Raw genomic sequence first — 138,074 nt, forward strand, 5'->3', positions numbered from 1 at the left:
ATTTCCATACAAACACTGTTATTTCAAGCCTGTTTGCCTACCCGTCAAAATGGCGTCGAAAACCGTGATAAGGCCTATTTATACTGTCTACTGTACCTCATCTTTTAACATCGTGAGGAACAAGGGAAGAAGGTGTTCAATAGTGCTGGGAATGAAAACACAACAACAAGAGAAAATAATATAGTGATTTGTTTTACTTAGAGCACAAGTGGAAGGAATTATGTAAATCATGCAATCTGATTGGTTTGCACACAGCAGGCAGAATTTTTCAATCTTGCCTGTGAACCCAGATGGATTTGTTGCATAATTGATTTTAACACCTCCGGCCTAATTTTCTTGCAGGAAAAAATTGTTATTCACCAGCCCAGGTTGGTTGATATTGGGAAAAAACTTTGCCCAGCTGCCTCTTGAGTACATCCCTTAGCCTGTGGCCTGGGCCATACTTAAGACCTCAGTCACAGCTTTTCCCAATACAGACATCCATACCAGTGAATAACACATATGTATTGGATAATCATGTATAGTTATCACTTTCTTTAGATAATGAAGGAAAAAACATAGTGAGAACTACCAAGACAAAGTGTTATTTATGGTGAACTGGTACTACAGAGGGCAGATCTGCCTGGAGAATCACTTGTCACAAGGCTGTCCACACATTTGAGGGAATCAGAGTTGTGGAACTACAGGAAAGATGTGCTCCACAAAAGGGTAACACCTCTCTGCCACCATCTACAGTACCGCTCGAAACTATGGGACCATTTGCCGCGAATTTGCCTCAGTCGATTCGCAGTTTTGATCTGCGGTTTCACCTAGGCAAAACCTCGTCTAACCGCAATCAAAACCTCGTCTAACCGCAATAAAAACCTCGGTTTCACCTAGGTTTTTTTCGGCTGACTTAAGCCGCGGTGAAAGGCAGGATACGGTTGGGTTTGAATAGGCTATTGTTCGCTTTGTTTTCATGTTCTTCAAGGACAATAAGCAAACTGTCGGGTTTTAGGTGTGATAAATTTCACGGAAGCGCACTCGTTCTCAAGGGAAATAATCAAAGCGCTCTGTGAGCGAACTCGTGAATTAGACTGGTAAATGTAATAATATTTCGGATTACATGTATGCCAAAAATTATTTGCTTAACGTGTAAAACAATTCATTAAACTTCACTCCCACAATTCCTTTCGATACGCGAAGCAACGCAAAGGTCAGTGAAAGCTTGAATGCTAGTCGACGAAAGAAGAGAGTGCTTCCAGGTCTTTTCGAAGGAATTAAAATGGAACTAGTTGGGCATAAGTGAAAAGGCACTACTACTCCCATTGTGGCTGAATAACAAACTGCAAGCGTCCAGGTTTCCTACCAAGAATCGCCGTAAATTAACTTACTATAATATTTTTTCCGCGTTGTGTTGTTGCGGAATGAAACTTGATACACGTGAAGGAATTTGGTTGCCTGGCACGTGACTGAAATCTTTCCGGTGTTTTCATCATGGCACGGTCCTTTCTACGTCCAAACGACGGCTTCTCTCAACGTTTTAAAACATCGGAAGGAGCTTTTCACTTTTGCTAAAGTTGCTGTTTTCGTTTTATCCAAAGTAAATATTAATAGAAATACGTTAAGCGTTGCCGTAATTCTCCGCGTTTGTGTTTGCTCCAAGTGAATTGATCTTATTGCTCACACTCGATACCGAATCAAATCTATTACAAAGTTTTAGTTTTTCAAATCCGGATTACATTGGCAATACATTTCGAGGGATTTTCACTTTGTTTTTCTCCGCGTCCGTACTGAAATCCGATTGCATATTTTGAATTCAGCGTCGCTATTTCGATTGAACTTTGTTGTGCACTTTACATCAGTAGGAAGGGTTATCAGGAGGTTTATCAAACGAATAGAATATCTTTCTTGACTGTGTGGCGTAAACAGCAAGAATTAAACTGAAACTATGTCTTTTGCTCTGTGATTATTGCCTGTAGTGTGACAAAAACTGAACGTGTCCCAAATGCAGAAAAAGAAACTTTCGTCAATGACTGCCAAACGAATTGTTATCGGTTGTTTGGTTTCCGATTTGGTGAGTCTTTACAAATTCTTTTGTTTGAGGGCTTCTTTAGGATGAAAGGTGAGATAATGTTTGACAATACCCTGACAATAGTAATTAGTCATTATTGTATTTTTACCGAGGCATTGCCGCGTCTAATTCCCTGCGGCTTTCGGTTGCTTTTGTCTTTGCCGCGGTTGCGGTTTTCGTCCCACCGCGGTGAATTCGTGGCAATCACGTTCAGCAAAGACGAGGTTTTACCGCGTGCAAATGGTCCCTTAGTTTCAAGCGGTACTGTACTCTTGAACACCATGTGCACCGTACGCGGCAGCATGCAAAATCCAAGATTGCTTTAGCCTCACACAAGAGATGCCACCGACCCAGTAACACAACCACAGACTGACTGCTGAACAATCATCTTCCAAAGCGAAAGCAGAGACCACTGGAACTACTAACAGTGGAACCCTGGTTTAAGGACACCCGCTTAATACTGCCACTTGTTATTATGCACAGTTTTTTGGTCCCACTCCATACATTTTTCTTAAAAACAATCTGCTTAATTAGGACACCTGTACATTAGCCTGCAGAGCAGGCGTTTTTGGGTGTATTCAAACGCGCGTTAGAAGGCCGCCATTTGGATGCGTAGAGAATTGGGACTAGTGGAAGAGGGGTGGGTGAGGGGTGTCGTCCTCTCTCTCAGAATCCTTTTTGGCCTCGCCCCAACCCTCTGTCAGCTTTATCATCCAAGATGGCGGCACAGAGTATTCGTATCCTTTATCGTATCCCCTAAAAATACGCCTGCTCTGCAGGCTACCTGTATATACTTACTTATCTTTTCCTAACATTGGTGAAAGCCCCATTATAACTGAAGCTAAAGCAGATTTTACATGTTGGTTAGGATCCATTACCAAGTCCTACAACAACAAAAGCGAAAAACATTATCAGGCAGCAATTTCATGCATTAAAAGATACACAAATCATTATCATCACACAATCTGTTTTAATTTGTAGTTCTGTTGCCATACTGCAATGTCCCCTACGTTCAGGCACCTTAAAAACAGGAAATTCTGGTATAAAAGGGGCCTGCACAGATTGGCCTGGCCTTTCTCACCTTCAGTTGTCAATCAAGTGAACCATCAGAGCGTAAACAACTGACAAATAACATGCGTCTTTTTCTACGACTGATAAAATTGGTTTAGATTTGGAATAAACCCAGTTAACTGAATTACAGTAGATGATGGCACAGCGGCATAATTTTTCAGTGGACCCTTGAGTCAACAACTTCTGCCATCACTGAACATCATCTAAATTTGCATCCCACACTCACAAAGATGTGAAAGGAAGGAGGAGCTTGCCCTTTTGTAGCGGAACTTCTTGTTTAAGTGGGTGTCGTCACACTAGAATTCAACCCTGCTTGTTGTGCTTACGCATTGTTGTAGAAATCTTGCACTGTAGTGTCAATGTTGCGTTTGCATGCATACCACTCACAAAGGTGTGAAAGGAAGGAGGAGCTTGCCCTTTTATAGCAGAATGCCTTGTTTAAATTAAATTAACACTCTTAAAAAGCAGAAAAAATATAATAGAAAGTACAATACCTTAACACATGGAAGTAAATTAGTCATTAACACCTGTTCACGGACATCCTCGGGAACTTTTTCAGCAAAATCTGAAAAACAGGAGCTCTTTAGACACAGTAATAATTTACTATTTTTTATTATTTATTTTGAGGTCAATGACATTATCAGTTTACAGTTTTAATCACTGTCAAATGTTACCCTCAACAAATAAAATCTTGTACCTGCCTACCAATATCACAATACATTGTCAAATTGTCATCTACACAATGTATCTACTGTGCACTTGACTAATACTATTAATATTTTTTACAGCAGTCTAAACCATAGATTGCACGAAACCACAGCCATTTGTGTCACAGTAAGCGAACAGTTGCCTTTTAAAATTTGCCATTTTCACAGAACTACATGTACATTTTCCTATTTTAACAAGTGTGACCTTTAAACTTTGCCATTTTAATAATTTTAGGTTCTTTCCAGCAGTGCTGATGGTTTTTGCTACCCAGGCTACAAACAAATAAATAATAATAAAAAAAAAACTGTGACCAGGTCTACTGCTATTTATAACACAATGCAACAGACAAATTTGCTGAACAAAAATGGCCATTATGAATGGGGGAAAAATGTGTGAATAACCTACAAAAGAATAAAAGATAATCTAACAATCATTACCTTTGACTTTTCCTGCCGCAGCAGCTCTAACCTCTGCCTCACAGTCTTTAAGTAATCCTTGAAATGCTGGCACCAAGTCATTTTTGGTGATCTCTGATCCTACAGCATTTTGCAACTAAACAGAACAGAGAGATAAACTTAAGCCTTACTCCACTTAGCTCAATGAATTCACAGCACTTGTGGTAGAAGTTTCATTCCCTTAATGAGGCATTAGAAGTCCAACAAATCTCAGCCTCATTTTGTAGAAGGCAAGAGATCAGTAACTTGCTGTTTAGAGAAATTGTGCAAGATGAAGATCACAAACTTCATAGCCTTCTGCTAGTACAAAACACCAGTACAGGGTGAATTTGCAGTAAGAGATACTTTAGGGTTCCCCCTATCAAGACAAACAGACACAAGAATACCTTCATAATAAATGAGAGCATTAATTATTCTTAGTTAATTTTTTTTACATAATTTTTAGGGCTTTTAAATGTATATTTTTACATTTTCCATTAGTTCTAAATTTGAGTATTTTGTAGTATCCTATTTTATGATGTAAAGTACATGTAATCGTAATTCAGCTGGCCCAGGGACTGCAATGATCTGTCTGTCTGTCTGTCTGTCTGTCTAACTAATCAGCCTGAGAAGAAGAGAATTAATCACAGACTAAGAGAGAAAACTATATTTTACATACTAACAAATGCATATACAGTACATGTACATTGAAGTTGTTATAACCAAAAAATTGTTTTTACATATATGTCAGTTACAGGCCTTGCTACAAACAAAAGGATCCAGAAAAGAGTCCAAAAGAACATAGCTAAACATTTTCAAGTTCTTTCATTTGCAAGTCAACTTAGTTACCTCTGTAAATTTGTCAGCTACCATGTATCGCACTCTCCAGGATTTGTCCTAAGAGACATACAAATTAAAGTTATTACAAAGGCCAAACGTTAGTAAGTGTTGCCTGTTTTGTGTCAATCCAGCCCTGTTTTCCTGCTCTCTACTAACAGTTCACTAGTCTAATGCGCAGTTCCAGAAAATATCCATACCCCCTATCCCCCCCCCCCCCCCCATGGAAGTTTTTTTTTTATTTTAATCCTCCACCCCCTCGGAACACTTCTACCAAAATGACTTTTTCCAGAATGATTCATCGTTTGCGCTGTTTTGTTCTGGGTCATAACTATTTTCCCGCAGCGGCAACTGAAAATTCGTGTCAGACAACTTTGTGCCTCACTTATGATTTTTTCGTGAATTTCCTAACCCTCTGGAGAAATTCTTCATAGGAACACCCCCCAAACCCTCAGAAATCAGGGGGAGGGGGGTATGGATATTTTCTGTAACCACACAATGACACCACCATAGAATATAACAAAAATAATGTAAAGTAGCATATACAGTAAAGAGTGACATCCACTCATTAAAAAAAAGATAATTTATTTTGTGTGACAACTTGGCGGTGAATTCATCAATGCTGCAGTTGTTTTCCAACACGCCTTAGCTCCTTTTTACCTGTGCTGCAGACCTAACTGTGGGCATAAGGAGAGTTAATTTGTCCTCATCTGGCAGGATAGATGCAATATCTGAACAGCCCTCAACAGCAAGTAGCCGCACCGAATCCTGTTCATCCGTAGCTAGGTTATTGAACAACTGAACAAGGTCTGACTTGACAAACTCCAGCTCCACACATTTTGCAAATTCCTAAAATCAGCAAACAAAATGGGAAAGAAAACTGTCAACAATTTGATCTGTAGATTCTGTGAAAGTAAAGCTCTGTCCAAATCCTAGCGATCATTCAGGCACGATCAATACTTGTTGTCCCAGCAATCACCTTCAGTTTGTGCCCAGATGGGGTGACAGTTGGGCCAATATATGCCCTATTTCGTAAACAATTCACGTAAGGACGGTACCTATTTTTGTTACTGTGCATACGTTTTGCACATCTTGAGATACCTGTGTTTCCTATGGGTGGTGCCTACTAATACAGGGATATTTTTGCGCGGTTTAAAACTACGAGGACAGAGCAGAAATTAGAAAGTGCTCTTGGTATGCAGAAAGAAAATTGGGGGTAACCATGCATTTATCAGAGATAATAACACTTCAATACCGGAAAAAAAATGCCATACATTGCTTTGTATTTTGCTGCTTTTTAGAATAATATTGTTGCTTATTGATCTCTAAAAAATGCGTGGTAACCCTCAATTTTGTTGTTGGATTTCAAAAGCCCTTGCTAAGATCTGCTAATCCCGCATAGTCATAAACTACAGAAAAAATACTTTGGTATTAGTAGGCAATGTCCTTAACTGTAAAACACTGGTGAGAGAGAGAGAGAGAGAGAGCAGCACCACACTCTTTTCCTATTGCGTTCAAAGGCAACATATTGCACAGAATTTATACTGTTCAAGGTACATTGTCATTTAATCCCCATGTATGTTCAGCTTAAAAAAAGGTTTCCAAAGATTCATTGTCGGTAGTCAGAAGAAAAACCTGCAACTTTGTTCTGTAGCATGATAAAGTACAAACAGAACAAGGGATTGAGCGGACATGACCTTGAAATTTCTGGCAATTGATAACAGGAACATCAACCCATCATTTAAACACAAATGAACATCTTCAAGCTAAGCAAATTGCAAACATTTTTTCCCTGCTGAGGTATACAAAACCTATGTGTACGACCTTCTGCACACTGGTTACAACTGGAGATTTTCTAACCGCTGACTGTCCTTTTGCTCAAGTCATTATACAGCACCCACCACAATTTTTTAATTTTTTTTTCAGTGCACAGAAATTCCCCAGCTGGACTGTTGTAGGGGAATTACAATCTTCCCTTCCTTGCCTCAGGCAAAGCTTAAGGACACCCTTATTTTGTACACAAGAGCAAAGAAAGACAACTTTATATAAGAATCATTTACAACTAAATACAATATGAAGAAACTCACTCCAAGTTTTCCAGACGCTGCTCTCCTAACCATGGGAGTGTCATCTTCACACAATTTTCGAAAATTGCTGCAACCAAACAAAGCAATAAGCCTCATAAAAACCAAATTTTTTGTCAATCAATTTCCAGTGGAAATCGCTCACATCCCAATTTCTTGGCAAATACTCACTCTTTTTCTAAAATTATTTTTTTTGTTTGTAAGAACTTAGTGAGAAGTTTATTTTTATCTAAAAAAATGAAAATCCAAAAATTTTCTCTCTGAACGTACACGGTAACTTTAAGTGTGCGGTCAAGTTTTCGTGAGAATTTCACCCCGAAATCTCAAATCTCAAACCAGACAGATATTTTCCTCACAGCCTCACAAGGTGAAAAACTCATGAAAAATTAACTGCACATGTGATGAAAAAAACAGCCTCAGGTCAAAGAACATTTTATTACAGAACTGTTGGACTTTGGAACAATTTAGACCCCCTTTTAAAATCAAGCCGTTCGGTTCAAGTTTTTAAATGTACCTTAAAGAATAAGCTTTTAGACAATTTTGTAAATACTTCCTGAACTTAATTTATTTTTAGTATTTTTCTTGATTATAAAGTTTAGATAATGCTGTAATTATTTTCTTAAATTTGATTAATTTTAATTGTGTAGTTATTAGTACCTTAAGTATTTAAATAATTGTTCCTGAAAAGCCCCATTGGGGAGGTAACAATAAAGTATGTATGTATGTATGAAACAGCTGAGCTAATTACCTCGTGAGGCAGTTTACTCAGCTCTTTTCTCAAGTGTATGGCAGGCTTTAGAAGGTGTACTTACAGCCTTAGTTCTGCCTTGAGGTTTGCATTGACTCGAGCATATGCAACAGCAAAAAGCCCACAAGCTGACGTTCTTGATGTGAACCAGTCTCCTGCAAACATTTAAAACAGCTAAATAAGCCTTCAAACAAGTCTAGCTTGATCCTAGATGTAAGCACAATAAATGAATGTGACTCAGCTTACACAAGTCTTCTTATTCTGGACCAATCAATTCCATACAAACCTTGAGACAGCCTCTTCACAAGAGGAACAAAGTGATTTTCCAAATCTTGAGTTGAATGTTCTGCAGCGATTGTTCTCAAGGAATCAACTGCCTGCAGGATAAAAGAAATCATTTGAATTTGTTTTATTTTATACTGTAAGTTTACCTTTATACATGAATTTAGAAAACTAAACAATACCACTCACTTTGTACTCACATTACAAAAAGGTTAAGGATACATGTAACTGATAAATAAAACTGTTTACACTTGCATTATCCAGAAATAATTATACACTGTGTACCTTATCCCTTACTACAGTTTCTTCAACTGTTGCTAAACTTTCCAGTGGAGGCTGAAATCAAGAAAACATGAGAGAATTCAAACATTGGAAAAGAACTAATTTATTAGCCCATAAAAGTGTACATAACGCTACAAAGTACTGAATATTGGGGTCTTTCTGTGAGTATTGGAGTCTATTTGATAACTTTTCAGCATAAAATTTCCTGGCATGCCATTCCATTTTGAAAAGATGTTAGGATGACCTGATGAACACATTTCTTTGTGCATGTCCTCTGTGTTTAGTATAAATACGTAGGCATCTGCCAGTCTAAGAAGACAATGGAGTCATGCTCTGGATGTTCAATCCGATACAACGTCAGGTGTGCCTGGACAAGCTAAATGGGAGTGGCATTCCTTACGGCACTGAGCGCAGGTGAAATCTGATGCTGGTCTGCCTGGGAAAGAATATACTACAGTGTATACAGATATGGACAACAGCTACAAGCTGGAAGCTGGAAAACAATGATCTGTAGACTTGGATTTTGCACAAGAAAAACAAGTTTAACTTTTTCTTGTGATTTAGTCAGCACTTGATATCTTAGTTGCACACCTGAGTGAATGTGTAGCTAAGTTCAGCACCTAAGTTTATTGCTGTGTAATGTAAAACATTCACGATGATGATGACTAATTGTCGTTACTTACCAACAAGCAATGCACAAACTCTGGTCCTCCCACCAATGGAGTGAATGTACCAAGCTGCAAAGTAAACGCAAAGCGATTTCAAACCCTGACCAGGACCAAGCTAAGGGGTCACGTGTCTAACATGATCCTGGCAAATGTATGACTTTAACCCATTGACTCCTACACCGGCCAAAACTGGCCGTACCTCGCGCATGCTCCGCGCGTGAAACTCGATATGTTCTCCCTCCCCTCCTGGAGTTTTTTTCGTCCTGAAAAGGTCACAATAGCTAGTAGAATGATAAACCAATCAGAATCTGTCTTTTGCGCATATTTTAAGGCATTTTAGGGGGTAGGGGAAAGGATCCTTCTGAACCTACCGCATGGAGCTGAGCAAAAATTACAAAATGGTGCCGCGCGTGAATCGGTCCTGAAGTTTCAAGACATGTTTTTTTCATCTTTTAAAGCAAGTACATCTTTTTTAAGCTGACAATGGAAAGGAATAATCGTGAACAATAATCTACCGTCAAAAAAGAGAACTTGGAGGCGTTAAAAAACAGCGAAAAGCCGTTTCGCGTTGTGATCTCTTATATTTCCACGCCGCTACCGAAATATGCCTCAAAAGTTAAAACCGAACCGCGGGCTTCAAACGGAGTTTATAAGACCAGGACAATGGTGACAACACGGTAAATGATGTTTTCCGATGTGGATTTGCTTTTTACAAATAGTTTAAGTGATGATTTGAACCAGAATTCTGTAACTTCTGTAATTTTCATCGCAAACGTGCCCGAATTTACTGCGAGTAATCGCTTTGTACAAACACGGAGCGTCTTCAAATTTTACATGCGTGTTTGCACGCACGCAAAAAAACTGAAAGTTTTTTGCCTCTAATAGCAAATATATTGTTTATTTCAATAAAACGTTTTGTTGGAAAAGCTTTTTGTTGATTTTTGAGTCTTTGTCAATTCATATATTCGTTTGAGAAGAAACAGATGCGTAATCAAGGGCAATTTGCATAAGCGGGTTGAAATTTGATATGCCAAAGGTTTTCATCAACATGCCGTGAATTTTAGCAATTTTTGCGTTCAAGTGTGTTTTTCGGCAAATGATTAATCGGTAACCATATTATTTTACGTTGGAAAACATTTGTTTAATCATTCCAGTTTAATATGCAGTTAATTTTGGAAGCCAAGAATATTTATTTATCTAGTGCGCAGTTTATCGCGTTAAACCGCTCTAGAAAAAGGTAATGTATGCGAAAACCATGGCAACTCGACAGGAGTCAAAGGGTTAATAAAAGTCAGCACCCCTTCTTCCTCCTATAGCTCTGTATTTATTTATGTTACACAAAAGATACACTGTTAGTAGTGCTTAAGTTACTCCAGGTTTTGTTTCTGATCCTTAGTACTGTACAAATCTAACATTTGTTAAATAAATGTATCTTGAAAGTGAATATAAGAAAATTCATGCATTTGAACTGCCGAAGAAAGAATAAATAAGTCAGTGAATGACCTCGCTGTTATATTGTTTTTATGCAACTTAAGCAGTTAAGAAAAGAAAGCTGGAAAAAAATGCAAGCTTGAACGAAATTCGAACCCATGACCTCTGTGATACCGGTGTAGTGCTCTACTGATCGAGCTATCAAGCCAACTAGGAGCTGAGATGCGTCCCCCAAATCCATACAAAGTCTGTAATTTTTCCAATTTTTGAAAGCCTTCTACATGGTTGCAATCTAACAACAGGATGTCAAGCATGGTAAAATGACTCATTTAAATGTGATCTTGCTTGTGATGGACACCAATTTATGATTAAATAAAACTTTAAAGACTCGTCCCCAGTCTGCATTTGAACTCCAGAATGGGAAATGACAGAAACAATGCAACAGGTAAGGAATGGTCGAATGCACTCCATGTTTAGCAAAACAGAACAAAAAAAAAATTAAAATTCACGCCCATTTATTGATGTTGAAAGGCAAAAATATCATTATTTGAAAGAAGTGTCCAGGGACTTTGTTTGGACAAAGAAATACACTTTTCCCTATAACAGGGTCCTAAATTAACTTTTTTAGGCAGGCGCCAAGCGGCGACTGAAAATTTTTTTTCAGTCGCCATATGGAAAAATGTGGTCGCCAAAAAGCAGAAAAAAAAAGTGTCAATAAAATTCTTCCTTCGCAGCGAAACGCAAACCAAAATTTTTGGTTGCCAGATGGAAAATTCTAGTCGCCAATTTTTCTTTTAAGAATCAGAACGAAGAGAACGCGTTTGGGGCCGCAATGGCGATTTACACACCTACCACTGAAAAACGACGACAAACGAATCGAATGCCGGCTATATACGTAGTTTCATAAGACTGCTAAATGTTTTAAGTCAACTTAATACCTTCTCTTGTCTCTACCTTTTGGAGAAGAAATATACCCGATTTAAAAAAAACTGCCGGTTGGTTCTTTGCTCTATGTTCAAAACCGTAAACGATCTTTCCTTTCGCGTTCTGTCAAGACGATCGACGGATCGCCATGTTGTTCGCACCAGGCCACAACTGTGCAGCATTTCTCGTTTAAAAAACATGGCGGCGAAGCTCCCCTGCTCGAGCTGTGAAGCGTTGTGATAGATTTATAATAACAGGAAAATCGGTTTTATACTTCAAAAGCAGTGGAAAGGTAAAAAGTAAGTGACCAATTGGCGGGCGGCTTTGAATTTTATTTTTATCGATTTGGCTGAAAATCAAAGTCATTGTTTGTACAATGATTGTGGCATGCGCATGAAATAGTTAATCGCCCGCTGGCGACTAGTTGCGAAATTCTGGTCGCCAGTGCAAAATTTTTAGTCGCATTGGCGACCAGGAAGGCGCAATTTCGGACCCTGTATAAGACAGTTTTGCTGCTACAGAGGAATGTGCAAGATGCATGCATATTAAAAAAATTGTTTCAGAAGGCTACAGTATTCCTTTTTACAACTCTTCAGTGTGTGGAATTCCTGCAATTATTATTACGTCTCACTACAGATGAGGAGGATGAGCAAGTGTTTTAAAACACCGCTTGTCCAAAACATTCCCTGCAAAAATAAGTTTTCTTCACATACATAATATCAAGAATGTCAACTCATTTTAAATGACAGGTTAGCTACTACAATGTGTAGGTTATGCTGAACATTACACAGAAAAAAAATTGTACGTAATACCTGCTCTGCAAGTGCTAACAAAACTTCATCTTCATCGTAAATGGTATCTATGAAAAAAAGGAGGAACCATTAATGAGGAATCTGTACAACCTTGGCTTGATGATATTTGTGACAAATCCAACATGGCGTCATGGTCACATTGGATAAATGTTGATCAGGGTCGCTCTGGTAGATGTTTTTGCAGTTTGAGACTCAATATTAGGAGAAAGCCTGTTAAACAGTGAAAAAGATGTCTTGGAATACAGTGGTAATAATTTGGAGTCAGAAGATGAAGTTGAAAGTGTTGAAGAAAGCCAAGGTTCAGATGAAAGTGACAGTGATGTGAGTGAAGATGCGGCAGCTAATACAGAGGACAGGAATAGAAGAGGTTGTGTTTTGTACTTTCATAGATCATGAATATGCAACTAACAGAAATTACAAAGTTTTTAAGTGTTGAATAATGAGAAACAAATTTTCACAAAAATCCAAGATAGCCGCGAATCAGTGGGGTTGTAACTGGATTACTTCAACCGAAAACTCATTTATAAGAAGTTTTTAACTCAATTTAAGTGTTGTCCACATTGCACCCAACAAGGAGATATTCCATGATAATGAGCAGGATAATTGTTTTATCATTCAACCCATTGATATCAAAGAAAAGCTGGAGCTTTATTTTGCCATTTTTCTCCCGACACACAAAATTGCGAATATCGCAGGACACCTGTGGAGTCGACTACAGATGAATATTCGGTGCACCATGACCATACTTTGGCAGTGTTATAATGCTTCAACCTTACTAAAACACATACTAATCTGGTGGGTTTCCTGGTTTGTGGGGGTCATGTGTAACTATGAAGAATGTTGTGTATTATTTTGGTGCCCAAGTATAGTGCAGGACGGAATTGGCCAAATGCGATGACATGGAATGTAAGTATACCAAAAAGAAGTGATGCAGTAAAGGACATGATGTACACACTGCATCCTATCAGATGTTCATAAGGACGGTGCCTACTTTTGTTACTGCGCATACATTCTGCGCATCTCGAGATACTCGGGTTTCCTATGGGTGGTGCCTACTAATACAGGGATATTTTTGCATGGTTCAAAACTATGCAGAGAAAGCAGAACTTAGCAAGCGCTTTTGGTATCCAAAAAGAAAACTTATAGTAACCATGCATTTTTCAGAGATACGAAAACTTCAATTTGGAGAAAAACATCATACATTGCTTTGTATTTTACTGCTTTTTAGAATAATTGTTGCTTAATTATCTCTGAAAAATGCATGGTTACCCTCAATTTTCTTTATGGATTTCAATAGCCCTCGCTGAGACCTGCTTTTCCCGCATAGTCATAAACTGCGCAAAAATACCTCTGTATTAGAAGGTACTGACCTTAATAACCCCTTGACTCAAAGATGCAAATGATTCTGTTTTCTTTGTACAAGGTTGAATAGTTTTTTTAACACACATCAGTAAATTATTGCAGTATCTTGAAGTGTTTCCTAGAAACACAGATTTTCCAGCCAGTAAGAAGTGGACCAAATTACAGTAAAAATTTTCTGTCAAATAACGTAACCATAAATTTATATCAACACCAAAACAAAATAAATGAACTGCCAAATTTTATTTGACAAGTAACATCAATATAATTGTGCGTAGATCCAGTAAAAAAATTAAAATTTGTAACAAAAAAGCATGTTTTAGTATTGCTTAGGCTAACAAACATCGCTCTTATGGCAAGGCTTTCGTGATTCGAATTTTTCGATTTGTTCAAAAATCTAAAAGCTTGCAAGTTTCAATTTTTCTACATGTGCCAACAGTTTACAAATTTCTATGGAAAGAAACGAGTTTATAGTAACTTGTACGTGTACAAATGCGATAACTTTACAAATATAATAAGTGTACATTTTTACCAACAAAGGATGATGAAAAATATGTCAAAAGCATTTATGTAAGACTATAAAAATGCCGAAACACTTTAGCTCATGGATGTCGACAAATTGCAGCTATATACCGGCCAAGAATTCATGCACATAACATCATTAAAGGCAAAGCAACGCGGTTATTACCTGTTAAAAAAGGTATCAATTCACTCCTTGTCCTTTCCACCCCCAACGCCAAGGCAATGGTCGAAAGCTTCTTGATGGAATTTAGCCGCAGCTACAAGATGTACACGGAAAGTCAGGTAAGCACTAAGTTGGATCGTCGAAGGCTCGAAACTCGTGCTTAGCAGAAGACCCAAACGTCGACAAATACTTCACGATAAGCGAAAAACCATCTAGAAAAGTATAATATTGTTTATCTACCTGAACATCTTCGTTTCTAAGCTCATCTATCAGTACAGCAATCGGGTAAAGCGAGTCATCTCCATCGCCCGCCGCCATGTTTGTCAATCGGTAAAACCCTAGCTGTTGCCGCTCGATCGCCTCTTGCAAAATACCCACTAACACTTTCGGTGCGAATTGAAAACTCACCCCAGTACTTTGCGGAAATCAGCGTGGAGTGAATTGAGGTCGATACCAAATACTCGATGTAGTTCCCTTGAAAAAACATCGATACTTGCCAAGAAATATCGGTCGTTTCGAGTCTGTCGTTACTCTAGGTGGGCCAGAGGTGACCAATCATGTATTGTCACGGCAGCCAACAATTATGGAACAGTCTGCCTGCACTTATTCGAAACGCCACAAATATAGACGCATTTCAGTTAAGCTTATAGCGTGTTTTCAGTTCTGGGAAGTGTTTTTATATTCGGGGAGGAGTTTTTATATTCTATGAAGCCGTGTTTTTCAAACGGGGAAGTCTTTTTTAGTTTTAGGAAGTCTTTTTCAATTCATGATCAATTCTAGCAAATTTTTGTCCTTTATGCCGGAGCCACCACAGATTTATACAACACTCTACAACAGTCTCTTAGCAGACTAAGTTTTAAAATATATCGTTAGTTCAGAGCTGAGTGTTCACTTGTTTCTTTCGGCTTTTACTGACAACTATGAAATTTTCCCGTGCTTTGGGAACATGTTTTGGTGATTAGTATTTGATTGTATGCCGGCTGTTTCCTAACGAGCTCGGACCCCAGCATTCACTGACCATTTTGGTAGGTTTGGTGACAACAATACAATACAGTACTTTATTTCACATTTCCTTTAAACATGATATTAATATTATATTTGTATATTTAGTTAATTCCAAGTTTTATAGGTATCAATAACACTAACTAAATTAAATCTAAATACCTAAGGTGGAAATGCCTGGTGCCTAAGTAAACCACATAAGTTCTAGTTAGACACTTAATTGTCTTGTTTAGTTACTTTTTAAATGGAGAGATCTACATACGTACTCAGCACACACACTCACATACGGCACACAAACTGCACATACACTTATTGTTGAAATGAAAAAAAAAAAAAATAGAAGAATTCGGCTGCATTAGACGTTAAATTTGCTCTGTTTCTTTTCTTGGAAAAGTAGAAAGACTGAGATCGTTGAAATCTACGCTTCCTGGTGATGTTTGGTAGTCCGAGCTTTTTTTGTCAGTTTTCTCCGAGTGGCTTCAAAGATTACCCAAAACGCTGAAATAACCCCTAAACGCATACGAATGCACCAGGGGTGCGTCTGTGTTATTCATTTTATTGAAGGAAAAATTTAAAGCTAAAACTTAGCAAATAGACAATATTTTATTCCCCATACAAAGGCTCATAACGTATTCAAATTCTTCACCACCACCTGTAACCCAAGGCCGCGTGCATTAAAAGGTCAAGAGGCCAAGGTAGCTAAGAGGATTATTACGCAGGATGTCCTGGGAAAGACCTCGTCAAGGTTTCGGTTGAGCGTCTCCTTTTTCTTCATCGTACTAGTCATAAATTGTAATTTCTTTTTATTAATTTCTTTATTAAACCTGGATTAAACTCTCTTCTCCTCTAGAAGGGATATTTTTGTCCCTATTGTTCCAATTGTCTGCCGAAAACACGGCCCATGCACTCAGAATCTATTTTCTGCGCGTATATTTATAGGACTACTGGGGCCTACAAAGGAAGGCTTTTGTCCTAGAACGAGAGCGAAAAACGGGACATGTGGTACATGTTGTTTTTGATCACGCTTTAAGAATTGAAGTGGTAAATCGAAAGAATCCGAGAACTTCTAAGAAGTACTCGACAGTTTAAACGGTGGAAATTGGAGAGTTCATGGCCGGAACAAAGTACGCTTGTGGCAAAATCATCACTGGCGCTACAGTCAAACAGTGCAGGAATTCGAGCCCTGGCCACGATGGAGATAGTTTTTTTCTACCGATTACTATAGGTTGTTCACTGGCAGCCCAAGCTCACTATCCCGGGGGGGACTCTCATATGAAAGGGGTGGGGATGTTGGACTTCTCGCTTAGCGCTGTAAATTTTGGATTTTGGTCTCACTTAGGGTGTTCTGAGCAAAACGCCACTGTTTTTAGCCGTGAAGGTCTCGTTTAGGGTTGGCGCGAAAAGTCACTGTATTTCAGTTTATTTTCTGTGTTTTAGAATGGTCTCTTTTAGGAGTTAAGAAAAGCTTGAGCCACGCCCAGATTGGTCATGTTTAGTAATTCAAAATTTCCGACGAGCATTCCCACCCCCTTCATATGAGAGTGCCCCCCCCCCCCCTTGGGGGGCTCACTACCCGATAACAAGCAAAGAACTTGAAATCGATGTATATACCTCGTACGTTTTTATTTTGGTAAGAAAACGGACGTATTGAAAGACTCTAATAGATTGAGATTGTTGTTCGAGTAAGCAGGGATTTCTGGCGAAATGGAAGGAGAGGATAAGCTAGAGAAATGTGTGAGGGTGTTTCGAGCTCGTTTGGGTATGTTGATTTTAACCGTGCGAAGTCGTTTCGCTGTAAATATCATTGCACCATGGACTGTTTTGACGTTAAAAAGCAATTATCATGCAAAAGTAAATTAAACGTGAGTCACGTGTGACTCGGTCATTACATTATCATGAATCAATATTAAAGTGCTACTATGACGAAATTCGCGTCTTTCTAATCTGAGCCATTTTAAAACATAAACAAGTAGTCTGTAGGTGAAGAAGAATGCTGTTTACTATTTTCAAATATCTCTTTTTGTTCCGGAGATATTCAAGATTTTAAAATATGCAAATTAGCCAAGTGATGGCGTCATAAACTCAACCGAATTTTGATCAAATATTATGAAAAAAGATATCTCTCAGCCAATTTGTATCAGAAATGCTTGATTCTTTGCAGTTACATTGTTCCAGGTGCGCTTCATAATATGAGCTTGTCAGTTTTGTTACCATGGCAACATATTGGGTTCCAGTCCTCCCGGATACTTAAGGCTTTGCTGGCCACCTTTGGCGTTCTATTTTGATATTTGCCAATGGTGCATCATCTGCATGATCCAGCAAGCGTATGAATATGTTAGGTCGAGTTCGTGGCCTTGTTAAATGTTTTTCAAGCTGAAAATCACTAAAATATTGAAATCAGGTTGGAGGGGACTGGAAAAGAGTGAGTTGCCATGGGAACCGAATTTTTTATAGCCATAGGTGTATTGCCTTTAGAACTATTAGCCTGCCAGGTTTCAATGGTTTCTGCTGTAAATTGACCGAGATAGCTCTATTTATATGCTTGATGTTATATTGAGTTGAGAATATGACGTCATCAGTCATCTCATTTACATATTTTACACATTTTTCAAACTTTAATATCTTCGGAACCAATGCAGATATTTAGAAACGGTAACCGGCTTTTTTTAATCTTTCCTAGAATTCTATGTGATAAACCTTAAAATTCAAGGGGTAAAAATTTGATCATAGTAGCACTTTAAAAAGCTCGGTATGACGTCATGCAGGGTAACGGCCGGGTTAGCGAAACAACATCACGCTGTCTTTCTGACTAAAACTATTTCATTAAATTAGCTCAATCGCGCCGGGAACTGGAGAGGTTTAAAAATCTGCGAGGCTTACTATGGAGCAAAAATTCTTGTTTGTACCTATGACTGTAGGTAGCCATTCAAGATTATAAATGCTTGCATCGACCGAAACATCTCGCGTCTCCCCAGACGTCTCGCTTCAGTGCTTTCTTGTGGCGTGAGCTTTGGTGACCTGCTGGGTGTCAGCAGGGGTTTTTTTTTTTCAATTTTTTTTTGTCACTGAGACATTTACACATTATTTTAGTTAACTGACGTTATTTTGCTTTAACTTACTTGCTGTCATCCTCCCCTTCTCCCAAGAACAAAAAGGAACAGAAAGACAGGTCCAAAGCAAAGAAAGTATAAGGGAGGGCACAGGCGGCCCAAGCTCATGTTACGAAAGAAACGTGACTGGTAGCGATCAGTACTGGGCGTATTGTGTTACATTTGAATTTAAATAGGTTTATATGGGAAACCAACGGCTTTGTTTAAAACCGTAGAAATTTGAACGATTTCTCAATAAAATTGACTTACCTTGACTCGTTGTTGTATTTTTTGTTGCTTGTTTGTTTTTCAAGTCGATTGGAAGCAATTTCGGGGAGTTAATATCGTTTCTCCAATCGACTTGAAAAACAGACAAGCAACAAAGAATACAACAACGAGGCAAGGTAAGTCAATTTTATTGAGAAATCGTTCAAATTTCTACGATTTTAACCGTTGGTTTCCCATATAAACCTATAGTTTATACCTGCCAACTTTTTCTGAGTCCAATGCGTAAGATTTTTGTCTCGTCAAGACCGGGATTTCCGAAAACGTCCGAGCCACTTCCGAAGATTTCCGACGATTTTCCGAAGACTTTCGAACGTTGCCGGAAATCTCCGATGATATTCCGACAACCTTTGAACACCGTACGATTCAAGCGGATTGTAGACATTTGAAAGCTTTTGCGATTGTTATAAGGAGCAAAGAAACAAATAACAAATGTGAAATGAAATGAAGATTTTTTAGAACAACTCGTCCGGATTTGTGCGTCAGGCGTGAGATATTGTCCTTGATGCGTGAGATCGATGTCTCTAGTCCCCAGGCATGAGACTCACGCATAATGCGTGAGAGTTGGCAGGTATAATAGTATATAAATTCAAATGTAACACAATACGCCCGGTACTTATCGCTACCAGTCACGTTTATTTCGTAACATGAGCTTGGGCCGCCTCTGGGGAGGGGTGATTGGTGTTACTCGCTCCAAGCAATATCACGGTGACCGAGAAAGACTCGGTACTACAGTGGCCATTTTGGGGGTAAATACAAGGAAAGTCCTTGAGATAAAGTGAAAAAATAAGGATTAAACAAAGCTGGAATGGATGACAGGTTATCTTCCAATGTTCCGGATTCAGTTAATAATAAAGAACACGATTCAAATAAAGAAAGGCCGAAGAACTTAGACTTGGAAAGCTGCAATGTCGGAAATGACGAGGAACAAGGTCCTGACGATACACGGCCGGCTAAAAGGTGATTTGAGATTGATCAATTTTTTGGCGCTTGTGGGTTGGAAAGAGATTAGTCCAGTAGCAGTTGTTCTTAATTCGATTTGCGTACCAGGAATATTGTGTAACTTGTGTGGTGTCTGTTTTATCGGCTACAGAAAATCCAAGGAGTTTTCTTCCTCTCAAGAAGATTTGCTTTCATCACGCAACGGTGACCTGGAAAGGTGAGATTCAGAGGTTTTGATCCTTATAAACATTAGACGCATTTTATTTTCAGTTTACCCTTGTCATTCTTTGCGATGATTCAAATATCTTAAAAACATATCTTAACGAAGAATACTCCTTTCGGTCTAAATTGGTGTTAATTTATTAAGCTTACTTATACGCGGAACAACATAAGCTTACATCTACAGGTCAAAGTTTAAGCTTAAGATCTCTAACGTATACAGTTATATTGTATCTATGCACGGAGTTTAAGAAATGACATAAGAAATCTCACAATCTCGATATTTGATCACCTTTCCTACTTTCAAATGTTATTTGCGTCAAGCCTAATCAATTCACTCTTTGGCTCGACCGCAATGTGGTCGACATTAAAATACATGAAGCCTAAATGTACTTACATATTAATTATCTTTTTTTTATTATGTTTTGTACTTTCTTTCGTTAAGGTTTGAAAACGTACCTATCCCGTGTTTACTTTGTGAGGAAAACAAGTTTATTTTGTATTGAAAGTGAAAAGAAATTTTGGCCTGAGTATTTCAGGAGTAATGTCCATTTTTTACATACATCAACAGATGTTTGATCTTATCCTCTGCCACTGCTGAAGAAAATGGCCTTGATTTTGCATCTTCATTTAAATTCATCTTTAATTTATTTCAATGTTTGTTTTATGTAGCTGTATCAACATGCTTTGGAATCGTACGGACATTTGTAAATGTTTGTGGGTTCTGAACACAGACCTGCCAAAACGTTTATAATGAGACATTTCAAATTGATCCTGCTGTCTGTGAAATTGTGTCTTGATGTGCCTAATGCAGAGGGGTGGGAATGGGAGGGGGGGGGGGGTGGGGAAAGGCAGGGCACTTGAACCCTGATAAGAATTTTTTTGTGCAACTAACTGCAGGACATTTGGTAATGGTCCAACAAGTCACTAAATGTCTTTGAAAATTTGTTCTAAAGAATTGAAAGTCTAAAATGATCAAATGTCCCCATAACAGGTAGCTTAAATTGCTGTCAATTTGCCTGCTTTTGGACAGCCTCCCTGTCCCCCCCCCCCCTCCCCTCCCCCACCACTTGGCAGCTTATCGTTGATACAGACACTGGTCACTGGTGCATAGCATTTTATCACAGCCAGATATTGTGGCCACAAACATACAAAGCATAGTTGATGGAGCCTATAACTGTCTTAGTCTTAAGGTTAAATATAGCTGTGTGTTTCATACAATACTGATGAGTCTGTATCTTAGCCAAGTTCCTATTGGTAAAAAAAGCCCAAGAATGGCTAACATTTTACAGTGTATCAATCTTGTCATGTGTCCCATAGTTTCTCAAGTTATGTGATCATACACAAGATGTAATACTTTTAAGGTGGCCAAACACGAGAGGACATGTTGCAGTGCCTTGTAGCAGCGACTAAATCCCATGATGTACACATTGAGGGGATATCGAGCAGGGACGCGTAACAGGGACATGTACATGTAGCTGAGGCAAAATAATTACAAGCTCACACATAAGAAAATGTTGCTGTAGCTTGTCCCAGGGACATGTTACAGCAACAGGTCCTCTTGTCTGAGTTGATACTTTTAAATTATTCTTGTGCAACACGAATCTTGTAAAATTAATAATAATAATAATAATAATAATAATAATAATAATAATAATAATAATAATAATAATAGTAATAGTAATAATAATAATAAAAAATTTAAATTTATACCTCGCAGTTTCTATAAAAATATTCAACTGTGCCTTACAATAAATATTAAATTAAAAATAAAATAGAAGTTCAAAATTACAATTCTAAAAATCCATAAAATTGTGTCCCTGCAACATGTTGCAGGGACAAAACTTTGCAGGGATGCAATGTCCCTTCGTGTACACGGTTGTGCAACATTTTCATGCAACAGAATCATTACCTTTCAGCCAATCACAGACAATGACCAGAATTCTTTACACTCTTACATATGGGGAAATTACAACATGGCGGCCATCATAGCTGAGCTCACTTTGAATGGGATCAAAATCGAAAGCTTATTGTTGTAATAATTAACAATGTTGATGGATGAAAACGAACCTGTTATGTAATGACACATCAGTAAACGTGTTTGGCTCGAGTTCCATGCAATCTGAGCAATAACTTCAGAATCATCAGTTAATGGCTGTCTTGGTGTTCTTTGATGGCCACCATTTCACTTAGATTATGCACTGCCTGTAAGCATGCAGGTCATTAATTTTTAAAACTACTGCTGCTGTATGTCTTTCCATCAGTGTGCAAAGCACGGAATTTTGTCGTTGCTAGTCACATCGCAGTGACATGTCCCTGCATATAACATGTCCCCCCATGTTCAGGCGCCTTTGATAATTTATACACATGCTACCGTGTATAGCTTAATGCCACCTATTTTTAGCACGACTTTGAAAAGTGAAAAAAACATATTTGTATCCATGTATTGAAATGTTAAAATAATGGTTCAGATTTATTAACTGTAGCCCTACAGTACTACACAGAAACTAGCATTAAATATTATTTATATGTGGCTAAATAGGCAAGGTTAAAATCAAGGCACTGCCTGTAAGCAGTTGCCTCTCTACACGGCTCAGGGGCGATCTTTGAGCTCTCTGCTGGGGGGTGCCTCATGGTTTGCTTGCATTCCCTTGCTTTATGGCCTGTGAGTATTAGGTCATTTACCCTGCTTTTTTTCAATCCTTTTTCTTTCCTCCCTCCCTTGGTAAGTATTGCCTGCTTTGGTAAGTAAATCCACTGACTGGGTTCAGTGTGAGGGTGCCTCTGGTGGTGGCCACTTGCAGGGTTGCCATGGATACCTCCTTTCCCGTGCCTGATTGCTGCCTGGCTCCACCAACGTTTTATCATATTTTTCTCCCAAGTTCATCTATTGATGATGAGTTTAACTTTGGCTACAGATGGCCAGGATTGAAATGGATTTCATCCAATCTTTTCAAGTTGTTTCTGTGTATTTTGAAGAAATCACGAATAAAATAGATTATAGTTTCTTCTTCCCAGGAGAAATCATTATTATTGCATTAGGCTGACAAAATTGTAGATGGTTCAACAAAGTGTGGTTTCACCATTCTACACGTAAATAGTTTAGAGAGTGGAGGGGTTATGATTGCAACTCTCCCAGGGATGTTGACATATTACTGCAACATATCAATAATTCAAATAATTATATGCAGTCCCCCTCAAATACCAAAAAATGTTTGTTCCCCACCCCCTTCCCCCATACATGGTAATATATACATGAACATGTATGCTCCCATCCCGTCCTCCCTTCCATCCCACCCCTACCATTTCTTGGTAGTTCCCCTCCTTTGTTAATGATGAGTAGTTGTAGTTGTAGGTTAAAATGAATCCAGGTTAAAATGATTTCAACCTAGGTTGATTTGTATTTTCCTTTGTTTAAGGTTGGGTAATTTACATCTGAAACAAAGGAAAATACAAATCAACCTAGGTTGAAATCATTTTAACCTGGGATTCATTTTAACCTACAACATTAAGTCACTACAAAACTGAACATTATGAAATTTTGCAGTTTCCTATGTGTAACTTTAATAATATACTCGTCTGATAATTTTATCTTATAGCCCTGATGATGGTGAAGAAAGTGGCCAAAGAACTTCACGTAAAGGGTAAAGAATGATCATATTGTAAAACAAATTGACTTAAAACTTGCTGATTGATTTAAAAGCGAAAGGTTCCTCAAGGACGGTGCCTACTAATTAAGAAGTCTTTTTGTGTGGTTTCTGACCTTGAAGGGAAAGCAGATCTTAGCAAGGGCTATTGAAATCCAAAAAGAAAATTGGCGTAACCACATATTACATTTTTTAGAGATATTAAGGAACAATTATTCTTAAAAAAACAGTAAAATATAAAGTAATGTATGGAATTTTTTTTTTCCAAACTAAAGCATTAATATTATCTCTGAAAAATCCATGGTTACCCCCAGTTTTCTTTTTGGATACCAAGAGCACTTACTAAGTTCTGCTTTCCACGCATAAATATCCCTGTTTTAGTAGGCACCACCCATAGGAAACCCAAGTATGTACGTGTATGTACAGTAACAAAAATAGGCACCATCCTTAAGTACTAATAAAATTAATTATTGACAGGAAAGGTTTCTTAAGTAATAATTACATGTACCTTAATTTACAGTGACGGGTGCAAGTTAAGAGTCAGAATTTAGAAATGCAATTTTTGAATCTGGACTTGATTTATGGCATGAATTTACATTTTTGAATTTTTTTTTTTAATCACAAACAAGAAATACACATTCTAAAAGATGAAACTGATACAAATAAACTTGTGTGGCAAAAATCAATACTGGAAATTATGTGAAAACAAAAGAGCAAAAGTATACATGTCACACCAGGTTATGCAAGCTAACAATCTTTAGTTATAAAATCCAGTTTTGGGAAAAAAGATATAAAGAAGGCAATTTTTTGTTACTTGATTGCAGGAAAATCCCAGAATAATTAAAAAGCAATGATTGCTTTTTAATTACTTTAAAATTAAAAGCTCATTCTAGGTTTTTTGTTCACAAATTGACAGTCACAGCAGGTGAAGTTAGGACAAAATGTTTAGAGATACAGTAATAGGACGTTGGTGCTGGTACCTGCTTAATTATAATGTTAAATCGCAGCGATTGTTGGTGTCATCTATGTTTGCTTGAATCTCTTTCAGTCAAAGCATAGCAGACAGTTTAAAATCGAAAATAAGAGACCTGAGTCCTTCTAGAAAATCTCCAACCAGTAGTCCAGTTTCTAAAGGAGAGAGGAAATCAAGCAAGGGAAAGACACCTTCAAGAAGTCCTGTAAGTTTAAATTCACAATCATGTTATCAATCTAACACATCACATTATCAGTTACTCTCACTGGTGTATTATTTCAGAACATCGTCTTCTAGAAAAAATGTTACAGCTGTATATCCAAATACATGGTGGGCTCAATTCTGTTTGGTAGAGATAAAGCTAAACACTTAACATCTTTAACATGACACTTAAGGAAAAAATCAAAAATTTTTTCACATATAAAGGGCACTTACAAGTAGCCATTTTTGAGACAGTCTTAGAAGAAATTTTTTGCAGTTGATTTTAAGTTCATTTCTTCAAAGCTGGATTTGCATGGAGTACAGACCTGTAGTGTGGTGGGCTGGCATGGCCATAATCTTGTAAAACTGCCAAATAATCTTGAAAATGCCTGCAACTGAGTTATTTTAGTTCATTTTGTATTTGCAAATTAAGCCACATGGCGGTTTTTTTGTTGTGTGTATTTTGTTTTGTTTTTATTTGTACGCGTCGTGATGCCGGGTGTTTGAGGCTGGATTGGAGTCAGTGCCAGCTTTCAATTTATTGCAACTTCTTACTCTAATCACTTGCAATTTAACAGAGAAATCTGTGGGGGCATTTTTAAGATATCTCAATTGATGCAACATAAGAACTTTTGAACTGATCTGCACTTTATTTTAACTGTTTTCAAACATAACTATCTTAAAATCGGAGAGATACCCATGAAGCTCAATATACATTCAGAATGTTTTGCCATGAGGGAAGACTTTTCAACAGAAAAGAGAAAGTGTCAAGTTTTATTTTGCCAGAGATATTGGTGAAAATGTGGGAAAGACAAAATCACCCCGAAAAAATTGATTCATTATTCACTTGAAAACGCTCTTACAGATTTTTTTTAATTTCACCTGCAAGTTGTCTAGATTAATGTAGTTGTTAAAATCCTTAAAGTTTCGTCATTAAGTGTCTGACTAGATTTTGAGATAATTGACAATGTTTAAAATGAGAGGTTATGTGCTACCATTGCTATGGTAGCAGTTGTTGCTTGGAAACTGATGAAACGATGATGTAATATGAAGGAGATTGAAGTTTTTCTTCTATGCAAAATTGTAATTTCAAAACTTCCATCCTAAGCACATAAAAACTGGTGCGAGCCTCCTTAAGAGTGTGCGACTGATACTGTGGGACACGATGTGTGTACCTTGTCGTCATAATATTTGATTTTAGTTAACACATTGTTATTTTTCTTACAATTTTAAGAAATCACCTGCTACTTGGCTTCCTGCTTCATTCAATCAGGTAGAAGACCTTAATATGTGCAAATGTATTTTAATTTTCTTTTTTGTTTTTTGTGTTCTTAACAGGAACTTAAAAAAAAATTCTTGTCATACAAATTAGCATTGTCATAATGATTTTAATTTTAATTTGCATTGACAAGATCAAGGCAGACAAACTTTGTATACTTTTACAATTCATGACAACAAAATATTAAATCGTAAAAAGTGTGAATTCCTGTATTAAGTATAACTTGATTTAAACTAAACTAATTAATTTACTTCACTATGTCTGATAGCATGTGCACTAAATAGCTTATCTCAACTCACAGTAACTTGAACTGTAGAATATACTTTGATACTGTACTGCAAAAGTCAATTTAATCATCCTGAGCTCAGCTAAATGGTGTTGGTTCTCTTTGTCTCTGTGTATAGATTATTTACAATGGATACAGTCTCCAAATGTCTGTAAGCTAACCTAGCTATTAAGTCTAGCATGAGTATTTGTGTTTGCAAGTTTTGCCGGCCTAGTAGTGTAATCCAGTTAAATAAACATTAAATAAATATAATTAAATCATTGTGACATATTAATTAGTAGCAGAAGTGTACATGATTATGTCATGTTTATTTTTACAGATCTTTTCAAGTTACAAAACAAAATGTGGAGATTTCAGAAGATTATTTAAAGACATTCCTGACAGTGAACAGCTTATAGTAGGTGAGGGCTCGTCAGATGCTGAGTATTTGTTAATTTTCTCCTTTTTTAGTTCGTTCAGAGAGGAATTTGAAATTCATGAGAAACTGTTAATAACTGTATCCATTAGACAAGCGTTGAATTACAAGGAAGTTAGGGGATATACGATGCAAACCCCAGGCATTGTTATACAGTCATAATAACATTTTTGGTTCTAGTTATTGTCTGTACAGTCAATCTCTATGTAATCAGAACTCGAGATCATCATGAAATTATATAGTCACTGTCTTTACAATAGACCAATAATATATATTTATTTAATAATAATCGATATTAATATTAAAAATTCTATCTTCAGTTGGCTACAAGGCTTTAGGAAAATTAAAACAAAAGAAAAATTAATTATTCATCTCTGATCCTCACTGTAATTTAGACTGTTGTACTTTTATTCCCCTAAGCCTCTAAGCCAAGGTAGAGTTTTACTGTAATTATATCGAAATATAATATTATTGATCTATTGACTGACTTAATTGTTGGACTTGAGTCCATTCACCTGTATGCAAAGAATGTCAGCTGGATCTCTCTGCTCTGTTGTGAACAGCAAACTTTAAGCAGTAACTCCTGTGCACACAATATTTTTCATTACATGACAGTTAACAAATCAAATGCAGCTGTAAATGTTAACAATGTGGACCAAAGATTTCTCAGTGGTTGCCATGCTGCAGTCCTCCTGTCAACTTATAACCATGGTGTTAAAAATAAGGTTTTACTTTGAGAGCTCAAAGCTGATACAGTCAACTCTCTCATAGCGACCACTTCTTGTAAGTGACCAGTCCTCCTGTAAGCGACCACTTCATAAACAACTGTATTGTTTCTCAGTTAATTAAATACTGTTTCATTAGAGCTCTCTTGTAAGCGACCACCATTCAAATTTCTTAAGGGACCATGACCACTTTGTCATACCCCAAATTGGGTGGTCGCTTACAAGAGAGTTGACTGTATTAGTCTTTGGTATACATGTCTGTGAGTTTACTTAATCAATTTTATGATTGAAGTGAAGTGACTGTGTGGAGTCTGCATGGTTAACTAGCACTCTGTGTCTATTTCCTGATTGAATACGTGACATCCCCAAAACCAATTCATCTAATATTTCCTGCTGGGACATTTTTACTATTTATTTAAATTAATGCTAGTAATAGTAATCACAGATTAAAAAGTGGAGTCGGCATGCCAATTTCATATACCGCGTGCCTTCACGTGATAATGATGCCAGATTCTTGCATCAAAACAAGGTAAATTATTTTGCACGACAGAGAAACAAAATGACATTACTGTTCAGTCAGTGGGGAAATATTGTTCAGTTAATAAGCCCCCTGCCCCCACCTTTCCTAAGGCCAGAAAATCCCAGGGGACGTCTTATAGAGCATTTATGGTAACTGTTAATTATTGTAAAGTTGCAGATGTTTATTGTTAATCATTACATGTTTTAAATGAATATTGGCAAACTTTTAATTCAATCGTTTGTTTCACACAGTGTATTACTACATAATTATTAATATTAGTTAACTTTTAATACATGCATCCTTTCATGTTTACTTTATATTTAGTACTGTATGTTTACATTTGCAGATTACTCATGTGCTTTACAAAGAGACATTTTAGTTCATGGACGACTGTATATATCACAAAACTGGCTATGCTTCTATGCTAACATATTTGGCTGGGAAACATTTGTGAGTATGCAATTACCATCACTCATAATTATAGTAAAATTAGTAAATGTGCTCAATTTGAAAATATTTTTAAAAGCTAATTTTAAGCTAATGGTAAAGAGAAGTCTTTAAGTCAAAACTAAGGGACAAAAATCTTTTGGGAGAGTCTTTATTGATTAGTAATTAAACTTGAATAAAAGTTCACGTTAATCCAGGATTAGCTTAATGGGATAATTGAAAAACTGGGCCCTGAGTAGAACTTCTTCTAATCACCTTCCTTCTGTTGTACATGTAGTCACATTCATTTGGTGTTCTCACCTCCAGCCATACAGTCTGCAGAGAATTCATGACAAGTACGGACATGAGTTTTCACAAAATGACTCAATCTGCATGTGCGCATGTGAGATCACGTCAATTTTTCCCGTACTCTGCAGACTGGACTTCCAGTTACTATTTCTCAAGGAAAGTCACAATTTCTAACTTGTGGACGTATGTTTGAACAATAATTCAATTTGACCCTCATCTTCTGCAAGTTGGCAGGCTGGCCTTACATATAATTCTATCACACATGATTTGTATATTGAACCTCTCTAGGTAACAATACGTTGTACTGAGATAAACAGTATAAGAAAAGAAAAGACTGCTTTGGTTATACCCAATGCTATTCAAGTCTGTACAGATACTGAAAAGGTAGGCTAAAAGATGTCATGCTATCTACATGTACTTAAACAATGATAAAATTGTTGACAGAAATGTGAGGTTTAGTGTTAAGTCTGGTGAACAAATGATAGCAAAAGGTATGAAATTTTTCAGTCAGTGAAATTTGAGGCATACTGTACGAGTTCGATCAAGGAAATTCAGGGGTTTTCTAATATTTAGGAGTCAAATCTATGACCTTCCGATTAGTTTTTCGGATGCTTTACTTTGGTAGCTCCTATGCAGCCATTCTTAGTGCCATAATGCAAAGATGACACTGAGAACGGCTGCATATAAGGAAACTAGCTTTACTACTGAGCTACAGGAGACTCATGGGAGCTAGGCCATTAAACTGCTGGTTAAGCACGTGTAAACATCAGGCCCCAGTTGTTCAAAGGCCGGATAACTTTATTCGCTGGATAAGGCACTCTTCAGCGTCTAAAATATACTTCACGTTAAATATTGTCCAAGGTTTTCGTACACTCCCCAATTAAGCTGTGGTTAGAGTGTGCATATTCGCTTCTGCACGAGGAAATACTGAAATCTTTGTACAGATTGAAACTTTCGAATTGTGACTTATCCGCTGGACAAACTTATCTGGCCTTTGAACAACTGGGGCCAGGACTGCATACTACAAGGATTTCAATGTCATGGATTGGCTTATATGTGAAAGAAATGTGCATGGTACATGGTACATTTACATTTCAAGTTAATGCCACACGAAATGCATTCTTGGGTGATGGGGTCAAGATTTGGAATGGGATACCTGCAACTCTAAGAAAAAGTACAAAAAAATCTTTTAAAGAATCCCTAAAAGGAAAGTTATTTGAAACACTTGAACTGTAGACTCCTATATTGAAGTAGAAACGATAATTGACCAAATGAAAAACTGATCACCCTTGTCCTTCTCTTTGCCAGTATAATCTGATTCTCCTTTTTCCCTTTTCATCTCTTTTCTATTGTAATATTAATGATAATAAAAAATTACATATAATTTACTTTAATTTTGAGGTATATCCTTATCTAAATCTGCGTTATTATGTAAAGTTAAGTTTTCTGTTTTTCCAGAATGTTTGGAATTTGCTGTAATTTTTTTTTGTCTTGTCCCGCCTCGACTAGCTTTGTGGCTATTTGCGGGACAATATATAATCTAAATCTGTAGATAAATTGTTGTTGTTGCTGTTGTGATTTTATGGTCTGGTGGCAGGTGTAATAGGTAATCACTGAGTGTAGCAACATACTTGGCAATAAGAACTTAGCAGTCTACATGATGTGAACTGATCATCTCATTTGAACAACTGAGAGGTTTCGAAAAATTATACTAAAGATTTGAAAAATGTCACCTTTCACATTCAATGGCTGTGCAACTGAAATTCCCTGAGGAAATGCCTCTTTGAAGAGACAAGCTTACCAGCTTAACACATTTAATTATAGTCTTTAATATTTAAAAGTGCTATAATATATGATTGACTTTTAAAAATGATACATTCAAGTTATATTGTGCAGTACATAACTCTACAACACAATGTGCAGTTTCAGAAAATATCCATACTCCTCCAACAGAAGGTTTTTTTGTTTAATTTGTACCCCACTCCCCCCAGGAAATTCCAGTTTAGCTTCATACTTTGCTTCTAAAATTTTGGCTTCTAAGACCGCCCTCCCCCTAGGAATTTCCAATGACCTTCCATGCATGGGGTGGGTATGGATTTTTTCTTGAATTGCACAATGCATACAGTTTCACTGTTCTCATCTAGAACACTTTGTTCATACTAACTTCAGAAAACACTGAAATACCTTTTTTTCTATATCATGTTTCCTGAAAACTGTGTTCCTCTTAGCCATTGATCAGAATCAAGACTTTTTTCACATATATTATCAAGATTTCTAATAAACTTGTTTGTGTACTGACTAACCAAAATTGACCAGAAATAAAGGAACTAATTCAATCTATAGATCATAATTCTTTTTTGTTCCATCCTAGTACTTTTTTGCTTCATTCATATCAAGAGACCAAGCTTACACAGTTCTTTTTAGAATTTGGCAAAATGCCCTTCTTGACCAGGTATGTTTAAGTTTAGAAATGTAATATATTATTCATTAATTTGTAACTTGCTTCAATAATTATTGATATTTTTGTCAGTCAGTGGCAAAGGCATACTAGGAGAAATAATCTGGGTTCTGCCAACATGTGATATCTGCTACTTGAACCGATTCTCTATCAGTTGACCCTCAATACTCGATTATTGAAGATCGAGACTCAACAGAGAGCGACTGTCAACTTACTTTTACTGGTACTGTAGTGCAGTTAATGCAGACTTAAAAAGGAAAAAATAACATTTACTTTTTAGTAGTATTATTACTTTAATTAATCAACTCCAAACTGAAACAAATTTTTATTGTCTTCACCATGCACTCAGTGCCTTGTTTGTGAAATAGTGTCTGCATGTCGACCGTTAGGATTCATCTTAACTTAATTAGGAGGACTTCTTAATTCAAGTCCCAGGCATCTTACGGGACAACCACTTTGCAAACATTTTTGATTAAGTGAGTTCTAATTAATTTACCTTTAGTTAATGTAATAAAATATTCAATATTTCTACTGCACACATAAACATGTTAATATGATGTAATCTAAAACGTGTATGACTCTGACTCATAAAAAACATTAAAAACAAAATGTTTATCAATGTAAATATGATCAACTGTGCATATGACGTAGAAAAAAATATCAAATAGAAGAAAGATCGACCCTCGCAATTACTATGCAACTTAAGCAGTTGCGAAACGAAAGCCTGAAAAAAATTCAGGCTTGAATGGGACTCGAGTTCCCATGGCCAACTGGGAACTGGTCATATTGTGAGTACGTAATATGCCTGTGAAGGATGAATAAATAAAATTAATGTAAATTAATATATGAAAACATATTTTGAAGTGCTGATGAAAGATCAAATAGAAGAAAGATCCTCGCAGTTACAATGCAACTTAAGCAGTTGCCTAAAGAAAGCCTGAAAAAAATTCAGGCTTGAACGGGATTCAAACCCATGACCTCTGCGATGCTGGTGCAGTGCTCTACCAACCGAGCTACATGCAATTAGTTTGATTAGCCGGTTTTCAGACAATAAACACAGAGTAGAGTGAAGTAGAATTTAGTGAAAATTTATCTTGTATATAACATATAAAATATAAGTTTGATTGGCCGGTTTTCAGATTAAACACAGAATAGAGTGCGTAAACTGATCAATCGATTCTGTTACCTTATAAACCTTTTAAAATGGAGAGATGGCACTCTTATAGCTTTCTGCTTGGATACATATTTAATGTTCAATTTCTTTTTAAACTGAGCCTGTTGAGGAACTATTAATTAAAAGGATTTCTCCATGTACCAACTTTTTAAGCATGTTAATATACTGAACATGAGTTCATGTTAAACAATTATTTGTTTTGCTTTATTTTAGCCACAGAGCCCATCTGAACTGATTCAGCTGGTTGGTAAATATTCAGAGTCATGTGACGGCAGTTCTGACAATGATGATTCTGATGATGATAATGACGATAAAGAAGAGTTGTCTGACGACTTGGGAAGTGAAGGTGACATTGAAGGAGAAATGCCATCAGATAGTCTGTCATCACTAAGCCATAGTCAGAGCTCTCTTCCAACTGACTTTGTGGTGCCAGAAAACCAGGTATAAAGTGATTTGGAAAATATGCTTTTCTGTGTTGTATTTCCTTAGGTAAACACCCAGGGTAATCATTTCCAATTTAACAAATCTACGACAGTTTTCTATGGTCTATACTCTTATAGACCATAAAATGACGTCATAAAATGTTCAAAACTCAAGTGGAACCACGAGCCGCAGGCGAGTGGTTTCACTGCCAAGTTTTGGACATTTTATGGCGTCAGTTTATGGTCTATAAGAGTATAGACCATAGAAAACTGCCATCGATTTGTTTTTTACAATAACATGGAAAAAGTACGAGCGGAATTGACTATTTTTTCGTTGAGAAAGCACGCGCGTTACATCTGACATCATTTTTATTGTCTGTACTCTTATAGACAATAGCTACGAGTCAATCAGCGCGCTGGAATTTGGACAGTTATTGTAAAATTGTTGTTTGTTTGTTTGTTTTCCTTTCAGTGTTTTGTTTTTTGCCCTTCTGAAATCAAACAAACTTCAGAATCAATAGCTATTGTAGACAAGTCACTGCAGAGTCGTGTACTTTCACAGTTTGCCTGCTAGCACCGTCTCTATATACAAACCAGGACTGTCACTAGTAGCTGGGGCATATAATTCATGGTAGTAAGGGTGACTATATGGATGGTTGGGTGACTATATGGGGGGTTAGGGTTAGGGTTATGTGGGTGACTATATGGTACCTTACCAAACATTACTCAGTAACTGGTAGCTGATTGCTATGCCTAAATACTACTTAAAGGGCTCTAGTCAGCCGCACCTTTGTTTTTGTTTATATGCGAGAGTTTGGCTATAATATTTAATTCGGAACATGTCAAAATGAACGAAATCACTGTGAAACTACTAAAGATAACGAAACATACTTTCAGGAACACAACTTACAGTAAAGCAATAAGATTTCACTCCACCATGCAATGTCAATAATTTCGATGGCATCGAAAATGGCAGAGGCTGACTAGGGTCCTTTAATGGTGAACATGCAAACAGCAGCTGTAGCTCACTATATTTAGAGTTTTAAAATTAGCAATTTAAGTACAACACTAAGGATGGAAGACTTTTCAGTTGTAACCAACTACTTTCTTTCTCGACCAAACTTCTTCAAGCCTTAATGGCAACCCTGCATGCATGTACATGCTTTAATGGACTACATTCAACAGTGCTTGGTTCTTGTTAAAGTTACTGCATGCATTCATTGTTTAAAACCCTATCTCTGTCTGTGTTTTTCTCATTCAAACGTTATCTCACAAAATTGCTTTGTGTACATGTATCTCACAGACAAAATGTCAAAATGATTGCATATACTTTGAAAGAAATTGAATCTTATTTTACAAGTCAAACCCTGAGATTTGATGATGTGGCTGCAATTTGCTGAAAGATATTGGCCAAAAGGAAGCAGTTTTTGTTTGCAAGTAACGCAAGCTCATGAATCCAAATAAGAGCAACCTTTCATTGGCATCATTGTATCTTAAGATTATTCATCTCCACATAATACATATAAGAACAGCAATAATTATTGACAAAAAAATGTGTTACTTTCACTCGCAGCAAAAGAAATCCTTAAACCTCTCACATAATTTATTATATCCATAACTCAAGGGGTTTGTCCTGACAGTCTTAAAATAAATTATTGCAACCCTGATGAGGTCCATTCCAATTATAAACAAGGTTCTCAGTTGCTTTCCAATAATTATTGACCAATTTCTGTGCTTCCTGCCCAAGTAAAATTGTTTGAAAATGTGTCTTTAATTAATCAATTGATGTTCCACTTTTCCTTTCATAATCTTATTATCCCCAGTCAGTATGGCTTTAGGCCAGGAAGCAATACCACTGACTGTGTAGCAGTTAGCATCATGGAACATACACATACAAACTTGTAGAATGGCTTACATTAAAGTTTAATACTAATACTAATACTACTACTAATACTAATACTAAATAAACTACTACTACTACTACCACCACCACCACCACCACCACCACCACTACTACTACCACCACCACCACCACTACTACTACTACTACTACTACTACTACTACTACTACTACTACTACTACTACTACTACTACTTATTTAGGAACTCGTTTAACCCCAACAGGAAATTTCACTCTTGCGTTAGATCGCTTAAAAGAAAAGGCCATGCACGCCTTCTCTAACATCCATAAACACACACTCCTGAGTAAACTAAATCCCAACACAGCATCTCAGATCTTCGACACGATGATATTCTCGATCCTAAGCTATAACAGTGAGGTTTGGGGTATGTACACGAAGCAGGAGTTCAAAACATGGGATAATTCCCCATTAGAAAAAGTACATTTAAAGTTTTGCAAACGCTATTTGGAGGTAAACAACAAAGCCTCTAACCTAGCATGTAGGGCTGAGTTAGGGCGATATCCATTACTTATTGCAATAAACCAAAAAATTATGAATACTTTGTTTACCTAAACAATAAGGAGAATGACTCTATCGTTAAGCAATCTTTTCTGATGTCAAAACATTTACACTCCATTAATAATTCCGGTTTTTACTCCAATTTTATGGGCATGTTAGAAAAATACTATTCATCTGATCTAAATCCTGAAAATTTTAGCAATGAGACAATAAGGCAAATTGAAACTAATATGAAAAACAAGTATCTACGTTTCTGGCAACACAACCTTGAACACTCAAAAAAGTTAGAGTTCTATAAGGTTTTCAAGAATGAATACTCTTCGTCTAATTATTTAACTCATTTAAGAAATTTTCCTGATAGACGAAACCTAGTTAAGTTTAAATTAAGTAACCACAAACTCAGAATTGAAGCTGGTAGATATCAGAAAGATCATCTTCCTAGAGAGTTAAGATTATGTCAGTTGTGTCAATCAAATCAAGTGGAAAATGAAACTCATTTCTTGTTTCAATGTAGTTGCTACTCTTTACAGAGGCAGACATTCTATGAAGACATAAGTAAAATGATACCTGATATTCAAACGAAATCGACATCAGACATTGTGAAACTACTGATGAACTCTAAAGACTATAATGTTAACAAACTGGTTATGAAGTTTATTTCTTCATGTATGATTATACGTGACAGGCTATTATTGGATATTGATGATGTAACTTAGAATTAATTATATATTGTTATGATACTCTACACTGTTTTGTTAGTAATTAGATTATATAAGCTTTTGCAATACTGTAAATCTTGTGGTCATGCAAATAAAGCAATTACTACTACTACTACTACATATACATGTAATAGTAATAATAATAATAATAATAATAATAATAATAATAATAATAATAGTAATAGTAATAGTAATGGTAATTTTTTTAAAACTCTTTATTAACATATTTCAAGCAAATTGCTATTCACAAGTTAAAAGTAGAAAAAAGAACTATTAAAAAACTATTTACAATTCATTTCAATGAAAAAAGAGACAACTTTCAAGTAATAGTAATAATAATAATAATAATAATAATAATAATAATAATAATAATAATAATAATAATATTGATTTGTATTGCGCAAATATCAATCCAAGAAATGTTCATCTGCACATTACATTGACTCAACAAATCCTAAAAAAAAAGCCTGGTACATATTCCAATATACAAATCGTTCCTGATAATAAGTCTTTGCTTTGTTAGTGTCCAATCAGCAAAGATGGTGATAGTGCGCCAACAGTGTCTGTCACTCCGCCATCACCACGTGTGGCACCTGGGGCAGATCATGAAAATGACCCATCATCACTGCGTGGAGATCAGAATAGTGTGGATGGTGTGACCAAGAAAGAGAAACGACCCAGCAGTCGACCATCATCACCTCACTTACAACTCAAAAGTTTGTTGCAGTCACCTGGGGCCAAGAAGAAGAAGTTAGCATTGTTAGAGGCAACAGCAGCAAAGGAGAAGAAGGAGAGCAGTGAGCTGGAGGAAGAAGGCACAGTATCGGAATACCATGATGATGATGAGATTACAGAGGGTACATGTTACTGGTTTGCTAATTATTATGATTATAGAACTCTGGTACATAAGTTTCAAATGAAACGGTTGCCAATTGTGCAGTTCCAGAAAAAATCCATGCCCACCCCAAGGAAGGTCATCGGAAATTCCTTGGGGAGGGGGGGAGGGGGTCTTAAAAGTCAAAATTTTAGAAGCAAAGTATCAAGCTAAACTGGAATTTCCTGATGATTCGGGATCGCTGACTATCAGTGACAGCATTCTAGTATTCAATTGCCATGACTATAGTAGATTGTGTGTACCTATTTGGTAATTTTGTCATTGCTGTCCTGTGTTTTTGAATCCTTACTTCTCAATTATTTTAGTCCCGTTAAAACACTTTAATGTAGCTACAAAAATGGCTATTAGAATTCAACTACCAAGCTAGCAAGTTTAAAATGAAAAAACAAAGGAACAACAGCTGCAATGTGTTCAGTCACTTAAGAAATTATTCACTCCATGCAAACTTCTGTTTTGTGTTCACTTTTCCTCTTTCTTTCTCCCTTTCAGCTCCTGTTAATTGTGTTTGTGACGGTCATCTTAGTAGGGAATATGTCAACCAGGTATGTGACATAAATTTTCAGCAAGTTTTTTTTTTTTCATTTTGCCATCACTGCATTTGACTACTTGTAGCATGGGCCTTTGTCACCCTATAATGATGTCCTGTGCGCAAAGAAAGGGCAACCTTGGTCAGCGTTGGAGTTCAGCCCAAGTTCTGTAGTTTTTCTATCCTGATCCCAGAGGTTTACTTTCTTGTTTCTCGCCAAACAAAACTGCCTGAGCTGCAAAGCGGCAGTTCGGAGTAACAATGGCAGCAACAGTTCTAAGTAAAACGCGTTTTGTTCTTTCACTTCTGTTTCGGCTCATGGTCGCCTCTTCTGTGGCTCAATTTGTTTGAGGAGAAAGTAGAAAGAAAAGCTCCGCGTTTACACCGACACCTGAAAGTCTCCTGGAAGACTGAAATTAGGTCTGAGCGATGTGTACATTTAACCGTTTTGTGTTTTGAAAATTTACTGACAATATTCGTTTGTTTGATAAGAATTTACGCATAGGTTTTGCTCAAGGCGATCCTTAGTTTTTGGTGTAGCTAGAGGATGTCTTTCATGGCAAAATACTATAGGTTTCTGTAGGGCAGTGCATGAATGCCCTTGTTGTTGATCTCTAACAACCTATCATGATCTAGTGTGCAGACATTTACAAGCAGTTTAGATGGCCCATTAGTTCCGTGGCAGTATAATATTTCCTTCACACCTCAGACTCTTTCATCTCCTATTTTCTGTAGTGAGTGATGGATCTAGTAAGCGGCGAATCCGTGAGAAACGCGGACGCTCCTTCTCCCAAATCCCTCCTCGTTCACTTTTCTGCGGAAAAAAGTTTTGTTGGAACGGGGGCAGACTCGTACCCAGTCGCTATCTACGTGTTTTGTGGGTCGAGACCGCGCGCCTCAATCCATCCTCGTATCCAATCTTCTCACACCACAAAACATGTAAATAACGACTGGGTACGAGTCTGGGGTGGGGGCGTGCGTGAGACGGTGGGGGGTGGGGGTGCGTGGAAGGAGTGTTTGGGGGGGGGGGGCTTCTTTTCTTTGACACATCTTAACATTACCCTGTATGTGTACTATTGTATGTGCACTACTTATTCATCAAATTACAAGGTAGACAAACGTAATCAGTTTACTAATATGATTTTGTTGCCGTTTTAGGAGTTTCCTGTTGGTGTAGACACTCTTTATGAGTATCTATTTACAGAGTCCGATTTCTACAAACGAGTACAGGAGGCAAGAAGGACAAAAGGTGGGTAATTCATGTTGTACAAGGAAACAGCAATTTTAACAATGCCAACCCAATGAATATTTGTTTTAATTCTTTCCCTTTCTGGATCACTAGCCAAAGCCAACAGCCACCACCTCCCACCACCTCCCCCTCCCCTCCAAAAAAAAAAAAAAAAAATAATGATAATTTCCTGCTTCTTTACCCTGGGTGTTTCCAAGTTTTAATGAATATGTTTTTTTTTAATATCTTAATAAGATAACTCTGACATCTAAAACCTTGTTACGAACACCATATAATGTGATAGTAGCTTTTTGCAACATTTTAGCCAGGAATGCAGAAAGTAATACATGTATACTGCTGCTAAGGGTAGCACACTTGGAATGATTTTTATTTGTTACTTTTTCAATGGTATTTTTGTTTTCTCCCAACCGACCAACTCTATTTGGCAAGGAAGAGGGCTGCTGAAAACAGAGTATTTTATAGGCTAAGGGTGACCTGTTTATAATCATCATCACCAACTGATGTAGTGACTCAGAAACACAGGGTAGTGGAATGAAGCAACTTGAGCTGGTCAAAAAATCTGTCATAATTGTGAGCCAATGGAAAGTCGTCATTACATACATTCATTGTATCATTTCCGGATCAGGGATGGCGCATTGGTGAGAGCACTCGCCTCCCACCAGTGAAGCTCGGGTTCGATTTCCGGACTCGGCGTCATATGTGGGTTGAGTTTGTTGCTGGTTCTCGTCTTTGCTCCGAGAGGTTTTTCTCCAGGTACTCTGGTTTTCCCCTCTCCTCAAAAACTAACGTTTCTAAATCCAATTCGATTTGGAAAGTGTCCCCAATTAGCGCTTTGCGCTAAATACGTTGACACTTAAATTAAGTGATTTATTTATTTATTTATTTATTTATTTATTTATTTATTTATTTATTGCATCAAGTTTAGGAGATGAAGTAATAGTTGCGTACTAACTGCGAGGATCTTTCTTCTATTTGATCTTTCATCCGCAGTTCAATATATGATGCTTCATATGTTCATATTCATTTAATCATCCTTCGCGGGTATATTACGAACTCACAATATGACCAGCTCCCAGTTGGCTTGATAGCTCAGTTGGTAGAGCACTGCACCAGCATCGCAGAGGTCATGTGTTCGAATCCCGTTCAATCCTGAATTTTTTTCAGGCTTTCGTTTCGCAACTGCTTAAGTTGCGTATTAACTGCGAGGATCTTTCTTCTATTTGAAGTAATAGTGTGTTTGCTAGGGCAATACTTTATTCATACCAGGTTTGAGTGACTACATTCAAGTGAGCTTTGTCATTAATATTTGTTTACCTCTATCTGTAGATTTGATGTTTAACCCTTGGGAGGATACTGAAGATGGTCAAAGAAGAACAATCACTTATACAATCTCTCTAAATCACCCTATTGGACCCAAACACTCGCCCACAACAGAAAAACAGGTGAGATTGTTTACAGAAACATCTGACCAGCTGTATTCTTCTGCATGCTGGTCAGTTGTTCAGAAGGTTGACGTTTTCATTTAAAAAAATCGAGGACCTTCAGATCAAAGTACGAGCAAGAGATTGAGTACGCCGGAGTAAGACTTTCCAATTTCAAATCAATGGCATCCCCAGTACTCTCACTCCTTCGCGTTGTTTACCAGCAGATAAGAAGACACTAGAAACAAGATTGGTGTGAGAAGCGGTTATATAAGCCACGCAAACTAGATTTGAAAAGTTATTTTACTTTATTTTTATCTTTTTTAGCTTCGCCAACAGATAATACGTTACAATAATCATCAACAACTAACAATACAATAAAAACACAATATGGCAGGGAACCCGCAACAGCACAAGCCAATTTACTTCTGAACCAGTAATTCTAATCGTAGTCAAATCTGTGGGTCCCTAACAATCACGAACGTAGCGGGCACTACATGCTAACTTGCTACCAGCACTCAGGGCCCAGTTGTTCAAACCCCGATTAAGCTAATCCTGGATTAACGTGAGCTTTGATTTGAGTATATTTACTAATCCGTGAAGATTTGTCCAAAAGATTTTTGTCCCTTAGTTTTGCCTTAGAAATTTATTTACCATTAGCTTAAAAATGAGCCTTTGAAATCATCTTTAATGAACGAGATGAAAACCTCGGTTAACTTTTAATCGTGGATTAGCGTTAATCGGCTTTCGAACAACCGGGCCCTGGTTGCTAATGACCCCCTTGTCCCCATCGCCGCATTTATCTATTTATTAAGGACGTGCCTACTATTGTTACTGCGCATACGTTCTGCGCATCGCGAGATACTCGGGTTTCCTATGGGTGGTGCCTACTGATACAGGAATATTTTTGCGCAGTTTAAAACTATACGGAGAAAGCAGAACTTACCAAATGTCGTTGGTATCTCAAAAGAAAATTGGGGGTAACCAAGCATTTCTCAGAGAAAATTAAGCTTCAATTTAGGAAAAAATCCCATACATTGCTTTATATTTTGGCACTTTTTAGAGATATTGTTGCTTAATTATCTCTGAAAAATGCATGGTTACCCCCAATTTTCTTTTTGGATTCCGATAGGCCTTGCTAAGATCTGCTTTCCCGGCACAAAAATACTGCGGTATTAGTAGGCACCGTCCTTAATGAGTCTCATTGTAACTCAATACCATGTAGTTATTACCAACCAAGAGTGATACATGTAATGTAATCTAAAATGTGTATGACTCTGACTCTCAAAAAACGTTAAACACAAAACGTTTATCAAAAAACTTAGCAAGACGTTTCGGCCGAAAATCTTCGGCCTTCGTCGGTTTAAAAAGTGACAAATAAACAAACGCGTTCTCTCGCGCGGTGATTGTTCGTTACGCGTCGCGATTGTAGCACGCGCAAGCTGTGAACCGTTAGATAAGATTGCCTTAATTAAGGCAGTTAAACCAAGAAGTATGCCGACCAAAACAACGACTATTTGCCTCCTCGTTCTTCTAGACCGAAGTACGATAAATTCAACTAGCACCCAAGCTTAACTGCGCTGCTAGTACCAAAAGGAACCGGTCCAGGTGTTTACATGGTGACAGATCCATTTGGGACCGAAACGGTTCCAAAACTGGACCTGCTTTTTTGGAGATCCAGTTATCGGACCTGATAGGGAACGGTTAGACGGTGCGGTTAGCAGGTCCCGTGTGAACAAAAGGCCTATCCGTCACAATTTTTAAACCGGAACCATTTGGAACCGGTCCTGTGTGAACATAGCCTCAGAATAATTGCTGACGTTATTTATTTATTTATTTATTTATTTATTTATTTATTTATTTATTTATTTATTTATTTATTGAAACATAAGCAAGCGAAAATTAAAGTTAATAGCCGACGTTTCGGCGTCATCGTGACACCATTCTCATCCTTATTTCCTTTTTTTTTTTTTTTGACCTTCAATTTTTAGCACTGCGTGCAAGGAAGTATTCCTGGCAAGATGTACGTGGTGCAGGCTGAGGTGTGTAAGTTAATATAGAAACACTTAGGCATTTGCGGCAACAAAGTTGAAACACCCCACTACCGTTAGGAAGGCACTATAGCACACTAAGGCACCAAAAAAAGATATACGGTCAACTCCCTTTATTGCGGACACCCTCGGGACCGCGAGATAGTGTCCTTAATAGCGAGAGTCCGTAATAGCGGGAATTTATTTCGGTCAAACGTCTGTAATTTATTTTTCTCGGGAATTTAGCTGCTGTCCGTATTATCGGGGTCTCCGTTATAGCGAGGTGTCCACAAGGCGAGAGTTGACTGTATATATATATATTCCATCAGATTTATTCCATTACGCTTCTTTTATTTTCTACCAAGAAGAATGCTGGCAAATATGCTCGTAGGTCAAACGCTTTCCAGAAATCTTGTGGGTCTTATCGTTCATCGTTTACTGATTCCTTAGCTTGGTTCCCACTTGTGAGATAAGAAAAATCGTGTTGGAACGGCATGAAATAAGCGTGAGTTAAGCATACGCATAAGCGCAAGAAAAAGAAACTTTTTCCATTCCTTGTGCTTGTGCTTATCTCACGCTTGTGCTTATTTCACAAGTGGGAACTGGCGTGAGGTAAGCACAAGCACAAGCAAGATGATTCCGCCATCTTGAATCAGTTTACAGATCTCCTTCAACGTTACTGCGCTTGCGTATCCCTTATTTTCTTGTGCTTGTTTTGTGCTTATCGCACAGGTGGGAACCAGGCTTTTTACCTGACAACTTTTCAATCGAGTGTATAGTTAGCAACTAAGACATTCCTGAAGTTAGGTCTTCACTGCGACGCGCATAACTAGAATCTGAAGAAATACAGTTCCAGGTACTATACTGTGACATTCAATTAGCTCTTGAAGTTTGCCCGTTCAGTGGAAAATCGGCCGCAACCTCAGTGATCATCGCTTGCCCTCTTTTATAATTCCTCGTGAATTCTTTGCTATTTTGAACGCAATGATCGTGCCGGAGAGTTTAATGTGGTTTTGACTTGTCTTGATTGTACACAGGTGAACAACGAAGGAATTCCATATGGAGACAGCTTTTTTATCACTAACAGATACTGTATTACGAGGACTTCAAATCTGACCAGCAGATTAAGGTATTCTTCACATTTGTATCTTCTAAACGCGCCAAGAAAACCTGCTGAATTACTAGGTATAAAACTGTGGAAATAACTAGGATATTGCGCGACATCTGATTGGCCAGTAAGATGCTCTGACGGATTTTGCCTTACTTTAAAGGGGAAGTCATGGGGTTTTTTGGCCTCTTTTGTTAGAAATGGCGCAGTTAGACCTTCATTTAGACACAAAATAATTCTAGAACAACGAGAAAAAATAAATCAACCCAATTATTGAAAGGAACAACCCGTGATCTGTTCTAGCGCATTTTGGAAACAAAAATGCGAGAACTTGAAAAACGTTAGCCTAACAGTTTTCAAGTTTCAATCCATTCCGACCTAGTTTGCCTCAGGCCAGAGGCACTAATCGACAGTTTATTGAACTAGGGTGATAATTCATAACAAAACTAGACAATTGTTATTATTCTCTTTTGTTTTTGTTGATAGACAAACATTTTATCTAAATTCATTATGGCGAATCTGTTCAATGAGCTCAGTTTCTTTTTTTTATAAATGCCGTGTTTAAAAGTGTCACGCTTAACCACGAATTGTGCTGTTAACATTTTCTGTTTGAACTCTTGCCGCATTCCATGCGTGACTCAAGTGGCGTGATCCTAAGATATTGTGTGTTTGCGTGACTTAAGTGATGGGCTGATCTGTGGCGTGATTATCTCCTTCTCGTCACCACAACAACCTCGAATATTGACAAACTAAAGCACATAAATTGAAATCGAGTTTTTATTATTATTTATCGTTTTCTAGCAAATGTGACGATTGAAAACTCTTGATAAAGAACGCAAAATGTTAGAAACAGAGTTATCAAAAGGAACTAATTGCACCGAATGGTATCAAATGTCGTGTGAAGCGATTAATTTTTCGCTTCAATTACATGTCGGAATGCTTAATGATGTATTATTTTATTTTTTCCTCCTTGTTGCAGAGTAACAGCTGAAGTCACGTATCAGAAGTCAGTATGGGGATTTGTAAAAAGTATGTATGCTTTTTTTTTGTTTTAAAACGATTTTAAATCAACTTTGTTTGAGCTGTCTTAACCTGACATTGACTGTTTTCTAAATGATTAAAATCCGCTTGGTAAATTAACTGAAATGCATTCCCGGCCCAAAAGAAAAATGCGGAAAAAATTTAGTTGCTGCGTACAACTAAAGAATTAGCTGAAAAACCTCCGAAATATTGGTGTAGTAATGCCTTTCAAAGACATTTTTGGGGGTACAGCGATGCAAATCGCATAATTACTGGAAAATTCCCTCAAAGTTCAGTTTACTACAAGGAGGCTTGTTAAGCGGCTGTTTTGGTCCGGTGTTGCATGATGTGTGAAAAATAGTAATGGAGATTAAACGTTGTTGCTGCGAGGATTTAGCGCACACAATACCAGTGAATATGAAAAACATGTTTTAAAAAAATGAGCGATACCGTTGTGGATTTATTTGCGAAGTGAACGATTTTTGCGCGTCACACACGATCTAAAACTTTGGCAAACAAGCCAACGCTGGACTTCAACACTGATGTGCTTGACGAACAATATCTAATCGTTTCGCCGAAAAATCTATAAACACGAGATTAAGCAGATTTAAATGTTTGACCATCACAATGTTGCTTTTGGTAATCTCGAACATAGTACCAATCTAAATTCTTCATCAGTTTGTGCGCGGTCCATTGTCGCTTTGTTGTCGGCTGTTTCGTACAAGTAAACTTCGTTGGTCAAAGGGTTTTAGACGTAACTAATTTTATACCCAGCTTTTTGCGTCCAATGCCGCACTACAAAGCCAGTTATATAAACAGCGTTATAGTGCTTTCTCATACCATGAAAACGAAACGAACTGGCTGAAAGCAGACTCAGCGCCGGACAATGCCAATGGGCTTTCATATCAGTGGAACAAAGTTCAACTCGATCGGATACTGAAAAGCGGCTGTCAGTTTGCGGTCAAACTCAAGCTTCTACTCTATATTCTACACACCGCCTCGCCGATATAACAGCGACTGAATATTTTAATCGTTTCAGGAATAGACGTAAGCGTGATGCAATTCATAATTAATAACAGAACGACAACAAGACTGCAAAGCAAAAACCCTTATAATATTGAGGTCATTGTCAGTGATCTGTGCGATGAAATATTAGTCTTAGTGTGAGTGGTAGCGATCATTGGTGGCTGCCAGGACTGTTTTTCTGTGAATATACAAGTCTTTCTTCATAGTCCTGTATTTTTGTTGTGAATTATCGTGTACTTGTATTTGAACAGACACTATGAAGAAAGTCTACCATGATTTTGAACAGCAGAACTTATTTTGCTGAGGCAAAGGTTTGCAAACTTTGTCTGCTTGTACTGACAATTTAAAGATACGTTTTTTCCTTTTGTTTATAATCGGGAACTGGTTGACAATACATGAATATTACGTGATGCACCTTCTAAAGGGGAAATCTCGTGGGGGGTTTTGACCTGTTTGCTTAAAAAATGGTGAAATAAGACCTTCACATAGCTACAAAACAATTTTAGAACAACGAGAGGAAAGAGATCAACTCAATTCTTGAAAAGAACAACGCGTGATCTGATCTAGCGCATTTTGAAAACAAAAATGCGAGAACTTTGAAAACATTAGCTTAACATTTTTCAAGCTTCAATCCATACCGACCTACTCTGTCTCTAGCCAGAGGCACTAATCGACAGTTTTATTGCACTAGGGTGATAATTTATAACAAAACTAGACAATCATTTTATTTACCAACTAAGTGCAACTTTCTACGAGCTCTAAAGGGGATTATAACTGGGTGACTTTGTAAGAGGATTTCGAAAAGTGTTGTGAAACGCGTCAACAGATCAACCACTCTGCACATTGACCGCATCAGTGGACTATGAGGTATAGGAAAGTTTATAGGAGGGACGGGGAGGGGATATGTAACAGTTATCTTGCGGTATAGGCGCTATCATGTCGTTTTTGGGAAAGTATCCAGGCTACCAGACGTCTTATGGCCCATTCGTTTTCATGGTAAGGTATGGGTGACTATATGGGGGGTTATGGTTAGGGTTAGGGTTATGTAGGTGACTATGTGGTACCTTACCATGCATTACTATTTCTTGGAGCGGTTAAGCTTCGTATCCTGCCGCGTCAATACAGTATGAGATAAGAGCTCACAAGAAATACCTCTGACACTCAGGTTATTGCCGTAGTTGACCTGTTAGTACTGGCACTATAGGTGTTAATGCCGGTGATGGTATTTGTGGTGTATTTAAAGGAGAAGTATCCTGGGGTTTTTGATATCTTTTCTTAAAAATGATGAAATGACCTTCAATCAGCTGCCAAATAATTCTAGAATGACGAGAGGAAAGAAATCAATTCAATTCTTGAAAGGAACTACTCGTGATCTGATCTAGCGCATTTTGGAAACAAAAAATGCGAGAACTTGAAAAACGTTAGCCTAACATTTTTCAAGTTTCAATCCATACCGGCCCACTCTGTCTTTTGCCAGAGGCACTAATCAACAGTTTTGTTACACTGGGGTGATAATTTATAACAAACTTGACAATTGTTTCGTTGTTTCTGCTGACAGACAAACATTTTTGGTTTTGAATGACAGCAAATTTTGGGTGATGCTTCCACTTTAACCGTGGTCAAACGAAAAAAAATGGCAAAAGTCCGTTAAAGTAAGGTTTTTACTTTGAGAGCACAAAGCTGATATTTTTTTGTGAGTTTGTGAGTTTGTTAAACCATTTTACCAAACCAAGTTTCATACAGTCTTTTCAATGTTAGTTTGGACGATTTGGCGTCATTCAATTTAAGGCCGTTGACAGTTTTCGTCGTCCTCGCTACCTACCTCTTTAGAAGAGCATTAGCATTGCATTTTCGTACGTTAGGTTTAAAGCTAGCAGAAGCGTTACGGGCTTATCGTTTCGGACTCACAATATGACCAGCTTTCAGTTGACTTGATATCTCAATTGTTAGAGCACTGCACCAGTATCGCAGAAGTCAAGGGTTTGAATTCCGTTCATTTTTTCAAGCCCTCTTTTCGCAACTGCTTAAGTTGCGTACTAACTTCGAGGATCTTTCTTCTATTTAATCTTTCATCCGCCGTTCAAATATATATGTTTCATATATTCATATTCATTTAATCATCCTTCACGGGTATATTACGAACTCACAATATGACCAGTTCCCAGTTGGCTTGATAGCTCTGTTGGTAGAGCACTGCATTGGTATCGCAGAAGTCAAAGGTTTGAATCCCGTTCATTTTTTCAAGCTCTCTTTCAGCGAGTGCTCAACTCGTCGATCTTTTCGTTTCTCTTGTAGATATGATAGAGAAGAATGCCTTAGAAGGCCTTGATGATTATTTCCGCTTTCTAGGTAAGTTCAAGAATCCCCACCCCCCGCTTTAATATTGGATGTTCCACAGATAAATCTCCGTTATAAAAAAGTTTTGTGTATTTTAGGTGGTGTAATGCCACGCGATACGCCTTACATCAGTTTAGCAATTTTTTCAAAGTAGAACATATTTATAGGAAGTAAAAAAGAATCTATAGAGACTACCATCTATTTTGTGGTTTGGTGGGTCCTGCTTGCGTATAGCTGTAGGTTAGATACATTTTTGTTGTTTGATTGGTAGTGGAGAGTCTGAGAAGAGAAACGACAGAAGGACAGTGGCCAAAGAAAAGAAAAGCCTCACCAACGAGAAGGCACAAGAGGAACCGCAGTCTAAAGAACAAAGAAGTTATGGAGCCAACGCCAGAAGTATCCGTGGGTGAGTGCGGGTGGAACGTTTGATCTGCTAATTTACTGCGGCTAGGCTGCTGAAAAAACAGCTTGTTTTTGGAAACATTGTGATGGAATATGTTAAGCCTGGCGAATTAATGAGAATGATGTATTAATAAGTAAATGACACAGGCAAACTTGGAAAAATCCATTGCGCATATGCCACACATTGACATTCCAATCCTAGCAGTATGCATGATGTTTGTCCCATGAACCTAGTTTAATGACCTTAGCTCCCACGAGTCTCCTGTACCTCAGTGGTAGAGCATCCGAACTAGTAACCGGAAGGCCTTAGGTTCGACTCCTGATAGGAGCACTCAGATTTTTTTTTCCGAGTTTGCCTGTGTCATTTACTGATTAATACATCATTGTCAGATTTTTTTTCTTTTGGTTCGTCACAAACGAGTGCTTACTGCGAACGAAAAATCGGGAACGAGCGAAAAAAGATGCTTTTGGTGGTGTGTGTGGCTTGCGCGGGGGCGGAGAAAAAACACTGTTTTGCAGATCTGTTTACGGGTGACTGGAGAAGAAATCTCTCACTTTATCCTCCGATTACACACCTTTTCTTTATAAGATTATATTTTGTAAGAATATCGAGGCTGAAATTTGCGAAATTTTAAGAATATTTTAAGAAAAAACCCGAGACTGAGATTTTGAATAGGATTTATTTGTGTGTTGACGATCTGTAAATACAATACAATTATATCTTTTTAACTTAACCGTATAAAATTATTCCTTTCTCTAAACGGCAAACTAGCCAACAAAGCGAAAAAACCTGCACTAGCTGTAGCCAAATGTTCAATGCTAATGACAGTTCGATGAACGGTACTTGTAATACATACAGCTGTTTCGACAAAGGTTGTCCAAAAAAGCGTAAAAGCGTACGCGACAATGCCGAAAGTTAGTCTGGGAAATATCCAATAAATTTCAATAAACGCTCAGAATGCATATTGCCCGCCATCTCAAGTATGTGCTGTACGGTCTAGGCATTATGGATTCTGAGCTTTTATTGAAATTCATTAGGTATTTCCCAGACTTACTTTCGGCATTGTCGCGTACGCCTTTACGCTTTTTTTGGACAACCTTTGTCGAAACAGCTGTATGTACAGTACACAGCACAAAAGAAATGAACTGAACTGCAAAAAGTATCATGATTAATTCTTTCTTTGATATTGATACCCCAAAACATTCTAAAACGGAAATGTCGTAAGCTATAATTTTAGAACAATACAAGAATATTTTCAGCCTAACATCGGTAGAAAGATAAGAATGTTCAGCCTGGGCCGGAAAAACAACATTTTTATATAAAAAAAAGTGTGTTTAGAATGTACCCCCATTAGTGAAAAATCTTAGGCTTCTCTCACACTTGCGTTATCATGTGTCTGTTTTGGCCAGCATACAGCAAAATCTCCGTTACAAGCTTGAGAAATTTTATTCCTGTCGTTTAAATGTCATGTAACCTATTGTCTCAATAAAAGTCATCTTTTAGAATATACAGTCGACTCCTGATAACTCGAACCTTCAAGGGAAATTGAAAAAGGTTCGAGTTATCGGGAGTTCGAGTTATCGAGGGTAAAATTATACACTGAGAAAATGACCTGAAAGGAAAGGAAAATTTGTTCGAGTTAGCGACGGTTCGAGTTATCGGGAGTTGACTTTATGATTGTTTTCACTTGTTTCATGAAAATGTGATGTGATATCTTAAAGATACAGTACTTTGCTAATTGCGTTCACTTTGTTGTGTTTAGAGGTGAAAACAAGCATACTGCAGAGATTGTCACCAAGAGCAGCGTTATCTAGGATCGTAGGAATACGGTGGGTGATACGGAAAAATATACTTGTGGGTTTTTAAAATCAATATCTTTACTGGGAGAGTACAATTTATTATATTAACGCGAGTGTTTTACTGGAAAATACACCACTCGTAAAATTCATACGAAACTACATCCGGGACTGAGTGGGGTATTTTTTCCATATCCTCACTACTGAGAATATTGATAACGTCATTTCTCGCTTTTTCACGGTTGTTTGTGCAACAGTTAGTAAAACAATGGCGAACGATAGATTTGTCTATATAATAAAAAGAAAATTACACAGTGGCTTCAGTAAATATGAATTTTATTTCTCCTGTTAACAACAATAATTTACCACTCGAAAATAAAATTCATATCTTCGCACCGCCGTGTAATATTCTCTATATATTTACCGTTTGATGCAGTCTTGTTAGTGCAGACATGTAATTGTTTCACTAGAACATTTTCAGAACATCGTCGATTCTTGGTTTGACAATTCCGAAAACCATCAAGGGGAACAACAATAAATGTGTAAGAAAACAGCAAGGAAAAAAAGAGAGCAGTCATTTTTTTGCTGACTAAACTTTCAATTTGACAAAGTGTTTTCCCTGTGCTGCAGTCCTATCTTTATTTGTAAACTTTAAAGTTTTAAACCGCCGTTACACGTTGAAACTTGTGCGCAACTGCGAACGAGACAAGTTTCACGAAGTGGTGTTACACGGTGAAACTCTTGTTTTTTCACCACTGCGACTGATGCGAGCCGCTGCAGAAGAAGAAAGCAATTCTACTTTTCATGAAATTTGTCTCGCAACGGAAGTTCAAAAAAAATTCACGAAACCGACCATGTTACACGGTGCAACGCCTGCTGAAAGTTGTTTCGCAGCGGCGCTGCGCACAACTTTCATGCAGCTAAAAGTTTCAACGTGTAACGGTGGCTTTACGCTATCGAGGATTCTTTTTATCTTCAAGTCAGTCTGTCTTTTACAGTAGAAACCTTCCTTATGACCAACCCTAAGACCATTTTGTTCTAATAGCCGTGGCAAAAGCTTATCTATAGATAGTTTAAATTTATCTAAAACAAATTCGGTAACATGACCAACTTTGTGTGGCACGTTCGTAGGTCGTCCTAAATCTGATAAAGAACGTCATCACCGTTAAGCCCTAACAGTGATAGGCATCAAATTTCTCCTCATAATATCAATGCTTATTCAACCCCTGAGGTCATGAGAATTAAGGATATGATCATCCAAGGTTAATGTTCTTGGTATTTTAATAACTTCTCCAAAGTACTTTTACTAAAAACGTATGAGGACAAGATAAAGGAGAATTTGTTCTTTGATATTAGAGGTTAAAAGGGTTAAAGGTTAGCTTTTTTCTCCAGGTCCTATTTACCACAAGTTTCAGTGGAAAACCCGCTTGCAGTGCTTGTAACAATTCTGTAAGTATTTTTAATAATAATAATAATAATAATAATAATAATAATAATAATAATAATAATAATAATAATAATAATAATAATAATAAATTAATTAAAAGGGATTTGCTGAAGCAAAGACATGCAAAAATTACAGAAGATTTAATGCTCGACGTTTCGGAGTCATCTTGACTCCATTATCAAGAGAAAGAAATCAGTTTGTGAACGCGGATATTTAAATAGGCTAGAGCTGAAAATTAACATATTAATAGATGGTTAAACAAATACTTTAGCGCGAATTGAATCAGTTTGTACCTTCAGTTCTGGCCTCAGTTTGCGTATGAATAGCATCTCATGAATGAGGCAATCAAATTTGCTGGTGCCTTTCGCAAGAACGTGAAACCGTTCTAAAAAACGCTGTGGTATCTGGTCATTATGTTGAAGATGGTAGTGTTTGTAAATGGAAGACGACTTTCTTTGTGTCCGTCTACGCGCTCATGCAGGTGCCCACGCGTATACCCCACATATCCTGCATCGCACAGGTTACATTTAAATTTGTATACTACACACTGTTGGTTGACAATGGAGGGCTTGGCTTCTTGCACCTTAAGATCTTCATTGAGTTTTCGACTCACAAACACAGGTTGGATGGCAGTTCCTACTTTTAAACTCAGTTTACTTAGTTGCTGTTTCACAATGTTCGCTGAACTCTGATCTTTAAATGGTAGGATGACTCTAACGGTGTTCGCTTTCTCTTGTGACGATGGATAGGGCTGTGGATCAGATACCTTAGTGTCGATAACCTTTTTGATGGCCGTGTCAATTAAGTGTTGTGGGTATTTAAGCTTACTGAAAACTTCTCTCAGCCGGTCGCATTCTTCGTGGAAATGTGACCAATCAGAAGATAATCGGTAGGCCCGGTCTAGCATGGTGTTAATTAGGCTCCGTTTATAACGATCATCTACGTGGCTCTGGTAATGAAGTAGGAGGCCTGTATTGGTGGGCTTGATGTAAACCTTGGTTTCGATCTTGGGAGCTCGATTAAGTAATTCCACGCCAAGAAAGGGAAGCGACCCGTCATGTTCGGTCTCCATAGTGAATTTCACGGAAGAATGGCAATGGTTGAGCGTGCGTAAGAAGTGGTCAGCGGTTACTCTATCGGGCATTATAGTGAGAGTGTCATCCACATACCTCCGGTAGAACGGGGGAGCAAGCCATCCTGTTGCAGAGTTTCCTCGATGGAGCACATGAAAACATTTGCAAGCAATGGGCCAAGAGGCGAACCCATCGCTACTCCGTCAGTCTGCTCATACAACGACCCGTCAAACTGAAAGAGCTGGTTCTTAGTAGCTGCTTTAAGGAGGTCGACCAAATCTGCTTTAGTGAGGTTTAGTTTGGTGGTTTTATTAAACCAGTCATCGGCAAAGGCTTTGTAAGCCAGTATCTGAATCGTCTCGTCAAGAGGCACATTTGCAAACAGCGAGGTTACGTCATAAGACACCAAAAGCTCACCATTGTTGATCTTCAAGCCTTGTATTTCGTCAACAAACTGAAAGGTATCAGATACCGTATATTGATTATACGATAAGGGCTTCAGTTTATCCTCAAGCCACTTGGCCAGTGCATAATTATATGTCTGTGTAGCCGATAGTATTGGGCGCATGGCTAGACGTTCTTTGTGAGTCTTTGGCAGTCCGTATAGGTTGGCTAGTCTAGAACCTTTAGGACGAAGAGAGTCGGCGATCGGCTTAGGTAGTATCCTACGTAAGAGGCTGTCAGTCTCTTTTTCCTGTTCTAAGAGGGGGTGGTAGTAGGTTGGCGGTCTACCCTTAGTTTTGGGCCTCTCTAGACTAACGGGTCTGAACTTGCTGGTATCGTTTATGGAGGCTTCAGATAGCAAGCGAAGGTATTGAGATTTGTCCATAACAACGACTCCAGATCCTTTGTCGGGTTTTGTAATTACGATGTCGTCGCGCCTCTTTAGCTCTTCGATGGCCTTAACGAGTGCTTCAGGAGGTTTTGGACCGCGTCTGCTGGTGTACTCTAGAGCGACAGATCGTAAAGTCGCAGCGGCCAGTTCTTTCAAATCGTCATTCGGTAGATAAGGTTCAAGATTCCAGTAAGCCTTTTCAAAACCCGCCTTAACCTCAACGGGAGAAATCCGCTGAGGGATCGCAAACTTCAAACCACGACAGAGAATCAACTTCTGAAAGAATTGATAATGGAGTCAAGATGACTCCGAAACGTCGAGCATTAAATCTCTCTGTAATTTTTGCAATAATAAATTAATCCATTTATATAGCGCCTTTTCTATAAGATTCAAAGGCGCTGTTTACAAAAAATTAGACAGAACTAAAAAGGTAGAAATGATCACAAGAAATTCGCCTTAAACTAGACGCTAACTACAAGATAAATAAATGTACACAATTACAAAAATCAGATAACAAATAAAAAAAACATCACGATTCATAAGCTCGCATAAAAAGAATTGTTTTAAGTTTGCGTTTAAAATCATCAATCGAGTTTGCAGCTATTGTAAGCTATTCCAAAGTTCCGGGGCAGCAACAGAAAAAGCTCGTCTACCATATGAATTGAGATTAAAAGAGGGTTTAACTAATAAACTTCTATTAGAGGATCTGAGATTGCGGCTGGGTGTATACAATTGAAGGAGTTCCTGTATAAGTATTTCTATCGTAATGTTCGCATTATCTAGGTAAAGGTGTACATAAACCATACATACTTCTAAGCAAGCAATTCGCTCCTGTAAGTTAAATTTACCGCAGATGTTTTGTTCTGTGAAGCACATAGTATTCAGCTGTCCAAAAACACCGCTAATAGACCCTTCTCTAAAATGGCGGCCGAAAATTCAAATAAGTTAAAATTAAAAACGTATACCAGCACTAGAAAGAGCACTTTTACTTTAAAAACCCTGCAAAGTTTCAGCTTATCAGGTGTAATATCAGCTGAGAAAATGTAAGTTGAAAAATGAAAAATTTACAGACGTTTGTATGACTGGGGGTATGACGTATACCCCCAGTCATACAAACATCTGTAAATTTGTCAATTTTCATCTTACATTTCCTAAGCTGATATAACACCTAATATGCTGACACTTTGCAAGGTTAGTAAAGTAAAGGTGCTCTTTCCAGTGCTGGTATCAGGTTTTCATTCAGTTCAATTTTAACTCATTCAAATCTGTTGCCGCCATTTTGGAGAAGGGTCCATTAGTCTCAAGATTTCTGTTTCCAGTATCAGCAGCCAACCAGCGTCATTTGTAACGGCTGGCAGATTAATCTGTCGCTTGATGGCCTCGTATGCAAATTCGTGCCGAGTTGAACCTCCGGAATGTAAATAAAGTAGAGTTGCAGGGTGGAGCGCTGTGCTGAAACAATGAAGATTGTATAATGTATCGATTACTCCGTCATGCAAGCATAACTGTATAATGATCCAAGCAAAGCGTCCTTCCGTGTTCGTCATGCGTTTGGGTGGTGTTTCTTGCGATTTGTTCAAATGTTGCTCTGGAATCGAGCGTTCGAGCGGCGGAGTGTGGTGCCTTCGTAACAATTTGTTGTGAGTATTTTAGTCTTTTTCCCCTGGTTCCTTCTCGATTAATACTGTGTTACGCTATGTTTGTCTTGACTCATGCAATTTTATGCTTAAATGATTATTTTAAAATGGCGTTTCGTGAAAAAGAAAACTAAATTTCTTCTGTTTTTTTTTTTTTTATCCACTGATGGGCAGTACATCGGCTGTATGTGATGATTAATATCAGCTGGCTGTGTTGATTTCATTCAATTTCGGAAATTTCCCTTTATACTCTATAATATAGTATTTGAGCCCTGGAGTAACTCGCGTTAAGATAATGTGTTCCTTGTCAATCTCGGCTCCATAGTTTTCAAGTGATATTGACAATTTGAACTATTTCATTCAAATATGTTTGATCTCCTCGATCTTCGACACTTTCGCACCTCGCTGTCTTCCGCTTCTGAAGCGCTGAGTGTTCGAGCGCCTTAGAAGCCAGCGAGAAACTCAGTGTTCTTAATTAAAACTACGTGTTCGAATGTAGAGAGTAATACATGTTTCGTTGACACATAAGCAGAAAAATATTCCAGACTTTAGATAAAGTTTATTCATCAACAGTGGACCAAGATCATTTTAGTATTTTATTCATGGAGTATTGTGGCCGTTTCAGTTTTGTTGACTAATTTGCATTGTTTCCCTCAAGGCAATCTCGATCCTACGGTTTCGAATAATCGGCGAATTTTGCTTAGCTATTGCTAATTCTACCGAGTGCATCAAAAGCTTATATTAGAATTCCATATTTCTACAAAACCGTCTAGCTGAAAACAAAACCGAATGTGCAGGTGTATTTTGCTATCGAACACTCCAGGTACATTATCATCAAAATATCAATGCCAATTAGGCAAATTAACCACTATGTCAATTGTCAGTACCTCGTCAGAAACTTTTGTCTGTTTTTGCATGTTTTGAAGGCTGACGTACATTTTAAACAGACACACTAGGGGCTAATCCTGTTTCCGAGAGCTGTGTTTTCATAATGCAAACATACGATAAATTCAAACGAACGAATCGATAAAAAGAATTAGACGTCCCTAAAGACACATTTCTTATTGTGTCACCGAGCAAGCAAGAAAACCTACGTACATAATTTTAGTTAAAATATTGTTACTTACATTCCCACGTCAATTTTAAAAAGCAAATTTGTGTAAATTAACACAGTTTAGTCTCTTCGGGTTCTTTATAGCTGAAACTTTAAATTGCCGAAAATTTTTGGGAATATAATTTTATTCCCCGAATCTACGAGCTGTCTTTGGCTTTCCGAAAATGCTAGCCGGGCTATTTTTCGCACTTTTAAACTAGCATTTGCCCCTGCGAACTCAAAAGGGATTTGTCTAATTTTCAGCGTTGCGAAAGTTTAAGGTGACCTTTCCCTTAACAAAATCAACTAGTTTTTTCTTCACAATTTAGTCCGAATTTCGGAGTCGATTGAGGTCTTTCGAACAGATACTCCCCCAAAACGAATTCTTCGGAGTCCTTGATTATTTCAACTCTGTAAAAACTCGGCACCTAAAGAATTGTCCGTCATTGTTGTCTTGTTTCTACTTGTTTGGATCCGGTTAGACTTTCTCAAAGTTTTCTGGGGAATCCATTAAGGCGGAAAACGGTCGTCTCTTCGCGCTGCTAGCGACGAAGTCGGACTTCGTCGCTCTCTTCGCGACTTCGTCACTCGTCGGCCAATCTTTCGGCGCATAAGAAGGCGACTTGAGACAAGTCTAGAGTCCGGCCTCTGCCTGTTGATGAGTGGTTTTGTTAGGGTGCTACAAGTAAGTGTTTTAAATGCCTCGGAATGGCTAAAATTTAACCCTCATGTTCGATTGAGCACCCTGTTTCATATAAAGAAAACCTAGGTAATAAGCATCCTTCTGTGAAGGAACCTTCAGATTTGACTTCGAGTACGAGATTGAGTACGAGTACAACTTTTCAAGTCTAGTTTGCGTGGTTTAGATAACCGCTTGTCACACCGGGGTGCTTACCATTTGTGCAAACCACCCGCATGAAAATTTTCGGCACAAATAAAAACGAAATGATTTAGCTTGTCTTAAGAGAAGATGGATAACATCCAAAATGTATGGACATCAGTTGGAAATCCCAAAAGGAGTAATAGAAATGCATCACTTTGACCAGAAGCCCATAATTTCAGAAGTACTCCAAATGGAATGATGCGTACCATTTGATTTTCCAGCTGGAATTTCCGGGTTTTCCATGTAAATGGTAAGCACCCCTGGTAAACAACGGGAAGGTAGCGAGAGTTGTGGGGATGTGACTGATTTGAAATTTAAATGTCGTACTCGTCCTCAGTTTCGTACTCCATCGTACTCTGATCTGAAGGTCCCTATTTTGGATAAGCGCTGTTGGGCGTTAGTGCTTCTGTACCTGTAGGTGTCATTTGCCCTAAACGATTGGTGGCTTAAGAGTGACTATGAAGCTATTGATATAAAATAGGCGCCTATTTTGAGATTCTGCTCTCGTGTGTTGCTGAATCCTCACCATACAATCTTCTTGTTAACATGTTTTAAACCCTCGGCATACAAATGCATAGCATTCTTCAACAGTGTCACAAGAACCGTAATTTTTTTCATCTTTCATTGGTAGTAGCCCTCAGATTCCAGGTCTTTGTGCTTTTTTGTTGTATTTTACAGCTTTTTTGAATTATTGTTGCTTAATTATCTCTAAAACATGCGTGGTTACCCCCAATTTTCTTTTTGGATTTCAATTTCCCTTGCTAAGATCTGCTTTCACCACATAGTCAAAAACCACACAAAAATACTTCTTTATTAGTAGGCACCGTCCTTAATGTTTAAAGATTTTTTTTGACCCATTCTTTGATTCTCTCTCCTTCTCTTCGACATAACCTTGCCGGCTTGAGGAAGTTTCCAACAGTTTTATTGACTTCGGAGTGGATCTCTTCAAATTAAAATTTCGCATAAAAGGCGTGCTTCGATTTGCCTCATCGTACCCCGCCTTTTAAACTGTGATCAAATTTTATTTTCTCTTGGTTTCCAAGCAACAGCTGTTGCCATAGTAATAACGTTAATCCCCTAATTTTAACGTTGTAACCTTGACGACATGCTTGGATTGCTTTGTGTCCTTAGGCTCGGAGCATTGCTGCTGCTGAACATGATTCTTGTGTACAGACTGCTGTTACTTGAGAGAGCAACTCACACCGGGATACACTGGGACGGAACTATCAAGTAAGCGGCAGAAGGAAAAGCTTTCTTTAATAGACCCTTCTCCATAATGGCGGCAACAGATTTGAACGAGTTAAAATTGAACTGAATGAAAAACTGATACCAGCACTGGAAAGAGCACCTTTACGTTAGTGACCTTGTAAAGTTTCAGCATATTAGGTGTTATATCAGCTTGGGAAATGTAAGACGAAATTTGACAAATTTTACAGACGTTTGTATGACTGGGGGTATACGTCATACCCCCAGTCATACAAACGTCTGTAAATTTTTCATTTTTCAACTTACATTTTCTCAGCTGATATAACACCTGATATGCTGAAAGTTTGCAGGGTTACTAAAGTAAAAGTGCTCTTTCTAGTGCTGGTTTAATTTTAATTTATTTGAATTTTCGGCCGCCATTTTGGAGAAGGGTCTATTTAGTGAATGCTGGAGTTCATTACTCGCAGTGTTCAACTCCATACTAAGCCTTTGCTACGGCGTTTTCACAGATCGGTCTATTTTTAGAGACCCAATGGAATACTATTTCCAGCGAAATTTAAATTCCGGTTCACATGAAAATTATACAGAAATTGAGAATGGTAACTAAAGCCGCCGTTACACGTTGAAACTTTTAGCTCAAACTTGTGTGCAACGGCGAACGAGACCAGTTTCACGAAGTGGTGTTACACGGTGAAACTCTTGTTTTTTCACCACTGCGACCGTTGCGAGCTGTTGCAGAAGTAGAAAGCAGTTCTACTTTTCATGAAATTTGTCTCGCAACGGAAGTTCGAAAAAGTTTCACGAAACCGACCATGTTACACGGTGCAACGCCTGCTGAAACTTGTTTCGTAGCGCCGTTGCACACAATTTTCAGCTAAAAGTTTCAACGTGTAACGGCGGCTTTAAGGCTCCCGTGGGAGACTGGATTTGTGGAAACTTCAATCTAAAAATAAAGAAATGTATAAAAACGCCGTTACGCCAGTCTATGGGAGTTGTGCGCTCCAAATGTTTGGGTTCCTGGTGAATGACAACTTATCAATTCAGGATATTTTGATTGTTCATTTGTTCGTGTGTTTGTTTGTCTTAACCATTTTGGATTTGTAGTGTGGAAAGTTGTGTTGATTTTATCGACCAAGTCTTAACAATGGTTTGGATTTTAGAGGCCACGAGTCCGTTTTTCAAATCTCCCGAAAAGTTTTCGGACCCTAGAGGTATTTTTTTAAATCCGCTTTCTAGCGAGTGGTGACAGCTCTTAGGGCAAACTAGTCCAATGTGTTTCTTAACATTGTAAAGTTCTCAACGATTTACCTTTCAAACTTATCAAATATAATCAAATATAATAATGAACATTGTGCCCGTAAAATAGCTTTTTGGGAGTTTTGAGAAATGCACACCAGGTCTGAAAACAGGTATTGGAAAATAACTGTTTTGGTCTGAACAGGCCTATTTTTGTTGTTGTTGTTGTTGTTGTTGTTACTTTGCGTTTTTCAAGCGAGCGTAGGCAAGCACGAATCACGGGCGACGGTGAAGCGCAAAAAATAACGCCTGTCCGTGCACCATTGATATTGACGGTGAATGCTACTCTTTTGTTTTGCCCCTCCTGTCGCGCGTGACTTGCACTTTCCTCCGCTCATTTGCAAGACGCAAAAAATAAATAAATAGGGAGCTTAAGCAACGACGACGGCAACGGCAACGAAAACGTCACCTGAAAATATAATAGTAGTTATTTCAACTCGCTCAACTTTTACAAAAATGGCGAACTATCCAGGAACCAAATTGGTACGGAGTGGCGTACAAGTTAAGAAAGAAAATGAAAAATTTACCGTCGTGCGTTCACGTTCTCCACAAAACCTAAAATGGGGTCATTTCACGTCGTTGTTTTGCAGAGGACGGCAAAGAAATGTACCAAGTTGTACAGCGCACGTGCAGAGCGATTGTTTTTGCTCATTCAACCTATCGTTTTGCGGCGTTGTCGTTGCCGTCGCCATCGTCGTTGCTTAAGCTCCCTAATAGAGTGTGTGCACGGCGGCCATGTTGGAGGACTAAAACAATAGAAGATATTTGCATAAAAATACAATATATTTCCATAGTTAATGGAAAATCATTGGATTGTTTCGGTCCTCCAACATGGCCGTCGGGCAAACACTCTATAACGCCTTTTCTGCAGGCTAGCACACTCCCACCAAAAAATCTTAAGGAGTACCCCGAGGGGTTTTTGTTTGGATAAATTACTTTATCACTATTATTTAACATTACTCCAGGGATCTCCCAGCGGATGCTGCTCAGTGGTCCAAATTACTCCAACAGCAGAAGCGAATTCAGGAGATGGAAATGAGAAGGTAAAATAATGACAGAAACATGTCACCAGTGGATGATTCACTGCATGATATTTGATGCTATTTATATTTTTTGACGTTTTAGTTCACCAAACAGCCGAAGTTCAAAAGTTAGAAGCTCAAGTTGTGAAATATCAGACACCTCAGACAAAAGTCGGTTTCTTGGGTGCCCTGGGCTACAGGCATCTAGCCCGTGCACAGGCTCTCAAGTTGTGTATAGGGTGAAGACAAAAAATCGCCCGGCTCGTCGATTTTTCTTTTCGCCCTATACCACAATTGGAGCCCGTGCACAGGCTACAGGCACCCCACTTAGGAACAGTTTTTGTGATCAAATTCCTTATTTAATCACTGGAGGCTTTATCTATTTTCCTTCTTTTTTGTGTTCAACCTGATATGAGTATATTTTTTTGTTACTTTAGGTGGCGAGATGTTCTAACATCATCAATTCAACTTATGAATCAGGTATTTTCTATATTTAGAATTTCTCTTAATTAATAAAGTGCCTATCGCTTGAATTTGGTGTTATATAAAAAACTCCAAAACTTTTTTTTATCAACAGAAACCTAAAAGTATTGCTCAAATTTGTTGTAAATTATCACCCCAGTGTACTAATACTATTGACGAGTGTCTCTCGCCACAGATGGACAGGGTTAGAATGGACTACAATTTGAAAAATGTTAGGCTAACTGTCTTCAAGTTCTCCCGTTTTCGTTTCCAAAATGCACCAGAGCAGGTCATGAGTTGTTTCTTGCAAGAATTCAATTGATTTCTTTTTCTTGATGTTCTAGAATTGTTTTGCAACTAAGTGAAGGTGTTGTCGCACCATTTTGACCACAAAAGGTCAAAATCCCCGTGATACTTCCCCTAAAAGTTGTTTGTAGATCACTCACATTCGCTCGGAGCGTTCACGATCTCCTGTTGGCATTGTTTCCATATGATCGTTTGAACTGATCACTTGAACACTGCTTGGAGCGCTCGTGCCAGACGCTGATGAAGGATTGTTGTTATTCTTGTAGGTTCAACATTCCTTGGACCTGTTGCAAGTAGAGCTGAGTAAAGAGACGCCTGGGGCGGTGGAGACCACGTGAACACCACGAGAACAGCAAGTGATTACCTGATAAAAAGACTTCATTGATGGTATGGAGAGGAGCGTTTGGATGGAAAGATGAACAGGAAGAGCTGAACCAAAGCGTCATTTGGAATATCCGAATCATCCAAGAAGTTGTTAGACGGCATACATGGCAAAGAAAGTCCTCTATGCTCCTGTTTTCCCTTCATTGGGCTGCGTTAGAGGCAATACTACCTTTTACGACTCGTTCTTGTCCGACGGTGAGCTCACTTATTTCTCTGGTCTGGTCCTTCCTTTTTTTCTATTCTCTTGTCTTCTACCTTGTTTACTTGCACTTCAAAAACTCGTTAATAATCCATAAGCACATTGACCTATCAAATGGTCGATAATACATCACGTGCAGTGACTTTATATCCATAAACCTTCTCCTTATTAGTATGCAGTGTCTTATCAACTGATAAAACACTCATTAGTATGCGATGTTTTTCTTGTATGCTCACAAAAGCATAATTGTTATGAACTCTATGGACACACGCTTTTTCAGGAAGGTTTTTGAAGCTGTTCAAAAAAACTCGCAGCGCTTGTTTTATCGGGTCTAAAACCACTTGGCTGCGCCTCGTGGTTTTAATTAAACCCGACAAAACGCTCCTGGTAGTTTTTTAAACGTTACTTAATCAGTTTCTCTTTCCTCTATCTTTTTACACGGATCGCATCACGTCGTACTCGTTAACAGAACGGCTGAAGTAGGAAGACGGCAAACTGTCCTTGCGTGACCAGCGTGACAGCTTGGTCTACCCAATTGCCGATTGTAAGTTGCATATTTCGTCATTGTCACGTCGTCAACGATCAGAGAAAGATACTTTAAGTTCAAAATCGTTTCGAAATACATTCATAAACAACCTTGACGTTGGTCACACAACGGTGTTTTGCTATGTGTGACGAGAGTGACAGCTAAATATGCACTTTTCCTGATAGTAACTTCCCCACCTCGCGTTATTTTGTCTGTGTGTATGTTTATGTCTAAAAATGCATTAGTAATCAATCACAGAACGACATCATGCCGTCCGCCTGCTCCAGCCCTCCTGTTCTGTAACTAATGTAACTAATGTCGTTGTCTGGATCGTTTAGGTTTCTCTGTTGATCAGAGAACAGAAAATCTTGTCTTTGTGAGTCAAGAATAGGACAATTGAAACAACACTTTCAAATGATGCGCCGCACACCTCGAAAAAACACTACCCTGCTTTAAAAAAGAAAGTTAAAGTTGTCCGTGGAAAAATTGGGTTCGGATTCGGGTGGGGAGCGGGGGGGGGGGGGGGGAGGTACAAAACTGTAGTTCCTTTCTTTTCAATCGCGTTTATATTACTTTATCATATGGTGGACACAACCGTACACAGTGCACTAGTATGTTCAGTTTTCTTCACCTTTTATTGGTTGTATAAAAACCGCCATGCCATTGTCTTTTTGCATTCTCAGGGATTGGTTGCAAACCACCTATTGTCGACTCCTATATGGTTTTTATACATAAACAATAACCTTTATTTGGCAAGAAAACCGTGAGCTTCAAGGAACAGTTAATGTATATTTTAGATACACGTGCATATTTTTAAGCCAGATAAAGGTTATTGTGTTTATTGTAACATGCAATCCGCGCGCATAGGATGTTTGCTTTCTTAGTGTTTTCTGGGCCGGCTTTGTCGACAAGGTGGTGTCCTTTTCTGTTACACGCACAGGGCGATGTTGCATGTGGGAGTTTTCAAATGTCCATTCGCATTACAGCGATAAATTTTTCAAACCTGGGGAATAATTAGCGATTATTTGGTAACAAATACTTGTACAGTGAAGTCTCATAGTTATGAGGTTTTTAACGCAATTATTGAAATATTATCGAAATGTTCATTGAACACTAAGACGAATCAAAGAGAAATTAAAAACGCTCTCTACTAGAGAAAATAGAAGTTAAGAAAAATTGTTAAATTCTAAATCAGGCAAAGTGTACTGTCATACGTGAACTAAAATAAACGATAAATGTGGGTGGGATACAGTGTTTTTGTTTACATGTTGCTTTTCTGTAATGGACTGTTTGATTACAGAGAGGTGTTCGTTCTGTATGACCTGGTCACTTGGGTGTGTCAGTTGTGCTCTTTCTTTAAGTTGTTTCTTTCCGTGAGGTAATCATCCTGTCTAATCCAGAATGAGATACTCGTGACTGCACTCTTGGACAAATCAAATGAAACATTAAGACCATCCCCCCCCCCCCCTCCCTTTTCCCTTCCCCATTTAAATGATGTAAAAATGGCACGTTTTGCCTCGCGCTTGAATTCAACATTGATTTTGTAGGGGCCGCGGGGGGGGGGGGGGGATTTCTTTTTTTATTCTGTCCAATATTGTAGTTATAATCGAAACGATCGCTCGTTTCTGGTCTAGCCTAACCACTCATCTCCTCACAAAAGGAGCGAGGGCGAGCTACCTCTACCCTGCGAGCAGAGGCCCTTCGATCTTATCTAGGAAGATCGAAGGGCCTCTGCTCGCAGGGTAAGCTACCTCAAACTCTCTGTCCTGATTTCCAAGTAGTCATCACGAAGTGATCCAGGTGACTCCACTTTCATGCAACTTGTCTGTATTGTTCACAGTATTTACGAAACTTTCGAGAGCGGTCAGGAAGTTAGATCTGTCTTTCTTGATATTTCTAAGGTATTTGACAAGGTTTGACACTGTGCTCTTCTGGCTAAGCTTAGCTCCATTAGATTTCAGGGTAATTTATTGGATTTGTTTGGTAGCCATCTTACTAATAGACAACAGAGGGTCATAATTGATGGTGTCAGTTCTGACTGGTGTGCCTCAGGGCTCGGTCCTTGGACCACTATTGTTTTTAATTTATATTAACGATTTACCGAGTTCAGTGGGATCTAGTTGCTTCTTATTTGAATGAGAATTAAATCAATGGACGATATGATTAACTAAATTACTTGCTAAAATGGCGATGCCCTTCTTGTTAAGATGGAGCTTCTGATTGTTTACGCATGATTCATCAATGTTTGGGTGTTTAATAAAACCCCATCCATTTTGGTTACAAAAGGATTTGATGACTTTGTTACAGTCGGTTACCTTTTTACGGAGACACTCCTCATCATAGCGCTGTGTCAATGCCGAGATGGTGACTTTGGTGTCAGGAAAGGAAGAAGAAAGATAACAACAAGGCATTCGCACCGTCTTCAAATCCGTAACGACACTTAGGTCACATTTGGTGCGACCTAAGGACACCGCCGATCGCGTTAAACAAAACGGCGTGGTTTACAGGATTCCCTGTGAATGCGGTAAAGTCTACATCGAGGAAACAGGGAGATCTATGCATGAGAGAATCAAAGAGCACAACAGGGATATACGACTCGCCCGTACCAAGACCTCCTCCGTTTCTGATCACGCCCACAAGACCGGTCATTAGCCGCTTTGCAACGAGGTAAAGTTTATTGATCGAGACTCCCACTGGTACACCGTAAAGTCAAGGAAGCTATCCACATAAGACTTCACCCTAATAACATCAACAGGGACAGCGGAATTGAAATTCCCGAAGCGTGGATGCCTACGATCAAGAAACTCAACAGGAGAGTGGTACAACAACGGACCGCTGAGGAAGCAACTTCTCGTCGGAACAATGAGGATCGCTATGCATCAATCACAGACGACCATCGTGATACAAATGGTGCTGCGTAACCAGTCGACCTCATCGCCTGATGAAGACTAGCAGTAAGCAGTCGAAACGTCGCGATTTACATCTCAAAGTGACTACATTTATTACACTTATTGTTATTATCTTCACTCTTGTCGTCATAATTACTGGTTTGGGCAGCAGGCACATTCTTCACATGCCCTCTAAAGACTTCCTAATATGCACTGGAAATAGCTGACTCTGAGATAGGGTTTTCGGCACAGGCGTCTGCACGTCCGTTCGCCATCTCAGACTACGCGCGCAAAGGGCGGTAAAAATTGCAAATTAGAAAAGTGAACGAGGAGGGATTGGGGAGAGATTGGAGCCGCGTTTCTCGCGGCTCGAGGCTTCGCCCCTCGCAAGAAATCGCGCGATCATGAGAGAACTAAGGAAAAGAAAGAGATTGATCGCAGCCTTGTCCCGTGTAGAAAGTTTACACATGGAATGTGACTGAATTTGGAATTCAAGTAAGCTCAAATTTTATGTCCTGTGAAGAAAACGTACTCCTTGGCACCGCAGTTTTCGACCTAAGCCACCATTTGAGGTCTTAAGGCTTACTTACACGTACTGATTAACCGAGCCGATTAGACCCAATTGGACAAAGAAAATGAGCGACTGGACAATAGCCTGAGAAGCAGGCGTGAATCGGGGGTGCGGGGAGGGGGAGAGAGAGAGACAGAGAGAAAAAAGAGGGACTGGGGGGACGGTTCCCTCTCTCTCGCTACACCAACAGAAAAAGAAATCAGCCTACAAATTATAACGTGTAAATTGGTCCATGGCTTCGATTGAAGTTTTTCGTCTAAAAAACTCCAAAAATTAAAGAAATTTAAGATTGATGCATTGATGCATCTATGGCTTGTTGCTAAGTAACTAGAAACCCTATCTCAAATAGGCGCGTCGAAAAAAAAAATTAAATCTCCCAAAATCATTCTTTGGAAATGCCATTGTTTTTTCAGCTTTTAGGGAATTGGTCATAACAAGTTTGTTCGAAGAGGACCCACCTTGTCTGGGGTAGGGAGGTTATCGAAGACACTGCCCGTCTCATGAACATTACAGACAAATTTTTTGGCTTTAAAATTTGAGTTTACATACTGAGAAATATTCAGCTAGCAAGAGTCAACATTGCTCGACAAACACGAGAAGTGAGATTTGAATGTCATTGCCATTTTTTAATGCTGAACAGAGGGGTGGCCATGCAGTAAAGACACCATCTTTAGAAGTTGAGGAAGGGGGATAAAGGCAGAGACCATCATCTATTTTGTGATTTGGTGGGTCCTGTTCGAGTATAGTAGTTTTTATCACTTCCCTTACAGAATTAGTCCACGCCATGTTTCAGTTTCGTCACCATTTTTAAACAAAGTCTAATTCGATGACCAATTAAGAAAATTTCCCCCAAAATAGTGAAGCACAGCCTTTGAGATTTACAGGATTTATAACAATGAATTTACAGAATTTATAACAATGAAATCAGTACTTCTGGTATTTAGTTAGTCAGCGCCTTAATTTTCCATCTCTTTTTCTCAAGACTCTTGTTATAATGAAGAGAGGATGGGGTATCCTCTCTTGTTAAAATGTATTTCTAACGCATGATGACGTAAAATGTGATGAACTAATTTCGCTTTCCTGCAATGAAAATATAACTCGGGGATTTAAAGTTTCATTTTTCAATGCGAGAGGTGTCGAAGCAAGTCATTTACCCACTAACTAATCCACAACATCAAAACTGCGAGGTAAGTAAAGTTATAAAATCTTGCTTTGCACAAGTATTTTTTGGCTGATGAATAATTTGACGGAGACGGAGAGTAACCAGACGGATAGAAAAACCCGGTAATTTGGTTTTGCGTTTGACCCAATTTACTTCATGTATTTCTCTTTTGTATCGCTGGTTACCGACTGAAGGAAAATCAGTAAATTGGTGAAATCTAACTATTTTATAAACTGAATACAAATGGCCGTAACCGACATTACGAACTCTAGGTATTTGTTACATCATGTAGTCAAAAGATTGATAATCAAGGAAATTTTACGGGCCCTGCTGAATGCTAAAAAATTGTGAAGAGAAATTGGGTGTTGATCAAATGCTAGCTCATAGTGATAAGGTCAATAGAATGATTCACTCGTGTAACTAAACATTTGCTATTTTACGATCATGCTTCACTTGATCTGTGATGTATAGAAACAAAACCTGTGAGTTAACCACACGATAATCAGCTTATAGTGTCTAGGAAAGGCCTAAGTTTACTTTTTCGGTAACTCGTAACACGTTCGGTAATATTGTTCAGTGTTCTATGAGGGTTTAATCAGCTTTCTTGTATCAGCTTTTATTCCTGATTAACTAAATTTAATTGATCAGTCACTAATGATTTCAGATTCTTGGATGTATTTTTTGCGTACGACATCACAAAATAAGCTTACTGGTACAATGGAACCTCTCCTTACGGACACCTCAATAATACGGACACTTCTCTATTACGGACAGTTCACTTGGTCCCTGAGAGACCGAAATCCATATAAAGCCTACCTCTCTAAAACGGACACCTCTATAATGCCGACACTTATCCCTGTCCCCTTGGTGTCCGTAATAAAGAGGTTCGACTGTATCGACATCTTGGAAACTGAAACAGACGTAACGAGATTGCTAACTATGACGCTGTGACCTGAGGGGGGGGGGGGGGGGGGCTACTCATTGGAATTTTTGGTAGGGAGGTGGGGCTCGGTTCTCCAAACCCTGACCATCTTTCAGACCGAGATATGTAACGTTTAGGTATCGTTTGTCACACCTGCCTTCTAAAAATCGATACCCGTTTTCAGATTTTCAGACGAAAATGGCTAAAATCTATACACTATTTAATAATAATAATAATCAATTTATATAGCGCTTTTTATATAACATTCAAAAGCGCTTACAATATAAAAACGAAAAATTTAGTCAAAATCAATAAAATATAAAATTTAAGAATAATCAATCAAACAAAAAGTAAGAAATAAAATAAACAAAGTAAAGAATAATCAGATGTCATATGCTTTTTTAAACAAAAATGTCTTCAAATGTTTCTTGAAAGTGTTTAAGAGTGATTGTCAGTAAAAATCAAAGAAATGGTGGCCACGGTCAAAAAATCGATTTCGCTCATACTTTGTCAGTTTGAAGGCCTAGGTAAGTGACTGAAGGATATGAGGTTAGTTTTTTGAAATATTCCATTTAACGGCAGAAAACCACGAAAAACGGTAACCCCACCGGAAGCTCAGATTTCACCTAGCGGAAACTCGAAATTTTACACTTTTCAGCTTCTCGCTACACAGACGTTTACATAGCTGTGAATCTTTCTTAAGTATAAATGAATACATTGATTGTTCCTTAGTCAAACCATGGCAATAATTTTTATCTCTACTCATTTGTGAGTGAACTGAGACCCGATTAAGAAGACACACTTTTCTCATTTACGCGAAGGTGTAAAATAATCCAAACTCAGCGGCGAATAAAGCTGACCGGTAGTTCTTCAAATCCTCTGATATTATAACCAAAGACACTTCAGTCATTGATTTTTAGGTCTACGTTTTTAAATCTTTAGGATCTAGTTGCACTTTTGCATGAACGCCGATCAAAATTCGATAAAATTCAAATTGAGCGCCTTTGAAATCTGCAACTCTACATAACAAAGCACTATTGAATAAATTCACTCCTCGGCTAAAGTTTGTACATAAACATGAGGGTTTTACGTTTTTAGCGTTTTGAACCGTTTTAAAGTATTTATTGATGTTAAATATTGTCTACACAGGTAAAACAAACTATGAAACACCAAAATTACCACGAGCTGAAATTAAATCTCACAGGCTCGCTCCCTAATCTGTGTCACGCACGAACGACTTAGCTACAATTAGTACAGTAACAAACAGATATTTACATCTGTTGATTTAAAATAAGTCTTATTTTAAAATATGTTAGTCAACGATGTGCCAGGTTCCCCAGTTAACTAGCTGAAATAAAAATAAAAGAAAATATCAATTCAAACTGAAACGATTAGAATTGATGTTATTAAGAATGAGAAGCTTTATGCCGTCGATAGCCAATCAGAAGTACCTGTTCTCACGAAAATTGCATCGTTCTCTAAATAAATAAATCGAGTTATCTTTATCTGTGAAACATTGCATCTAAAACCAGAGATTATCGTCGGGGAAGTTCATAGAACAACGATGTCTTGTTCGTTCTTGAATATTGTTGGTGGGATTTGCGGCGTAGACGAACGCACAAGCCCCAAGCTTCAACTTCCGTCACGCCACTCACGCTGTGTAACAGGGATATAAAAAATCACAAAAAGTCGTTGAAATTTTCCGGAATTGAAACGGAGGTAGAATTAATTTTGGCGAAATGTGGATGTTTTCAGAAGCTGGCGAATTTATCGGATATGACTATCTGTCCGGTTCATCGTGCCAAGTTATGTATAGGTTGGCGAAGGACTGGTAATCTTTGCACCATCCCAGAAGTTGTTTCTGGTCACTGCAAGGAGCTGAGGAAGGCACCCGCACTGGAAAAAGGAATAGATTTATTCCAATCCATGAAGATATTTAAGCTTTCAAAACAGCTCGTCCCTGTGGGCTCAGGTAAGCAACCAACTACTTGATGTTCTACCAAACAGGAACTCTCTCCAATGAATTATTTTTAGTCTATTCATTCTGATAACTTAAGATTATATGAAAGAATCATTTGTTTAAACGACGGAGAGTAATAAGTAGGGGTGGTGAGGGTCATTTCATTACTTATCTCTTCATTCAGTTATCCAATCCAATATTTTTATAACAACCTTTACTTCATGCCTCTCATTTTTTTATGGATTGCGCTTATATTAGTGTGTGCACTGTATAATGCCCTACCCACTTTGTCGCCAGGTATGTGAGTGAGTGAGTGAGTGAGTGAGTGAGTGAGTGAGTGAGTGAGTGAGTGAGTGAGTGAGTGAGTGAGTGAGTGAGTGAGTGAGTGAGTGAGTGAGTGAGTGAGTGAGTGAGTGAGTGAGTGAGTGAGTGAGTGAGTGAGTGACTGAGTGAGTGAGTGAGCAAGTGAGTGAGTGAGTGAACAAGTGAGTGAGTGAGTGAGCAAGTGAGTGAGTGTGTCCATAAACAGTTCCGCAGCGCGTGCACAGCACTACCCACATGTACGCAATGTGTTTTTTTATCTCTCAGTTCGTACGCGCGGCCCGCTAAACTTTAACTAGTTTCCATTCCCGCGCGCCTGATTGAGCTCAGACACATAATAAATATTTCAGTAACCTCGTTACGTTATAATTGCGCATAATTGTGTAAAATATAACATCATTTATTTTCTTTCGAAAAATCGTTTTATTTGATCAGGTTATCTTTTTAAAAAGTGTGTTCAGTGAAGAGGTAGATACACTAATGGTATGGCGACCACCTCAAGGCTGCCCCCGCGATTAAACCGGCCAACCAGCGTGTAACTCGCTAATTACAGTTGTAAATCCATTCAAAGTCGTAGGGGTAAAAAGTTTGAAATGTCTCCGCAAGAAGCCAAGACAAATTCAAAGTAACAAAGCTTGACGTACAAGATTGATCAAAGATCTACTTAAATATAGTTTTGTGGGGAAATGGCCATATTGGAGTGATGCAAGGACCGTAATTGTGCTATTAGACGTAAACATATAATTTTCAATGTGACGTTTCCACTAGTATACTGTGCAAACTGTTTACTTTGTGGGTGGTTGGGGAGAGAGAATAGTATGGTTGTTAAATCCTCCCCCCCCCCCCCCCCCTCACACACACACACCCTTCCCTCCTTTTTAACTGTCGTAAAAATGACAGTGCACATTATTTATTCTTCGGTGCCTTCTTTGGAAACGTCTTAGTATTTTTCATCGAATATTGTCAAAATTAAACTTTATTTTCTCTATCAATGACAGACTGTACTGTTGTTTGACAAGCGCAATCAATAAAACATGCAAGTCGTAAAACTCATAGTGTTTTCTATAGTCGCATTGGACAACAGAATGAAGAGGATACAAACTCACGCTCATTGGAGACAGTTCCTACCTGGTAGTACATTTTGCAGTTGTTATTTACCTGAGCCCGTAGGGAGGAGCTATTTTGAAAGGTCAAATATCTTCATGGATTGGAAAAAATATATTCCTATTCCAGTGCGGCTACTTTCCACAGCTCCTGCTGAGTGACCCGAAACAACTTCCGGTATGGTGAAAAAATTACTTTTGAGAATGATGTATTACTCAGTAAGTGGCACATGAATAATCGAAAAAAAAAAACCGATTCCTTCATGGGACAAACATCCTGCATACTGCTAGGATTGGTATGTCATGTGTGGCATACGTGCAATGGAATAAATGTGATGGAATATTTTTGAGCCTGGAGAATAAATGAGAATGGTGTATTATTGAGTAAGTGGCACAGGCATAATCGGAAAAAAAAAGAAATCCGAGTGCTCCTTCAGGACCAGGCTGCATTTCATGCAGGATACGCCGAAGATCTTCGGCGTGGGTTTGAAGAGCGCTCGGCGTACTGGCGTACGATCAAAGTCGTTGGCGTACAGCTGGCGTATATCTTGTGGCGTAAGCAGTACAATCATCAAAGTAGCTAGAAAATAAATTTACTCGAACAGACCCCAAACATGTCGGTGCCAAAGTGATTTAGTTACCTGCATGACGTGATTTACCCAAGTGACCAGGCTCCAGAGCGCGATTTTGTCACGCTAATCTCCCGCGCAAAATCGCCGGCCCGCCATCTTGGTAAGTAATTCCGCTGGTCACATTGTTGTCAAATGTCAAGTTGGCGGCTTGGCGTGGAATTAAGACGTCCTTGGCGTACCTTTGGCGTGATGTTGACGCGGAATGCACCCTGGCCTTAGGAGTGGAGCCTATCGACATCATGTCAGGTTATGCCTAACCTGACACGATGAGACGAACGGGTGGTCATCTCCAATAAATTCGTTGGCTTTTAAAAACACGCAATCTTGCTAAAATCAATTCTTGTTCAAGTCCGGAGAGTTTTAGGACTGTGCGATGTTTTATATCCTGGTTACACTGACCGTGAGTAGTGTGACGGAAGTTGAGTAGCAAGTGCGTTCGCCTGCGCCGCAAATCCCACCGACAATACTCAAGAACAAGCAAGACATCGTTGTTATGTATGTCTATGAACTTCACCAACAACATACTCTGGTTATATGGTTAAGTAGATTTGTTTATTCAGAGAACGGTGCAGTATTTGCTTTTCGCGGAAACAGTTACTTCCGATTGGTTATCGACGGCACAAAACTTCTCATATCAAATAAAATCGATTCTAATTGTTCCAGACAGTAGTTTGAATTACTATTACGGAATTTTTTTTTTATTTCAGCAAGTTAACTGGGGAACCTGGCACATCGTTGACTAAGATATTTTAAAATAAGACTTATTTTAATTAAATCAATCTGTTTGTTACTGTACTAATTGTAGCTAAGTCGCTCGGCGTGACACAGATTAGAGAGCGAGCCTGTGAGATTTAATTTCAGCTCGTGGTAAAATTTTGGTGTTTCATAGTTTGTTTTACCTGTGTAGACAATATTTAACATCAATAAATACTTTAAAACGGTTCAAAACGCTAAAAACATAAAACCCTCATGTTTATGTACAAACTTTAGCCAAAGAGTTAATTTATTCAATAGTGCTTTGTTATGTAGAGTTGTAGATTTCAAAGGCGCTCAATTTGAATTTTATCGAATTTTGATCGGCGTTCATGCAAAAGTGCTACTAGGTCCTAAAGATTTAAAAACGTAGACCTAAAAATCAATGACTGAACTGTCTTTGGTTATAATATCAGAGGATTTAAAGAACTACCGGTCAGCTTTTTTCGCCGCTGAGTTTGGATTATTTTACACCTTCGCGTAAATGAGAAAAGTGTGTCTTCTTAATCGGGTCTCAGTTCGCTCACAAATGAGTAGAGATAAAAATTATTGCCATGGTTTGACTAAGGAACAATCAATGCATTCATTTATACTTAAGAAAGATTCACAGCTATGTAAACGTCTGTGTAGCGAGAAGCTGAAAAGTGTAAAATTTCGAGTTTCCGCTAGGTGAAATCTGAGCTTCCGGTGGGGTGACCGTTTTTCGTGGTTTTCTGCCGTTAAATGGAGTATTTCAAAAAACTAACCTCATATCCTTCAGTCACTTACCTAGGCCTTCAAACTGACAAAGTATGAGCGAAATCGATTTTTTGACCGTGGCCACGTTTTTTGAATTTTCCTCGATTTTTACTGACATTTACTCTTAAGTTCTTGGCAGTCCTAATTGCCAGAGGAAGCTTATTCCACTTGGATGGACCAGCAAAAGCGAATGCTCGATCACCAAAAGTCTTACATTTGGTTCGAGGCACCTCTAACAAAGTGAGGTCATTAGATCTCAAAGAGCTTCTGATTGATGCCTTTTCCCTGATGAGATCACAGATATAACGTGGAGCGATACCATTTAACGCTTTGAAAACAAGTAGTAATATTTTGAATTCGATCCGAAACTCTACAGGTAACCAGTGAAGATCTTTTAGATAAGGTGAAATGTGACTAAATTTGGGTACTAGACAGACGACTCTAGCTGCAGCATTGAGGACATTTTGGAGCCGATCCAGTTGATATTTTGGAAGTCCAGAAAGGAGAGAGTTGCAATAATCCAAGTGAGATGTCACAAAAGCATGAATTAATATTTTGGTGGCCTCAGTGGAAAGAAATTTTCTTATTTGTCTAATGTTGTAAAGACCCTTAAAGGCTTTGTTACAAATGTGTCCAATGTGAATGTCCATCGCCATGTGCTCATCAAACCAAGATCCCAGATTTCTAGTACTCTTTACAGGTTCAATGATGGAGTCCCCAACCATTATAGAATTGATGTTTATTTTGGACAGCTGACCAAGAGAGCCGATAATCAGAAATTCAGTTTTAGAGTCATTTATCATAAGACGATAAGAGACCATCGAGACAAGTTGAATTCATCAGAGAGATTGTTCTCTATAACAATGCATTGCTTCCTTTCCGATAAGTAAGACTGAAACCATAGAAGAGCAGTGTCCGTTACACCAAAGTCGCGTTCCAAAGTATTCAATAGTAAAGAGTGGTCAACTGTATCAAATGCTGCACTAAGGTCCAAGAGAACCAAAAGAGTAACTTCTTGCTTATCCATATTAAGCAAAATGTCATTCTGGACTTTAAGAAGGGCAGTCTCAGTGGACGAAAAACGACGATAGGCTGACTGACAATCCGGTAGTAGAGCATTTTCTTCGCAATGACGTAGAAGTTGATCGACAACAGCTTTTTCAACAATTTTCGAAATAAATGGAAGGTTACTAACTGGTCTATAGTTCTTGAAATCAGTATCGCTTCCAACCTTCTTTTGTAAAGGAGTAACTAGTGCAGTTTTCCACTGATCAGGTACATAGCCTTTGGTCAATGAGTGATTTACAAGATCAGTGACTTTAGAAGCCAGAGCATCAATGCAAAGTTTGAATAGCCATGTTGGTAAAGGATCCAGTAGACATGTAGCGTTCGAAGAACTTTCAATAACTGACGTACCTTGTTTTCAGACAATTCAGAAAATTGACTTAATTTCACATCACCGCAGTGACAGTCCAGGAGAGGAGGCTCCACATTGATAGCATCAATGTTCTCCAAAATTAAATCAATTTTCTTGGTAAAAAATTCACCAAACTCATTTGCCAAACAGACAGGATTAGTAAACTCAGGAAGGGTGTTTCCACAGCTTTTTTTACACAGACCAAAACGACTCAACCACCATACCCTTTGGCGCCTCACATGCCTATATAGTTTATATAGCGGACAACTATTAGCGCCAGATACGACCACACAATGACGAATTTTACGATTCAAATGTTCACTCTCAACAGCATATGCCAACATACCTTAGATATAACTCGAGATCTTTTTTTTAACATTGACTGCCTACCTTCGCCTCACTCGCCTAAATCACACGAACCCTTGGTACTGGTCAAACCAAGAAGTACAGTAACAGGTCGGAACAATTACTTTATTTTGAACACATAATCGGCAAATAAGTTGATTTTGTTTACCAAGTTTAAGAGGAAAAAATGAATTTAAATGACGTCATTCTTAGACTAGCCTATCCCGTTTAAAACCATTTTGCGATTTTCTTTGGAGAATACACTACATCGTTTACCTCCTGTATTATTTTTTCTCTCTGGGTTCTAGAAGAGCCTGCAGTGCCATGGACAACATCAAAAAAGTTATGCAAGCTATCCATATAGGAATGTTTGTTGCTCAATTTCTTCTCTGGACAAGCCGTGTTCTAAAAGCCATCGAGTTATGCAAAGAATGCTTGATTCTCATCAACAGCATCTCCCCTTATATAACACAAACATCTGTCAAGTTAGTTTACAACTCCCTGTATTTCCTAATGTGCAATGGTTACACCCTTATAAATGATTACATAAGTGCCATACAATGGGGTACAAAGTATCTTGCAGTACTCCGCGAATTTGGAAAGACAGACATGGAAGGAAACGTAACTATTCGTTTGGCAAAACTGTATGAGCGTCAATGTAAATATGCAAAAGCAACAGAGCTATACAAGGAAGCACTCTCCATCATGATATCAACTGGCGAAAGAGAATTAGAACAAGAGTTAGGAATTCTGTTTTATTCTATCGGTCAATATGCTAGGGCTGAAGAATTTTTCCAGCAAGCTCTTCTGATTAGCAAAGAAATTGGCCACAAAATCGGGGAAGCAGCGGCTTACTCATACCTGGGAGGTGTGTTTCGATCTCTCGGGGAATATGTCAAGGCTGAAGAACATATTCTTAAAGGACTTCGTATCACAAAGGAACTTGACAATAAAAACGCAGAAGCATCATGTTACGGAAACCTGGGGGCTCTGTTTCTGTCTCGTGGTGAATATGACAAAGCTGAAGAAATTCTTGAGAGAGCACTTAAAATCAGAAAAGTTATTGGCGACAAAGACGGGGAGGCTGCAGACCTTGCAAACCTGGGATCTGTGTTGCTGTCTCGTGGTCAATATGTCAAGGCTGAAGAATACCTTCAGAAATCACTTCAGATCACAAAAGAAATTGGCAACAAGAGAGGAGAGGCATCAGTTTATCGAACCTTGGGATCAGCGTTTTATTCTCTCGATGAATATGTCAAGGCAAAAGAATTTTATCAGAAAGCACTTGATATCAGTACGGAAACCGGCGACAAACAGGGAAAATCATCCTCTTACGGAAAGCTAGGAGCTGCATTTCAATCCCTTAGTGAATATACCAAGGCTGAAGGATGTTACCTAAAATCACTTGCCATCCACCAAGAAATTGGTGACAAAAAAGGAGAGGCGTTATCATACACAAATCTGGGAACTTTATTTCTTCATTTTGGTGAATATAGCAAGGCTGAAGAATACTTTCAGAAAGCACTCGGCATTAGGAAAGCAATTGGCGACAAAAAGGAAGAGGCGTCATGTTATGGGAGCCTAGGAAGTGTGTTCAAATCAAAAGGGGAATTTATCAAGGCTGAAGAACACCATCTGAAAGCACTTCAGATGAGAAATGAAATCGGTGACAAGAAAGGAGAAGCATCTCATTATGTAAACCTGGGCACAGTGTTTCATTCTCTCGGTAAATATGCCAAGGCTGAAGAATGTTACGAGAAAGCACTCGCAATCTCAAAAGAAATTGGCCACAAAAATGGACAAGCAGCAACATACGAAAACCTAGGAGTTTTGTTTCAGTCTGTCGGTGAATGTGTCAAAGCTGAAGAATATTTTCAGAAAGCACTTCAGATCAGAATAGAAATTGGCGACAAAAAAGGAGAGGCTTCATGTTACAGAAACCAAGCAAGTGTATTTCTGCTTCTCCATGAATACGAAAAGGCTAAAATTTTTAGTGAGAAAGCACTTCAGATTAGAATAGAAATTGGCGACCAGCATGGGATAGCAAGAAATTATGAACACCAAGGAGTACTGTTTCGTGAACTCGGCGAATATGACAAGGCAGAAGAACATCTGCGAAAGTCTCTTCAGATTAGAAAAAAAATCGGCGACCAACAAGGGAAAGCATTCTGTAACGGACAACTAGGAACACTGTTTCGCTGTGTCGGTGAATACTCCAAGGCTAAGAAATTTCACGAAAAGGCGCTAGAGCTTAGTTACAAGATTGGAGACATTGAACTGCAGTTTAGAAATCATCTTGACCTTACACTAGACGCGCTCTGTTTAAAAGAAGCAGTGTCAAATCTCCTTGAAAGCATCAAAAAGTCTGAGGAAATCCGGGTTTTTTTGAGAGACAACGACCAATTTAAGATATCTTTTTTTGACAAGCACTTTTCACCCTATCAGATTCTCAGTTTACTGTTTTGTACAACTGGGGAACATCATAAAGCTCTTCACGTTGTAGAGCTTGGACGAGCTAGAGCCCTGGCAGACCTGATGTCGGTTAGGTATCGTGTGGAAATACAAATATCCGTTGATCAAGAGTCATGGATTGGCATAGACAAGATCATGAAAGAAAGTGGCCATGTTTGCTTATACATTTCATATTTCGATCGACTTTTATTTTTGTGGGTTATTAAACGAAACAAAGTAAGTCTTTTCAGACAAATGGACATCAATGACAGTTTTGGTAACAAAGAACGAGAAAGGAACGTGGATGAAGTTTTTGGTGATGTGGCCTTTAGAAAGTTTCCTTATCTATCTCAGGGGCAATACGAAGACCGATCATTGTCTCCTTCAAACATCAGTCATCTGACCTGTGAGTCATCTCATGAATGTAGCCAAGAAGCCTCTCGTCCCATTGTAACAGAAGATGACGATGAAACCCAGTTCCACGAACCACCGAGTCTTTCTGAATGTTACGAAATGATCATCGCTCCTGTGGCTGACTCAGTGCTTGACGAACCCGAAATCATCATTGTTCCTGATGGCATTCTGTACAAAGTTCCATTTGCAGCTTTTAAGGATGAAAGTGGGAAGTATTTATCAGAGTCTTTCAGGCTCCGCATTGTCCCTTCGCTGATGACGTTGAAGCTCATCCAGGACAGTCCAGCAGATTATCACAGTCAGACCGGTGCACTGATAGTGGGTGATCCTCAGGTTGGTCACGTGACTTACAAGGGCTATCTTAAGTGGATATCGCCATTGTCTTGTGCAAGAAAGGAAGCAGAGATGATTGGACGACTGCTGGGAGTTCAGCCTTTGTTAGGAGAGCACGCAACAAAGCAAACAGTTCTTCAAAGCATACACTCAGTGAGTCTGATACATTTTGCTGCCCATGGTGATGCCCAAAGAGGAGAAATTGCTCTTGCCCCTCCACGCCATTTTAACGGGACTCCACAAGAAGAAGACTACCTGCTGACAATGGCTGAAATTTCACAAGTTCGTCTGACAGCCAAACTGGTTGTCCTTAGCTGTTGTCACAGTGCACGTGGACAGATCAGATCCGAGGGAGTTGTTGGAATCGCTCGGGCATTCTTAGGATCCGGTGCACGCTCAGTGTTGGTGACCCTATGGGCCATACAAGACGAAGCAACAGAGCAGTTTATGTGTCGCTTCTATGAACATCTTGTTCGTGGTGAAAGTGCCAGTGAGTCTCTTCACCAGGCCATGAAGTGGATGAGAGCTAATGGCTTTTCAGACGTTGAACAGTGGGCGCCATTTATGCTGATTGGAGATGACGTGACATTTGATTTTGGAAAGTAACTATAAAGGTTAGTGGAAATTCATTTGGATTAAGAGAATTGGTGAAAACGCCCAAATTCATTTTGAGATGTATGTTATTGATTTGAAAAGAGAAAATAAGGAGTTGTTCTTGTGACTGAAGGTACTTTACTTTTTGTCTTGTTTATTAACATTCTCTATGCTGGTTAGTAAATCGGGGAAGTGGGTTGATGTATTGATGAAAGCACTTGTCTCCTATTCCTGGTTTAAGTCAAAAATAGGTAGTTATCATCGACCCTCTTCAAGAAGATATTCTGTTTTTAGTGTGACTTAAACAGAAACAATGGACCCTAGCCCTGACTCAATAGACTGAGGTGCATAACGAAGGTATAGGTTCTACAGAGCTGTGTTGCGTCTGTTTTTAGTTTCAGTTGTTTTACCAAGACCAAGGAGGCTCTGGAAAGAAGAACAGTTGTTTCCCTTTACACAGGAGTCTGCTGAATTGAACAGTTTACCAAGTGAAACACACAAACACCTGGACTGAAAGCGTACGCCAGAAGGATTCACTGCTTTATGTTCCGGCAAATGCTCTTTCGTTTGTCGTTGTTGTTGTTCAGTGCAGTTGGTTCCCTTTAAGTGTCAGTGAACGTTCCTCCAGTGTCCTAAAACGAAAACTGAAAAATCCTATCGTCATCGTTTAGTGCTCGTAAGACGCATTGGATATTTTATAAATTCGCAACTAAATTGAACAATGAGCCTTTGCAGAATACTTTTAACATTTTAAAACAAATCATGGTCAAATTGGACAATGCGCCTTTTGATGTTAGCAATACCCGGCTACTGTCCTCATGATAAAGACGCGTTGGAAATTGTCCTGTATATAAGAAAAATCAAAGGACTAGCGTATTATTTAGTTTTCTTAAGCTGTTGGTAGAATCTATTTCTTTTTTCACTTATTTTTTCCATTGCTGTTATTGGTATTTTTATCGGTGTAACTGTTCTTAATTAGCTTGAATCACCACACTGACTTTTGAGGTATTCATAAGCAGTAAAGCGTCGTTAAACTGAAACCAAAGTAATCACTCTGACCAATCACAACAGATGTAAATAGCGTAATGAACCAATCAGAATCCGAAAGGTAACAAATACATGTAACGGGCACCAAGCGCGGGAAAACGCGAACGAGCAGGTCACGATTGGTTTGAATTCTCATTGGTTTAGACAATGGCGCTCATTATTCTAAACCAATCACTGATCGCCGTAAAATAAAACCAAAGAACCGAAAACGCGAATTTATTCCGATGCTCGATTGAAAATAACTTGAATCTATGAGGGTTGTTTATTACTCCTGATTTGATATGCGTCTTAAACGCAACATAGTCACTTCGACCCATGAGAAGTGACTACAATTTTATCTTGGGGAGTGCTCCTTTTTCTGTTCGTATTATTTGCTGGAATAAAACACATAGAACGTTTAATTAAGTGAATAGTAGAGTAGGATTTATTTAGTTTGGTAAATAAAAATATTCTGGAAAGCTTTGACTTTCAGTCTTCCTCTCTGTTGCTTACGGTGGCCCAAAAGTGTCACGGCAATTTCAATTTCATCACGGCAATTTCAATTTCACCACGGCAATTTCAACTTCGTTCACGGCAATTTCAACTTTGTCACGGCAGTTTCAACTTCGTTCACGGCAATTTCAACTTTGTCACGGCAATTTCAATTTCACCACGGCAATTTCAACTTCGTTCACGGCAATTTCAACTTCGTCACGGCAATTTCAATTTCACCACGGCAATTTCAATTTTGTCACGGCAATTCGTTTACGGCAATTTCAATTTCAATTACAATTTCACCACAGGGAGTCCACAAAAGTTGTGAAAAAGAAATAAATTGATAAATTATTGACTTACGTTGTTCGTTTCTTATGGTTTTCTATAGTGCTCATTTGCATAAAATTTACGTGACAGCACTAATGTCGTGTACTGAGTTGTGCGCGAGCTGATCTGCATCTGCTGACTTTACTATATAAATATTGACAAGGGAGGCAACTTTTTCGCGGAGCAATTTGAACCCACTCAGCAAAATAGCTTTGAACGTTCGACTTGTTCGCCTCTTTGCAACTAAATTCGTATTAAATGAAAGCTGGATAATTTTGGAACACACTTACCTGTTAGAATCCCAAGAAAAAACAATTTTGAGCCAGCATTTGAGCTCCCTTTTCGTAGTTTTGCTCGGTGAAGTTTTTCGCAACAGCTGCGGCCAGTTACCTTGGCGCAGACGTCACAGATTTACGCGCCATCTCGAGCGAAATGTCGCCTCTCCCTACCTCGCAAAGATGTTTTTGCGCGACAGCCATGGACAGTCACCGCTCCCTGTTTAGTCACAAATTGAGCGGGGCCAGAAATAAATTTCAGCCGACTTGTCGCGCAAATCTAAATTTTGTAAATAAAACCAAAGTAGAATTTCAGTTCGCGCAATCTGATGACGTCATAAAAACTAAATTTATGAAATTATGGGTTTTTTTTCATATGATTGGAAAGAGCATGATGCAAAATGCCTACTTGCCAAAAATCAGCATCTTATTGCAATTTGGGGGCGAGATATTAGCTGTGTTATGCTCTGATGACTCCACACAAATCCTTCTAATTTTGCCTCAGTTCCAAAAATTAGAAGGATTTGTATGGGGTCACCAGGAAATAACAAAGCTAGTATCTCGCCCCCAAAGATGCTGATTTTTGGCAAGAGGCATTTTTCATCATGCTCTTTCCGATTATACGAACAAATCCCATAATTTCAAAAATTCAAATATTTGTGACGTCACACTTTAGGACTCTATAGGAAATTAACGCTTGTGTTAATTAAAGTATTCGAAATAAACGCGACTCAAATTAACGCAAATTGAAGGAAAAATTACTTCCCCATAAAGGAAATTAACGCGAAAGAGGTGCTCAAAATTCACAATGAAGGAAATTAACGCGAATAACACACGCACACAAAAGAAATTTGTTCAGACAACAGGAACAAATCCGAAATGGAAACAATGTTCGTGGAATTGTCCTTAAACGTAAGAAATCTGGCTATTTCGAACGATCTTCACAGTTTCCACCCTGATAAAACAATACTTTTTCGCTTCTGGAGTGTATGGAGAATTTGGGGCGAAGCTAATGAAATTAAGTTCGCGAAATAAACGCGCCACTTAACTAATGACGTGGAAATAAACGTTCACAAAATTTAACGCGTATTTCTAAAATTCGCGTTAATTTCATGAAGCGCTGATTTCCTACAAGTCTTACTGCAGCGTCTCGCCCCAGTGAAATGGCGTCCCAACCAATTCAATTCGACAGATTTGAATAAGGTGACCCGAAATCTTAATGTGCGACAGAAATTGCCGCAGATGACGTTGGAGTGTCCTTGATTCCCACACGCACCTTTCATACATGAAACATTACAAATGCAGTTTTTCTGATAATAAGGTTCACGATTGGTTTTCGCGTGACCAAACGGACAGGAAACTTGGCGCAAAAGAAGCCCAGTTGGGGGGGGGGGGGGGGAAGGGGGGTGTACTCTGGATTTCAAGTGACGGGGATGATCGAATGGGGGCAAAAATCATAACGCAAAAAAAAATCCCTGGACCAAAAATTAACCCCCAAAAAATCCCATGCCGAATTTCCGAGCCTTAAAAATTTCCAGAAAGCATTAAATGATATAACACGAAAAATAAAAACAGAAATTGAATGTTTGTGTTTGTTTATCCACCATACCATCTGAAGTGATCGTTTCCGCATCTGGTAGTCATTCTAACAATACTTGGGACACCCAACGGCAAGACGCCCAATATTAAAACAGCCACAAAACAAGTTTGGTTGTACTTTATTCACAGAACTACAGTACCACGAATCTTCAGATTGTTTTGAATGCCCCCAAAAAATCCCTACTTAAATCAGGCCACCGAAAAAACACTTGCCAAATTTTCCTACCCAAAAAGCTCCCAGAATAAAAAATTCCAAACCCCAAAAAATCCTTCGATCATCCCCGTCACTTGAAATCCAGATTACCGCCCCCCCCCCCCCCTCCCCCCTGGGAAAGAAGATTCGAGATAATGGACACCCTTTGGAATCAGTCGTCCATACCAAAGTTGATTTTGAGTGAAATAAGGACGCCTTTTGATCAACTTGTCGCGCTAATGTTAAATTTACCGTAATTTTATTAGCTACGTCGCAGGGAAGATACTCAAGTTGTTATAGTCTGAGATTAGTTTGTGACTCGTGAGGACTGAGTTCTCGGAAATTTCAAGCTCTTGAATTTCATATAGTTTCGACTTCCAACCGGTTTGTGAGCCCGGGGAGGAACACAGGAGCACAATCAAAATGGGCTGGAAGCCAGCCTAACTTTCATTAAATTGATGGTTATCCCAGAAACCAAGAACTCAACTTATATTTTAGGCACACCGTGGGGCATGTGAACGGCGCGTTTGTTCCTGCCGCACGGCATTTGCTGCTTTGTTTTCAGTAAATCCCGTAACGCCCCCGCCGGGTCAGCCCGAGGGGGTGGACACTGCTGGAAAACTGAGCGAACACGCCAATATATAAAGAACTTGTTGAAGAATGGAGGGGAGGTGGGTTGGGGAGAGGCAGATGGATGAATTTGTGAAAGATGGCGGAACATAGCAGGGAATGGCCTGGGAAAGAGTTTGTCCCCCTGTGGTTACTGAACTTGACGTTAATAAATACCGGTCGTCACACATGGAAAATCATGAAGTAAAATAGGCAAAAATAGCTCACAAGTAAACGTAAGTGTTCCTAATTACTACATTTCCTTTTTTTTCGACTAAGACTTCTGGTCGTTCACTGCTAACTTACGGACAGTATGGCAGGCCTTTGATACGTAATCAAAAGGTAAAATAAAACACGCTATATCACACCGTCCCAGCAGGAGACAAAAATTTTTTCGCAAGATTTCACTCAACTGAAACGAAAAAAACGAAACACAATTATAGAGGATTACGCGGGATGCCCTGAGGGCAGACCGTGTCTAATCTTCAGTTTTTATTTCTTTCATGGTAGCTTCAAATCTGCACATTAATTACAAGGGACACCCGCAGGGCAGACCGTGTCAAGTTTTTGGTCTGGTATTTTTTTTTTCTTCTTCTTCGTTGCTTCAAATCTGCACATCAATTTATGCATTCAATTCTACTCTTTCGTAGAAGGGATCTATTGTTCTGATTGTCTTCAACAAAAATGGCCCAATCAAAATCCATTATAGGCGCGTGTATCACGAGGGAGGGGACCCACTCATCCCTACCTGTGTGACGTCAAAGCAAATCATCATTTGAAAGGTTGTTTTCGTTCAATGGCGGCCACATGTATGAAATTAAGACTTTGGTCTGCCGTTTTCAGAAAGATAACAAACCTTTTTCAAGCAGCAAATCGAAATAATAACTTCTAAGTAGTACTCGACAGGTTAAACGGTGGAAATTGGATCGGAGTTTACAGCGAAGAAATTACGCTTTGACAAACAGATCGAATAATTCAATGTGAAGGAAGCCAGACCAGTTTGTAACTGGGTTGTCTGATTGCTAAGTGAGAACCTAACTGCTATACAGGTGAACACCTCGTGTTTCATACGGACGCTTTGATCCTTACGTTTTCACCTTTAATTTGGAGGCAGAAACCGTTTCTACATTGATTGTCTTTCAATAGTAAACATAAAAACGTGAGTTAGATCCCCTTATCTGTATCTGTCAGTGTTTGCCCAGCGCCCAGCGGGGTCATAACGTTATCAGAGACTAATATCCGGTATGATATCCAGCGACACAACGATAAAATATCTCGCAGCCTTTCTGAATAAAACTATTCAATTATTTCAGTTGCGAAGGGAGGATGGTTTTAACAAGATGCCCCTAATGTCATTTTAGCGGGATGCTTAATGTGGCCTCATTTATTCACATTGTATGCTTCGCCGATTTATAAAAATATCCTAACTAATGGAATAGTTTGAGTCACAAAGATATCGTTATGTTGTTCTCCTTGTGTTACGCTACTTATCTATATACCGAAAATTCCATTACGATAGCATGGCCTGACTCGCGTTTTCTATTCTGGTTATGTAATTTCAATAAAAGTGTAAGATTACACCAAAACAATAAAAAAAAAAAAATGGAAGGGAAACAGGCAAAAAGCTTTCCTAAATGAAAACTTTTAGTAAAAATTGACAATCGAACCTTTAATCTTTTTGTGAAGTGGATTTCCAGTAGCGTTTAAGCATCAATTCGACAAAGTGATGTGATGTGTGTTTTAGCTTATCAATGACCTCTTCTCCTCGCACTGTGTTTCTACAACTGTCAAACAAAGCATGATTCCTTCGCCAGGAACTCTCCAATTTCCACCGTTTTAACGGTCAAGTGCTTCTTAGAAGTTTTTATTCTTTCGATTTACCGCTTCAAAATGGTTAATTTTCCTTTTTAAAATGGCATAGTTGAGACTAAAACATGTAAGCAATGTGGCCGCCACTATAATGACAAAATCATTCCTTCTAGGAAAGGGGCAGAGTTTTAATCCAGATTTAAAGAATAAATCAAATGATGATTTGACGTCACACAGGCAGGGATGAGTGGGTCCCTTCCCTCGTGATATGCGCGCCGATAATGGATTTTGATTGAGCCGTTTTTGTTGAAGACAATCAGAACAATAGATCCCTTCTAGGAGAGAGCAGTTTAGTGATAAACTTATGTGCAGATTTGAAGCTACCATGAAAAAAAAAAAAGATACGCAGCCCATTTTAGACAAGGTCTGCCCTTAGGGCATCCCGCGTAACAAAACAAATAGCGAGCCCACTTTAGGGACGGACCATTAGAAAAGTGATGGGGGGGGGGGGGGGGGCTGGGGAAAATACAAAAAAAAAAAAACATTCGTGCAAGCCAAAATGCCCGAAAAAAAATTCTTGCAGAAGGAGATTAAGGAATTATTAAAGAAAATACCTTTATACCTTTTAGTGTTTTAACTACAGAAAATTTTTTTCCAGAATGCCCCAAAATGGCCTTTTTAATGTTTTGAAAATCTAATTTTTTTTGTGGAAGTTTGTTTTGTATGAACAACAAACCAACCCCACATTTTGTGTCGTGGCTGGAATTTACCCTTACTACAACTCAGTATTTTGTTTTGTGTTTGTAACTGGTAGTAAATCCAATAATCACGAGGAACAGGTCAATTAGTTTTGAAGAAAAACGATTTTGTCAGTAAAACGCTTCCAGCATATCTGCTTATCCATAAAGCGCTTTGTAGTTTTATTCGTTGGGCCACAGAGTGCTTTATGGTTACAAAATTAAAAAAACTGAGTCATTTTCAAGAAGTCCTGTTAAACGCTTGTAGGAGCATCTAGATTGAAGGGCAAGTGTTCACTTTATTCACCACAAAATGCTCTGTGGCTCATTGTCAATACCACAAAGTGCTCTGTAGGCAAATTAAAACCGCACAAAGTGCTTTGTGATCTGGTGATCGAAAGTGCCTTGTATTTTGTGAATGACTTGCTGTTTACTGAAGGATTAAGGCGGTCAATAATCGACATAGTTTTAAAATAATTTATGTTTAAAGCTTTTACTGCAAAAATCAGGATGAAGGACAAATTTGCTTTGAATATAGTACGGTGAACCCTTTCTATTAAAGACGCACATCGTTATTTTAAAATGATGACCAGTCTTTTATTTAAGTATGAGGTTGATTTTACTACTAGCACTAGATACTACTTAGAAACTAATTTCGTTGTTTTTGTTTCGTTTTGACCATTATGCTGTAATTTTTAGATATTGTCTCAGGGGTTAAAGGTAATCATTCCAAGCCCACAAAGTACAACTTTTTTTAAAAATCCTTTATTTAAAGTTTTTTTTCTGGAAAACAACAACAACAACAACAAAAAAAAAAAATTCGTGCAGAGGGTATCAACCGAAAAAAAAAAATTCCTGCACAAGCACTGAGCAAAAAAAAAAAAAAAAAAAAAAAAAAAAATTCCTGCAAACTGAAAATCCCCCACCCCCCTCCATCACTTTTCTAATAGTCCGTCCCTTAGACACGGTCTGCTCTCAGGGCATCCCGCGTAAAAAGCTCTTTCCGCACCACAACCTGGGCGTTTCCCCACCCACCCCAACTCCAACCCTCCCCCCCCCCCCCATTTCATTTTTTGAGATCTCGACAATATAAGAAAAGAAAACAACAAATTTACGAAAAACTTCCTGCAGGGGATTTTTTACAGACGAGACAGATGGTGATTTCCGTCACAGTACGAGTTCATATCTAGCGGTAAAAGAAGTTCCATTTCTCTGTATTTATACATTTAATGTATTTATGATGAAAATGATGAAATGATGAAATACAAATAAATAAAGATGCTTATATAAGAAAACTAAGAAGAACAAGAGGTAGAAGTTTTTCGCTTAGGTACATCATGATGTCGGTGTTCACGTTATATTGGGTAGCCTGATCAGTAGATTTTAGCCGTTGACTCGTCTTCCTTCCGCTGTTTGTGCAATCACATCTCCTTATAGTGCTATATCACTGGAATTGTGCAACGAATTTTTTTTAATTAAAACTACACTAAACTCTCAACTGTATCGTTAACCAGGCATTGTCACCAATTTTATTATCTCGTGGTTGTCGTAGTAGCCACGGGTTTTTGTGGACACTTGGCAACACAAATCCGTGGTTGTTTTTCATGCGGATTCGTTGATGTTTGACCGCTTGACAAATCTTACTTTGTTTCCGAGAGAGAATCAGTCTCTGTAGCATCGGGTTATGTCATAAATGGGTCTGGTATAAGTGGTATACTATCATCCGACCCTTATTCTTTAGACTAAAACAAAGCCTGTAAGGGGATGCGCTAATTTATTTCGAAAGAAAACTCGCTTTCCTTCTCCCCCCCCCCCCCCCCCCTCCCTCGAGCATGAAAAATATAGGGACACGCGAGGGTAAAAGGAGCCATTGCCCACCGTCGCGTGTCTCCATACCTCGCGCTCCACCCTTTTTCTCGCGTCCTATATATTTTTCACGCACCTGCCACGGAGGCTACCCCGCTACTTACTTGAGGAGAACTCTGGATCGGTCACTGCCAACGAAACTTTTGAATGCAGGAGACCACACGACCCAAATAAACTGTTCTGAATACGATTCGTTGCCGGATCTCTTGTAGTAGAAATGCACGTGCCAGACGTCACTTAGCTGTTTGCAGGTCTGACACTACGGCAAAAGCCCTAAAGAAGACTAGTTGTACTAGTTGAAATATTGGCCCAAATAAATAAGCCCTTTGCCGTAGTGTCAGGCCTGCAATCAGAGTTTGGTTTTGTTGCTGTGCACCCAAGTTGTTTTAATTTGTAATGAAATTTATTTGTTGACAATTTACCATGTGACTGATGCCACGCGTATTTTTTATTTTTAATTAATTAATTAATTAATTTATTTATTTTGAATGTATCGGGCGGTTGGTAAGAAACCGTAGTCTTCTTGGTCAGCAATTTTCCGAAGAAAACGCTCCTTTCCGTGTTCCGTGTAGGGCCCATCGAGGGGCCTTGTCAGTTCGGGCTCTTTGCGAATCACTTCCGTCACGTGGTATTGCCATATTTGTAAACTTCTCAGCCGAGCGCGACATAATGGTAGAATGGCGGCCTTGGAAATGTTAGAAAGTTTGAAAATATCCGCCGCTTTCTTTGTAAAACCTGTGGCGAAAACATACTTCTTCGCTTAGAAACGCATTTTATATTCGTCTTTGAATGCAATATGACAGTTTCTTCGTTTGTATATGCTGAAGTTTAGCCGCGATAAGGGTGAATTGCTGAACGAAATCAAAGACTTGCTGAGGAGGACCGTGGACATTTTTACATGAATCGTTCCGGCGTCTGTAATTATCTTGAACTTCATGGCAGCACAAACTAAGGTGGTAAGAGTCTTACTTCACTATCACTAGAGAGTTTGTGTATTTTACAATCCCTTGATATTGAGCTTATTTTCCATTAATTAACCTCAAAAGTCGTCAAGCTCGTATTAACGTTAAGTTGGAAGAATTCTCGATACAAATTTTTTAATTTGTCAATTAGAAAGAAGCTATACACACCTTTTCACACACCTTAAATAGTGTTTAATATTGTCTAATTTGAGGCTTACCCAATGTGATTTCAGGGGATGAAGGCCGACCCAGAACTTCTGTTTTCCAAACTTGATCGAATTGGCAAAGGATCCTTTGGCGAAGTATTTAAAGGGTAGGTGGAAATTTGAAGTAATTTTGGTACTCACTGTTTCCTTGTGGTAGCCTAAAAAGAAATTGTCTTATTCTGGATGAGATATTCCGCCTTTTGTTAGAAACAATAGGTAATCTTCAGATGTACAATACAACTTGTGTCTCTTGTTGTGTTTGCACAGAGGTTAGTTGGTTTAATTTGATGATTTTCGCTTCGATGTGTCATTAAACGAAAATGTAAACAAGAAAAAAGTTGAGGTGGTCGCTACCCACCAGTGGATTTATTTTACGACTAAGCAAGCTAAGTTTTCACTTTCTTTTCAACTACACAGCAATAGAAAATCAAGGCAAAGATTCAGCCATTTTCTATTTACTCGGAGAGTCTTGGACTCGATAACTTTATTGCCCTAGCTTATCAGATACAAGTCGACTTGATAACTTTATCGCCTTATCAGATACAAGTCTAATTTATTGGCTACAAATTGGATACGATACCTGTTTTCCTTTTTGAAGTTCAATGTGATTAAAACAAAGTTTGATGCTCTGTCAAGTTTCAACTTTTTTGAGGGCCTTAATAAATTTTCCCACGGTAAACACGTTGTCTTTGTTTCGACATGCATACTTTTATAATATCAAATACTCGAGAGCAACCACAAACAAGGAAATATGCTTTAATGAAGCACAGTTTGATTCTGAGAGGTACACAAATGATAATAACTAATATTTATGTTTTCTTTGAAGAGCAATTTTCTTCACAAACAAATACTGCATATGCACAAAAATGGGGAAACATTGAGGAAAGTGCAGTGCTTCCTCATAAATTTGTGCAAGTCATTGCCCACAAATAGAACAGTGTACAATATCGACATTACAACGTTTTCCAGACCAGTAATATTCCACTTTCAATGGATACTTATAGTGGAACGTTCAATATTGTACCATAACACTTTTAAAACATTAGTGAGTTTTCGTGGGTCTAAGAACAGGCAATAAATGAAGCGTTATTTTGCTTAAGCGAATATGGTGGCCAAACCCTTTTCATCAAGTTATTTTCCCCCTGCAGTCATTCTCTCTGTATATTGAGCCTTCATCAAAATAAAATCTGCGATGAGGAAAAGGAACTTGTCCATTACATGTGGAGAGAAAAATCATGATTGTCCTTGCAAATACGTGTATACAAGGAAGAAACATTTTGAGTCAATACTGGTTGGTGTTGGGTGTTAGTACCAAAAAAAATTTATTCTTAAAATGGCAAACATATTAGGTTGTTTAAAGTTCTGTTGATCCGTTCTTCCAGCTTCAACCAGGTAGATGGATACTTTGAAAGTTGTTATTGCAAGCAATTATTGGGGAACTTGAGTCGGTCATAGCTCTTTTGTGAGCTTGGCAACATATTTTTGTTTAGCGAAATTATTTGAGGAGGGTATTGCCAGTGTCCCGTCACACTGTGAACCAGTTTAAAGAAAATATGCCCCCAGAATGAATGAAAAAGCATTTCTTAGCATCTTAAATCAAAATTTTCCTGGGGGAGCATGCCCCCGAACCCCCCTAGCAGCTTAGGCCATATGGGCCCAAGTTAATGTACACAACCTTTGGCCATTTATTTTGGTGTTATGCCTGTAACCAGTACCACAGCACAGCTGTACAAAATTCTATTGAGAACCCCTGTGTACATTTTGAAACGTTACAGATTATTGAATAATCAGTGAAAGTTAAAAAGAACAGCACACTGATTTCTGTTTAAGGAATCACTTAAGTTTCTTGCTTTGTTATTATCTTTTACAACATTTCCAAATTCCAATTCGACCTGGAAACAGTGGAGGAATAGCCACTCTTTGGATGTGCCACTGAAATTCCCATTTATTTATTTTATTTTATTTATTTTTACACAAAGCTATGTTACATTGTACATTCAAAGTTATTTCCTATAACATAGAATTACAGTCACTGCCATTGTCTTAGTACTGGAAATAAACTTTGACATCAATCAGCTTATACTTCTTACACACAGTATTTTCTTCATTCAACAATGCTCTTATGCTGGTTTTTATTGGTCAAAAGGCAGGAAAAATGGAGACCTTTTGTAGGCTTGTGGACTATGGTTACTTACTTTGGCTCACAGGAAGTGCATGTGTTTATTGTGCAGTGATTTTGTCCATAGTGAGAGTCTGCCAAATAATTGTTGAGTTTAGAAGATATTTCAGGGCCATTGTTACTACTATCATTTCTTAATTAGGAAGCCATCTATTGTTGCCAGCAAATTCATGTGCATGCCAGTCTATTGTTACTGTGAGTTTAAAAATGACCAAATAATAACAGGTATAGAAAGTTTCTTCACTGTCTGCTATTCTTATGGAGCCAGTTTCTTCAAAACTCTACAATAAAGTACATGTGTTTACATGTGGTCTTTCTTAACTAATGAGTATTTGGTGTGGGGGGTGGGGGTGTATATAGTAAGTAAGTAAGTAATTAAGTAAGTAAGTTAACTTTATTTAGACGGGGTGGCCCAATCAGCTACGGGGCTGTTATCCTGAGGGGCCCTGTATACACCTAAAATAATTATTATTATGGTATAAATTTCAAAGTAAGAAGCACACATGATACTTGAGGGTAAACAGATTAAATTAGAGAGATCATTGTTTGTTATGAAGTGAAGGAAGCTTCAATGACATGTACATGTAATAAAAGTTCCACAAAGCCCAGTTTCCAAATAATCACTGCAATCGGTGAAAAAAAATATTTATTTTAGTAATTATGGTACAGTTCTATCTCGGCAATTGTAGTGCTCAGTTGTAAAAATTAATAGTGGAAACCAGTTTTCACTTAACATATTTACATGTAAAATATTGTACATGAATTCCTGATCACGGCTTTTTGTTTCTTTGTTTCTTTTCAACAGCATAGATAATAGGACTAATACAGTGGTGGCAATAAAAATTATTGATTTAGAAGAGGCTGAAGATGAAATTGAAGACATTCAGCAAGAGATCACAGTTTTATCCCAGTGCGACAGTCCTTTTGTAACAAAATACCATGGTTCCTATCTCAAGGTATTGTGCAGTTTAGCCTGTCCTTTCAGAACAACACCGCAAGGTGATGAGGCTAATTTATTGATAAAATAATACAGTATCAAACTCAGCTATGGCTCATTGACTCCGACAGAAAATAAATCACAGAGGTACGCGTAAAATGTTTTTCCATACATGTACTGTACATCCTGATGGCACTGATAACCGTGAAATTACAGCTGAATTTAAAAGATTTACCACCCATAGTATTGTTTGGTCTTGTTGCACGAACTTGATGTTTTAAAATCCAGCAATGTTAATAAATTATTGAAATAACTGTAATAATACATGTAACCGATGAGAGTCGGTCAGTATTGGTTGCACTTTAAATATAGTGTGTATCAGGTGTAAAACACCAAGTATTATCTCACCATTACAAACTATACATCTTTCAATTCTCAAGCATTCATGGTCAACTACCATGATGTAACAAGATATCTTTGGGTCTCCTCTCACCAAAGAAACCCATTCCGCTGCCCATGTTTCTTCACCTGTTGTACTGTACAATCTACAGGTATATTGTAACAAAAAAGCACAGAGTGACATTTTTGATTATTACAATAATTATTTAGAACAGGTTGTAAACCATGTTCATGAATAATTAGCTGTACTGAATTTAACAAAAGTATCAAGTTTTGTTGAGATCTAATTAAAGGGAGCAATGGATCTGAGACTCTCGTTTACAACTATTTACTGTCTTCAAGGTTTTACTCAATCCCAAAATCTGGTCTGTGCCTACTTTTGTTACTATACTGGCCATAGGTTCTGTGCATCTCAAGATACTCGGGTTTCCTATGGGTGGTGCCCACTAACACAGGGATATTTTTGCGTGGATTAAAACTGTGCAGAGAAGGCAGAACTTAGCAAGTGCTCTTGGTATCCAAAAAGAAAATTTGAGGTAACCATGCATTTTTCAGAGATAATAAAGCTTCAATTTGAAAAAAAAAAACATACACTGCTTGTTTTTTATTGCTTTTTCGAACAATTGAAGGTCTGAGAGCATAACCGCCTTATGTCGCATTTTAGCGCAGCTTTCGATTTCGCACGGATTTGTACGAAATTTGGCTCTCCCTGCTTTGGAAAACATTTCGCGGTTTTACAATCAAGGACAAAACTCCTTGAGAAAACCAAACGCGAACAGAACAAAAACCACTTGCTTACTTCTCCCTCCCACCCCCTCCCCCTATGCAATGAGAAGCGAACACAGACAGCCAAAAAACCAACTCACTTACTGTTTCTCCCTTCATAATTCTACCACAGTTACTTCTCCCTCCCCCCCTCCCCCTTATGCAATGTTGATGTGGGAAGTGATGTTTGCCAGGAAACTGTTCGTGACCCAAAAGACAACTTTGAGTCAGGGGGAGGGGGAGGGGGATTTGGTAGTTTGCTTGTCTACAAGTGAAGGCGCTTGTAAGGCAAATTTTTTTATAGGTTTTGTCCACGGCAGACTCGTTTTCCAAATTATCGGTAGGCTAAAAGTTTCCACTGTCCACGAGCCGTGTTTAGCCGCACCAGTTGTTGTTTCTATACGTAACGTTTGAGATGATATCATGGTTTGCTTTTGCGGGTTGTAACAAGCCCAAAATAGATCAAGGCAGTCGGGATAAACAACTTGCGTATCGTACTGGCTAGCTGGTTTCGCTTTTGTTTGGTGAAGTTTGTAAACGCACGACATCTATGGATCTTTTGAAAAGTTATGAAATTGACGAATGCAGTTCACAGGAACTGGTGGAAATGTTGTTCAAAGAATCCCTCCTTGGTAGTGATGACTGTGCCGTGGCGAATTTTTCAATTCGATTATCAAATCCCGCGGGAGCATCAGAGACAAATCCCGCCATGTGCAAGGTGTTTTGCAAGCCTTAGTTGTGGTTTGCCAGGCTTGAAATTTGGTATGTAACAATTAACTTGACAATTTCAAGGCAATGATTCAATAAAAGTACGATTAACATAGATTTTCAACGGTTAACACCGACTGCTCTTAAAAATAATAGATAGTCTTTACCTTTTAATAGAACTGCCGTTAATCGTTGTTAATCGTTGAAATGGCTACATGTCTTCCTGTTAATCGTGTAGAATGCTAGTATTTTGCGTTATCAAGAGTGATATGTCGACAAACGGGACAAAGCTGGATTTTACGCCAGGAAATGGACACATTTTCTCTTGGAGAATGTAACTGTTTACATTTCGGACATTCCTGTCACGTACGTAGTAGTTTGTAACAGAATCAAATAAAAGCGTGACAGCATTCTTTTCGTTGCTCCCGCGGAAAACACCGCTTTCGTGTGCCGTATTTCAAAGACAACGGGTGTATATTGAATACAAGTATTTAATCCTCAGTGCATTGTCCTTTTGGTCATCCAGTGTCTATAATGTTACCGATATATCTTTACAAGATGGTAAAATTTCTCAATGGCATTAATACGAAACACAAAGCGGCGTGAAAAAAATACTGGACAATGGTTTTCAATCGAATTGCAGTTCACATGCAACAGTTTAGAGAAATCCGAGCTACATCGAAAAACGGGCTGAAATTCGACATAAGGCGGTTATGCTCCCAGCCCTTCAATTGTTGCTTTATTATCTCCAAAAAAAATGTGTGGCTACCTCCAATTTTCTTTATGGATTTCAATAGCCCTTGCTAATATCTGCTTTTTCCGCAGAGTCATAAACCACACAAAAATACTTCGCTATTAGTAGGCACTGTCCTTTATATTGCACAGACTCACAAATGTTAAAGATATTTTGTAGGATTTTTGGATGTTATTTGAGAAGAACAAGGGGGGGAGGATAAATTCTAGTAATAGAGTAAAAGCTCGGAAATAAAGATTAAAAATTAAAATGCATATATGGGAGGTCAAAACAGGTAGCCATCAACAAAAGTACTGTTGCCTGGTGGCAGAGCATCTGGCTTGTGTAAAAATAAAAATAAATATTTAAATTTGGGAGGTATACACTAATATGCCATTTCCGAGTTGCTGTGAACCTCGCTACGAAAGCGAGGCTAAGTGCGAAACTTTTCATATGAAAATTAGTTTTGTTTGCATACGAATGGAAACTAATTTTCATAACAAAATCTTTGCACTTAGCCTCGCTTTCATAATGAGAATATTTTCTTATTTTTGTGCATTAATTGATTTTTGTCAACCTTTCCCAGGGAACAAAGTTATGGATTATTATGGAATATCTTGGAGGAGGATCAGCTTTAGATTTGGTGAGCAATTATAGTATAATCATTCCAAATGCAGTGAATTGTGTAAAAAGCTTTTGTCCTGCAGTTTTGAGTTGAGAATTGTCTGTCTTAAAACCAAAATTTGTTGTGGAGGAACTCTTTCAACCAAAAGAAACTTTGCCTTACTAATGCTACTGGCATAAGCCTTCTTGGTGCTAATAATAATGACAATAACAATAATAATAATAATAATAATAATAATAATAATAATAATAATAATAATGATCAAATATTTCTTCAGTATAGAGTACTGTTATCAATGGTGTCCTGTTGACTAAGAAATAAAAACCTGCAAATAAAAATAACTAAAATATGTAATTTAAGCAAAATATGTTCTAAGTTAGAATTACCGTAAAAATTTTACAGGTAATAATGGTTATAGACACCAAATAACTATTCAGGGCGGCCAAATTAAAAGCTGTTTAGATGACAGTTTTGTTAAACCCCCTCTAAACTTCCTTTAGATAGCCATCCCTTGTTTTAGCGTAGTTGTTTCTGTTGCTGCCTTGTTAGTTCCTGGCAACTTGTATTTGTTTTAAAATATAATTCATGTATCTATATGAAAAAATTTTTTGATCATGTCTCAAGGATACATATAAATGTTGATAGATGAATTTTTTAGTCAGTGACGATGGCATACTCAGAAAGAGAAAATCCAAGTTCTCCCAATAGGAGAACTTGTGGAAGAACTTGGATTTTTTTTGCTGAGTATAATTGTGTAACTGACTGAAAAATTTATCATATTATTCACCATGCAAAAAAATTTTGAGATCGCATTTCTTTCACATGTACATGTATGTTGTTGCTTTTGTCAAGTATTATGTATGTATTATTGAGTTGAAAAGACGTGGAGGTGGTGTCAGGAATCGTGGAACTATCTTCTGAACACAAAGCTTTGCATGTTTCAAACCCATTGATGTGCTAAGATATGCAAATTCTTATCAGATTTTAAACGTTCACAAACACGTGTATTATTAGTAACATCTTTATGTTGGTAGATGAAAGCTGGTGCATTTGAAGAATTCTACATTGCCACCATCATCCGAGAGATCCTTAAAGGTTTGGATTATCTTCACTGTGAAAAGAAGCTACACAGGGATATAAAAGGTGGGTAAGATTTCATGATATCTTTTGAGATATAAAAAACAACTCTAAATTCACAGTCTTACTCAGAAAGGGAAACTCTGAGTCTGCAGAGGGAATCAAACTCGAAACCTTCCAGTTACTGGTTGGAATACTCTACCACGGAGCTGTGAGAGCCCTTTGTGGTGAGTGATGTCCTTTTAGCTGGGGTTATGTGCCTGGAAGGTCATGGATTCACCTCCTGTTGGGGACTCTCTATTTGCTTTGTCAGGGTAAAACTGTTATTTTGAGATGGTTTTGACAATGTCCTGAAATCTAGCACAAATACATGGTACATGCATGAGATAGCCTCTTAAATGAACTGAAAATTCTGATTTGCTTAAATTCAAGTTGACATATAGTTTGTTCAGGGACGTTGGCATGACAGTGGATTTGTTACCATAGCCATTTGTAACAAGGACCAAGTTGTTTGAAAATTGACTAATAAAAATGTAAAGCAACATTTCTGTTTCTCTTGCTAAAAAATGTGTCCAGTTGTTAAGTTCAAGTTATTGTTGATTTAAAAAGTTTATAATTTGACACTGTCATTGTTATCGTGAACGCCGTTATCTCAAACCCTGCCAGATTTGAGATAATAGGTTTGACATATACATGTACATGTACCTCTGTAGGTATTCAATTCATCAAGGCCATAGGTACAGTGCAGCTCAGAATTAAATGGACCAAAACATATATGCATAATAACAACCCTGCTGAAAACCTCTATATGCATCTGAAAATCTGCAGATGCGCATCTACTCGTCTTCATAAGTACTGTATGTCATTGTGAAACTTAACAAGTAAAAAACTTCTTTCTTTTTTACCCTTGTTTAGCGGCTAATGTGTTGATGTCAGAGAGTGGTGATGTGAAGCTAGCAGACTTTGGAGTTGCTGGACAGCTTACTGACACATTGAACAAAAGAAATACATTTGTAGGAACTCCATTTTGGATGGCTCCAGAAGTGATCAAACAATCTGCTTATGACTCAAAGGTGAGTTTCTGTTACTATTCTTTGAAAAAAAATATCTTGCAGATTACCGTATTTTCCGGTGTATAAGTAGACCTTTTAAGTCTTGAAAATCAGTCCAAAAAATCGACCTCGACTTATACACCGGCCAAAAATTGCCAGGTGAAAATAAACCATTTCATCTGCATAACAATAGACTTCAAAGTGAAAACACGAAAAAGCAACTACACAAATAGCATAGAGAAGAAAGTTTAATGGTAAGTAGCACGATTATGAATAAAGAAAATGTTTAAAAATCCATGGTTTCTTCCCTGGCTTGTCTCATTTGTATGCTACGTACGTGTATGCTAATTTCGGTCTTTGTGACTGACATCGATCAAACATGTTTGTTCCATCACATACCGTCCCTTAAGCTTGATATCTTCGCAGAAGTCACCGCTTTTCCTGTACATCCATTGGGTCCACTTTGTGATATTATAGGTAAGAGACATTCGTAAATAAACTTGATCAAATCCGCTGTGAAAATTCGAATTCTTCGATCGAACCGAATCGAGTCATTGCTTGCTTGGTAACCTCTCAGCAGCTCTGTAACCCAGCAACTAATTTAGGTTATTGGAAACACGTGCGCATCAATCAGGTAATGAGCGCATTGTTATTTACTTGGAAGAGTAAACAATAAGCACCAATCATTTCACTGATAAACAATAAAAGGATGCATCACCTAGTAATCATTGAGTTAAGGGTCTTAAATGCAATAAAATTAATCATTTCACGGCAATCATTGTGTCAAACAAGAGCTCAAAAGATGCCTTCCAAGCGTATGAAATACAGTGCAAAGTTTAAATTACAAGTAGTGAAGTTTGCTGCGAGTCGAGAGTTCTGCGTGAATGAGAAACTAGTACGAGACTGGAGACGACAGGTTGAGAAACTAAAATGTATGCCGAAGAGCAAGTGAGCAAACCGAGGAAAGAAGTGTCAGTGGCCTGAGCTAGAGGACAGCATTGGAAAGTGGATAGAAGTACAGCGACAAAGTGGTTACATCGTGATACGAAATCTGATCAGAATAAAGGCCAAAGCGATGGCGAGTGACTGGAGAATAACGGACTTTCAAGCTACAAACAGCTGGTGCACAAGATTCCTCCGAAGAAAGAACTTTGTGTTGCGGCAGAAAACCAAGATCGTACAGAAACTCCCGGAGGATCTGGAAGAGAAGGTAACAAGCTTTCACAGCTTTGTCATCAAACGCCGGAAGGAGAACGATTACGAACTAGTGCATATAGGAAACATGGATGAAACACCCGTATGGTTTGACATGCCGTCTGCAAGAACTGTGAACTCCCGAGGAGAGAAAACTGTGTTGATCAACACAACCGGCCACGAAAAGTCAAGATTCACCGTAGTCCTGTCCTGCCTTGCCAATGGCACGAAATTGAAACCCATGGTCATTTTTAAGAGGAAAACCATGCCCAAAGAAAAGTTTCCTCCTGGAGTGGTTGTCCACTGCCACGAAAAGGGCTGGATGGATGAAGCCGGATTAAAAATTTGGATCGAGAAAGTTTGGAAATCGCGACCAGGAGGCCTGCTCCGAAAGAAAAGTTTACTGATTTGGGACTCCTTCAGGGCGCACTTAGTTGATTCGGTTAAACGAGTTGTCAAAGAAACTAACACTGACATCGCAGTTATACCAGGCGGGCTGACCAGCGTTTTGCAACCCCTGGATGTAAGCCTGAACAAGCCTTTCAAGGACCAGCTCCGTGAGAAATGGACAACCTGGATGATCGAAGGAGAGAAAGAGCACACTGCTGGTGGAAACGTCAAGGCAGCATCACTCAGTACCATGTGCCAATGGGTCGATGAAGCATGGAAAAGCCTTCCTGCAGAAATGGTTGCCTGTTCATTCAAGAAGTGTGGCATTTCAAATGCAATTGACGGCACAGAGGATGACATCTTGTGGGAGGATTTGGAAGAACATTCTACTGCTCCGATCACCACAATGGACGAAGACGACGAAATGGTCGATGAGCATGTTTATGATGATAGACTTACAGAGGAACAATGGCGTGACTTGTTCGGAGACAGTGACAATGAGGACGATTTTGATGGATTTTAGACATTCTTTTGCTGCAGGACTGATTCAGCATCGTAATTTCCAGCCAATAAGACAGTATTATGTAGTTAAGATTTTCTTTATTGACATTGCACATCAACTTTCTATTTAGAAGTGTAACATGCAGTTTTGAACAAATGATTATGTTAGCTCACTGTACAGTTTCAGGGCAGTTCGTCAGACTGAGACAGAGAGACAATCAAGTGTATAGTATTTAAATTCGCCTTGTATTTACTGTTTAACATAGCTTTAAGAACAGTAAATCATTGTGTAGATAATGGCAGTTTCAATTTCTTTTAGTTTTGTTAGGGGAGGAAGGGAAATCGGTTTCTTTGCGTGCAAATTTCACAAGCATGTGCTTCCATGTAGTTACCAGTGCTCTCGGGGTTTTATTGCCTGGTTACTAAGGTAAACCAAGATGGAGGCTTGTTTACAGACTCATTTCCCTGGCTTTTTTTCGTATGTTTTGGGTGTTCCTTGGTCGAAAAAGCTTCAAAATGTCCGATAAAAGTAGGGAGCACTGTTTTAACACAGGTATTTTGACAATTTTGGGCTAAAGTTTTCAATTTTTTAACACATTTCTCAAGTTCCCATCTTACACGATCGATGCGATCGTTCTCTTGAATTTGATGTTTGGTCTCAGAGATGTTCTGCAAGACAAACAAGACTCATATTTCAACATAATCGTCACTAATTTTTTGCTCCATTTTTACTCCTCAAATCAAGAAAATCTTAATTTAAAAGCTCAAAAAGTAGGTTCGACTTATACACCGGTTCGACTTATACACCGGAAAATACGGTAGTTCATAAGAGTATTATTATTGTGATGTTCCATGGGAAAATAGGCAGTAACGCTCATCTGTTTGAACAGAAAAATATGTTACATTATTTTCTGTCTGTGACTTGCATAATCTTAATTTCTTTGTGAAGTATTTAATTAGTGTCTTTATTGAAGGTCAAATGAACCAAAATTTTAACCTACATCATTATTTTTAGTGACATTGGGTGAGAAATGCAGATAATGTTTGAAATAAACATGTCCCTTTGCAATTTTTTTTTATTTTCAATAGAGAAACATGATTGGTTCACTTACCTGGGACATCTCGACACTCAAGTGTTTACTACAGTGAACGTTATGGGTGCTTCTTGTGATCTTTTTATGTATCCATGGCAAAATAAAACAATATGTGACCCTATTTGCGAAAACGACCCTTAACGGAAACGACCGTTGAACCATTTTCCATTGGCAATGCATTTTCAAACGTTGAGAATGCATTTTGAAAACGTTGTCAACGCGTTTTGGAACGTTGACAATGCATTTCAACGAAACAAAATATTCATTGAAAACCATTTCAAAATCATTGCAGAACATTTGGAATGCGTTTTGAAACATTGATAACACATTTCAACGAATCCGAAAATCCATCGAAAACCATTTTGAAATCATAACACGAGCGAACAAATTCGAATGCGTTTTTTAAAAGCTTTGAGAATTTTTTTTATTTTACCACATTTCGAATTTGCCGAGCATTGAATCGAAACCATTGTCAAAAACGATTTCAATTTCCGAATAATGGTCTAGTACAAGGCATTTTACAACGTTGAACCTATTCTGAGTGCTTAGAAACTGCGGCCTTCGTTGCCCCATTTTGTGTAGTGAATATACATAACATGTAAAAGACCGAAGGGCGCCGTATTTTATTTTTGTCACGTACATAATTGCCGCAAAAAAATATTGTATCCCCAATCATTTAGTTTCCAAGTTTTCATTTATGCAAGCTTATATAAATATTCCTAGTTGCTATTTTCTATGTTACAACAATGCGAATTTTGGAAGGAAGAGTCAGGTCAGTGTAAACTGACACGCATGAAAAATCTGCAGGTTAATAGAGGTCACCAAGCTAGATGCTAGACAGTCAATAATGTCAAAGATTTTCCGGCATGTATTCATGTTTTTTTTTATTATTGTTTTTCTTTGAATACATCATTTCTTTCTCTCCTTCCACAAGAAGTGGAGGTCAAGGAATTTTGCCTGTGGTTTCATGCCTCCGTAGAAAACAGACATACCATTAAGCTTATCAAGAAAGCAGATCAAGGAATTAATGCAAACTTTAACTGTTGTAATTTTTGCTGGCATAAACTTGGTCAACATATTTTAAATGATTTGTAAATGATTTTTAAAAAAGAAACTTACATGAATTGTACATTTTGAGTTCTTGATATTCCTTGCATTGTCACATGAACCAGTGACAGACTTCACGCTCGCCGTGTTATGTTATTTAAATTAAATAGTTATGTCAGCAGATTCGTTGCCGTAAAAACTGATAACCTGTGTAGCACAGTCGAGTACTTAAGCTCAGCAACTCTTTGGAAAGTATGACAACCTTATACAAAACATGTAACAACCCAATCTGATAGATCAATTTGTGGTAATTCAATGGTACATGCAAGAAAGTATGGCGATCACGAGCGCCACGGGGTCTGCAGCGTGTTTGTGATGTGCATTCAACTGGAAACAACAGGAACGGGGCTAAAAATATAATGCATGGAATGTTTTGATTATGTTTGTTACATTTCAATTCTGTATTCGCAGTTAACCAAGTTTCTAAAGTAATACCAGCTTGAGGAAAAAGTGTATTTTTCTGTCTAATTTCTTCCAAGTTTTGTGTAAAAACTATAATTCGGTTAACGTTTTTTGGACTAATGAAATATTCAAGGGGTGCGTGTAAACGGGTGCGTGAATTGGAAGGGAAATCCTCGATTACCGGAGTTATCAAATCAAACGTTTTTATGTCTCTACTACAGAATGTTGCCAGTGCGTTGCAAAACATTATGAAAGCATTGAAGAACATTTTCCAATGCTTTGAGAAACGTTGACAAACGTTGAAAAACCGTTGAAAATGCATTGAGAATGCGTTGAAAATCATTATCAATGCATTGAAAGTCCATTGACAACGCATTGAAAAATGGTTCAACGGTAGTTTCCGTTAAGGGTCGTTTTTGCAAATAGGGTCACATATGTAGAATGGTCACATCTTGGCAAAATGCAATTTTCTTGGTAAAAGGGTGATTTACCATGGTAAAGTGTCCTGTGTAACTGCAACTATTAACAGGACATGCAACTGACAGTTACCTAATGAAATCATGTTGGTCTTTCTTTTGTAGGCAGACATTTGGTCTTTAGGAATTACAGCCATTGAGCTAGCAAAAGGGGAGCCTCCGAATTCTGATCTCCATCCCATGAGAGTGTTATTTTTAATCCCCAAGAACAACCCACCAGAACTGACAGGAAATTTCAGCAAGGCGTTCAAGGAGTTTGTGGCCATGTGTCTAAATAAAGATCCTAGTGATGTGAGTTGTACATGCTGAACACACAAAATGCATTTCACAATAATATTTTTAATACAATACAGTTTTAATCGTACACTGTAAATCCACAAAATTACCGTCGGTTGCATCTAAGCGTGCACACGGGAGGGAAAAACAAGTTCTAGTTGGGTGCAAAGATGACATGTTTTGGCGCCAAACATTCAAAGTTTGGAGTAGGCGGCTGTTGTTGACTTGATTTGTTTTTGTTCTACAAAATATTCTTTGCAAGCATTTTTAGATGTTAAGAATACTTTCTGGAGGCAAGTGTGCTGTTTCTGAGCGAGAAATATGCCTGCAAGAGTTGAGAAAAATGAAATAAGCTTATGAGTGGAACGCGTTGATCTGGCCCGACAGTTTGCTTAACGGCTGTCAAACTTCAAATGTTTGGCAACAAAACATGTCATATCTGGCACCTTATTAGAACATTTTTTTTTGTCTTGTGTCCACGCTTAGATTCAACCGACAATATTCAGTATTAGTTTGCTTCACATTACTGGTGTATGACTCTGCCATAGACTGCAAGCACTCCCTTTCTGGTCAGTTGAGATGGTGCGCTCACAGCACAGCGAGACTGGAGCGAGGAGAAATAAACGAGAAGAGACTGGGGGACTTTCCCCTTTTTCACGCCTCTCCCCAAGCCTCCCTCCGCTCGTTTGCTCCAGTTGTTTCGCGCTCGGCTACTTCGCGCGACCTCTCGACTATCCAGAAAGGGACTGCTTGCAGTCTAACTCTGCCAATAAAACTGTCATTCGAGTATTAAAAAGTCCCAAGGCCGAGCAAAACTAATGTAAACACGCTTACCAAAGCGCTACATCATCATTTATGCCAAACTTAAGACTCGAACAGAAGGAAATCAATTAGTAACAACATTTTGCAGATGTGTCTTTTCATTCAAGGGAAATAGAAGATGTCTGCGCGCAGGCTACTCAGAGCTACATGTATATGTGGGAACAATCTGTTTTACTATTAAGACTAGTAATCAGGGTGCAAAGAAAGTAAGTTTTACAGCTTGCCCTTCAGGCAACCTGTAGCTAGCATGTACAAGCCCAAAAGTCATTTCAACCAGCCCCAAAAATGTTTTGATGCGCCGGATTGATTACACAGTTCTTCTGACATTTGAATTCCTCAATTACTTCACTTGCCTGTCGGGCAAGTTAAGAACAAAATTCACCAGCCCGATAGCAATATCCACTAGCTGCAGGCTATCGGGCACTACTTTCTTTGCATGCTGGTAACTAATAATTAAAAATTAGGAAGTGCATTCGATGATTACGATCCCAGGCTCTCTCTCCTTTTCCAAGTTGGTGATGATGTCATCTACCCCTGCAAAATCTGCGGGGGCTGCCAAGTGTGCTTCGCAAGATCCATTCATTCATTGATCAACTGTCCCATACAGTGTATATACAAAAGTTATTTTGACTTCAATCTTTCTACATTGAACACGGTAATAATTTTAATAGCATTGCATATCAGTAAAGGAAAAAATGAGCTTGGAGCACTGCAGTGACAGTGGTGCATGAATTTTTTGGCTTTTAGTGCATAGTAGCTGCAATAATGGGATAATGGCCAATTAGGGAGGAAGTAAGTTTAAATGTGTAAACGTTTCATTGCCTATCACGTGCAGAATATGCGTGCATGTTGGTTGTTAACCAGGCATTTTTGTTTTCTGTTTACAGCGTCCAACAGCAAAGGAACTTCTAAAGCACAGATTTATTACTAGAACTGCAAAGAAAAATACATATCTGGTAGAATTAATAGAAAGGTACAAAAACTGGAAACAGAAGTGCCATGATGACGATGATAGTAGCTCAGGAGAGGAGGATGGGGAGTAAGTAAACATATAAAGGCCTGTTTAAATGGTTTCAATGTTTGCTTCAACATGCGTTCAACAAATTCATCATAGAATTAATTAGGCTACGTAATATATGAAATAATTGACAAATCATGGTGGACTATAAGTTTGTAGTAGTCCTGTAAAGTGATCGTTAAGATGGACTCTAAACCACAAGAGATCCTGGCTAGACTTGAGTATACTTTGCAAGGTTACTAAAGTAAAGGTGCTCTTTCCAGTGCTGGTATCAGTTTTTCATTTAGTTCACTTTTAACTCATTCAAATCTGTTGCCATCATTTTGGTGAAGGGTCTATTGACTAATTACTAATTACCACGTGCACTAGATGATAGATATAAAAAATATCCTTATTTTAATTTGCCAATTTTATGTCATTTCAGAGATGGAGTTCCTTCTGTAGGTACTTCTAAGTGGATTTTTCCACAAGAAAGAAAAAATCCTTGGCCTATGGAAGATGACACATCACCAAAAAATGAAAATGCATCTGCGGCAGAGTTAAATAACACAGATGGGCCTCATAATGTAAGTTTGTATTCAATTTTTTTTTTTTTGCCATTATCTTAAGGACAGCACCTACTTTTGTTACTGCGCATACATTCTGTGCATCACGAGTAACTTGGGTTTCCTATGGGTGGTGCATACTAATACAGGGATATTTTTAGGGAGTTTAAAACTATGCTGAGAAAGCAGAACTTAACAAGTGATTTTGGTCTCCAAAAAGAAAATTTGGGGTAACCATGCATTTTTCGGAGATAATAAAGCTTCAATTTGGAAAAAAACACCATACATTGCTTTGTATTTTACTGTTTTTTTAGAGCAATTGTTGCTTAATTATCTCTAAAAAATGCATTGTTACCCCCAATTTTCTTGTTGGGTTTCAATAGCCCTTGCTTAGATCTGCTTTCCCTGCATAGTCATAAACTACACAAAAATACTTCCTTATTAGTAGGCACCGTCCTTAAGTGTGTCCTATTTCACAGTTTGTAGTCCTCCTTCTTTTCCTCAGGTGCTACACAGTGAACAGTACTGTGATGGGCCAATGGGCTCTTTGCAGCTAACGGCCACATGGTACAGAAACCGCCATGCTGGAGAACAAGTTGTGCACTGGGGAATCCAAAACAAAACCACTTCATCCAGTCAAACTTGATTTTTTTGTTTCAGATGTTCAGTGCATAGCTTGCTCTCCAACGTGGCATATTTGTACCATGTAAACGTTAGCTGCAGAGGGCCCATTCTATACATGTCTCCATGTATGCTTGCATACCCGTGCCAGGTCATTCACCTATCATGATGCGCATATATAATACTCAACAGAAACAAGAAACAAATTACATTTTGAATACAGTGGCACCCAATTAATACAAACACGAAAGGGACATGCAAAAGTGTCTGAGTTATCGGGTGTCTGCAGGATACTGTTCCATTGGATAATAGTTCTAGGGAAAAGGAGAGTTGTTCAGAAGTTGACGTTGCTTGTGAAAGAATAAAGCTTTCTGGGTGCAACATGCCTTGAAGTTGACAGAAAGGAGATCTGTCACCCTGCTTGATCTTGAAGAGAGCAGTGCTAGGGATCGCTATCCTTGCTCCTCTAGCATGTCTGAGACACTAATTACAGAGCTAAGTTTCTTAGGGAACTGGTCATAACAAGTTTGTTCAAAGAGGACCCACCTTGTCTGGGGTAGGGGGGTTATCGAAAAGAAAGTTTTTGGAAACTTTTTTAAAGCTTAGCTTTTTTTTCAGCTAGCAAATCCAGTGAAGAAAAGTTTTAAAAAACTTTCTTTATTAAGACCAGTCTTACTAGGTTAGATATAGAAATGTTTTCAACATTTTCATATCATGAATTTGTCTTTAGGCAACAAAGGACAAAAGCAAAGGAGAAAAGCCACCGTCAAAACATTTATCAAGTCTTTTATTACCAGTATTGACTAAGGTGAGATGTCTTGACTGCCACTTGGTTTATTTACTTGTAGACTTCATTATACAAATTGTTTGTATATGAACATTTGGTTTGAAGCACACGTGTGCTTTTCAGGGACTTGGGTGTTGATTAGACTTTTCCAGTTTTTCTCAGCCTCTTGTTAAGGATAGTAAAGCTAGCCTGCAAACACAGACGTATTTCTGGCTGTCGCTATAGTAAAGCGGGCGAACACGAAATTGCCGTCGTTTCGCTCGCTCCAAATACTGTCCCGTAGAGAATAAGGTACTATTCATAGCCTAAGTGTTAATGGGCAATCACGAGAAAGATGGGAGACAACTTTGGGTGTTTCATGTTGAGCTTACATGATGCCAGTACTGTGTATTGACGAGACGCCCTGAAGCTCAGTTTATCACTACAACTCTCTTAAGCTACCAAACTTAGCATGGAGATTGTTTAAAAATGTGATTTTATGTTTCAGCTTATAGAGGGAGGACTCGGATTTCCTTTTTCCGATTATGCCTGCGTCACTGTCTGAAAAAAAAACCGTACCTCTATCATTAATTTGTTCACCAGGCTTAAAAGCGTGACATCACGTTTCTTTCGGTTACACCACACATTGACATTCCAATCCTAGCAGTATGCAGGATGTCTGTCCTAGAACCTAGTTTAATGGCCTTAGCTCCCGCGAGTCTCCTGTAGCTCAGTGGAAGAGCATCCAAACTAGAAATCGGAAGGTCTTAGGTTCGACTCCTGATAGGAGCACTCGATTTTTTTTTCCGAGTATGCCTGTGTCACTTTCTGAATAATAAATCATTCTCATTTATTCACCAGGCTTAACATATTCCATCGTATTTATTCCATTGCGCATATGCCACACATGACATTCCAATCCTAGCAGTATGCAGGATGTTTGTCACATGAACCTAGTTTAATGACCTTAGCTCCCACGAGTCTCCTGTAGCTCAGTGGTAGAGCATCCGAACTAGTAATCGGAAGGTCTTAGGTTCAACTGCTATTCCTGTGTCACTGACCAACAATACGTCTATCAAGAGCGTTTTAGTTGATAATAAATTATCCTAGATGAATTCAGGCCAAACAGAAAATGTCATTAACTTTACTGTCTTGTTTTAGCTAAATACAAATCACAGTGCCCAGGGACATTCAATAGAGCATCTCATTGAAGCATTCAAATCAGTAGAGACTTCCTGTCCAGGCTTCACCGACGACTTGGTAGACAAGATCGTAGACAATGTCAAGCGTGCCAAAAGGTGAAGTCCCTATCAAACAAAAAGCCGTGAGTAAATGTTAAGTGAATTTGGTGAAAGTTAGGTTTTGTGCTTTAGCTCTGCAAATTAATCAATAAATTCATGTCCATACATTTGCTACTAAAACGCATTGAAACCACATTCAACTGATAGCGTTTTATTGCGAGAGAGAACGACAAAATTAACATACACCAAGGGAAGTTGGGCCTACTACTTGCCCTTAGATGGTTATTTTTATTTTTCCCGCGTCTTCCGCCCCTAATCTGTACGATTTTTTTTTTCTAGTTACTTGTCCTTAGTGTTAGTACTTTATTGTATTTTTCTGCTTTTGTGTTGGTTACCCTGGGTACCAGGTTTTTTTCTCTCTCGCGCGGCGAGAACACTTTTTCGGCGGAAGGCTGAACCCACTAGCGGAAACCGGAAACCGCGTATGACAAGTCTCTGGCACCCAGGGTATGTGTTGGTAAGCTATATTCTAAAAAAAAGATACAAAAAGGTTTTGCCCTTCTGGTATTGTTCTTCGGAGACTGACAAACATTGATTCATTCGTTCGTTCATTTCTTCACTTCATTGCAGTTCATTACGTAAGAATTCTTTATTGTGTGTAGTAAGGTTCTCGGGGAGTATTATATTTGCTGGATATGAAAAAAACGCTTTGTGGTTTAGTGAGTGTAGTACTGTATTGGCCTTTGGGAATTAATCATCATCATCATCATCATCATCATCATCGTCATCATCATTTTTAGGCAGGGTGCGTTCATAACAAGCTGTGGTTTACAAATAGCCCTGCTACAAAATAGTAAATAACAAATTAATGATAATTAAGTGAAAAATAAGAGCTCGAAATTAAAACATACTGCACACAATATGAAAAAAAAAAACTATAAAAAGCTACAGAGTCAGTTCTCCTAGTTTCCTTTTGAATGTCGAGCGATTTAACATCATGAAAGTCACGGTCCAAATTGTTGAAATCGTTGGCAGCTTGGTAGGTGCAGTTTGTTTAAGAGCCATTTAAAGGGGGAAGTATCATGGGTTTTTTGATATATTTTGTTAAAAATGATCAAATAAGACCTTTAATCAGCTGCCAAATAATTCTAGAATGACGAGAGGAAAGAAATCAACTCAATTCTTGAAAGGAACAACTCGTAATCTGTTCTAGAGCATTTTCAGTTGGAAACAAAAATGCGAGAACTTGAAAAACATTAGCCTAACATTTTTCAAGTTTCAATCCATACCGACCTACTCTGTCTCTGGCCAGAGGCACCAATCGACAGTTTTATTGCACTGGGATGACAATTTATAACAAACTTGACGATTATTTCTTTGTTTCTGCTGACAGACAAACATTTTTGGGTTTTGAAATGACAGCAAATTTGTGTGATACTTCCCCTTTAAGTGGAGTTTGTAAGCCTGGAGTGTGTTGTAGCGGGGAATTTTGCTGTTCGTAAGTTCGCTTTAGTTCTGTCCCTTTAGTAATAATGGTGATAAATTGTGCAGTGGTTTCAATTTAAAGACGTATTAACTTCCAGTTTGTTGATTTTCCAGGTGATAACATAACAAGATCCAAAGCGCCGAACGATCCAGAAGAACAACACCCACTCCATACAAGCCGCTTCAGATCTCCACCGGCTCTGCCCACCAGCATTAACTTATTTCGTGTTTAAAGAAGCAAAAGTTTTTATCACAGAACGTTTTAAAAATTTGTACAGTCTAGCGTATTATTGCATTCCAGTTTTTTTTTCATATGGGCTCATAACTTGATTGATGGTGAATACAATTAAACATGTCATGTATAAAAGGTAATTCTTCCTCGGGTTGGTATTGTTCCCGTTCTATGCATAACTGAACACCTCAAATGTTACTCAAGTACAAGTTGAAAACGAAACAAGTGCAAAAAGAAGGTGCCATTGGCCGCCATTTTGTCAAATTCGTTTCGTTATTCGGTTCCTTTTAGTGCTTGTGACACCGTGAAACAAGTATTTTGTCAATACATACTTACACGTGTAGTAGGAATAAATTTATAATAATAAGCCAGCTTGTAGATCAAATTTTCTTGAGGACTATCTTTCGAGGTAATTAATAAAAAATGCCTTCCTTATCTTGATTTTTATCTCTTTTAGATTCACTCTAATTTGCTCAAACAAACGCCTTGTCCTCAAATAAATGCCTCCATTGATTATAAAATATGACCAGCAGATGGTGATTTCTACCTTCGCTCGCAGACGCTCTTATAGCTCGTCACGCAATCTTTCCTACCCAACGAGTGTCCAAACTTTTGAATCAGTTTGTTAATTAACTGAGGTGACACATGCCCAATATGTGATTCTAATTCGATTCGTTTGTTTTCAAAACTTTAATCCTCGCTCTAGCGTTTGCAGTTAAGGAAAACCTTGTTCTAGTAACTCGGTCCAAACTTTGTTAAAATAATTCATCCCTGGTTTAAAGATTATTCAACTTAAGGTGACTCCATACGGTTATTTGGTGCTCGACGACTATACTGAAATGGCGCCAGCGCGCGCATTTTTCTAACTGATATATAAATTTTCATTATGCTGGCGCGAAACAAGGCCAGTTTTAGGATCAAAAGTAAGGCTATTTTAAGGAGTTTTCCACGATAATTTTTTTTCACAAAATTGGCTCAATAATAAGATTTAGTTGGTATTTGTACTCCAAAAAATCTTAGAATTATACATGGACAACTGCACTAAATGGCAAAAACGAAAATTGCAGAAATAGTCCAGTCGTATGTACAGAATTTGTTCTCGACCTTTACCGCGCAAAATTCGAACAAACCCGTTTTGAAACTAGCTTGAAGTGAAGGAATCGACTAACGTATCCGCTGGTTGCCACAGAAAAAAAACCCAGTAAAGTCAAGAAGCCCTTAGTTAAGAAGACGAAGGAAACTAAAGCCACCGTTAGAAAACCGGCGTCAAAGAAGGTCAAGAATGCTAGCAAGAAGTAAAACAGCCTCACTTTAACAAAACAAACGGCTCCTTTAGGAGCCACCAAATAAATAAAAGCAATGACCAAGCGAAAATGAACTGAAACATTAGAATTCGCGTTTGTAAATCCCATGTAATTCCCATGTAAATCACAGCAGCTAGTTTAATCACGCCTTAGTAGGGTATCCGAACTAGTAACCGGAAAGTCTCGGAATTTCTTTTTCCGAGTTTGTCTGCGTCATTACTGAATAATACATCATTCTGGGAAGAAAATTTGTTTGTGGGAACTTAGTATCGATTTTATAGAGTCACGCTTTGCTTTTTTTTTTTCTTGTGTCTCTTCTACGAAAATCTCTTGAAAGTCACATTTTCAGCGCGTGAAAGTTTGTTGTGGACGAGGTTGCATGTACATGGGCGAATGACTCGTTACTCATGTAAATCACAGAAGAGAAATTTTGTTTATAGGAACTTTGTAGCGAAATTCTAAGAGTCACACTTTGCTTTTTGTTTGTTCATTTTTGCGTCCATTCTACGAAAATCTCTTGAAAGTCACATTTTGAGCGCATACCAGAGAAGAAAATTTGTCTGTTGGAACTTTATTTCGAATTTATAATGATCTGGTTGTATTAAACTGAAACTTTTGAAAAGTGTTGTTGTTTGTGTCTTCACCTAGCAGTTTTATTTAATACTAACACGACATTGTGACCAGTGTTGGGTATTGCTTTCATGAGATTTGGTGGCTCCTAAAAGAGCCGTTGTTGTTGTTGTTTTGGCATTTCACAGGTTTCACTTGCTACTGGTATACTTCGTCACGGCCTTAGTGCCCTCACTGACGGCGTGTTTGGCTAGTTCACCGGGCAGAAGCAGCCTGATGGCGGTTTGGATTTCGCGGGAACTGATGGTAGACTTCTTGTTGTAGTGGGCAAGGCGGGAAGATTCCGTAGCGATGCGCTCGAAGATATCGTTGACGAACGAGTTCATAATACCCATGGCTTTGCTGGAGATTCCAGTGTCAGGGTGAACCTGTTTCAAGACCTTGTAGATGTAGATCGCATAGCTTTCCTTTCTCTTTCCTCGCTTCTTCTTCTTGCCCGAGCCATCGACCGCGCCCGACTTAGCCTTGCCTGCTCTCTTCTCGCCCTTTTTTGCGGCAGGTACTTTTGGTGCCATGAGTGCTTAGTTGTGGATAAATCGCTTAGATTTTCAAAATCAGCTTCTATAACTCAAGTCTACGCAAGTTCTATTTATCCCAGCAAATTCAATGGATCAATTAACATGCGGATCGAAATTGCGGCCTTCTCACCTGATTGGTTGTTGCTTAAAAGTGAGACGCCGATAAAGTCAACAAAGGCGGGAAGAGTTATTTTGCATATCTTTTGAAAGTGAAAGTGGAGGTTTGATTGGTGCGTTTTGATCCGCCAAATTCCTGGCTAGTGAAATAAATTCGGCGTTGATGGGTGGTGAGTAATGATCACTTCAATCAAGTTTGATCGCCGGCTAAGACAGAAAACTTTTAAGGCAAAATGACAGGGCGCGGTAAAGGTAAAGCTCAAGGCACCAAGTCTAAGACACGCTCATCTCGAGCAGGTCTTCAATTTCCTGTTGGTCGCATCCATCGCCTTCTCCGTAAAGGTAATTACGCCGAACGAGTCGGTGCAGGGGCTCCAGTCTACTTAGCAGCAGTGTTGGAATATCTGAGTGCCGAAATTCTCGAGTTGGCCGGGAACGCTGCACGGGACAACAAGAAAAGCAGAATCATTCCTCGACACCTGCAGCTGGCTGTCCGAAATGACGAAGAATTGAACAAACTGCTTGCCGGCGTCACCATCGCCCAGGGTGGTGTCCTTCCCAACATACAGGCAGTACTTTTACCCAAGAAAGCTGAGAAGAAACAACATTAAGCTGAAGTCTTATAATTACCACCGCAAAACAAAACGGCTCTTTTAGGAGCCACCAACTGTCCAGTAAAGTCATGACCAATAATAAGCCAATGATTAATTTTTGAAGTATCAAACGTAGGTAGTTCCCAAAATGCAAGGTGTATCTTTGAGAAAATTATAGAAGAAAGAAAACGGCTGAAAAACAAAAACTGTTATAGATACATACTTATACTTATAGGTACTTACTTGAAACTTACTCGCCGTTCTATTCAGTCGTAGATGAACTAAGCGCCATTTGAGGCGATAATAAATCACTTGCCTCCATTGAATATCTGCAAAAGAGAGTAAATTTTAGGCACGTAAGACAAAACAAAAGAAATGAAAGAGCTGTATGTAATCCTATCAGTAGCCCTTTCCTTGTACACCCGCTCTGCGACTTTTTTCTCAGAAATGAGACAACCCCCCCCCCAAAAAAAAAAAAAAAAAATAGAATAGAAGTTGCAGTCTAAAAAGCTTCGCAATGCAGTATTTATTAATAGCGCGTCAACGAAAGTTCACTGATCAGATTATCCCCCCCCCCCCCCCCCCTTCATCCGCCATTTAGAGAATTTGCGTGACAACAGGAAATATTTCGGTAGAATGATGAGATTTCCAGTGTTGTGTTAAACTTTTGAACCAGTTTGTTAATTAAACGAAGTGCAACATGCGCAATATGCGATTCTAATTCAATGGGAGTGATTGTTTTTCTTTTCACGGGTGCTTGTGTGTGTGTTGCGCCCTAAAAGCGGACAAGGAACATGTTTAAATAAAGCAGGTTTAACAAAATGAAAATTGGTAACAGAAAGCTGAACCATTGGCATTGACATAGGATTCAAGTAAACTTTAACTTAACGCTTTCATTTGTGCTAAATCTGTAGTTACAGCGGTTACCAATAACACGCAAACAAAGGCATTCAAAAGAGTCGGATAAAGTTGCGTTTTGGTTAACGTCAATCAAACAAAAGCCGTTGAAATTATTTTGAATTCTGACAAGATTGCAAAGTTACCCCGGCAAGAAACTAACAATTTTACCTCGCTTAGAGAAAGTAAACTTTATTTAAATTGATTCTCGAGCCAGCTCAAGCGCAAATAAAAGGTATTTTTGAATTAAAAAGTTCAATTTTCACTGCACGTGATAATATACTCACTTGCACGCATCGCTGATTTATTATCAGGTGTAGCGATTTCAAATGTTTCATAAAAAAAACTGCTTCCTCTAAACAATGCCCATTCTTTTAGATAATCTTGCTTGGAAATCAACTTTTATTTATGAAGGAAACATTTTTAAACTGTGTTTAACTGAACAGCTTCGAAACGTGTTTAAGCCTTGGCGTGAATGCGGCATATGTATAAGTGTGAAATGCAAGTATTGGTCACAACTTTTGCGATAGTTGTTGGCTCCTAAAAGAGCCGTTTTGTTTTTTCGTAGGTAACACGCAAGCAACGCTTAACCCCCGAACCCGTACAGAGTACGTCCCTGGCGTTTGAGAGCGTAAACAACATCCATGGCGGTGACGGTCTTACGCTTGGCGTGCTCGGTGTAAGTCACAGCATCGCGGATTACGTTCTCTAGGAAAACTTTGAGAACTCCACGAGTCTCCTCGTAGATTAGTCCAGAAATACGCTTGACACCTCCACGGCGAGCTATGCGACGGATGGCTGGCTTGGTGATTCCCTGGATGTTATCTCGAAGAATTTTTCGGTGACGCTTAGCCCCACCTTTGCCTAGTCCTTTGCCTCCTTTACCGCGTCCTGACATATTGGTTGATATTCGAATGATTTAGCGAGTGTTCGAGATAGTGAGCTGCTGCCATCAGTGATGTTATTTAATGTCATGCAACCTGACCTCTGAGAAGACACGCATTTTATCTCTTTCTCCGTTAGCGAAAGTAAATTGCGAACTGCGTTTGTGCGCCGCCGCCGTGAATATTTTAACATGGATAATAGGACCACCAATCATATTTCGATTATCCTATCCAATCACATTACAGGGTTTTTCTAATAAATCGAGCTCATCAAAACGTTTCAAGAAACACAAATTTTGCGATCGAATTAGTCTTTGTGATCATTGTTAGCAGTCATGGCTCGTACCAAGCAAACAGCTCGAAAGTCAACCGGTGGAAAAGCTCCTCGCAAACAGCTAGCCACCAAAGCCGCTCGCAAAAGCGCCCCGGCTACTGGCGGCGTGAAGAAACCTCACCGTTACAGGCCCGGTACAGTGGCTCTTCGAGAAATCCGACGTTATCAGAAATCAACGGAATTACTGATCCGTAAGCTTCCATTCCAGCGTCTTGTTCGAGAAATCGCACAGGATTTCAAGACTGACTTGCGGTTCCAAAGTTCGGCGGTGTTAGCGCTACAAGAGGCTAGCGAAGCTTACTTGGTCGGCCTGTTCGAGGACACCAACCTGTGTGCCATCCACGCCAAACGTGTCACCATCATGCCTAAAGACATCCAGCTGGCTCGTCGAATTCGCGGAGAGCGTGCTTAAGCGACTTCTTCGTATCAAGAAAACAAAACGGCTCTTTTAAGAGCCACCAATGGTTATAAAAGCAGTGATCAATTCTTTATGATTTGTTTTGTTTGTTCGTTTGTTTTCAAAACTGTAATCCTCGCGCTAGCGTTTGCAGTTAAGGTAAACCTTGTTATAGTAACTCGGTCCAAACTTTGTAAAAAATAAAATCCATCCGTGGTTTAAAGATTAATCAACTTAAAAAGCTCGCCATGTTCGGTTGGAAACATTTTGTTGACGCCTGTTGCAGCGTGCGCGTGCCTTCAAAACGTACGGAGGTGTGTGTTTGTCGTCTTTTTCTTGTTTAGTTGTTGTGTTTGGGCTAACCAGTTATAAAATATTGTTGCGCTAAATTCCAGGAATCTAGTAAACCTACTCCAAATAATTTAGCCACAGTTTATATATAGCATCGTATTTAGCGCGCGCGTTCTAAAGTTCGTTATACAAATTTGACGCAATCAGCACTCATTCATGACGTCAATAAACCAAAACGCGCGCAAGCCAGCAACAAAAATTCGCATTGAACCGTCCTAAATTCATGGGCTATTGAAGCTAATTTCTCTGCCGGTCTAAGTGCAGCTATAACTGGATAGAGAAAGCTGAAGCCTTGACAACGCTTTGCTTTCCTTCGTGCTTTCGCATGTTCTTTGCGGGCTTGATAACAGTTGAAAGAAAGGTCAGGACTTCCTTCCTTAAGTACAAAAGGTACCATAGTTAATTCTTATGTAAAGATGTTTCCAAACGTTTCCTTTCGCATTGCATTGGGCTGCAGTACACGTCTCATAGAGTAGACGCGATTCTAAATGTCTCTGTTATCTACATACACAAAACCATCGAAGAAATAGATGCTAAGTGTAATAAAACTAGAAAAATTAGATGGCGTTGATCCTGGCAAACAAGCACAAACGACGTCCGAACAAAGCGTAAATAGAGTTTGAAAGTTAAATCTTGATCCCTCTGCGGTCCGCTCGATGAAATGAAAACTTTTCACGGCAATGGAAAGACGTTTCATGAGAGCGATCGTTGAACTTGAAAGAGCGAAACCTTGAGAAAATGCCTGACAAAGAGAAAATCAACAAAACAGGGGCTAAAAAGCCTGCCGACCACCCGAAATTTGCGGAAATGGTGAAAGCCGCAATTGTCGCCGAGAAGAAGCGAAATGGCTCCTCGTTGCAAGCCATCGAAAAGTACATCAAGGAAAACTTCAAAGTGGGAGAGACAGCACGGCAACACATCAAATTAGCTCTTAAACGAGGCGAGGCAAACGGTCAATTCGTTCACACAAAAGGCGTAGGAGCTACGGGATCCTTCAAGGTCAACAAGAACGAGGACAAGAAAACAGCGAAGAAAGCACTCCCGGCAAAGAAAAAGCCCGCCGCTGAGTCGGTAAAGAAGGTGAAAAAACCAGCGACTAAGAGAGTTCCTGCGAAGGAAAAGTCCACTGCTAAACCTGCGAAGAAAGAGAAGAAATCCAGCACGAAGCAGACCACTACAGCCTCCAAAAACAGTAAAGTCAAGAAGCCCTTAGTTAAGAAGACGAAGGAAACTAAAGCCACCGTTAGAAAACCGGCGTCAAAGAAGGTCAAGAATGCTAGCAAGAAGTAAAACAGCCTCACTTTAACAAAACAAACGGCTCCTTTAGGAGCCACCAAATAAATAAAAGCAATGACCAAGCGAAAATGAACTGAAACATTAGAATTCGCGTTTGTAAATCCCATGTAATTCCCATGTAAATCACAGCAGCTAGTTTAATCACGCCTTAGTAGGGTATCCGAACTAGTAACCGGAAAGTCTCGGAATTTCTTTTTCCGAGTTTGTCTGCGTCATTACTGAATAATACATCATTCTGGGAAGAAAATTTGTTTGTGGGAACTTAGTATCGATTTTATAGAGTCACGCTTTGCTTTTTTTTTTTCTTGTGTCTCTTCTACGAAAATCTCTTGAAAGTCACATTTTCAGCGCGTGAAAGTTTGTTGTGGACGAGGTTGCATGTACATGGGCGAATGACTCGTTACTCATGTAAATCACAGAAGAGAAATTTTGTTTATAGGAACTTTGTAGCGAAATTCTAAGAGTCACACTTTGCTTTTTGTTTGTTCATTTTTGCGTCCATTCTACGAAAATCTCTTGAAAGTCACATTTTGAGCGCATACCAGAGAAGAAAATTTGTCTGTTGGAACTTTATTTCGAATTTATAATGATCTGGTTGTATTAAACTGAAACTTTTGAAAAGTGTTGTTGTTTGTGTCTTCACCTAGCAGTTTTATTTAATACTAACACGACATTGTGACCAGTGTTGGGTATTGCTTTCATGAGATTTGGTGGCTCCTAAAAGAGCCGTTGTTGTTGTTGTTTTGGCATTTCACAGGTTTCACTTGCTACTGGTATACTTCGTCACGGCCTTAGTGCCCTCACTGACGGCGTGTTTGGCTAGTTCACCGGGCAGAAGCAGCCTGATGGCGGTTTGGATTTCGCGGGAACTGATGGTAGACTTCTTGTTGTAGTGGGCAAGGCGGGAAGATTCCGTAGCGATGCGCTCGAAGATATCGTTGACGAACGAGTTCATAATACCCATGGCTTTGCTGGAGATTCCAGTGTCAGGGTGAACCTGTTTCAAGACCTTGTAGATGTAGATCGCATAGCTTTCCTTTCTCTTTCCTCGCTTCTTCTTCTTGCCCGAGCCATCGACCGCGCCCGACTTAGCCTTGCCTGCTCTCTTCTCGCCCTTTTTTGCGGCAGGTACTTTTGGTGCCATGAGTGCTTAGTTGTGGATAAATCGCTTAGATTTTCAAAATCAGCTTCTATAACTCAAGTCTACGCAAGTTCTATTTATCCCAGCAAATTCAATGGATCAATTAACATGCGGATCGAAATTGCGGCCTTCTCACCTGATTGGTTGTTGCTTAAAAGTGAGACGCCGATAAAGTCAACAAAGGCGGGAAGAGTTATTTTGCATATCTTTTGAAAGTGAAAGTGGAGGTTTGATTGGTGCGTTTTGATCCGCCAAATTCCTGGCTAGTGAAATAAATTCGGCGTTGATGGGTGGTGAGTAATGATCACTTCAATCAAGTTTGATCGCCGGCTAAGACAGAAAACTTTTAAGGCAAAATGACAGGGCGCGGTAAAGGTAAAGCTCAAGGCACCAAGTCTAAGACACGCTCATCTCGAGCAGGTCTTCAATTTCCTGTTGGTCGCATCCATCGCCTTCTCCGTAAAGGTAATTACGCCGAACGAGTCGGTGCAGGGGCTCCAGTCTACTTAGCAGCAGTGTTGGAATATCTGAGTGCCGAAATTCTCGAGTTGGCCGGGAACGCTGCACGGGACAACAAGAAAAGCAGAATCATTCCTCGACACCTGCAGCTGGCTGTCCGAAATGACGAAGAATTGAACAAACTGCTTGCCGGCGTCACCATCGCCCAGGGTGGTGTCCTTCCCAACATACAGGCAGTACTTTTACCCAAGAAAGCTGAGAAGAAACAACATTAAGCTGAAGTCTTATAATTACCACCGCAAAACAAAACGGCTCTTTTAGGAGCCACCAACTGTCCAGTAAAGTCATGACCAATAATAAGCCAATGATTAATTTTTGAAGTATCAAACGTAGGTAGTTCCCAAAATGCAAGGTGTATCTTTGAGAAAATTATAGAAGAAAGAAAACGGCTGAAAAACAAAAACTGTTATAGATACATACTTATACTTATAGGTACTTACTTGAAACTTACTCGCCGTTCTATTCAGTCGTAGATGAACTAAGCGCCATTTGAGGCGATAATAAATCACTTGCCTCCATTGAATATCTGCAAAAGAGAGTAAATTTTAGGCACGTAAGACAAAACAAAAGAAATGAAAGAGCTGTATGTAATCCTATCAGTAGCCCTTTCCTTGTACACCCGCTCTGCGACTTTTTTCTCAGAAATGAGACAACCCCCCCCCCAAAAAAAAAAAAAAAAAATAGAATAGAAGTTGCAGTCTAAAAAGCTTCGCAATGCAGTATTTATTAATAGCGCGTCAACGAAAGTTCACTGATCAGATTATCCCCCCCCCCCCCCCCCCTTCATCCGCCATTTAGAGAATTTGCGTGACAACAGGAAATATTTCGGTAGAATGATGAGATTTCCAGTGTTGTGTTAAACTTTTGAACCAGTTTGTTAATTAAACGAAGTGCAACATGCGCAATATGCGATTCTAATTCAATGGGAGTGATTGTTTTTCTTTTCACGGGTGCTTGTGTGTGTGTTGCGCCCTAAAAGCGGACAAGGAACATGTTTAAATAAAGCAGGTTTAACAAAATGAAAATTGGTAACAGAAAGCTGAACCATTGGCATTGACATAGGATTCAAGTAAACTTTAACTTAACGCTTTCATTTGTGCTAAATCTGTAGTTACAGCGGTTACCAATAACACGCAAACAAAGGCATTCAAAAGAGTCGGATAAAGTTGCGTTTTGGTTAACGTCAATCAAACAAAAGCCGTTGAAATTATTTTGAATTCTGACAAGATTGCAAAGTTACCCCGGCAAGAAACTAACAATTTTACCTCGCTTAGAGAAAGTAAACTTTATTTAAATTGATTCTCGAGCCAGCTCAAGCGCAAATAAAAGGTATTTTTGAATTAAAAAGTTCAATTTTCACTGCACGTGATAATATACTCACTTGCACGCATCGCTGATTTATTATCAGGTGTAGCGATTTCAAATGTTTCATAAAAAAAACTGCTTCCTCTAAACAATGCCCATTCTTTTAGATAATCTTGCTTGGAAATCAACTTTTATTTATGAAGGAAACATTTTTAAACTGTGTTTAACTGAACAGCTTCGAAACGTGTTTAAGCCTTGGCGTGAATGCGGCATATGTATAAGTGTGAAATGCAAGTATTGGTCACAACTTTTGCGATAGTTGTTGGCTCCTAAAAGAGCCGTTTTGTTTTTTCGTAGGTAACACGCAAGCAACGCTTAACCCCCGAACCCGTACAGAGTACGTCCCTGGCGTTTGAGAGCGTAAACAACATCCATGGCGGTGACGGTCTTACGCTTGGCGTGCTCGGTGTAAGTCACAGCATCGCGGATTACGTTCTCTAGGAAAACTTTGAGAACTCCACGAGTCTCCTCGTAGATTAGTCCAGAAATACGCTTGACACCTCCACGGCGAGCTATGCGACGGATGGCTGGCTTGGTGATTCCCTGGATGTTATCTCGAAGAATTTTTCGGTGACGCTTAGCCCCACCTTTGCCTAGTCCTTTGCCTCCTTTACCGCGTCCTGACATATTGGTTGATATTCGAATGATTTAGCGAGTGTTCGAGATAGTGAGCTGCTGCCATCAGTGATGTTATTTAATGTCATGCAACCTGACCTCTGAGAAGACACGCATTTTATCTCTTTCTCCGTTAGCGAAAGTAAATTGCGAACTGCGTTTGTGCGCCGCCGCCGTGAATATTTTAACATGGATAATAGGACCACCAATCATATTTCGATTATCCTATCCAATCACATTACAGGGTTTTTCTAATAAATCGAGCTCATCAAAACGTTTCAAGAAACACAAATTTTGCGATCGAATTAGTCTTTGTGATCATTGTTAGCAGTCATGGCTCGTACCAAGCAAACAGCTCGAAAGTCAACCGGTGGAAAAGCTCCTCGCAAACAGCTAGCCACCAAAGCCGCTCGCAAAAGCGCCCCGGCTACTGGCGGCGTGAAGAAACCTCACCGTTACAGGCCCGGTACAGTGGCTCTTCGAGAAATCCGACGTTATCAGAAATCAACGGAATTACTGATCCGTAAGCTTCCATTCCAGCGTCTTGTTCGAGAAATCGCACAGGATTTCAAGACTGACTTGCGGTTCCAAAGTTCGGCGGTGTTAGCGCTACAAGAGGCTAGCGAAGCTTACTTGGTCGGCCTGTTCGAGGACACCAACCTGTGTGCCATCCACGCCAAACGTGTCACCATCATGCCTAAAGACATCCAGCTGGCTCGTCGAATTCGCGGAGAGCGTGCTTAAGCGACTTCTTCGTATCAAGAAAACAAAACGGCTCTTTTAAGAGCCACCAATGGTTATAAAAGCAGTGATCAATTCTTTATGATTTGTTTTGTTTGTTCGTTTGTTTTCAAAACTGTAATCCTCGCGCTAGCGTTTGCAGTTAAGGTAAACCTTGTTATAGTAACTCGGTCCAAACTTTGTAAAAAATAAAATCCATCCGTGGTTTAAAGATTAATCAACTTAAAAAGCTCGCCATGTTCGGTTGGAAACATTTTGTTGACGCCTGTTGCAGCGTGCGCGTGCCTTCAAAACGTACGGAGGTGTGTGTTTGTCGTCTTTTTCTTGTTTAGTTGTTGTGTTTGGGCTAACCAGTTATAAAATATTGTTGCGCTAAATTCCAGGAATCTAGTAAACCTACTCCAAATAATTTAGCCACAGTTTATATATAGCATCGTATTTAGCGCGCGCGTTCTAAAGTTCGTTATACAAATTTGACGCAATCAGCACTCATTCATGACGTCAATAAACCAAAACGCGCGCAAGCCAGCAACAAAAATTCGCATTGAACCGTCCTAAATTCATGGGCTATTGAAGCTAATTTCTCTGCCGGTCTAAGTGCAGCTATAACTGGATAGAGAAAGCTGAAGCCTTGACAACGCTTTGCTTTCCTTCGTGCTTTCGCATGTTCTTTGCGGGCTTGATAACAGTTGAAAGAAAGGTCAGGACTTCCTTCCTTAAGTACAAAAGGTACCATAGTTAATTCTTATGTAAAGATGTTTCCAAACGTTTCCTTTCGCATTGCATTGGGCTGCAGTACACGTCTCATAGAGTAGACGCGATTCTAAATGTCTCTGTTATCTACATACACAAAACCATCGAAGAAATAGATGCTAAGTGTAATAAAACTAGAAAAATTAGATGGCGTTGATCCTGGCAAACAAGCACAAACGACGTCCGAACAAAGCGTAAATAGAGTTTGAAAGTTAAATCTTGATCCCTCTGCGGTCCGCTCGATGAAATGAAAACTTTTCACGGCAATGGAAAGACGTTTCATGAGAGCGATCGTTGAACTTGAAAGAGCGAAACCTTGAGAAAATGCCTGACAAAGAGAAAATCAACAAAACAGGGGCTAAAAAGCCTGCCGACCACCCGAAATTTGCGGAAATGGTGAAAGCCGCAATTGTCGCCGAGAAGAAGCGAAATGGCTCCTCGTTGCAAGCCATCGAAAAGTACATCAAGGAAAACTTCAAAGTGGGAGAGACAGCACGGCAACACATCAAATTAGCTCTTAAACGAGGCGAGGCAAACGGTCAATTCGTTCACACAAAAGGCGTAGGAGCTACGGGATCCTTCAAGGTCAACAAGAACGAGGACAAGAAAACAGCGAAGAAAGCACTCCCGGCAAAGAAAAAGCCCGCCGCTGAGTCGGTAAAGAAGGTGAAAAAACCAGCGACTAAGAGAGTTCCTGCGAAGGAAAAGTCCACTGCTAAACCTGCGAAGAAAGAGAAGAAATCCAGCACGAAGCAGACCACTACAGCCTCCAAAAACAGTAAAGTCAAGAAGCCCTTAGTTAAGAAGACGAAGGAAACTAAAGCCACCGTTAGAAAACCGGCGTCAAAGAAGGTCAAGAATGCTAGCAAGAAGTAAAACAGCCTCACTTTAACAAAACAAACGGCTCCTTTAGGAGCCACCAAATAAATAAAAGCAATGACCAAGCGAAAATGAACTGAAACATTAGAATTCGCGTTTGTAAATCCCATGTAATTCCCATGTAAATCACAGCAGCTAGTTTAATCACGCCTTAGTAGGGTATCCGAACTAGTAACCGGAAAGTCTCGGAATTTCTTTTTCCGAGTTTGTCTGCGTCATTACTGAATAATACATCATTCTGGGAAGAAAATTTGTTTGTGGGAACTTAGTATCGATTTTATAGAGTCACGCTTTGCTTTTTTTTTTCTTGTGTCTCTTCTACGAAAATCTCTTGAAAGTCACATTTTCAGCGCGTGAAAGTTTGTTGTGGACGAGGTTGCATGTACATGGGCGAATGACTCGTTACTCATGTAAATCACAGAAGAGAAATTTTGTTTATAGGAACTTTGTAGCGAAATTCTAAGAGTCACACTTTGCTTTTTGTTTGTTCATTTTTGCGTCCATTCTACGAAAATCTCTTGAAAGTCACATTTTGAGCGCATACCAGAGAAGAAAATTTGTCTGTTGGAACTTTATTTCGAATTTATAATGATCTGGTTGTATTAAACTGAAACTTTTGAAAAGTGTTGTTGTTTGTGTCTTCACCTAGCAGTTTTATTTAATACTAACACGACATTGTGACCAGTGTTGGGTATTGCTTTCATGAGATTTGGTGGCTCCTAAAAGAGCCGTTGTTGTTGTTGTTTTGGCATTTCACAGGTTTCACTTGCTACTGGTATACTTCGTCACGGCCTTAGTGCCCTCACTGACGGCGTGTTTGGCTAGTTCACCGGGCAGAAGCAGCCTGATGGCGGTTTGGATTTCGCGGGAACTGATGGTAGACTTCTTGTTGTAGTGGGCAAGGCGGGAAGATTCCGTAGCGATGCGCTCGAAGATATCGTTGACGAACGAGTTCATAATACCCATGGCTTTGCTGGAGATTCCAGTGTCAGGGTGAACCTGTTTCAAGACCTTGTAGATGTAGATCGCATAGCTTTCCTTTCTCTTTCCTCGCTTCTTCTTCTTGCCCGAGCCATCGACCGCGCCCGACTTAGCCTTGCCTGCTCTCTTCTCGCCCTTTTTTGCGGCAGGTACTTTTGGTGCCATGAGTGCTTAGTTGTGGATAAATCGCTTAGATTTTCAAAATCAGCTTCTATAACTCAAGTCTACGCAAGTTCTATTTATCCCAGCAAATTCAATGGATCAATTAACATGCGGATCGAAATTGCGGCCTTCTCACCTGATTGGTTGTTGCTTAAAAGTGAGACGCCGATAAAGTCAACAAAGGCGGGAAGAGTTATTTTGCATATCTTTTGAAAGTGAAAGTGGAGGTTTGATTGGTGCGTTTTGATCCGCCAAATTCCTGGCTAGTGAAATAAATTCGGCGTTGATGGGTGGTGAGTAATGATCACTTCAATCAAGTTTGATCGCCGGCTAAGACAGAAAACTTTTAAGGCAAAATGACAGGGCGCGGTAAAGGTAAAGCTCAAGGCACCAAGTCTAAGACACGCTCATCTCGAGCAGGTCTTCAATTTCCTGTTGGTCGCATCCATCGCCTTCTCCGTAAAGGTAATTACGCCGAACGAGTCGGTGCAGGGGCTCCAGTCTACTTAGCAGCAGTGTTGGAATATCTGAGTGCCGAAATTCTCGAGTTGGCCGGGAACGCTGCACGGGACAACAAGAAAAGCAGAATCATTCCTCGACACCTGCAGCTGGCTGTCCGAAATGACGAAGAATTGAACAAACTGCTTGCCGGCGTCACCATCGCCCAGGGTGGTGTCCTTCCCAACATACAGGCAGTACTTTTACCCAAGAAAGCTGAGAAGAAACAACATTAAGCTGAAGTCTTATAATTACCACCGCAAAACAAAACGGCTCTTTTAGGAGCCACCAACTGTCCAGTAAAGTCATGACCAATAATAAGCCAATGATTAATTTTTGAAGTATCAAACGTAGGTAGTTCCCAAAGTGCAAGGTGTATCTTTGAGAAAATTATAGAAGAAAGAAAACGGCTGAAAAACAAAAACTGTTATAGATACATACTTATACTTATAGGTACTTACTTGAAACTTACTCGCCGTTCTATTCAGTCGTAGATGAACTAAGCGCCATTTGAGGCGATAATAAATCACTTGCCTCCATTGAATATCTGCAAAAGAGAGTAAATTTTAGGCACGTAAGACAAAACAAAAGAAATGAAAGAGCTGTATGTAATCCTATCAGTAGCCCTTTCCTTGTACACCCACTCTGCGACTTTTTTCTCAGAAATGAGACAACCCCCCCCCCCCAAAAAAAAAAAAAAAAATAGAATAGAAGTTGCAGTCTAAAAAGCTTCGCAATGCAGTATTTATTAATAGCGCGTCAACGAAAGTTCACTGATCAGATTATCCCCCCCCCCCCTTCATCCGCCATTTAGAGAATTTGCGTGACAACAGGAAATATTTCGGTAGAATGATGAGATTTCCAGTGTTGTGTTAAACTTTTGAACCAGTTTGTTAATTAAACGAAGTGCAACATGCGCAATATGCGATTCTAATTCAATGGGAGTGATTGTTTTTCTTTTCACGGGTGCTTGTGTGTGTGTTGCGCCCTAAAAGCGGACAAGGAACATGTTTAAATAAAGCAGGTTTAACAAAATGAAAATTGGTAACAGAAAGCTGAACCATTGGCATTGACATAGGATTCAAGTAAACTTTAACTTAACGCTTTCATTTGTGCTAAATCTGTAGTTACAGCGGTTACCAATAACACGCAAACAAAGGCATTCAAAAGAGTCGGATAAAGTTGCGTTTTGGTTAACGTCAATCAAACAAAAGCCGTTGAAATTATTTTGAATTCTGACAAGATTGCAAAGTTACCCCGGCAAGAAACTAACAATTTTACCTCGCTTAGAGAAAGTAAACTTTATTTAAATTGATTCTCGAGCCAGCTCAAGCGCAAATAAAAGGTATTTTTGAATTAAAAAGTTCAATTTTCACTGCACGTGATAATATACTCACTTGCACGCATCGCTGATTTATTATCAGGTGTAGCGATTTCAAATGTTTCATAAAAAAAACTGCTTCCTCTAAACAATGCCCATTCTTTTAGATAATCTTGCTTGGAAATCAACTTTTATTTATGAAGGAAACATTTTTAAACTGTGTTTAACTAAACAGCTTCGAAACGTGTTTAAGCCTTGGCGTGAATGCGGCATATGTATAAGTGTGAAATGCAAGTATTGGTCACAACTTTTGCGATAGTTGTTGGCTCCTAAAAGAGCCGTTTTGTTTTTTCGTAGGTAACACGCAAGCAACGCTTAACCCCCGAACCCGTACAGAGTACGTCCCTGGCGTTTGAGAGCGTAAACAACATCCATGGCGGTGACGGTCTTACGCTTGGCGTGCTCGGTGTAAGTCACAGCATCGCGGATTACGTTCTCTAGGAAAACTTTGAGAACTCCACGAGTCTCCTCGTAGATTAGTCCAGAAATACGCTTGACACCTCCACGGCGAGCTATGCGACGGATGGCTGGCTTGGTGATTCCCTGGATGTTATCTCGAAGAATTTTTCGGTGACGCTTAGCCCCACCTTTGCCTAGTCCTTTGCCTCCTTTACCGCGTCCTGACATATTGGTTGATATTCGAATGATTTAGCGAGTGTTCGAGATAGTGAGCTGCTGCCATCAGTGATGTTATTTAATGTCATGCAACCTGACCTCTGAGAAGACACGCATTTTATCTCTTTCTCCGTTAGCGAAAGTAAATTGCGAACTGCGTTTGTGCGCCGCCGCCGTGAATATTTTAACATGGATAATAGGACCACCAATCATATTTCGATTATCCTATCCAATCACATTACAGGGTTTTTCTAATAAATCGAGCTCATCAAAACGTTTCAAGAAACACAAATTTTGCGATCGAATTAGTCTTTGTGATCATTGTTAGCAGTCATGGCTCGTACCAAGCAAACAGCTCGAAAGTCAACCGGTGGAAAAGCTCCTCGCAAACAGCTAGCCACCAAAGCCGCTCGCAAAAGCGCCCCGGCTACTGGCGGCGTGAAGAAACCTCACCGTTACAGGCCCGGTACAGTGGCTCTTCGAGAAATCCGACGTTATCAGAAATCAACGGAATTACTGATCCGTAAGCTTCCATTCCAGCGTCTTGTTCGAGAAATCGCACAGGATTTCAAGACTGACTTGCGGTTCCAAAGTTCGGCGGTGTTAGCGCTACAAGAGGCTAGCGAAGCTTACTTGGTCGGCCTGTTCGAGGACACCAACCTGTGTGCCATCCACGCCAAACGTGTCACCATCATGCCTAAAGACATCCAGCTGGCTCGTCGAATTCGCGGAGAGCGTGCTTAAGCGACTTCTTCGTATCAAGAAAACAAAACGGCTCTTTTAAGAGCCACCAATGGTTATAAAAGCAGTGATCAATTCTTTATGATTTGTTTTGTTTGTTCGTTTGTTTTCAAAACTGTAATCCTCGCGCTAGCGTTTGCAGTTAAGGTAAACCTTGTTATAGTAACTCGGTCCAAACTTTGTAAAAAATAAAATCCATCCGTGGTTTAAAGATTAATCAACTTAAAAAGCTCGCCATGTTCGGTTGGAAACATTTTGTTGACGCCTGTTGCAGCGTGCGCGTGCCTTCAAAACGTACGGAGGTGTGTGTTTGTCGTCTTTTTCTTGTTTAGTTGTTGTGTTTGGGCTAACCAGTTATAAAATATTGTTGCGCTAAATTCCAGGAATCTAGTAAACCTACTCCAAATAATTTAGCCACAGTTTATATATAGCATCGTATTTAGCGCGCGCGTTCTAAAGTTCGTTATACAAATTTGACGCAATCAGCACTCATTCATGACGTCAATAAACCAAAACGCGCGCAAGCCAGCAACAAAAATTCGCATTGAACCGTCCTAAATTCATGGGCTATTGAAGCTAATTTCTCTGCCGGTCTAAGTGCAGCTATAACTGGATAGAGAAAGCTGAAGCCTTGACAACGCTTTGCTTTCCTTCGTGCTTTCGCATGTTCTTTGCGGGCTTGATAACAGTTGAAAGAAAGGTCAGGACTTCCTTCCTTAAGTACAAAAGGTACCATAGTTAATTCTTATGTAAAGATGTTTCCAAACGTTTCCTTTCGCATTGCATTGGGCTGCAGTACACGTCTCATAGAGTAGACGCGATTCTAAATGTCTCTGTTATCTACATACACAAAACCATCGAAGAAATAGATGCTAAGTGTAATAAAACTAGAAAAATTAGATGGCGTTGATCCTGGCAAACAAGCACAAACGACGTCCGAACAAAGCGTAAATAGAGTTTGAAAGTTAAATCTTGATCCCTCTGCGGTCCGCTCGATGAAATGAAAACTTTTCACGGCAATGGAACGACGTTTCATGAGAGCGATCGTTGAACTTGAAAGAGCGAAACCTTGAGAAAATGCCTGACAAAGAGAAAATCAACAAAACAGGGGCTAAAAAGCCTGCCGACCACCCGAAATTTGCGGAAATGGTGAAAGCCGCAATTGTCGCCGAGAAGAAGCGAAATGGCTCCTCGTTGCAAGCCATCGAAAAGTACATCAAGGAAAACTTCAAAGTGGGAGAGACAGCACGGCAACACATCAAATTAGCTCTTAAACGAGGCGAGGCAAACGGTCAATTCGTTCACACAAAAGGCGTAGGAGCTACGGGATCCTTCAAGGTCAACAAGAACGAGGACAAGAAAACAGCGAAGAAAGCACTCCCGGCAAAGAAAAAGCCCGCCGCTGAGTCGGTAAAGAAGGTGAAAAAACCAGCGACTAAGAGAGTTCCTGCGAAGGAAAAGTCCACTGCTAAACCTGCGAAGAAAGAGAAGAAATCCAGCACGAAGCAGACCACTACAGCCTCCAAAAACAGTAAAGTCAAGAAGCCCTTAGTTAAGAAGACGAAGGAAACTAAAGCCACCGTTAGAAAACCGGCGTCAAAGAAGGTCAAGAATGCTAGCAAGAAGTAAAACAGCCTCACTTTAACAAAACAAACGGCTCCTTTAGGAGCCACCAAATAAATAAAAGCAATGACCAAGCGAAAATGAACTGAAACATTAGAATTCGCGTTTGTAAATCCCATGTAATTCCCATGTAAATCACAGCAGCTAGTTTAATCACGCCTTAGTAGGGTATCCGAACTAGTAACCGGAAAGTCTCGGAATTTCTTTTTCCGAGTTTGTCTGCGTCATTACTGAATAATACATCATTCTGGGAAGAAAATTTGTTTGTGGGAACTTAGTATCGATTTTATAGAGTCACGCTTTGCTTTTTTTTTTTCTTGTGTCTCTTCTACGAAAATCTCTTGAAAGTCACATTTTCAGCGCGTGAAAGTTTGTTGTGGACGAGGTTGCATGTACATGGGCGAATGACTCGTTACTCATGTAAATCACAGAAGAGAAATTTTGTTTATAGGAACTTTGTAGCGAAATTCTAAGAGTCACACTTTGCTTTTTGTCTGTTCATTTTTGCGTCCATTCTACGAAAATCTCTTGAAAGTCACATTTTGGGCGCATACCAGAGAAGAAAATTTGTCTGTTGGAACTTTATTTCGAATTTATAATGATCTGGTTGTATTAAACTGAAACTTTTGAAAAGTGTTGTTGTTTGTGTCTTCACCTAGCAGTTTTATTTAATACTAACACGACATTGTGACCAGTGTTGGGTATTGCTTTCATGAGATTTGGTGGCTCCTAAAAGAGCCGTTGTTGTTGTTGTTTTGGCATTTCACAGGTTTCACTTGCTACTGGTATACTTCGTCACGGCCTTAGTGCCCTCACTGACGGCGTGTTTGGCTAGTTCACCGGGCAGAAGCAGCCTGATGGCGGTTTGGATTTCGCGGGAACTGATGGTAGACTTCTTGTTGTAGTGGGCAAGGCGGGAAGATTCCGTAGCGATGCGCTCGAAGATATCGTTGACGAACGAGTTCATAATACCCATGGCTTTGCTGGAGATTCCAGTGTCAGGGTGAACCTGTTTCAAGACCTTGTAGATGTAGATCGCATAGCTTTCCTTTCTCTTTCCTCGCTTCTTCTTCTTGCCCGAGCCATCGACCGCGCCCGACTTAGCCTTGCCTGCTCTCTTCTCGCCCTTTTTTGCGGCAGGTACTTTTGGTGCCATGAGTGCTTAGTTGTGGATAAATCGCTTAGATTTTCAAAATCAGCTTCTATAACTCAAGTCTACGCAAGTTCTATTTATCCCAGCAAATTCAATGGATCAATTAACATGCGGATCGAAATTGCGGCCTTCTCACCTGATTGGTTGTTGCTTAAAAGTGAGACGCCGATAAAGTCAACAAAGGCGGGAAGAGTTATTTTGCATATCTTTTGAAAGTGAAAGTGGAGGTTTGATTGGTGCGTTTTGATCCGCCAAATTCCTGGCTAGTGAAATAAATTCGGCGTTGATGGGTGGTGAGTAATGATCACTTCAATCAAGTTTGATCGCCGGCTAAGACAGAAAACTTTTAAGGCAAAATGACAGGGCGCGGTAAAGGTAAAGCTCAAGGCACCAAGTCTAAGACACGCTCATCTCGAGCAGGTCTTCAATTTCCTGTTGGTCGCATCCATCGCCTTCTCCGTAAAGGTAATTACGCCGAACGAGTCGGTGCAGGGGCTCCAGTCTACTTAGCAGCAGTGTTGGAATATCTGAGTGCCGAAATTCTCGAGTTGGCCGGGAACGCTGCACGGGACAACAAGAAAAGCAGAATCATTCCTCGACACCTGCAGCTGGCTGTCCGAAATGACGAAGAATTGAACAAACTGCTTGCCGGCGTCACCATCGCCCAGGGTGGTGTCCTTCCCAACATACAGGCAGTACTTTTACCCAAGAAAGCTGAGAAGAAACAACATTAAGCTGAAGTCTTATAATTACCACCGCAAAACAAAACGGCTCTTTTAGGAGCCACCAACTGTCCAGTAAAGTCATGACCAATAATAAGCCAATGATTAATTTTTGAAGTATCAAACGTAGGTAGTTCCCAAAGTGCAAGGTGTATCTTTGAGAAAATTATAGAAGAAAGAAAACGGCTGAAAAACAAAAACTGTTATAGATACATACTTATACTTATAGGTACTTACTTGAAACTTACTCGCCGTTCTATTCAGTCGTAGATGAACTAAGCGCCATTTGAGGCGATAATAAATCACTTGCCTCCATTGAATATCTGCAAAAGAGAGTAAATTTTAGGCACGTAAGACAAAACAAAAGAAATGAAAGAGCTGTATGTAATCCTATCAGTAGCCCTTTCCTTGTACACCCACTCTGCGACTTTTTTCTCAGAAATGAGACAACCCCCCCCCCCCCAAAAAAAAAAAAAAAATAGAATAGAAGTTGCAGTCTAAAAAGCTTCGCAATGCAGTATTTATTAATAGCGCGTCAACGAAAGTTCACTGATCAGATTATCCCCCCCCCCCCCTTCATCCGCCATTTAGAGAATTTGCGTGACAACAGGAAATATTTCGGTAGAATGATGAGATTTCCAGTGTTGTGTTAAACTTTTGAACCAGTTTGTTAATTAAACGAAGTGCAACATGCGCAATATGCGATTCTAATTCAATGGGAGTGATTGTTTTTCTTTTCACGGGTGCTTGTGTGTGTGTTGCGCCCTAAAAGCGGACAAGGAACATGTTTAAATAAAGCAGGTTTAACAAAATGAAAATTGGTAACAGAAAGCTGAACCATTGGCATTGACATAGGATTCAAGTAAACTTTAACTTAACGCTTTCATTTGTGCTAAATCTGTAGTTACAGCGGTTACCAATAACACGCAAACAAAGGCATTCAAAAGAGTCGGATAAAGTTGCGTTTTGGTTAACGTCAATCAAACAAAAGCCGTTGAAATTATTTTGAATTCTGACAAGATTGCAAAGTTACCCCGGCAAGAAACTAACAATTTTACCTCGCTTAGAGAAAGTAAACTTTATTTAAATTGATTCTCGAGCCAGCTCAAGCGCAAATAAAAGGTATTTTTGAATTAAAAAGTTCAATTTTCACTGCACGTGATAATATACTCACTTGCACGCATCGCTGATTTATTATCAGGTGTAGCGATTTCAAATGTTTCATAAAAAAAACTGCTTCCTCTAAACAATGCCCATTCTTTTAGATAATCTTGCTTGGAAATCAACTTTTATTTATGAAGGAAACATTTTTAAACTGTGTTTAACTAAACAGCTTCGAAACGTGTTTAAGCCTTGGCGTGAATGCGGCATATGTATAAGTGTGAAATGCAAGTATTGGTCACAACTTTTGCGATAGTTGTTGGCTCCTAAAAGAGCCGTTTTGTTTTTTCGTAGGTAACACGCAAGCAACGCTTAACCCCCGAACCCGTACAGAGTACGTCCCTGGCGTTTGAGAGCGTAAACAACATCCATGGCGGTGACGGTCTTACGCTTGGCGTGCTCGGTGTAAGTCACAGCATCGCGGATTACGTTCTCTAGGAAAACTTTGAGAACTCCACGAGTCTCCTCGTAGATTAGTCCAGAAATACGCTTGACACCTCCACGGCGAGCTATGCGACGGATGGCTGGCTTGGTGATTCCCTGGATGTTATCTCGAAGAATTTTTCGGTGACGCTTAGCCCCACCTTTGCCTAGTCCTTTGCCTCCTTTACCGCGTCCTGACATATTGGTTGATATTCGAATGATTTAGCGAGTGTTCGAGATAGTGAGCTGCTGCCATCAGTGATGTTATTTAATGTCATGCAACCTGACCTCTGAGAAGACACGCATTTTATCTCTTTCTCCGTTAGCGAAAGTAAATTGCGAACTGCGTTTGTGCGCCGCCGCCGTGAATATTTTAACATGGATAATAGGACCACCAATCATATTTCGATTATCCTATCCAATCACATTACAGGGTTTTTCTAATAAATCGAGCTCATCAAAACGTTTCAAGAAGCACAAATTTTGCGATCGAATTAGTCTTTGTGATCATTGTTAGCAGTCATGGCTCGTACCAAGCAAACAGCTCGAAAGTCAACCGGTGGAAAAGCTCCTCGCAAACAGCTAGCCACCAAAGCCGCTCGCAAAAGCGCCCCGGCTACTGGCGGCGTGAAGAAACCTCACCGTTACAGGCCCGGTACAGTGGCTCTTCGAGAAATCCGACGTTATCAGAAATCAACGGAATTACTGATCCGTAAGCTTCCATTCCAGCGTCTTGTTCGAGAAATCGCACAGGATTTCAAGACTGACTTGCGGTTCCAAAGTTCGGCGGTGTTAGCGCTACAAGAGGCTAGCGAAGCTTACTTGGTCGGCCTGTTCGAGGACACCAACCTGTGTGCCATCCACGCCAAACGTGTCACCATCATGCCTAAAGACATCCAGCTGGCTCGTCGAATTCGCGGAGAGCGTGCTTAAGCGACTTCTTCGTATCAAGAAAACAAAACGGCTCTTTTAAGAGCCACCAATGGTTATAAAAGCAGTGATCAATTCTTTATGATTTGTTTTGTTTGTTCGTTTGTTTTCAAAACTGTAATCCTCGCGCTAGCGTTTGCAGTTAAGGTAAACCTTGTTATAGTAACTCGGTCCAAACTTTGTAAAAAATAAAATCCATCCGTGGTTTAAAGATTAATCAACTTAAAAAGCTCGCCATGTTCGGTTGGAAACATTTTTTTGACGCCTGTTGCAGCGTGCGCGTGCCTTCAAAACGTACGGAGGTGTGTGTTTGTCGTCTTTTTCTTGTTTAGTTGTTGTGTTTGGGCTAACCAGTTATAAAATATTGTTGCGCTAAATTCCAGGAATCTAGTAAACCTACTCCGAATAATTTAGCCACAGTTTATATATAGCATCGTATTTAGCGCGCGCGTTCTAAAGTTCGTTATACAAATTTGACGCAATCAGCACTCATTCATGACGTCAATAAACCAAAACGCGCGCAAGCCAGCAACAAAAATTCGCATTGAACCGTCCTAAATTCATGGGCTATTGAAGCTAATTTCTCTGCCGGTCTAAGTGCAGCTATAACTGGATAGAGAAAGCTGAAGCCTTGACAACGCTTTGCTTTCCTTCGTGCTTTCGCATGTTCTTCGCGGGCTTGATAACAGTTGAAAGAAAGGTCAGGACTTCCTTCCTTAAGTACAAAAGGTACCATAGTTAATTCTTATGTAAAGATGTTTCCAAACGTTTCCTTTCGCATTGCATTGGGCTGCAGTACACGTCTCATAGAGTAGACGCGATTCTAAATGTCTCTGTTATCTACATACACAAAACCATCGAAGAAATAGATGCTAAGTGTAATAAAACTAGAAAAATTAGATGGCGTTGATCCTGGCAAACAAGCACAAACGACGTCCGAACAAAGCGTGAATAGAGTTTGAAAGTTAAATCTTGATCCCTCTGCGGTCCGCTCGATGAAATGAAAACTTTTCACGGCAATGGAACGACGTTTCATGAGAGCGATCGTTGAACTTGAAAGAGCGAAACCTTGAGAAAATGCCTGACAAAGAGAAAATCAACAAAACAGGGGCTAAAAAGCCTGCCGACCACCCGAAATTTGCGGAAATGGTGAAAGCCGCAATTGTCGCCGAGAAGAAGCGAAATGGCTCCTCGTTGCAAGCCATCGAAAAGTACATCAAGGAAAACTTCAAAGTGGGAGAGACAGCACGGCAACACATCAAATTAGCTCTTAAACGAGGCGAGGCAAACGGTCAATTCGTTCACACAAAAGGCGTAGGAGCTACGGGATCCTTCAAGGTCAACAAGAACGAGGACAAGAAAACAGCGAAGAAAGCACTCCCGGCAAAGAAAAAGCCCGCCGCTGAGTCGGTAAAGAAGGTGAAAAAACCAGCGACTAAGAGAGTTCCTGCGAAGGAAAAGTCCACTGCTAAACCTGCGAAGAAAGAGAAGAAATCCAGCACGAAGCAGACCACTACAGCCTCCAAAAACAGTAAAGTCAAGAAGCCCTTAGTTAAGAAGACGAAGGAAACTAAAGCCACCGTTAGAAAACCGGCGTCAAAGAAGGTCAAGAATGCTAGCAAGAAGTAAAACAGCCTCACTTTAACAAAACAAACGGCTCCTTTAGGAGCCACCAAATAAATAAAAGCAATGACCAAGCGAAAATGAACTGAAACATTAGAATTCGCGTTTGTAAATCCCATGTAATTCCCATGTAAATCACAGCAGCTAGTTTAATCACGCCTTAGTAGGGTATCCGAACTAGAAACCGGAAAGTCTCGGAATTTCTTTTTCCGAGTTTTTCTGCGTCATTACTGAATAATACATCATTCTGAGAAGAAAATTTGTTTGTGGGAACTTAGTATCGATTTTATAGAGTCACGCTTTGCTTTTTTTTTTTTCTTGTGTCTCTTCTACGAAAATCTCTTGAAAGTCACATTTTCAGCGCGTGAAAGTTTGTTGTGGACGAGGTTGCATGTACATGGGCGAATGACTCGTTACTCATGTAAATCACAGAAGAGAAATTTTGTTTATAGGAACTTTGTAGCGAAATTCTAAGAGTCACACTTTGCTTTTTGTTTGTTTATTTTTGCGTCCATTCTACGAAAATCTCTTTAAAGTTACATTTTGAGCGCATACCAGAGAAGAAAATTTGTCTGTTGGAACTTTATTTCGAATTTATAATGATCTGGTTGTATTAAACTGAAACTTTTGAAAAGTGTTGTTGTTTGTGTCTTCACCTAGCAGTTTTATTTAATACTAACACGACATTGTGACCAGTGTTGGGTATTGCTTTCATGAGATTTGGTGGCTCCTAAAAGAGCCGTTGTTGTTGTTGTTTTGGCATTTCACAGGTTTCACTTGCTACTGGTATACTTCGTCACGGCCTTAGTGCCCTCACTGACGGCGTGTTTGGCTAGTTCACCGGGCAGAAGCAGCCTGATGGCGGTTTGGATTTCGCGGGAACTGATGGTAGACTTCTTGTTGTAGTGGGCAAGGCGGGAAGATTCCGTAGCGATGCGCTCGAAGATATCGTTGACGAACGAGTTCATAATACCCATGGCTTTGCTGGAGATTCCAGTGTCAGGGTGAACCTGTTTCAAGACCTTGTAGATGTAGATCGCATAGCTTTCCTTTCTCTTTCCTCGCTTCTTCTTCTTGCCCGAGCCATCGACCGCGCCCGACTTAGCCTTGCCTGCTCTCTTCTCGCCCTTTTTTGCGGCAGGTACTTTTGGTGCCATGAGTGCTTAGTTGTGGATAAATCGCTTAGATTTTCAAAATCAGCTTCTATAACTCAAGTCTACGCAAGTTCTATTTATCCCAGCAAATTCAATGGATCAATTAACATGCGGATCGAAATTGCGGCCTTCTCACCTGATTGGTTGTTGCTTAAAAGTGAGGCAAAATGACAGGGCGCGGTAAAGGTAAAGCTCAAGGCACCAAGTCTAAGACACGCTCATCTCGAGCAGGTCTTCAATTTCCTGTTGGTCGCATCCATCGCCTTCTCCGTAAAGGTAATTACGCCGAACGAGTCGGTGCAGGGGCTCCAGTCTACTTAGCAGCAGTGTTGGAATATCTGAGTGCCGAAATTCTCGAGTTGGCCGGGAACGCTGCACGGGACAACAAGAAAAGCAGAATCATTCCTCGACACCTGCAGCTGGCTGTCCGAAATGACGAAGAATTGAACAAACTGCTTGCCGGCGTCACCATCGCCCAGGGTGGTGTCCTTCCCAACATACAGGCAGTACTTTTACCCAAGAAAGCTGAGAAGAAACAACATTAAGCTGAAGTCTTATAATTACCACCGCAAAACAAAACGGCTCTTTTAGGAGCCACCAACTGTCCAGTAAAGTCATGACCAATAATAAGCCAATGATTAATTTTTGAAGTATCAAACGTACGTAGTTCCCAAAATGCATGGTGTATCTTTGAGAAAATTAGAGAAGAAAGAAAACGGCTGAAAAACAAAAACTGTTATAGATACATACTTATACTTATAGGTACTTACTTGAAACTTACTCGCCGTTCTATTCAGTCGTAGATGAACTAAGCGCCATTTGAGGCGATAATAAATCACTTGCCTCCATTGAATATCTGCAAAAGAGAGTAAATTTTAGGCACGTAAGACAAAACAAAAGAAATGAAAGAGCTGTATGTAATCCTATCAGTAGCCCTTTCCTTGTACACCCACTCTGCGACCCCAAAAAAAAAAAAAAAAAAAAAAATAGAATAGAAGTTGCAGTCTAAAAAGCTTCGCAATGCAGTATTTATTAATAGCGCGTCAACGAAAGTTCACTGATCAGATTATCCCCCCCCCCCCTTCATCCGCCATTTAGAGAATTTGCGTGACAACAGGAAATATTTCGGTAGAATGATGAGATTTCCAGTGTTGTGTTAAACTTTTGAACCCGTTTGTTAATTAAACGAAGTGCAACATGCGCAATATGCGATTCTAATTCAATGGGAGTGATTGTTTTTCTTTTCACGGGTGCTTGTGTGTGTGTTGCGCCCTAAAAGCGGACAAGGAACATGTTTAAATAAAGCAGGTTTAACAAAATGAAAATTGGTAACAGAAAGCTGAACCATTGGCATTGACATAGGATTCAAGTAAACTTTAACTTAACGCTTTCATTTGTGCTAAATCTGTAGTTACAGCGGTTACCAATAACACGCAAACAAAGGCATTCAAAAGAGTCGGATAAAGTTGCGTTTTGGTTAACGTCAATTAAACAAAAGCCGTTGAAATTAATTTGAATTCTGACAAGATTGCAAGGTAACCCGGCAAGAAACTAACAATTTTACCTCGCTTAGAGAAAGTAAACTTTATTTAAATTGATTCTCGAGCCAGCTCAAGCGCAAATAAAAGGTATTTTTGAATTAAAAAGTTCAATTTTCACTGCACGTGATAATATACTCACTTGCACGCATCGCTGATTTATTATCAGGTGTAGCGATTTCAAATGTTTCATAAAAAAAAACTAAAATCCATCCGTGGTTTAAAGGTTAATCAACTTAAAAAGCTCGCCATGTTCGGTTGGAAACATTTTTTTGACGCCTGTTGCAGCGTGCGCGTGCCTTCAAAACGTACGGAGGTGTGTGTTTGTCGTCTTTTTCTTGTTTAGTTGTTGTGTTTGGGCTAACCAGTTATAAAATATTGTTGCGCTAAATTCCAGGAATCTAGTAAACCTACTCCAAATAATTTAGCCACAGTTTATATATAGCATCGTATTTAGCGCGCGCGTTCTAAAGTTCGTTATACAAATTTGACGCAATCAGCACTCATTCATGACGTCAATAAACCAAAACGCGCGCAAGCCAGCAACAAAAATTCGCATTGAACCGTCCTAAATTCATGGGCTATTGAAGCTAATTTCTCTGCCGGTCTAAGT

The 138,074-nt window shown here is 39.1% G+C and overlaps 22 protein-coding genes and 6 pseudogenes across 34 annotated transcripts in view; 17 read left to right on the top strand and 11 right to left on the bottom strand.

Annotated features, from left to right (window-relative positions):
• The window catches only part of LOC146461221 (uncharacterized), a 100,546-nt gene extending 85,782 nt beyond the window's left edge, over positions 1–14,764 (bottom strand). For all 9 annotated transcript variants that reach the window (XR_014857445.1, XR_014857448.1, XR_014857447.1 and 6 more), the window contains exons 1-14: positions 14,619–14,764; positions 14,382–14,472; positions 12,335–12,381; positions 9,183–9,236; positions 8,503–8,553; positions 8,222–8,312; positions 8,000–8,090; positions 7,191–7,257; positions 5,764–5,952; positions 5,116–5,163; positions 4,270–4,384; positions 3,619–3,689; positions 2,852–2,937; positions 97–145 (exon numbers count right to left, since the gene is read on the bottom strand). Coding sequence is in view for 5 of the 9 variants with exons in the window: in XM_085087042.1 (XP_084943168.1) it covers positions 97–145; positions 2,852–2,937; positions 3,619–3,689; positions 4,270–4,384; positions 5,116–5,163; positions 5,764–5,952; positions 7,191–7,257; positions 8,000–8,090; positions 8,222–8,312; positions 8,503–8,553; positions 9,183–9,236; positions 12,335–12,381; positions 14,382–14,472; positions 14,619–14,696 (1,128 nt within the window). In the remaining 4 variants the exon portion in view is untranslated. The remainder of the gene's footprint in view (positions 1–96; positions 146–2,851; positions 2,938–3,618; positions 3,690–4,269; positions 4,385–5,115; positions 5,164–5,763; positions 5,953–7,190; positions 7,258–7,999; positions 8,091–8,221; positions 8,313–8,502; positions 8,554–9,182; positions 9,237–12,334; positions 12,382–14,381; positions 14,473–14,618) is intronic.
• A 4,706-nt stretch (positions 14,765–19,470) lies between these two features.
• Positions 19,471–63,316, top strand: LOC146461223 (protein Aster-B-like). 2 transcript variants are annotated; one of them, XM_085087182.1, is made up of 25 exons: positions 19,471–19,714; positions 19,848–19,913; positions 23,515–23,559; positions 24,611–24,740; positions 25,971–26,009; positions 26,621–26,702; positions 28,308–28,411; positions 28,985–29,080; positions 31,068–31,148; positions 32,542–32,769; positions 36,413–36,746; positions 37,274–37,326; positions 38,469–38,559; positions 39,886–40,001; positions 41,972–42,022; positions 43,048–43,139; positions 44,098–44,147; positions 47,460–47,513; positions 47,773–47,907; positions 49,667–49,733; positions 51,093–51,149; positions 57,800–57,898; positions 60,136–60,213; positions 60,630–60,672; positions 61,227–63,316. In XM_085087182.1, the coding sequence occupies exons 1-25, from the start codon at positions 19,563–19,565 to the stop codon at positions 61,296–61,298; spliced, it is 2,415 nt and encodes an 804-aa protein (XP_084943308.1). In that variant the 5' UTR covers positions 19,471–19,562; the 3' UTR covers positions 61,299–63,316. The 2 variants fall into 2 exon arrangements, with proteins under 2 accessions (XP_084943308.1, XP_084943309.1); XM_085087183.1 differs by lacking the exons at positions 19,471–19,714; positions 19,848–19,913; positions 23,515–23,559; positions 24,611–24,740; positions 25,971–26,009 and adding an exon at positions 26,432–26,452.
• Positions 51,358–53,334, bottom strand: LOC146461224 (uncharacterized; annotated as a pseudogene).
• A 3,160-nt stretch (positions 63,317–66,476) lies between the features above and the next one.
• Positions 66,477–80,176, top strand: LOC146461225 (uncharacterized). Of its 2 annotated transcripts, none has more exons than XM_085087155.1 (3): positions 66,477–66,715; positions 75,190–78,693; positions 79,075–80,176. In XM_085087155.1, the coding sequence occupies exon 2, from the start codon at positions 75,206–75,208 to the stop codon at positions 78,683–78,685; it is 3,480 nt and encodes a 1,159-aa protein (XP_084943281.1). In that variant the 5' UTR covers positions 66,477–66,715; positions 75,190–75,205; the 3' UTR covers positions 78,686–78,693; positions 79,075–80,176. The 2 variants fall into 2 exon arrangements, with proteins under 2 accessions (XP_084943281.1, XP_084943280.1); XM_085087154.1 differs by having other exon boundaries at positions 66,478–66,715; positions 79,069–80,176.
• An 8,077-nt stretch (positions 80,177–88,253) lies between these two features.
• Positions 88,254–109,863, top strand: LOC146461226 (serine/threonine-protein kinase 26-like). Of its 3 annotated transcripts, none has more exons than XM_085087184.1 (12): positions 88,254–88,565; positions 88,805–88,884; positions 91,762–91,912; positions 95,085–95,141; positions 96,158–96,266; positions 97,116–97,273; positions 102,522–102,707; positions 104,402–104,553; positions 104,957–105,098; positions 106,429–106,506; positions 107,626–107,762; positions 109,305–109,863. In XM_085087184.1, the coding sequence occupies exons 1-12, from the start codon at positions 88,545–88,547 to the stop codon at positions 109,306–109,308; spliced, it is 1,275 nt and encodes a 424-aa protein (XP_084943310.1). In that variant the 5' UTR covers positions 88,254–88,544; the 3' UTR covers positions 109,309–109,863. The 3 variants fall into 3 exon arrangements, with proteins under 3 accessions (XP_084943310.1, XP_084943312.1, XP_084943311.1); XM_085087186.1 differs by having other exon boundaries at positions 88,254–88,562; XM_085087185.1 differs by lacking the exon at positions 109,305–109,863 and having other exon boundaries at positions 107,626–107,766.
• A 1,446-nt stretch (positions 109,864–111,309) lies between these two features.
• LOC146461227 (histone H2B.1 pseudogene) lies at positions 111,310–111,883 on the bottom strand (annotated as a pseudogene).
• Positions 111,884–112,224: 341 nt separating this feature from the next.
• LOC146461228 (histone H2A) lies at positions 112,225–112,665 on the top strand. Its single transcript, XM_085087109.1, has one exon. The coding sequence runs from the start codon at positions 112,225–112,227 to the stop codon at positions 112,600–112,602; it is 378 nt and encodes a 125-aa protein (XP_084943235.1). The 3' UTR covers positions 112,603–112,665.
• A 1,302-nt stretch (positions 112,666–113,967) lies between these two features.
• LOC146461229 (histone H4-like) lies at positions 113,968–114,605 on the bottom strand. The gene has a single exon (XM_085087110.1). It carries the CDS (start codon positions 114,377–114,379, stop codon positions 114,068–114,070), a length of 312 nt encoding a protein of 103 aa, XP_084943236.1. The 5' UTR covers positions 114,380–114,605; the 3' UTR covers positions 113,968–114,067.
• A 16-nt stretch (positions 114,606–114,621) lies between these two features.
• On the top strand, positions 114,622–116,048 carry LOC146461230 (histone H3-like). Its single transcript, XM_085087108.1, has one exon. The coding sequence runs from the start codon at positions 114,701–114,703 to the stop codon at positions 115,109–115,111; it is 411 nt and encodes a 136-aa protein (XP_084943234.1). The 5' UTR covers positions 114,622–114,700; the 3' UTR covers positions 115,112–116,048.
• A 121-nt stretch (positions 116,049–116,169) lies between these two features.
• Positions 116,170–117,221, top strand: LOC146461231 (histone H1.0-B-like). Its single transcript, XM_085087132.1, has one exon. The coding sequence runs from the start codon at positions 116,186–116,188 to the stop codon at positions 116,735–116,737; it is 552 nt and encodes a 183-aa protein (XP_084943258.1). The 5' UTR covers positions 116,170–116,185; the 3' UTR covers positions 116,738–117,221.
• A 104-nt stretch (positions 117,222–117,325) lies between these two features.
• On the bottom strand, positions 117,326–117,899 carry LOC146461232 (histone H2B.1 pseudogene; annotated as a pseudogene).
• Positions 117,900–118,240: 341 nt separating this feature from the next.
• On the top strand, positions 118,241–118,681 carry LOC146461233 (histone H2A). Its single transcript, XM_085087022.1, has one exon. It carries the CDS (start codon positions 118,241–118,243, stop codon positions 118,616–118,618), a length of 378 nt encoding a protein of 125 aa, XP_084943148.1. The 3' UTR covers positions 118,619–118,681.
• A 1,316-nt stretch (positions 118,682–119,997) lies between these two features.
• Positions 119,998–120,621, bottom strand: LOC146461234 (histone H4-like). The gene has a single exon (XM_085087085.1). The coding sequence runs from the start codon at positions 120,393–120,395 to the stop codon at positions 120,084–120,086; it is 312 nt and encodes a 103-aa protein (XP_084943211.1). The 5' UTR covers positions 120,396–120,621; the 3' UTR covers positions 119,998–120,083.
• A 16-nt stretch (positions 120,622–120,637) lies between these two features.
• On the top strand, positions 120,638–122,064 carry LOC146461235 (histone H3-like). Its single transcript, XM_085087084.1, has one exon. It carries the CDS (start codon positions 120,717–120,719, stop codon positions 121,125–121,127), a length of 411 nt encoding a protein of 136 aa, XP_084943210.1. The 5' UTR covers positions 120,638–120,716; the 3' UTR covers positions 121,128–122,064.
• Positions 122,065–122,185: 121 nt separating this feature from the next.
• Positions 122,186–123,059, top strand: LOC146461236 (histone H1.0-B-like). The gene has a single exon (XM_085087131.1). It carries the CDS (start codon positions 122,202–122,204, stop codon positions 122,751–122,753), a length of 552 nt encoding a protein of 183 aa, XP_084943257.1. The 5' UTR covers positions 122,186–122,201; the 3' UTR covers positions 122,754–123,059.
• A 281-nt stretch (positions 123,060–123,340) lies between these two features.
• Positions 123,341–123,914, bottom strand: LOC146461237 (histone H2B.1 pseudogene; annotated as a pseudogene).
• A 341-nt stretch (positions 123,915–124,255) lies between these two features.
• LOC146461238 (histone H2A) lies at positions 124,256–124,696 on the top strand. Its single transcript, XM_085087113.1, has one exon. It carries the CDS (start codon positions 124,256–124,258, stop codon positions 124,631–124,633), a length of 378 nt encoding a protein of 125 aa, XP_084943239.1. The 3' UTR covers positions 124,634–124,696.
• A 1,289-nt stretch (positions 124,697–125,985) lies between these two features.
• Positions 125,986–126,631, bottom strand: LOC146461239 (histone H4-like). Its single transcript, XM_085087114.1, has one exon. It carries the CDS (start codon positions 126,403–126,405, stop codon positions 126,094–126,096), a length of 312 nt encoding a protein of 103 aa, XP_084943240.1. The 5' UTR covers positions 126,406–126,631; the 3' UTR covers positions 125,986–126,093.
• A 16-nt stretch (positions 126,632–126,647) lies between these two features.
• LOC146461240 (histone H3-like) lies at positions 126,648–128,074 on the top strand. The gene has a single exon (XM_085087112.1). The coding sequence runs from the start codon at positions 126,727–126,729 to the stop codon at positions 127,135–127,137; it is 411 nt and encodes a 136-aa protein (XP_084943238.1). The 5' UTR covers positions 126,648–126,726; the 3' UTR covers positions 127,138–128,074.
• A 121-nt stretch (positions 128,075–128,195) lies between these two features.
• Positions 128,196–129,244, top strand: LOC146461241 (histone H1.0-B-like). The gene has a single exon (XM_085087129.1). The coding sequence runs from the start codon at positions 128,212–128,214 to the stop codon at positions 128,761–128,763; it is 552 nt and encodes a 183-aa protein (XP_084943255.1). The 5' UTR covers positions 128,196–128,211; the 3' UTR covers positions 128,764–129,244.
• A 107-nt stretch (positions 129,245–129,351) lies between these two features.
• Positions 129,352–129,925, bottom strand: LOC146461242 (histone H2B.1 pseudogene; annotated as a pseudogene).
• A 341-nt stretch (positions 129,926–130,266) lies between these two features.
• On the top strand, positions 130,267–130,707 carry LOC146461243 (histone H2A). The gene has a single exon (XM_085087089.1). The coding sequence runs from the start codon at positions 130,267–130,269 to the stop codon at positions 130,642–130,644; it is 378 nt and encodes a 125-aa protein (XP_084943215.1). The 3' UTR covers positions 130,645–130,707.
• A 1,291-nt stretch (positions 130,708–131,998) lies between these two features.
• On the bottom strand, positions 131,999–132,423 carry LOC146461244 (histone H4-like). Its single transcript, XM_085087091.1, has one exon. It carries the CDS (start codon positions 132,415–132,417, stop codon positions 132,106–132,108), a length of 312 nt encoding a protein of 103 aa, XP_084943217.1. The 5' UTR covers positions 132,418–132,423; the 3' UTR covers positions 131,999–132,105.
• A 315-nt stretch (positions 132,424–132,738) lies between these two features.
• On the top strand, positions 132,739–133,321 carry LOC146461245 (histone H3-like). The gene has a single exon (XM_085087088.1). It carries the CDS (start codon positions 132,739–132,741, stop codon positions 133,147–133,149), a length of 411 nt encoding a protein of 136 aa, XP_084943214.1. The 3' UTR covers positions 133,150–133,321.
• Positions 133,322–133,588: 267 nt separating this feature from the next.
• LOC146461246 (histone H1.0-B-like) lies at positions 133,589–134,919 on the top strand. The gene has a single exon (XM_085087087.1). It carries the CDS (start codon positions 134,224–134,226, stop codon positions 134,773–134,775), a length of 552 nt encoding a protein of 183 aa, XP_084943213.1. The 5' UTR covers positions 133,589–134,223; the 3' UTR covers positions 134,776–134,919.
• A 38-nt stretch (positions 134,920–134,957) lies between these two features.
• LOC146461247 (histone H2B.1 pseudogene) lies at positions 134,958–136,049 on the bottom strand (annotated as a pseudogene).
• Positions 136,050–136,090: 41 nt separating this feature from the next.
• Positions 136,091–136,531, top strand: LOC146461248 (histone H2A). The gene has a single exon (XM_085087138.1). It carries the CDS (start codon positions 136,091–136,093, stop codon positions 136,466–136,468), a length of 378 nt encoding a protein of 125 aa, XP_084943264.1. The 3' UTR covers positions 136,469–136,531.
• Positions 136,532–137,671: 1,140 nt separating this feature from the next.
• The window catches only part of LOC146461249 (histone H1.0-B-like), a 1,577-nt gene continuing 1,174 nt past the window's right edge, over positions 137,672–138,074 (top strand). Inside the window, exon 1 of the mRNA XM_085087137.1 lies at positions 137,672–138,074. This exon is cut by the window's right edge and continues 1,174 nt beyond it. The gene's annotated coding sequence lies outside the window, so the exon portion shown is untranslated.

This window comes from Pavona decussata, unplaced genomic scaffold (genome assembly GCF_977016875.1).
Source record: "Pavona decussata unplaced genomic scaffold, jaPavDecu1.1 SCAFFOLD_201, whole genome shotgun sequence".
Classification (NCBI taxonomy): domain Eukaryota; kingdom Metazoa; phylum Cnidaria; class Anthozoa; order Scleractinia; family Agariciidae; genus Pavona; species Pavona decussata.

Coding starts and splice junctions, on each gene's coding strand:
- LOC146461223 (XM_085087182.1), top strand. CDS start 19,563: ATGGATGACAGGTTATCTTCCAATGTTCCGGATTCAGTTAATAATAAA. Junction 47,908..49,666: donor AACGCCAGAAGTATCCGTGG/GTGAGTGCGGGT, acceptor TGTTGTGTTTAG/AGGTGAAAACAAGCATACTG. Junction 60,214..60,629: donor CAGGAGATGGAAATGAGAAG/GTAAAATAATGA, acceptor TTGTTACTTTAG/GTGGCGAGATGTTCTAACAT.
- LOC146461225 (XM_085087155.1), top strand. CDS start 75,206: ATGGACAACATCAAAAAAGTTATGCAAGCTATCCATATAGGAATGTTT.
- LOC146461226 (XM_085087184.1), top strand. CDS start 88,545: ATGGCAGCACAAACTAAGGTG. Junction 91,913..95,084: donor ACCATGGTTCCTATCTCAAG/GTATTGTGCAGT, acceptor AACCTTTCCCAG/GGAACAAAGTTATGGATTAT. Junction 96,267..97,115: donor GCTACACAGGGATATAAAAG/GTGGGTAAGATT, acceptor ACCCTTGTTTAG/CGGCTAATGTGTTGATGTCA.
- LOC146461228 (XM_085087109.1), top strand. CDS start 112,225: ATGACAGGGCGCGGTAAAGGTAAAGCTCAAGGCACCAAGTCTAAGACA.
- LOC146461229 (XM_085087110.1), bottom strand. CDS start 114,379: ATGTCAGGACGCGGTAAAGGAGGCAAAGGACTAGGCAAAGGTGGGGCT.
- LOC146461230 (XM_085087108.1), top strand. CDS start 114,701: ATGGCTCGTACCAAGCAAACAGCTCGAAAGTCAACCGGTGGAAAAGCT.
- LOC146461231 (XM_085087132.1), top strand. CDS start 116,186: ATGCCTGACAAAGAGAAAATCAACAAAACAGGGGCTAAAAAGCCTGCC.
- LOC146461233 (XM_085087022.1), top strand. CDS start 118,241: ATGACAGGGCGCGGTAAAGGTAAAGCTCAAGGCACCAAGTCTAAGACA.
- LOC146461234 (XM_085087085.1), bottom strand. CDS start 120,395: ATGTCAGGACGCGGTAAAGGAGGCAAAGGACTAGGCAAAGGTGGGGCT.
- LOC146461235 (XM_085087084.1), top strand. CDS start 120,717: ATGGCTCGTACCAAGCAAACAGCTCGAAAGTCAACCGGTGGAAAAGCT.
- LOC146461236 (XM_085087131.1), top strand. CDS start 122,202: ATGCCTGACAAAGAGAAAATCAACAAAACAGGGGCTAAAAAGCCTGCC.
- LOC146461238 (XM_085087113.1), top strand. CDS start 124,256: ATGACAGGGCGCGGTAAAGGTAAAGCTCAAGGCACCAAGTCTAAGACA.
- LOC146461239 (XM_085087114.1), bottom strand. CDS start 126,405: ATGTCAGGACGCGGTAAAGGAGGCAAAGGACTAGGCAAAGGTGGGGCT.
- LOC146461240 (XM_085087112.1), top strand. CDS start 126,727: ATGGCTCGTACCAAGCAAACAGCTCGAAAGTCAACCGGTGGAAAAGCT.
- LOC146461241 (XM_085087129.1), top strand. CDS start 128,212: ATGCCTGACAAAGAGAAAATCAACAAAACAGGGGCTAAAAAGCCTGCC.
- LOC146461243 (XM_085087089.1), top strand. CDS start 130,267: ATGACAGGGCGCGGTAAAGGTAAAGCTCAAGGCACCAAGTCTAAGACA.
- LOC146461244 (XM_085087091.1), bottom strand. CDS start 132,417: ATGTCAGGACGCGGTAAAGGAGGCAAAGGACTAGGCAAAGGTGGGGCT.
- LOC146461245 (XM_085087088.1), top strand. CDS start 132,739: ATGGCTCGTACCAAGCAAACAGCTCGAAAGTCAACCGGTGGAAAAGCT.
- LOC146461246 (XM_085087087.1), top strand. CDS start 134,224: ATGCCTGACAAAGAGAAAATCAACAAAACAGGGGCTAAAAAGCCTGCC.
- LOC146461248 (XM_085087138.1), top strand. CDS start 136,091: ATGACAGGGCGCGGTAAAGGTAAAGCTCAAGGCACCAAGTCTAAGACA.